General features: G+C 38.9%; 13 protein-coding genes and 1 long non-coding RNA gene across 15 annotated transcripts in view; 5 read left to right on the top strand and 9 right to left on the bottom strand.

Moving 5' to 3' along the window:
• Positions 1-2,186, bottom strand: part of LOC134811968 (death-associated protein kinase 3-like) — an 8,478-nt gene extending 6,292 nt beyond the window's left edge. Inside the window, exon 1 of the mRNA XM_063819136.1 lies at positions 1,236-2,186. Coding sequence (XP_063675206.1) covers positions 1,236-2,186 — 951 coding nt within the window. The remainder of the gene's footprint in view (positions 1-1,235) is intronic.
• LOC134811112 (uncharacterized) overlaps positions 1-7,121 on the top strand; it is a 27,237-nt gene extending 20,116 nt beyond the window's left edge. The window contains exons 29-38 of the mRNA XM_063817842.1: positions 3,365-3,459; positions 3,688-3,823; positions 4,030-4,213; positions 4,411-4,780; positions 4,923-5,181; positions 5,390-5,566; positions 5,725-6,047; positions 6,237-6,405; positions 6,526-6,732; positions 6,982-7,121. Of these exons, the coding sequence (XP_063673912.1) occupies positions 3,365-3,459; positions 3,688-3,823; positions 4,030-4,213; positions 4,411-4,470 (475 nt within the window). The 3' untranslated portion in view covers positions 4,471-4,780; positions 4,923-5,181; positions 5,390-5,566; ... (2 more) ...; positions 6,526-6,732; positions 6,982-7,121. The remainder of the gene's footprint in view (positions 1-3,364; positions 3,460-3,687; positions 3,824-4,029; positions 4,214-4,410; positions 4,781-4,922; positions 5,182-5,389; positions 5,567-5,724; positions 6,048-6,236; positions 6,406-6,525; positions 6,733-6,981) is intronic.
• A 13,957-nt stretch (positions 7,122-21,078) lies between these two features.
• On the bottom strand, positions 21,079-24,379 carry LOC134811016 (G-protein coupled receptor family C group 6 member A-like). Its single transcript, XM_063817723.1, has 3 exons — positions 24,237-24,379; positions 23,915-24,060; positions 21,079-23,659 (listed from the first exon to the last, which is right to left on the bottom strand). Exons 1-3 carry the CDS (start codon positions 24,372-24,374, stop codon positions 21,409-21,411), a joined length of 2,535 nt encoding a protein of 844 aa, XP_063673793.1. The 5' UTR covers positions 24,375-24,379; the 3' UTR covers positions 21,079-21,408.
• Positions 24,380-26,638: 2,259 nt separating this feature from the next.
• LOC134826404 (protein broad-minded-like) lies at positions 26,639-51,885 on the top strand. Its single transcript, XM_063838762.1, has 18 exons — positions 26,639-27,908; positions 28,032-28,206; positions 28,326-28,423; positions 28,624-28,716; positions 28,870-29,065; positions 29,288-29,383; positions 29,553-29,653; positions 31,663-31,760; positions 33,461-33,593; positions 33,848-33,980; positions 34,180-34,352; positions 34,515-34,575; positions 34,823-34,956; positions 35,076-35,252; positions 35,386-35,569; positions 50,321-50,492; positions 51,018-51,204; positions 51,324-51,885. The coding sequence occupies exons 1-18, from the start codon at positions 26,658-26,660 to the stop codon at positions 51,576-51,578; spliced, it is 3,717 nt and encodes a 1,238-aa protein (XP_063694832.1). The 5' UTR covers positions 26,639-26,657; the 3' UTR covers positions 51,579-51,885.
• Positions 36,619-38,978, bottom strand: LOC134811967 (uncharacterized). Its single transcript, XM_063819135.1, has 6 exons — positions 38,905-38,978; positions 38,542-38,683; positions 38,031-38,326; positions 37,356-37,835; positions 36,880-37,061; positions 36,619-36,648 (listed from the first exon to the last, which is right to left on the bottom strand). The coding sequence occupies exons 3-6, from the start codon at positions 38,224-38,226 to the stop codon at positions 36,619-36,621; spliced, it is 888 nt and encodes a 295-aa protein (XP_063675205.1). The 5' UTR covers positions 38,227-38,326; positions 38,542-38,683; positions 38,905-38,978.
• Positions 47,787-49,445, bottom strand: LOC134826405 (carbohydrate sulfotransferase 10-like). The gene is made up of 2 exons (XM_063838763.1): positions 49,371-49,445; positions 47,787-49,017 (listed from the first exon to the last, which is right to left on the bottom strand). The coding sequence occupies exon 2, from the start codon at positions 48,955-48,957 to the stop codon at positions 47,824-47,826; it is 1,134 nt and encodes a 377-aa protein (XP_063694833.1). The 5' UTR covers positions 48,958-49,017; positions 49,371-49,445; the 3' UTR covers positions 47,787-47,823.
• On the bottom strand, positions 51,880-63,313 carry LOC134826407 (uncharacterized). The gene is made up of 6 exons (XM_063838764.1): positions 63,138-63,313; positions 62,856-62,918; positions 62,600-62,649; positions 53,019-53,064; positions 52,716-52,838; positions 51,880-52,503 (listed from the first exon to the last, which is right to left on the bottom strand). Exons 1-6 carry the CDS (start codon positions 63,239-63,241, stop codon positions 52,344-52,346), a joined length of 546 nt encoding a protein of 181 aa, XP_063694834.1. The 5' UTR covers positions 63,242-63,313; the 3' UTR covers positions 51,880-52,343.
• An 8,276-nt stretch (positions 63,314-71,589) lies between these two features.
• LOC134826703 (uncharacterized) lies at positions 71,590-78,553 on the bottom strand. 2 transcript variants are annotated; one of them, XR_010161735.1, is made up of 4 exons: positions 78,164-78,553; positions 74,688-74,775; positions 71,959-72,093; positions 71,590-71,751 (listed from the first exon to the last, which is right to left on the bottom strand). It is a non-coding gene; the product is annotated as an uncharacterized LOC134826703 (long non-coding RNA). The 2 variants fall into 2 exon arrangements; XR_010161736.1 differs by lacking the exon at positions 78,164-78,553 and adding an exon at positions 74,979-75,405.
• A 7,825-nt stretch (positions 78,554-86,378) lies between these two features.
• LOC134811386 (uncharacterized) lies at positions 86,379-111,832 on the bottom strand. The gene is made up of 11 exons (XM_063818181.1): positions 111,814-111,832; positions 90,612-90,979; positions 90,107-90,412; positions 89,722-89,976; positions 89,530-89,583; positions 89,159-89,293; positions 88,959-89,054; positions 87,881-88,848; positions 87,582-87,747; positions 86,818-87,432; positions 86,379-86,640 (listed from the first exon to the last, which is right to left on the bottom strand). Exons 2-11 carry the CDS (start codon positions 90,958-90,960, stop codon positions 86,474-86,476), a joined length of 3,111 nt encoding a protein of 1,036 aa, XP_063674251.1. The 5' UTR covers positions 90,961-90,979; positions 111,814-111,832; the 3' UTR covers positions 86,379-86,473.
• Positions 95,429-101,080, bottom strand: LOC134826665 (uncharacterized). Its single transcript, XM_063839131.1, has 11 exons — positions 100,930-101,080; positions 100,493-100,542; positions 100,123-100,200; positions 99,752-99,898; positions 99,396-99,532; positions 99,124-99,253; positions 98,775-99,009; positions 98,478-98,613; positions 98,181-98,344; positions 96,087-96,240; positions 95,429-95,961 (listed from the first exon to the last, which is right to left on the bottom strand). Exons 1-11 carry the CDS (start codon positions 100,986-100,988, stop codon positions 95,818-95,820), a joined length of 1,434 nt encoding a protein of 477 aa, XP_063695201.1. The 5' UTR covers positions 100,989-101,080; the 3' UTR covers positions 95,429-95,817.
• On the top strand, positions 104,178-109,106 carry LOC134812016 (ATP-dependent RNA helicase TDRD9-like). Its single transcript, XM_063819191.1, has 2 exons — positions 104,178-104,407; positions 104,743-109,106. Exons 1-2 carry the CDS (start codon positions 104,195-104,197, stop codon positions 108,631-108,633), a joined length of 4,104 nt encoding a protein of 1,367 aa, XP_063675261.1. The 5' UTR covers positions 104,178-104,194; the 3' UTR covers positions 108,634-109,106.
• LOC134811003 (probable mitochondrial glutathione transporter SLC25A40) lies at positions 109,311-110,445 on the top strand. Its single transcript, XM_063817703.1, has one exon. The coding sequence runs from the start codon at positions 109,331-109,333 to the stop codon at positions 110,297-110,299; it is 969 nt and encodes a 322-aa protein (XP_063673773.1). The 5' UTR covers positions 109,311-109,330; the 3' UTR covers positions 110,300-110,445.
• Positions 110,880-140,024, bottom strand: LOC134811385 (nuclear pore complex protein Nup205-like). The gene is made up of 31 exons (XM_063818180.1): positions 139,860-140,024; positions 139,587-139,694; positions 139,326-139,468; positions 138,978-139,135; positions 138,548-138,711; positions 138,198-138,365; positions 137,804-138,025; positions 137,568-137,683; positions 137,309-137,441; positions 136,886-137,117; positions 136,516-136,716; positions 136,253-136,380; positions 126,296-126,505; positions 119,581-119,727; positions 119,190-119,431; positions 118,827-119,014; positions 118,553-118,702; positions 118,047-118,193; positions 117,629-117,833; positions 117,200-117,473; positions 116,774-117,072; positions 116,316-116,613; positions 116,010-116,195; positions 115,628-115,840; positions 115,362-115,508; positions 114,954-115,073; positions 112,931-113,042; positions 112,698-112,801; positions 111,887-112,189; positions 111,521-111,586; positions 110,880-111,171 (listed from the first exon to the last, which is right to left on the bottom strand). Exons 1-31 carry the CDS (start codon positions 140,013-140,015, stop codon positions 111,094-111,096), a joined length of 5,418 nt encoding a protein of 1,805 aa, XP_063674250.1. The 5' UTR covers positions 140,016-140,024; the 3' UTR covers positions 110,880-111,093.
• Positions 123,318-124,383, top strand: LOC134811964 (putative uncharacterized protein DDB_G0286901). The gene is made up of 3 exons (XM_063819133.1): positions 123,318-123,338; positions 123,520-124,029; positions 124,147-124,383. The coding sequence occupies exons 1-3, from the start codon at positions 123,318-123,320 to the stop codon at positions 124,285-124,287; spliced, it is 672 nt and encodes a 223-aa protein (XP_063675203.1). The 3' UTR covers positions 124,288-124,383.
• Positions 140,025-143,787: the final 3,763 nt, after the last annotated feature.

Raw genomic sequence — 143,787 nt, 5'->3', positions numbered from 1 at the left:
AAAAACATGACAGGCAAAACAGAACAGGCAAAACATGACATGAAAAACTTTTCCGCATATGCAATCTGATCAACGAGAATCTGACATATCTGAAGGGGGATTAATATAAAAACATCCTTGTGTTTGCAAAATTATATCAAAATAGTTAAGCATTTTTTCAATAAATTTTCCTAGGACTCGCCTGTAGCCCCCTGGATCGGGCTTTGCCACTTTGGATCATTGTGGGGCCCAAAAATGCCCTAATCGGGTGATAAAAACCACGACATATTTCACCCAGATATAATAATGGGGGGGGGGCCAACCATATTAAAGTATATTAAAGTATATCCCCGGGTCAAAATCGGAAAAAATCCTACATTTTAATATACTTTAATATACCTACAATTAGAAGATTTATATTCTTCGTTAAGATTTACATGATGAACTATATTTTTCACTCAGATTCGCAAGATAAGCCTGTTTTAGGACTAGTACATGAATTTCCATCCAGATTGGTCAAAAATTGGCTGAGCTATGAGCTTTAAAAAATATGCCCATATTTGGGCATACGCTTTTGCCCAAATTCGCTTTTGCCCAAATTCGATAAAATTTCAATATTTTTTAATGAGACTAATTCTATGTGAAAGATATAACTCAGTGTTTGTTGAATATAGTGGATACTAAGTAAAAAGACCTCCATGAACAAAATTGGGAAAATTGCACATAATATCTCGGTTCGGAATACTAGCCAAAATGGCTTCATTAAAATTGAAATAACTCCATCAGTTTTCAATTTTTTTTCAAGAACTTTTTGGAATCGATTAAGAATTGCATTTCAAGCTTATTTTGGGCAACAATTTTTGATGTAGGCCTCCAAGGAGATAGGGATATATTAAAGTATATTAAAGTATATTAAAGTATATTAAAGTATATCCCCGGGTCAAAATCGGGAAAAATCCTACATTTTAATATACTTTAATATGGTTGGCCCCCCCCCAATAATATACGACATATTTTTTATGATATTGATGTGGGGGTGTAAACTGGGATTTGCAGTAAATCGGGGTATTATTGTATATCGATTTTAAACGTTAAAACTTTACAAACATTCGGACTCAAAATATATGTATGTTAAATTATGATCGTTGCTCACAGAGGTTTCGATGAAATGAGGTAAACAAATTTTATATTGTTGAAAATCAAATTTAACATAAATAATGTACAAAATAATTCACCACAAAAAATGCAGTTCAAACTCTAAGCCAAGGGTGTCGAAGAAGGTCGGACAACAGAATTCTGTTATCAGGGTTGGGGTTCAGACAGCTCCTGATGAAGTTGAGTCTCAGTGTCCGGTTGGAGTAGGTCGGGTTTAGTTGTTCCACATTCTTGAACTCCTGTACTTCTTGTCTGGAGTTGAAAGGACAGTCTCCGTTGAGAAGGACGAATGAAATGCAACCAATAGCCCAAACGGAAGCTTGAAAAGAATGGTATTTTCCAGTCAGGAAATATTCAGGAGGTATGTAGACATCTGTACCACGAAAAGCTGAGTAAGGATCAGGGGAAAGTTTGCCAGAGGACCCAAAGTCTATCACTTTGATCTGTTTGGTCACAGGGTTGAAGAGAATGTTCTCGTCCTTGAGATCCCGATGGTCGATGTTCTGGAGAGTGAGGTAGTACACAACGTTGACCAGCTGTCGGATGATGTTAGCACTTTCTTTGGAGGGTAGGGATCTGTTTTTGTCCACGTGATCAAAAAGATCAACAAATCCGGGATTGTACTCCATAACAAGGTACCAGGTATTCTGCTTGGAGTCTCGGTAGACGTCCAGTAGGTTTACAATGTTGGGGTGAGAGAGGGACTCCCAGAGTACCAACTCGTTAGGTAGCCACTCCTTCCTCTTCGGACACCAGGTTTTGTTGTTGCATCTCCAATCATCCATTATCTTTACTGCTAGAAGTTGTTTGGTTGTTCTCTCCTGGCATAGGAAGACTTCTCCGTAACCTCCTACTCCGAGTTGATTGATCAGCTTGTACTTCAGGACAAATTCAGGAGCAGTTCCGATGTTCTTCATTTTCAGTTGGAGTATAGAAGTTGTTTTCGTAAAGGAGTTGACTTGAGATGGTGAACTATGATAATGTTTTGAAAATAGGAGTTGAACTTTATACTGTTTAGGTTTGGTGGGAATGTTAAGGGACCCGACTCCCATTGCTTGTTGGTAAATTTACATTCTGTGACGAATATCGCGCATATCAGATGACATGAGATCAGACGCGTGGGATCTGTCTCGACCCTCCCAGTCTCGCATAACTAGCTCAGGTGACCACACCAGACAAGAAAATTCCAATCATTGGGTCACGTGACCCACGCTAGACAAGAAGTAGACTGGATAGTTGATCACGTGACCCTCATTATACTAGAAAAATTCATATCAGACTGTTACCGTACTCTGTTATACTAAGTCCAAAGTTGACTTACAGACGTTTCTCAAGCCATGCACCGATTGCATGGAACTCTCTTCCACTGATGTTGAGATGTATTACTGATACCAACTGCTTCAAGCGAATGTTAAAGAACCATTTATATAATCAGTTTTGATTTTTTTTTCCATTTGTCTTCATTTTGCAAGACACCTTGGCTTTTATTTCTTACCGCACTCCATTTTATGTCTAAGTTCTCTACCTTTCTTTGTCACTGTACTAACCTTTATTATACCTACATGTATTGTATGGTCTCTGCTTGTTTTTAGTTTAGTGTGGTTTAAAATAAAAGATGTTTTAATTTTGTCTTGGTCTTATACTAATATTGAGTTATACTCTTGTTCATTTTTACACATTTGCTCACATCACTCACAGTCAGCCGCTCTGACATGGTTAACCACCTTCCTTGTGTTGTTGGTTAATCATATGAGCGGGATATAAATACCTCATTTCATTTCATTTCATTTCATAATCATCTCCGATGAGAATTTATTTCTGGCATTTTGTTGTATCATGAATTCATGAATGTCTGTAAGTTGAAAGTTCTCATAATCAGACGGTCACCTGAGCCTTTACTTCTGGGAGCTTGTTTACAAACCCACTGGTCATGGCTTACCAAAATTATACAACTTTCATATCATTACAATTGTTCAGATACTCATATCAGTTAAATTATTAAATCATTGAGTACCATTATATCATAAAGACTCTACAAATAATGTCCATCTCAGAGAAGAATTAGGGCAGCTGGTAATAAACAAAAAATACGGAAAAAGGCTGGGGATTAATGATCGGCAAATTGTGAATGGAAATATTCAATGGAATGATTACTAAATTTAAAGTTTGTTGTTTACATTTTTTTAAAAATGACTATAGAATTGAGATTAACACATGATGGTTACCTCAGGTCTCCAACCCACTCATTCATCAACTCCAGACCTCACCGGAGAAAAGAGTCTTACAAAAAATCTGAACATTCTTCCAAAACAGCCGAAAAGAAAGGTATTTGAATTGCGATTGTCTTCTCTATTTCCTTATGTCGCATCTTTAATGAGAGCTATTTTCATACTTTTCCCAAAAATCTCGTTCAACTAAAATCTTGTCCAACTAACAAAGATGAAAATACCGAGTACATAATTATGTGCGGATGAAAAACAAGGAATGCAAATCCTAACACAGGTAACAATGTAACATATAACATTTAACATCTAACATCTAATGTCCTTGCAGGAACAGCTGGAAGCAGTGTCCCTCTGGAGCCCTCCTACTCTGCTAAAGAGGTCGTTCTCTCTAACCCTGACGATACAGACGAGGGTCCCAACGAATTTTTTGCGAATGACAAGAATAAAGTTAAGCAGAGATTCAGGTAAAGATTTTTATATTTACGTATAATAAAAAGCTTCAAAATTCAAAGTGGGGTCTCCGATTTTCCCGTACGTTTCTGAATTAGGAAAATTATATCTAAGGACCATATTGAAGACAACTCGCACATCTTTTTCTTGCTATCATTTCGAATATTCTTAAAACTGAATGATCATCATAACGTCATGATAACAACCGGTTCGTTTTCAGGGACCAGCTGCCGACATCATCAGCGTCCTCTCCAAGTCTTATTCGTTCCATAGCGATCTCAGATCCAATAATCAGACGGAGTATTCTGGAGGACATGTATGAGGATGTGAAGTGGCTGATTGATGATCAGTTCATTACTAATCTCCGCAGAAAGTCACCCGTTACTCTTGACCTTCTTAAACAGGTTTGGTTTCATCTTTAATCTTTGTCTTTTTAGCAAGAACCTATTTCTTGAGAGTTTTGACTGCCTAGTTTCGGAAAATTTATTCAATAAAATCAAATTCCTAGCAAGTAAAAATATTCTCCATAGCATGACCCCTAAATGGATCCTGCTAGCTTTTAAACCATCCATCTATTCTACTTCTAAACAGATACACCCAGGTACTAGACCACTGCAAAGCGTGCCCCGGAAACATCCCGGAACTGCTGTGCGCACACTGAAGATCTCTGTTACGTGGACACTTGGGTAGTCAAGGACGAACGAGCCCGAGGAGATGGAGACAAACAGAGACATGGCGAGAAAATGAGACACGACGAGCTCCTGGCTAAAATTCAGCTCGCTTGGGAGCGTGAACCCTTTAGTTTGTGTCGGATAGATAACTTCTTCTTTTACTCGCTGGATGTCGAGAATGAGGAGAGAGATAGCATGTATGGAAGGGAGATATTATCTGCTCAGAGCAGTATTAGTAGTATGGGATCCAGACCTTCTCATAACAGATCATCATCCTCCTCCTTCCCCGATGATATCCCGGTTAGTGTTTACTCTTCAACTCATATCAAACCCAAACATTTCAGTGTAGCATGTTCTGGCAGAGGACCTCTAACAATTCCGTTTAAAATAGCCATCACGAATGTGGTCCACATTTTGTCCCAATAAAATATCCTATTTTCAGCTATCAACAGAGAGCACTATGAGACCATGCTCCAAGTTCTGGATAGTAATCCAAGTTACGTACACCCACTTGCAAGTAGCATTCCAAACTTCAGATACAGGATACGAGGAGCTGATAGACCACACCCTGCTTAACAAGATAGTATCTACTATTGTACACCTCAACAAGATACAGAACCAAGAGTTCCTGTTGCATGAGATTGTTGAGAGTAAACTTTGTCCTAAAGAGCTCCTTCATGATCACACGCCTCAACCTCACGGTTTGTTAATAAGATAATAATATAATGTGTAACTATAAGATAATAATAATATGATGTGGATATCAGATTGTACTGTTTTGTTGACTATTTGACGATCATTTTAAATGACAATAATACCTCTCGATATTAAGGAGTACAATACTGAATAATTATTTAACCCTACACTAGTCACAATACATCACGTGACTGATATGATACGCTGTTCCAGGTGAAGGGTACAATAACACGTACGTATGTGGCGTGGTGCACACCATAGAGGTACAACTCTGGGATAAGGACGAACACGAGGGATTGAGGGACATTAAGGAGTCTCTCTTCAACTTCAAGTGTGATAATGCTGATGAGTTCGTCTACTTTTACCGACAGGATGCTGCTAAGGACGACAGTAAGGGACCTTGTTAATTGTCCTTGTTGATTTTATTTGGTGATACATTTTTGATCTATCCAGGGTATGAATAATATCTTCTATTCTGGCCTTTGTTGTTTTTGATTAACAGCTTGAAATACCGATACCGCTGACATATCTTATGCCTTCAACTTCAGGATCTACATTCTACTTCCAACTTCCTGAAGCTTCAAACAAACCTGGAGTAAAATCAAAGAAGCTTTGTATAGACGTACGCGGCTTACAGCCTCCAGATCCAGACAAACAGAGCTCCTTCGACCACTTTGTTCAACAGAAGCTGGAGGAGGCAAAGTTAGAGGACATAGCTCACAGACTCAACAGGAACAGTCAGGCTAAACTTACCGCTGAGGAGGTGTCCTTCCTGAGCAACAAGAACTGCAAGCTGTACAAGACCATGTACATTAAGATTCCTCCTTATGTTTACGATTTTTTACCTCACTTCTGGTTCTACCTCGATCAGGTTAGTTTCAATAATTGTATTTTAACTATAGAGTAAGTCACGTAGTATAAGTTGCACGATTCTGTTATATTCCATTTTAAAAGATACTACCTTTGCTTCCTGAGTTTGAGTCGGGACTCCAGATAACATAAGAAAGGAACTAGCGTGAAATATTTCACCCTTCTCACAAGACTGATGTTTCCTCCTCAGCACTTAGTTCAGCAACAAGATCTGTTCTGTCCACGATACGATTCTAACAACGACAAGAGAATACATTTTTCTAATGAGAAAACAGGGGAGGTTGAGAACACACGCGATCACGAGGTGTTCATAAAACTGCTGATAAAACTTATCGGAAATAGAGCTGGTCATCACGATGGTAATTATTACATTCCATTTTCAAGTTTACTTTTCAGTTCACATTCCATTCACATAACTGTGATTGAAATCTATCACTGCTGAATGATATGAGTTATTATGTTAATTACTGACCCCGCAGGTAGATACACAGGAAGAAGTCACATGCACAAAGATCCTCTCTTCCAAAGCCTGCTCCTCGTTAACATTACCATAGTAGGTCCAGATAACCAGCCTGTTGATTTCAACAAGAGATGGTTTAACCACAGGTCCCCTGTGTTTGAGCAGGGAGGGTACGAGCCACCATCTGCTAGACAAAACGAGGATATCAAACCTTCTCTTAAACAAGGTACAGACCTACTGAAATGTTTGTTCGCTAGCTAGACCAATCTTTAAATGGAATAATAATGGATAGACTGGTCAGTAGTCTGTAAACAATTGATTTTGTATTTAATTGTAATACTGGTAATAGATGGTCATATTTCCAGTAAAATTCCTCCCTCAGTCTTACTCGTGCATATCTTATACATAGGTAGGTGTGATCGTGGATTCACATGACCTCCGTATCTATATTAATTAATCTGTTCTGTATTCGCAGACGACAAGACAAGATTAAGCTTGAAACTACGTATAATTGAGAAGCGTAAAAAAGCTGGTTCAAGTCAGAAGTCAGACAGAGAGATCGAGTCAGCCTTGTATCAAGCCGTGCAAGCAGCTTACATCAGCTTACTGTTAGAGGTACAGTACAGCTGGCTTTGCCCTTTGGAAACAAATTTTATCTTAGTTAACTTTATTTTACTTATTTTCAATTTTCGTTTTAAGTTCGAGCCTAAACTGTTGGAAATTAGATATTCTAAAGCGTGAAATAAACCAATAAAACACGATCCATTCAGGTCTACACTCTACATATTACCAATTAATATTAACAATTAACCTAATTAATTCAGGTCTACATATTACCAGTAGAGTTAACGATAAAAAAGGCCTCTCCAATAGTAGCCTGTCTAGATGAGGACCTGTCCGTGACCCCAAAACAGATGAGTAGCAGTTTGGGGGGCAAGTCAGGACATGGTGGTCTGCTCAGCATGATGAAGGGTAGGAGGAACAGTCAGGAGGGTATAGATCGTGACACTCTGAAGGAACTGGAGACTAGAGGTAAGTGTTATTAGTGGGGAGGCGAGCATGGGTTATGAGACTAATCCCACAACTTGTTATCTCAATTGTTCGACCTCAGAGCATTTTTGTTGAGTCTTGAAGAAAAAAATTGGACGAGGTTTTGAACTGAGCAATCGATACTGTTAGGGAATTATGTCGTTGTATCGAACGAAAGAAATCACGGTATGGCTCGTTAAGAATACACAGGTTTCAGCATGATATCTTAAACCGTGATCGGTCGAGACGTAATTCTAGTCTCATAATCTTAGATCCAATCCTGAGCACATCCGTGATCTTTTTCTAATATATTTTGGGTTTATTTTCTCTGATTTTACTGAAACAATTGATCGGGTTGCTGAGCTGTGGGTTGGACGGTTTGTATCTGTTGTCTTTCTTGATGTGTAACTCTTCTATCTATCTACGGGATATTGATAAATAACTTTAGATAACGCGATAACACAGCGAAGATTTCTGCGAACTTGGTCCTTGCCTCCTGAGATGCAGATGAGCACCTTGACTAGCACTCGTGCGAGTGCAGAAACCAGCACTCGACCGAGTGCAGAGAGCAGCACTCGTGCTGAGTTAGCCAGATCGTCATCCAGCGATTATCCCGGCATGGGCCGTAGGTTTTACATGTAAACCCAGCATTTGTCACGTGATATAACACATGATCTGATCATGTCAGGTGTTGATCTGTTCTGTGCAACAGAGATTTGGAGCACCAGCATGCAGTCTTTCCTTCATTCATATTATGAAACTACTGCAAATATCTTATCTTTCTTTCGAAAACTTGCTTTATATTTCAATATAACTTGTTTAAGTTATAATAGGATACTTCCCTCTGCATTTTCTTAATTTTCTGCATGGTTTTATTTCAATCTTTCTGCTTTTCTGCCATGCCGTAACTCTCTTAAAAACAATCTCATAATTTAGTATATTCTAGCATGATTGTAATGCTCCGACTAAGAAGTGCATTGCTCCCCCTCTTTATTAGCTGCTTCTCTGACTGCTGTTATCTTATCTCCAGTTTTAGGATTATAAGTACTTACGACTTTGTCTGTGAGCAGCTTATCCTACATTTTTATTTGAATTCAAAGCGGATTGATGTTCATGCAACAATCAACTTGAACACTGAACATGTAATCTTATACTAAGCTGTGTGATTTCGTTGATTTACATTTTTAACTGATTTACAGCCCAACTCTAATAACTTAGTAATTATACTTAGCAGGAATTTAACTTTGCCAACAAGAACACTCAGAATTATTACTATAACTATCAAAATTAAGGTTTCTTTTTAAAACCGTAATAAATTAATAACAAGTAACTTATCAGAGAGAATGAGGAGGAAGATGCCTACTAGCAGCTCAAAAGATGAGAATTGCAGCTTACATCCCAACCTACGGGATCCATGTTTCCAAGCTTGCAGGGTGAGATGAGATACAGATATGAGACAAACTCATGTTGTGTTCTGCAGCACTGGTGTGCAAAGTGATGTTTAGTTCATTATTTATTTAAACATAATTTATTGCAAAATTTATTAATTAAAGCTAAAGGTGTGTCTACTGTTTAGGTTGGAGCACAGTTAAAGACGAAGATAGTGGACCATCACTTCATGCAGATACCATCATTGTTCGTGTCGAGTCAAGTTATCAACAAAATAATTGACGTAAGTTTTTTTCTTCTCAAAGACTTTTATATTAATAAAAGTTGGTAGGTTTTCTTCTTTTACGAAATTTCTGTATATATCCTAGAAGAACATGACTGTCCTTAACACCCATACTCCTTTCAGGGACTTTCTGGTAACTTCAAAGTGCGAATATTCGGACAAGACACAGACTACAAGATGATACCACCGACCTGCCACAAAGAGGACGAGATAGAAAACAGCGGGATTGTCCTGGTCGCACGGCGCCCTTCTCTCTGGAACGAGAGCCGCGTCAAACTGCGCCACGGCTCCGATCTTATGGTGAACGACGAGCGTCCGAACATCGAGCAGATACTGTCCTTAGAAACAGGCACTATAGACGTCAGACAGGGAGATGAGAAACTAGAGGTACCCAGACAAATGCACATCATGGTTACTCTAAACTGCAAAAAGTTAAACTTCTACTTCTACAACGTTCACAAACAGGTTAAAGACCCGTTTATAGCTTCAATTAAAAGTCTAGTCACGTGGCTGAACACCCGGAAGATGGTGTTGAACAGACTGCTCCTCCTCAAAGCACGGCACGAGCTTCCTCCCCATTACGCACAATCTGAACTGCTCCCTCAGAATGAGGAGGAGCTGGATCAGTTCATGGATCAGAGAGAGCCGGCATCTGATCAACATGCAGCTGATAAACAACAGAGCACCTTCAAGAACAAGGGATTGACAGAATATTACGAGCATTTGTACGATCATTATCACCCCGGAATATTGGGGGTAGAAGGGAATCAGTTGAGATCACGTGATCCCCTGATCAGACACGCCAGCCAGTTGGGAATGTACATGCGCGCTGCAAATCAGAAAAAGGAAGAAGAGGAGATTAAGGTTGATCTGGACGATCCGGATCTGCCTAACAACATCTCTTGTGAACAAGCTAAACTTCTAAAGAAGAATGCTCGACTGATGCACTACATTGCTTCGCCTCTTCTCTTCAGTTCCAAACTCACATCCTCCCAATCAGACAGAGAAACGTTTTCCTACGTCAGTAACATGTCTAATGACATAACTTTAGAGGAACCAGCCTGGTTCCTGCACTTCAAGAACCAACTGTTCGACAGGTTCATCGCCTACCTCCGTGAACCAGCACGGGGTATCAACATGACATTGAAGTACTTGCCACGTGGGTTAAACAAGGACGTTGAAGTCATTAACACACTAAATTATGATGACAATGAAGCGCTCCTTTGTAAGGAAACAGTGGGTGGTGGACGTATACTTCTTGGAGTCCTCATTCAAAACTCCACTTTCTGCGTGAAGCTATATGGCTTTGATTATGATAATAGATTGAGACTATTCCAAGAATGTTCTAATTTAAAGGGGCTCACTCACACCAACAGTTTTAACTATAATTGGATGGTTCAGGCTATTTACGACTCCTTGGTGGCTCACCAGAAAGATTTCCGTGTGATACAGAGATTGCCAGTTCATTACTGTGTTCAGAGCATTGTGAAACACTATGAAACAGTCCCTGAACCGCCCCATATCAAGTGCTGGATGAAACACTTTACCGATTTCACCTACTCAACCCCAAACATTAACCCTGACAATTTACACGATTACATAGTCAAAAACCAAGATTCTTTCGGGTTGTTCACGATACCCAGCGAGACAAATACAGGAAGCAAGAAACTCGAGGAGTCTAAACTCTTGGTTTTAATACCACAAGACATGCAGGAAGACTTTCAGGATAACTATAGACTTGCTATTATTGTATCCGAGTTGACTTTAAGTAAAGTTAGCGCCTGGGAGTTTGGTCTGTCCTACTACGTTATTCTAACTTCAAAACAATTTGATTCACCCTCATCCACCCTTCTTAAAGAGCAGTTGTACCTACGAACTCGGAATGAAAGTTTAACCGGATCAGTAGCTTCCTCAACCGGATCGGAAGATGGCTTGAGTTTGTTCGATGCACGATCTCGTGTAAATTCTCAGTTCTTCAACACTTTGAATAAACAAGAGTCGTATCAAACCGCAAAGCTCCGGGCTGAAAAGGAACTGAGGGAGCTTCTAGAACGATCTGTGAGAAGTTATCATAGAGATGGGCTAATTCAAAAACTGTTGCGTCCACCAACTACTAAGAACACAATCTCCCTGGAACTATCTTATCATGGCAGTAGTATTCTTAAAGACGATTTCAATTATAGACATCTTAAAGAGCTCATGGGTAGCTTGAGTTTTCTGAAGAATCTTCTTGAAGAAAGATCGTCGATTTACAAGCTTCTGCAGGATTGGACTTATCCTCGTTTCAAGAAGCTGCTCGATTTTCTAAAAGGTAAAGTTGATATGTTGGTTATTCTTGATGATGAGTCTTCTGACAAAGGAGAAATTGGTCTCCTCTCAAAACGTACCCAAGTTCCTGGAAAACCAGAAAAAGTTTCATTGGTTGTTATGAAACGGACTAAATTTTTCAACCTTGATGTTTTTGCTGTGCTAAAAGACCAGGACGAGTGCAGAGATATTGATCATATTCAGTTTTGGGAACGCATTTTATCGCTGATTTGTGTTTATGTTTGGGAGCGTTTGATTTAGTGTCCTTTTGGGGAGTGGGGACAGTTTACAGTTAACGATTGGATTTAACTGTTGAAACATTTATACTTTACAGACATGATAATTATTACTTCATTAGCATTTAACTTATTTCGCCGCTTTTCTACGTTATTTGGAATGTTTTAATCAGTTGTTGATTATTGTACTTTAAAGTTGATTTTGCTAAGAAAATTTTGATCTTACAGAAACTCTGAGTATGTTCCTGTCACAGTTTTCATAAGCATAGATTGTAAGGCGCGGGGTCTCATTCACAATAAAAGCATCGCATTTTTCGCGCGCACACCAACATTATTTATATACCTAACTCGGGATTATTACGACGGGTTTATTAACGACCGGTTAAAATATGGTTCGGGAAAAATATGGCGAAATTGCTCAAAACCCACCACATTTTCCCGGTCGCCATTTTACCGGTGTCCAACCTTTCAATTTTAGATTCAAAAATTTTGTCTCAGATGTAAATTTCCTTATTAGAGATAAGCAGGTTCAGAAATTTTCGCATTGCTAAAACTTGTGAAACAAGTCGAATTATCAATAATTCTTGAAAGTAGACTCTAGCAAATTCGTTGTTTTGAATTAGCATTACATGTTTACGTGTATCAAATAACCATTATGACTCAATTTGTAGAAAATCTTCGAAAGAATGCATCGTTCACATTGTTTAGAATTATGAATAAATGACTGATGAAACTGATTCATGTTATTGACCGTTTTAATTAATTCGAGTTTTAATTTAACCGTTACTTTTACTTTGAGTCCTATTTCATTATGTAGAAATAGTCAATACCTAAGAAATTAAAAATTGGCCTATTTAAATCAACTTTGACAATATAAGGATATATGACAAGAATTGGGCAAAAAGGTGAATTTTTTGCAATTTTAGCCAAATGAAGTCGAAAAACCTACAACAAGTGTCCCAATAGTCTTCTTTAGTGAATATAAGACAACCATTAATGATTAAAATATGAGCACCCATACCCCTTGGGAACCCTAAAAGCTGAGTCGGCGGGTTTATTAACGACCGGTGAAAATGTGGTTCGGGAAAAATATGGCGAAATTACCCTAAACCCGCCACTTTATCCCGGTCATAATAATCCCGAGTAAGGTATATTCGAGAATTCTATCGATTATATCCTATTCGCACGCATCCGGTCACGTTCATCCACCATCGCTCGAATCAATATAATACGTTTGATTATTGATAATAGAATGGAGTACCTTTTACAAGCCGCTTCACTATGCTAACTAACGAATTTTCGTGCTATACTGCAAAATATGATACAGAGATGAATGTACAAGCCAGTTATTTGACGAGTGGTCGATACTATACTGGTAACTGGAGAATTATTGGAAATTTTCAAGAAATTAGGCTGGACAAACGAGAAACAAATTAGTTTCTAAAAACACTTCATCAGTTCTGTAATAACATAAAGAATAGTGCATAACAGTTAAATTACCAAGAGGGTCAATGAATTACTCTGGGTGAATCGTGATATCTGACCACGATTTGTGTTTTATACATCGTCTCATGATTCATTGTCTGTCATACAAGACTGCTGCTCAATGTCTTGTACACTTTTCAATCCTGATTCATTGGTACGAGCTGGACTGGCCTGAAACTTTAGACCTTGTTGAGTCTGAGTTGAGTCTAACCATCCTCTGGAGACTATGGTACTCCCTTCCAAGTCTCCCGAAAGCGTATGCTCGGAGTTTGGCGCCTCGGCTGATCATGATGATTGGATTGAAGGCAGCGTTAATCATGCTCAGAGACCCTGTAACGACACATCCCACTAGAAACCTCTGATAAGGAGGCAGACAGGTTACAAAGTAGGTAAACATGTCCACGTAGAAAGATATAGCGAAGGCAGTGTTGCAGACAAAGAACAGAAGGGTAAGTAGGACTATAGTTTTAGTTACGTCTCTCTGCCGGTTTGTCCGGTGTACTTGTAGACCTCTTGTTTTGATGAGTGTGTAGCTCTGGATAGCCATACATATCACAGCTACTATAGAAGGTAGGAGAAACGGAAGGAGAATGTTGAGTTGTAGTCCAATCCATCCCAGCCACTTGGCTCCCAAATAGGGGGTAAACAACATATAGTCTATCATGTTATTGTCCAGGAAAAACTTTATCTGGAACCCTACTAGCGGAGAAAGGGACAGTGGGATGAGAACAACCGAGATCACCACGTAAAGGAGACGCTGTCTGGAGAAAGGTCGGGTGAGACTCTTGGTGCGTACCACGGCCACGATCACGTTATATGCAACTGATACCCTGGCTGTAAACATGATCATACCACAGTATATAGTTATCATGACAGTTAGCACCCACTCTACTGTTTCTTCAGATAGTCTATCCTTTAGTAGCACAATCAAGGCGAGGATCAGGGCGTTTATCAGAGCAGTCAGACCTGTAATGACGTCACAACTCGCCAAGCTGAGGTACATAAAGGGGACCAGCTCTCGGTACTTTGAAACGTAGTAGGAGAACACCACGCCGTTACAGATAAGGCTCTGAATTCCGAGTATTCCGTGTCCTGAGGCGATGAGAATCAACCAAGGTGCCATATTGGGGGCCTCGTCCGACAGCGTCGAAGTTTTGGCGAGACATGCCAAGAGTTTTTCCGGTAGTGCTGATTTATTCATCTGGTGAAATAAAGTTATGTGTTAATCAATAAACAGCTTACTAGGCATTACATGAGGGGCGAAAACAGAATACATTCTCCATTTGTGGTTCATTTATACCTTATTAATCGAGTCGACCGGTGCATTGCGACTGATGAACATTAAACACACCTACTGGTAATTATAACGTAGGTTCGTGGTTAGTAAATTGTCATCGGGTGGGGCGACGGAGGCAAAGTAAAGTTAAATATCGTGTAAGGAACGTTTCTCAAAAGCTTCGTTTATTAAAACTAAATCGTGGAACGCATCAAAGATTGTAATGCTATAAAATTACTCGTGAAACATAATTTAGTAGTAACTGAACAGATATATATATATATATATATGTAGTCTCGGATCATGGTGTTAAGTAATGGTGTACTGGATATCGGTACATGAGTATAGCGTATCATTGGCTCCACTTCCATTTGCCATATCTGTTAAAAGTTCTACATAGGTCGTATCGCCTGTCTATAAGTCTGCAACTTCCCGAAGTTGCAGGTTCATGGTTATTTCGAGTTTCTGCGGAGTGAAGTGAAGCTTTGCTACTGAGAGCTGTTAGTGTTACTCAGGGCGACTGATTGCTAATTCTGCACGTGCAAGCTGCTTAAATTAATTAATGCACAGGGCGTTCCGTTATTCCGGGCTGTTGTTTGATTAAAAGTGGTGAGTGATATAGCGGAGAAAGACGAGACGTGTATAATTCACTCGTCTAAATTGTACATTACGCATTCGATTCATCAGACTACAATTTCACATTTTAGAAGCGCAAGTGGCCAGTTGATGAACAACATTCCAGATCATAACTTCTACAGAATTGAACAAATTTGAGAGAATCTTGTAGTTGTCCACAACTGATCGATATATAAATCATTGTTAATCACAAACAGAATATGAATATTCTCCCAAGGTTATTGTCAAGCCTAAACCGTCATAATTGGTTTGTTAATTCTTGTTGTGATTACATTGACTTATCACCAAATTAAAAGCTTGTTGTCGTTTGATCAAGTGTCAATGCACCTGACGTCACTACGGTCACTAATTGGTTTTCCACGGTCATGTTCAACTGTCATCAGTCCATCTGCTAACATTTCAAACTTTACAGTGGGCCAGACGAGGTGTTAATTCTAGGTTTAGGGATTTAGAGATCATTCTTATCTTCTCATATTATTCAAATATTGGGATTATCGGTATAATATCAAACATCCGTCACTGTCACTTTGACAACAAATTATTTAGTTCAGTATAGTGAACTTTAAATGATAATATGGCAGAAATTAAAAATTGGTTGGTATAAACCGTTATCAAATAGTCAAGTAGAATCTGGTACAATTTAACATAACAGGTGCCAGGAAATACAAGAATTCAAGAATAGTTTACATTCGTACATATCATAATATTACATAAATAAAAAACTGCGGAAGTTTTATTATCAACGAAATCAATTGTCAAACACAATTTGTGGCTACTTTATCTAGTTCTCAATCATCAATGTCTTCACTTATAAGCAAGTTACGTAAATTGTCAATACCTGAATAACGTCCCACTGTTCCGCTAAGCGAACACTAGTAGACTGGTCATGATTAAGAATACAGCACTGATTGATATCGGTCCTGCCGAGGAGATACAACCCTCAGTGCAGTCCCTTGTCTTGTTCTCATCACAGCTTGATTCTGGGTCCATGATGATATTTAAACCAACAGCTGTGAACATCGGTGTCATCTTGCTCACAACCTCTGCTTCGATCTGTTTACATTCTTCATTGCCGAGAACGTTCCCAGCAGGTCTACAAGCGTCCCTCCTCAATGAAATGGCACCTGGTATGGTGACGTAACCCTCAAAAAAGGCTGTTATATTAACGGACAACACGTTGCAAACCTCATCATTGGCGCATTTTAAAATGGTGCTGTTCTTGCTACACTCTTCTGAAAGTGAAATTAATTTAGCATTTAGTCAATATGCAATAAAATCAACGAAGTTCGAGCTGCATTTAGCTTGGAAATTTTGTTTGCAATTTTGATAATAGTAGATATATCATTATTAATTATCAAGTGACTGTTATCTCTCATACTTCATAGACAATAGAACTGCAAGCGGAGCAATTAATAAAAATAGTTTGTATCTTCCAACCTGTTTGAATATTAATACTATTCATTGTTAAAGTTACTCACTGTCCTCATCTGGTACAAGATCCATAGTCATATCAGATGACATCCCGCTGTAAAAAATATCTTTTACCACCACACACCCATCATAGCAAGACACACCCTCTTTGTTTTCTGTGGTGGAGATCACGACTACTGAAAGAATGGATAGAACCACTGCTGTCTTCATCATCACTTAAAGTTAGAGGATCAAAGCAAGGAAATTGAGACTACGTAAATGTGTTAAAAAAACTAGAACTCTGGCCTACTTCAGCAATATGGAACATAAACAATAAATAGTCAACCTAAAATTTGGACAAAGTCGACCATGGTCATATTGGATATGATATCATTGGCATTAATTTTGAATTTACAATAATATAAGTTTTATGTCGTATTCCAATAAGTATAACTGAGAGCCAAAAGCGTTCGCGAACAAAAAAATATCGAATGGAAATGTGTAATGTCATGTTTTTATAGTTCATGCAGTGTTGAGGGTGTAATGTGTATACTGTATACACATTTAGTTTTAATGTTCAACACAATTGAGATCGATCCTAGACTAATTACTTTTTAGGCCTGCAGTACTTGATCATTTCTTGTTCTTTGTAACGTAAGTATAGCTTGCACTGCGTATAGTATGAATATGATCATTGATCAATTACATGAGAAAACTTGGATGATGATTTATCACTCTACACTCTACACTCGACTGTCACGTGACTTTTTCAACCCGTTTTCTAGCTGGCCCTGAACGACTATTCGAAACCCTAACCCTCTAATCTGATCCCAACCCTAACCCTCATCCAATCCTTAACAAAAGCGTATGGGGTCGGTCACATATTACGTAATCAGCCGAGGGGGGGTTTTCAAAGTCTCAGACAACAATGAATAATGTGTATTTCTTGTGTCTCTACATCAAAATTTAACTCAAAAATGGGCAATGTGGTGGGGGGTTGTCTAATCTTGATTACGTAATATAGAAGGGGGTTGGTCTTGATTACGGGGGGCGGGGGTGTCAAACTTTGATTACGTAATATATGGGGGAAGGGGGGGGTTCGGTCTTGATTACGGTTGATTACGGAGGGGGGGTAAAAATTGCCAAATATTGATTACGTAATATGTGAACGACCCCTCTGCTGAAACCCTAATATAACCCTAATGAGTAATTAGACTAACTTCCTTATACGGTCATATCACGTGATCGAGGCAGTTTTCGTCAATATCTCGGCAGAGGAGCATCTTAACCCTATGTCCAATGTCATGGGGGTGATCAGCGTCCGAAAATGCATCGATTAAAGTTGGTCTCAACTGTCGGGGGTCCTTTTAGAAAAATCTCGAAGATCGACTCACGACTGTATCAGTATATGAAGTGATTTAGCACGCTCGAGAAAACTTCATTTGATAGTTATTGGTTTGGAGGACTTCGCCGCTTCGACGCGCCGCGCAAACTAGCATTTTTGCTTCGCAGATCAACGATCTCGATGGGTTGACACCGGCCGTCAATAACTTATTGGTCAGTGGTCACCAGTTACATAACTTGCGGGTTTGTATTATATAGTAGGTTTATATATGTCGATCTATATTACACTTCAAATAACACCCATTATTTTTATTTACTGGTGACTGGGTTACTGGGCCGCGCTCAGCCTGTCATTCCACCTAATCTCTATTCTATATTTATGAACATGATAGCGCTCAGCCTGTCATTCCGCCGAACGCGAATCTCTATTTACCTGGGGACCTCAAGCTATCATGTTTATAAACATAGAGATTAGGCGGAATGACAGGCTAAGCGCGGCCCAGCAAATCTCTATTCGAACGCGAATCTTTAGCTTGGGTGCTGGGGTCGCCAGGTAACCATTACTCTGATTTCCTAAACCTAATCCTAACCCTAACCCTATTAGGCTATTATACTGCATAAAGCCATGTGTCAACGCGTACTGCGTGACGCGCTTGTTTCCTGTGCCGTATATTCGGCAGTTGCGCGCTACTGCAAGCGAGAGGGCTCTGGTTAGAGTTGATTCACAATGTCAATCCTTCGCATCTCGCCGACGCGATCTGTGCCGGTTGCGAGAACTAAAAGCATTATTGGATTTGCGGCACGGCCCAGTGGCAATAGTGTATCGCGCTACAATTATTTTACTGGGCCGCGCTCAGCCTGTCATTCCGCCAAATCTCTATATAATATGTTAATGAACATGATAGCCTGAGGTCCCCAGGTAACAACTATTATACCAGGCTATAAGTATAAATATGTTCATAACTAATTTAAGCCAACAACTAAAAAAACCCTAACCCTAAAGATTAAAATTAAATCAACTTCCTTGTATGGTCATAACATGTGATCGAAACAGTTTTTCACCAATATCTCGCTAGGAGAGCATTTTAACTTTATGTCATGGGATTGATTCAGAATCAACGTGAAAAAATACATCGATCCAAGTTGGTTTGAACTATCGGGGGCCCTTTTAGAAAAATCTCTAAGATGGTCGTAATTCACTTAGCCCGAATAGTTCACATAGCCATGTGTATACGCGTACTGCAAGCGAGAGGGTCTGGTTAGAGTAACCCGAATAGCTAAAGATTCGCCGGAATGACAGGCTAAAAACCGCCCAGTAATACAAATGCATAAAATATTATTTATAAGACTGCTTCCGAATGTCGACGAGTTCATTGTTCAACTAACCATGTGCTTTCGCGCCACTGCGGGCGCGCTTGTTTCACAAGTCAAACCGTAAGGCGGGCGCGCGCTACTGCAAGCGCAAGGGCTCTGGATAGAGCAAAGTTCATTGCATTACTGGGCCAGGCGGTCGCGCGCTCAGCCTGTTATTCTGCCGAATCTATATTCGGAGTTTATTGTTTATGTTTCGAGCGTGCTAAATCACTTTACAGTCGATCTTCGATATTGTTCTAAAATGGCCCCCTCCAGTTGAAATCAACTTCGATCAATGTATTTTCGGACGCTGATCCCAAATCACTCCCATGACATAAGGTTGAAATGCTCCCCTGACGAGATCAGAGATATTCATGGCGAAAACTGTCTCGATCACGTGATTTGACCGTATAAGGAAATTAGTCTAATTACTCGGGGATAGGGTTTCAGCATACATGCCTTTGTTAAGAATTGAGTTAGGGTTACGGTTGGGATCAGACTAGAGGGTTAGGGTTTCGAATAGTCGTTCAGGGCCAGCTAGAGAACAGGTTTGAAAAGTCACGTGACAGTCAAGTGTAGAGTGATTAATCATCATCCTTTATGTTTATTGTTTATGTTGACGGATGTTACTCGTCTAAATTTCTTCGAAGTAGCGCGCGCCGCTTTCTTCTTCTCGATGGCAAGAGCTACGAAGTAGCGCGCGCCGGGTCAGATCATTAACAATGGTCAATTGTTTATGTAAAAACACTAAAGGCGCTGCGACAAGCACAAAGAAAACAAGCGCGTCACGTAGCAAAAACTTATATGATTATGTGATTGCTCTAGATCCAGAACCCTTGCGCTTGCAGTAGCATGCGCCCGCCTCCTTGCTCTATCCAGAGCCCTAGCGTTTGCAGTACTGACGCCGCGCGCGTGAAACAAACATGACAAGCGCGCCCGTTGAAGGATGTTACTCGTCTAAATTTCTTCGAAATAGCGCGCGCCGCTTTCTTCTCGGGCCATACCATTAACAATGGTCAACTCTGGTCATAGCAAGCACGTGGTTAATTATGTGAAATTATGTAAGGAACGACTTAGACGAGAAGCATCATTTTGTGCGTGGCGTCTCATTTATCATTGCTCACTCATCACTGTCGATGTCTGTTACTCTGTTGTCATTGATTACGTTGTATAACACGATTTTGGCAAAATTATTACTTGACGGATGTTACTGATCGTCTAAATTTCTTCGAAGTAGCGCGCGCTGAAAGGGACTTGTACAAACAAATATTTTACGAATATCACCTGTTAACTTTTTTTCTCGAAATATGGCAAGTGCTATGAAGTTGCGCGCTGGGCCAGACCATTAACAATAGTCAAATTATAACTAATTCATGACTATTCATTGCAAAGTGCGCGAAACTCACTGTGTGCGCTGGAGGAAAATATAAGTTGTCGAAAAATATTGTCACACGTTGTATGACCCGCCGCGCACGAGTGTGCGGCTCCCCCTGTATCGTTGAAACTCTACAGTGAAGCGACAGTGGGGGTCACCATGTGATACAATAAAAATATAGAATAATTTGGATTTTTAATAATCAATACATGTAACTTTTTAGACCAATACAGTTTTATTATTTAGCAATTTAAATTTTCGGATAGTAATATTTAAAAATATAAGCATTTTACTTTATATTATTTCTATCATTACCAAAATTCGAATCTAAAATAATTAGATTTAAAAAACACAGAAAACAAATATATATATATATAATATCAATAGACACAGTGTTTCTATAAATATTACATATATATTTCAAACAAAGAGAAACACTCAAATTGGCCGGCAAATGATTCATTTCATGATATGTAGAAAACATTACCAATCCTCAGTGATTGTTTTAAATTGTTCGAATTATGATGCTCCTGCTAAACCGCAGCAAGCACTCTCTTTGGGAGATATATTATATATATGATACTGGGTGCCACATCAAATAAAATCATGATCGTTTGCGTAGGTAAATATAAAAGGTATTACAAACGTCAGACAGTCATTTGTTTTCTGTGTGGTCTTAAGTGGATACCCAGTGCAGTGGGTACAGATTTTATCCCTACCATGCTACCCAATCCTGGGAATGATCACAAAACCAGCTGAATGATGTCCCCTGCAAAGCTTTATGCTGTTGTAGCACACCTTTTAATGGTTTTTCTCCCTGAGTTGGGAGGCATACTTGCAAAAGTACATACTGAACTTCTTACTTCTGCTCTCTCCATCTCTAGGTCAACATCTGGTTTGAGCAGCACTATCGTTTTAGGTAGAAAGATACAAAATAAAAAGGCGAGGTTGCTGGCAAGATACAATATGGTTCGAAGGAGTGATTTGTAGTAATCCTTAGAAAAACTATATCCTGCAAAGTACATGAGGTAACATGAGAGACAGATCATTGCAGCAGCAAAGATATTCAAAGTCTCTTTGAAGTTGAAAGGAAATTGTCGCATCTTGAATGCGAGAATAAGGGTTGTTCCAAAAGCTGCAATTGCAGGTACAAGTGGGAGAAATGCAAACAGTCCTGTAGCTCCTACCCCATGGCTTTTACATATTAGATACATTGGCTCATGATCTCTTTCTTGTGTTCTATGAATGTACCACGAAGGCCCTACCACAAGGACATCTATCAAACCAAAGGAGATAACAATAACCAAAATAACAATATTCAAGATCAAGATTTTGATGGTTCCAAAGCTTCTGTGTTCTAATATCCTATCTGCAGTGAATATTCTGTACACCATAATGGATCTCCATGCCAAATTTGTAGTTATCAGACTCGAGACCAGAATTCGGCTAAGATATTCGGCAGAGCAGGAATAGCTGGTTGGCTTCAGTAATGGGATGACACTTGCTGCAAATCCCAATGTCAAGCTGAACAGCATTAGGTAAAGATACTCCTTGTCACATGCCTTTACAATGGGTCTTATTTCATTGCGCTTGACGATGATACCAAGTATGATGGTTGCCATTATAGAAACTCCAGCAGTCACAGCCCCCACAAGAAAGTAGCCAGAGTTTACTGAAATGTATAACTCTGCTACTTGTGTGCAGGTGTTGTTGAATGTCGACCACTCTTCAAGACCACATGGTTCACACTGTCCAGCATTTGTTTCAGTGGTGATAGTGTTTTTAGCACAGGGCTGGCAAGTCCAACAGAATGATAGTGCCTCATGATTATCATAATATCTGTAGAATCCCGGTGTGCAGTCTTCTGAACATGTTTTGTTGTAGATTGAAATATTTTCTAGTAATGTTTTATTAGTTCCGTTCAATGTAAGTGATTCTGAATGTGCTTTTCCTAGGATATTAAAGTTGTCCATCCTGCTTTGATAAATACCAATGTCATAGCCAAGATGCAAGGCTCGGTCTTTAAAGAGCATGTCATAGGAAACGTTGGATTCAAAGTTAACTGGGAATTTCCTGCTGTTGTCTTCAATCATATTAAAAATCCTGTTCCTCATGTCATTGATACAAACTGGACCATCAGTGATTAAAAGAATCTCATGCAACGAGTTTATGATAACTTTGATTCCTCCAATGACGTAAGGTAACCAACTGGTAGTTTGATCAAAGCAGTGTCCAGGACTTTCAAAACAGCCTATTTTCCTTTGTATTTCTCGGTATATCAAGTCAATTTTTTCTTGTTTTGGCTGCCACTTTGCATTGAGCTTCGTATTCATCTGTGGTAGCTCCATATTCAACAGTGGTGCCAAAGGAAGAACCAGAGTGTTGTTTTGGGACTCATCACTATTTATCACAGTGGTATAGTGTTTAAGAAAACTCTTTCGACCATTTGAAATACCCAAAATGTAAATCTTGTTATGGAAACTAAGTTCTTCAGTCATGTGCTTCAGCATGCTGGTAGTGGTTGCTTTACTGTTGGACAAGATCAACTGGACTTGGGACGAGTTTCCTCCTGACTGCTTGTACTTCTCCTTTATTTTGTAAAAATCCGATGTTAAGGTTACCTCTGCTATTCTGCCACAGCCATTTTCAACTTTCTGCACATAATTGTCCCAAATGTAATGAGCCATTTCTTTAGAGAATTTGTGGTACCAGATATCCATATAGCGATAGTCCATGAGTTTTAGAAAACTGATTATGATTTTTCCTTCATTTTCTTCTGAGTCTATCATAGAAAATAATGACGGAAAGATGTTATTCGTCATCATTTCATCATCAGTAAACATGTATGTGAAAATTGGAATCTCATACGAGGCAATATGTTGTGATGAAAACTTCACTAAGCTTTTATAATCAACAGCAGAAACTCCAACAACTTTCTTGTTATTGGCAATGGCACCTGCTATTCTGCTGGTTACAGCGTAGCTGTTGCATGCGTCATATATCTGGTAGCCGAGTGTTGCATTGATTTTTCTGAAAATTAACAGAATCTAAATGTTATGTTGTCCATTGATGCATTATTTAATAAAGCATAAAGAATGGTAACGACTGTGTCATATCCAGTCTTAAAAATAGGAAAAGTCTTTAAGATATCTTATTTTCTGGTGTCATCACCTCCATAAATAAGACAACACAAAATTCGCAGTGTTCTAATCATTGCATGATCGTTAACGATCGAAAATTGAAAATTTGCAGAACAAAAGTTGCTTGCAAAAATTCCGGATCTACCTTAATTTTTGCCCTTCCATCTCTACCGCGTCCCTCATTGCCAACATTTTCTGTACTCCCCATTGTTTGGCATCCGCATAAGCACAATATGTAACATTCTTTGTGGCCATACTTGCACCATCTTCTAGTTCAAGTCTAGTCCCAACCTGATGTAATTTTCTTACTTTCAATTTCTGTAGATTTAAAATCTGAAGAAATAAAAATCTTGTCGGTGCAATACAATGTAAACACATGAGGGTATTCAAAACTTGCATGTTCTTCAATGTTCAGTTGTTCATTTGAAAACTTGATGACATATTACAGAAAAGAATCAAGCTTTTACCTTTCCAACATTAAAGATTCCAGCAATAATGAAATCTCCGTCTTTACTGGCAACAGGCTTGTAGGCATCTTTAAATTCGTGAGAACAACTCTGGGAGTTGGCTAAGACCAATATATACAATGAAATTATAAAGATCATATGCCATACCTTGGGTCAGAAAATTATCAGATTATGAATTGGCAAAAGTTCATGTACAAAAATGTGGGATAGAAAGTTAAGAGAGAAAATACCACACGATCTGATCATAACGTGAGCCGTTCGATTACAAGTAGAAAATGGAGCGAAAATATTTGTTGAACTAGAGTACGCAACTTGGACTCAGGTTCGACACGTATCAAAGTTCGAAAGGGGTGATTTCTGCCGAAATTTATTTGTCGAACTAGAGTACGTGAATCAGGTGCACAGAAAGGATAAACAAAAGACTACAGAGATTAAGAAATTAATATACAATAAAACAAAATAAGCTATATTTTCTCGTGAGGCAAGCTTCATTGTTTGATCATAACTGCGGGAAGTTGTTATGTGGCGTAATAGTGTTTGATAAATCGTAAAAGCGCGTCTGGCACACCTTAAAATCTATCGTTTAGTGAATGGGTGTTCAAACAAAACATAAATTTGCAGCTTGCCCTCGGAGAAACAACTAAATGAAGACCTATTCTAGACCAGCAGTATATTTCGTTCGAGAAAGCATTGTTCTTCCGGTCCGAATATAATTGGCTAAAGATTAAAACAATGCTGAAAAATCATAGCGAATTATACCCATTTTCATGATGTCTGTTGGTCTGCCACTAAGGATATGTATTTTACCGTTCTTTTGTTTTCTCATTTAAATCCTTTTAGTGCACCTTATTAGATACAGATTGCAACACCATGACAACACCATGACACAACCATGGAATCACTACCTGAAGAAATACTTCTCACGATTTGTTCACACTTGTCTGTGTCTGACAGATTTCAACTGAGTGTTGTTTCTAGACGCTTCCAAAGAGTGACCATCGAATCTTGGCAAGATTATGCTGTATCTTTGGGTTGGAGGAAGCGTAATGAAAATCAATCTTGGTCGGAAATCTGTAAACAGTACATAAGTTATCGAAATTTGTGGTTTTCGGGGAAATATGCACCTTGCAAAATTTTCTTCGAATCCAGCAAGTTAAGAAGGAGTCAAAACATTTTGTCTTCACTTGCAAGATGTGGAAATATGGTCGGAGTTGGCACTGATCAGTGCCTCAGTTGTTTTTACGTAACATTCAACAATGAGGTATATCGGCATCAAAGTATCATGGTATTCAAAAAAGATATGGAGGTTGCAGCAAACTCACTTTGCCTTTCAAATACCCATGTTTGTGCTATTGATGATCAGACATCTGAACTTGTTGTAATCAACCTTGCTAACCTCGAGGAATACAGATCCCAGCTTAAATTTGGTATAGTTTGTGACTTTTGTCATATAACTGAAACACATATTGTTCTTTTAGCTGATACTGGGGAAATCTTCTTGAATACGATTGGGCAAAACAATGTAATCTGTATTCATAATGAAGAAGAAGAAGTTTCCTATTCCAGCATACACGATGACTGGCACCTAATTGTTGCTTACTGGTCTGGAAAACTTATTTCTTTCAACATTTTCAATCCAAAAAAACCTATCGTCTCCCTCAAATCAGAGCATGTGATGTACTCAACACAGTTGTCAGTTAACTACTTATACTTCGGTTCTGCGGAGGGCGGTGTTGGTCGCATAAAACTGGGATACAACAAATCAGACTACCTAAAGGTAACAGAGTTTGAGCGGCACCATTCAGGATCAGTGTACTGTATAGCTACCAACAAATCAACTCTTGTATCTGGTGGGGCGGACAGCAGGGTTGTGTTCTGGACCCTTCAGGGGACTGTGCTGTATATAGATCACATGTCCCACGTTGGGGTTGTTAGACACATCTTTCTAAATGAGTGGATTATGATAACTGCTGGTGATGCTCATGTTCTTATTGTTTGGGATCCGATAAGCAGGGCTATAAAACATGTGTTTCATCATAATCCACTTAAGATAAAGTTTATGGTTGCTAATGAGACGTCATTAGTTTATGGGTCTCCTGATTCGAACTATGCAATGTTTCTATCTGTAGCAGATGCTTGTATGTAGTTTAATTAAGTACTATGTATTATTTTAAGGTACTGATAGTTTGTTTTGTAAATAGTTTTAATGGGATCGGTGTTTCGAATGTACTCAGAATTTATATTTTTCAAATTAAAGTTTTGATATTTTGCTTGTTTTAATCAATTGTCTTCAATTGCGTTTCCTTAAACATTGCATACGAAAAAAGTTCGTTCGTTAATGTTATTCGTTAATTTATCACGACTTTTCATACTACAAAGTATAAACTTAACAAAATAGGTTCCTAGCAATGTGCAGATAGAATGACATTACAGGACATGGCAGATCCCACCACCCTGTATCCAGAACAACAAGACATTCTGATAGCATTAAAACAGCTGTTTACTGCAGTTGAGTGCGAAGTTAATAAGGCTACCATCACTCCCCAGATATTCCATGATATTCTCATACACCTTGAACAAACACATGAACAGTTTCACAGATTTGAGTTTGTTAAAATACTTCAGAAGAAAATAGACGATTCACTGTCAGTTATCATTGAAAATGAACTAAGCAAGCGACCTAATAGTGAACCTTTAGATGTTATTCCAGAAGTTACAGAGGTTGTTTTTAGTTCGCCAGAATTTGTTGCCCTTCAAGAAAGTTTCTGTTTGTCTATGCAAGAAATTATTGACGTTATGGTAGAAATTTATCACGATCCAATTCGATGGGAAATCGGTACACCATACCTCAAAGATAAAAACTATGTCTCAAATGACGATTTATCATCCAGTTCAAATCAAACCGGTTGCATGTTCTTCACGTCGGATCAATATTTTCAAATTGCACAGAATTTGGATCCTGGCATGCCCAAACATGTACGACAAAACGCTTTAAACTGTCTGTTCAAAACAGCTCCAGGTGAATGTGAGCATTGGCCTGTAATACGTCAGGGAATTATGGATGGTCTAGCTGACGAAGACTACAACTTCGCTGAAGAGTCCCTGAGTCTTCACGCTAAACTGTTCAACTCGGGTACATCTCACTCAACAGCTGAACTGTACACCAGTCTGTCCGGTCACCTGATCCAGCACTTTCAGAGTAGCGCCACGTACCATGTGGAGATGAGAAATGGTCTGGATACAGCTCACAAAAACACTAGGTGTCTGCTGAGACGGTTCATGCTGCTCTCCATCTTCCAACATGACATCACCTCCTTCTGGATACGATGTCATGAGAGGTACATGATACAACCTATAACGCAGACAATAGAACTGTTATCACTGAATGTTCCAGAAGATGGCTGCCTGAAACCCCTTCACTTCCTCTCACTATTCGACCACAAAGCGCTGTGGTTTAGGAAGTGGCTTCACGGTTGTTTTAGTCGCAATCTCGTGATCCTGGCCATGAGCAAGTTTGATCAGCTACTGAAGAGCTCTATTGAGTGTGTGTCTTCTGTTGTTATCCCAGACCTTGCTCCTGAAGATATTTATAGCTCATTTACCTACAGTTGGAGGCAGCTGAAGTATTTGGAGTTTGTTCACTCCGCAAACGTTATCGCTTATACTGCACAGGTAATGATAATACAATTCAATTCTAAAGATGATCAATGCTTTTATTCAATCTTTAACGATGGCAATGATAACCACAAACATTTACTTCACTGCAGGTTTTCATTAACTATTTAACTTCCTCAGTATAAAGCCGGTCGAGATCTGATTCGTGCTGCGACTAACGCAAATGGAGTGGTAGAGATTCTCAAGACACTGATCCGGATGATGAGTGTAGATAACAGTGTTTTTAATCTAATGGACTCTTCTCTTCACCCTCAGAATATCATCTGCGAACTGATAAGAGAAATTATTGTGTCCGGTACGTACATGGTCACTGATTTGATTTTTGGTTTTGTTTGATCGCTTTATTGCTCAGTAAAATTCCCAATAAAGTAAAGCTGACATTAAGGATTTGACTCGAAACTAATTCCCGTACAGGAGAGGAATGCAGAAAGCTTCTCTCAAATGAACAAGTTTTGGAAACTTTACTGCAGCCACTTTTAGACCTTCCTAAATGGAGTACAAAATGTATTCAGGTATTACATCACATTTCTAAATTATTTCTCACTTTTCAACTAGAGACGGCAGTATTGTTTTGGCAGGTTCTATTATATAAAATTGTTTTTTAAACTTAGAGACGGCAGCCAACAAAACAATTACATTATAAACATCAGCGAACATGTTGAATAACTTAAAATTCAGCTGTTCTACTTTCCTATCTGATCACCCCCTGCAGGCAGTTTGTGACATATTATCACTTCTAACTTCCTACTCAATTGGGTCATCACAACTCATCAATACTACCATTAGTTTCAAAGACACCGAAATGGTACGTATCAAAATACATTGCTATTCAGTCGTTAATTTCTGCTGATCATGAATCCAGAGTCGGACTCTGTTTTTCCTTGTTCCCTGAATGAGTTATCTTCATCACGTGCTCTTATAAATTGTTATTAGTAAAAGTAAAATGTCTGTTTTACAGTCGATGGCGAGTGTAATAGGGGAACAGTGTAAACAACTTATGTGTGGGTCAGTGAAGGATCTAACACAGAGAGATAAGGATGTGTTATCAGCTCTACTCTTCCTAGCCAGACAGATCTACACTACTCACGAGGGGCTCGCTGTCATGGCCCGGGTCAATATTGTGGCTCTGGCTAATGATGTTTTATCTGTCTCTGGTATGTACCAGGGGCACTTGTTATTGTATATTGATTTTGTGTTCTACGTGAAATCACCAAATGTTGACCAATTAATAATTCAAAATTCAGTATGAAATTTTAAAATTTCCAAACATCAAAACGAATTGATAACAAATCGATAAAAAACTATAACAAATCCACAACAAATCAATAATAAAACTATAATCAAACGCTAAAAAAACAAATCAGTCTCTCGTTCAGGTGATTTAACTCCACAACCACCTGTCTTACCCCAAGAAACTGAAAATAAGGAATCTGAAAACTGCTTCGAAGAAATCCTTGTCGATAACATGCTCGGTTAGCAATTTGATCACCCTTGTGACCTATTTTTACTTTGTATAAATATAATGTATATGAATGATACAATGTATGGGAATTAGAAGAATCATTAATTACAAAATTTATACCTGTTCAGTGTTCATTCGAATTTCAAGACGAATTTTAAAACAAATTAATTTGTGTTCAGGATTTGCTAGCACGCCGAAGGGATTGCTGTTTCTATACCAAGGGTGTATGCTCGATCAATGTATCGAGTACCTTTATCAGAGAAAATGTAAAAAACTGCAGGTAAATATATAATCAGTCTGTCATGTTCATTTTCATCAATTTACTACTAAGAAAATGATAAAGTCGTTTTAATACATTGTTTAGTGATCTCTAAATCTCACTGATCTGGCTTGTAGCCACCCTAGACTGTGTTGAGGATCCTGCCTGACACTCATCCTCATCTACAGCCTCCTCCTTTAGATGTCCGTATCTATTCGGCTTAAGAATGCTGGCCAGTGCTCCACAGAACCCTCTCCAACACCCTCTCCCACACCCTCTCCCACACCCTCTCCCACACTGTCTGTCTCTGTTGAAGTATAGTACCAGGATACTCACCACAGCAGAGAGAAGAACTCCCCCTGCTCCTCCTAATAGGACCCGGGTCCAGTGCCCAACTGTGTATCTAGCACCATCCCCACAGATAGAATCTAAGATACCTCCTCCTTCTGAACATGGCTGACAGGTCATACCGTCCCCGTAGTTCCTCGTATCCGGACAACTATCAATACATTTAGATATCTTCTTGTTCCAGTGTTGTGTAAACTTGCACTTCAGCTCACACCCCCAGATCCTTTACCAGAACGCATTCCAGGAGGGCAGTGGACACACTCAGTGGAGTGGGGGCCTCCTCTGCTGTATGTGTCATTGGGACACTTAACACACTGCTTCAGCTGGCTTTCCCATCGTTTCCCTGTTGAACAGTGAGCTAGGTAGTGAGGATCACACTTCAGGCGTAGAGCCCCATACAGGCAGTCTCCCTCGGTTAACAGCACTGATCTTGTAGCTGCAGTTTGATAAACTGTTGTCGGGACAGACAAGATCAGACATCAAAATGCTAGGCTCAACATCCCGGCTTGTGAGGTTGGTAGGCAAGACATGTCCACTCTCGTAGTTGAGGGATTGGCAGATGGTGTTGGCAGTGGTGTTCGTCACATTGTCCGCGCACACAGCAATGGATACCTCAGCGGTGAGCAAGGTGCGGGATTTAGCACTGTGGTTTGACTTCAGGAGATTGAATGTTACTTCGGTTTCAGAGCCTGGCGGTTTTATTGGTAAGCACTGAGCAAGAATAATCAATACACTCAATATATACGCTAAGATCTTAACTGTGATACGATGAAATGGACCGGGTTTCAAGTTTTTAAACTGCTCTGGAATTAAAATTATTCGATTTAAAAAACTCACCTAAAGATGGCTGTAAGATTAAAAGCAAACATGCTATCTGACCAGCAAAATGTAACATGTTATAACACACAAAAAGGGTAGAAAAACTAGATAATCCCAACATCTAGCGTTATTAATAGACTGTATATTCTATTCTATGACCTGTACCTTGGAAACCAAGATTTCTCACAGCTACTCAAGGGTATATTTTACCCTTACAGCTACTCAAGGGTAACTACAGGGTTAACTTATGGCAATGCGGGGCAGTGTCATCCAGACATTATTATAAGATTATTGTCAGAGGCGACAGTTGTGGTGGATCATGGGTGTATCTTTAAATTGAGTAGGTAATTTGTGGCTAGATTTAGAGGGTTGGTCATGAAATTTCAGATATTCCAAAAAAATTAAGATAAAAGGATCTACATACTGTTTTTTGTTACTGTTGGTGACAGTGGGCCATCTGCATCATGGGTGTATCTTAAAATTGAGTAGGTATTTCGTGACTAGATTTTACGTGATTTAGAGGATCATGAAATTTCAGATGTTCCAAAACATTAAGATAAGAGGATCTACATATTGTTCAATCCTTCGGCGATGAAGTAGTCAATAGAATTGCCAAGATACAGATCGTGAATGCTTCAATTAACAGTGGCAAAACCTGACCCACAAAATATAGAGCAAATAAATGATAACTGTTAACTTTTCAGACCAACTATTAACTTTTGTGCCATATTTTAATGGCATTATTTTCAATAGTACAACTTTTCACTGTCATTTTGCATTTATTGTATTTAATTTTAGTATCATTTTTTTTAATCCGTCAATAAGATTGATAACTGCTGTTCATAAAATCAATAATTTTGCAGGTAAGTAAAACTCAAAAGTTCGGATATGGTTACATGGTGAGTCAAATAGTTGGAATTCCTGCTGGACTCCAAGCCCTGGAGCGATGTGGTTTCATCAGGTAAAATATTCGTCTGAGATTATTATTATTGTACTTCACAAGGAGGTAGCTCAATTAATCTGAGCGAATTTCTAAACCTTGAAATACATAACTGGCTGTTCTCGTTTGTTCATAGTTCTCAATTTTCTACATTATATTATGATTTTATAAGACTTCAAAAGAGTATGTAATAATATGCTGTCCTGATACAAATTAATCCATAAGACGTCATCTAGTAGTTTACAAAGCTGATCACCAGAACCCACAACAGCTCATATAATTGTTTTCCAGGCAGTTGTCCCAGAACCCACAACAGCTCATATAATTGTTTTCCAGGCAGTTGTCCCACAACAGCTCATATAATTGTTTTCCAGGCAGTTGTCCCAGAACCCACAACAGCTCATATAATTGTTTCCATGCAGTTGTCCCAGAACCCACAACAGCTCATATAATTGTTTTCCAGGCAGTTGTCCCAGAACCCACAACAGCTCATATAATTGTTTTCCAGGCAGTTGTCCCAGAACCCACAACAGCTCATATAATTGTTTTCCAGGCAGTTGTCCCAGAACCCACAACAGCTCATACAATTGTTTTCCAGGCAGTTGTCCCAGAACCCACAACAGCTCATATAATTGTTTTCCAGGCAGTTGTCCCAGAACCCACAACAGCTCATACAATTGTTTTCCAGACAGTTGTCCCAGAACCCACAACAGCTCATACAATTGTTTTCCAGGCAGTTGTCCCAGAACCCACAACAGCTCATATAATTGTTTTCCAGGCAGTTGTCCCAGAACCCACAACAGCTCATACAATTGTTTTCCAGGCAGTTGTCCCAGAACCCACAACAGCTCATATAATTGTTTTCCAGGCAGTTGTCCCAGAACCCACAACAGCTCATACAATTGTTTTCCAGGCAGTTGTCCCAGAACCCACAACAGCTCATATAATTGTTTTCCAGGCAGTTGTCCCAGAACCCACAACAGCTCATATAATTATTTTCCAGGCAGTTGTCCCAGAACCCACAACAGCTCATACAATTGTTTTCCAGGCAGTTGTCCCAGAACCCACAACAGCTCATATAATTGTTTTCCAGGCAGTTGTCCCAGAACCCACAACAGCTCATACAATTGTTTTCCAGGCAGTTGTCCCAGAACCCACAACAGCTCATACAATTGTTTTCAAGGCAGTTGTCCCAGAACCCACAACAGCTCATATAATTGTTTTCCAGGCAGTTGTCCCAGAACCCACAACAGCTCATATAATTATTTTCCAGGCAGTTGTCCCAGAACCCACAACAGCTCATACAATTGTTTTCCAGGCAGTTGTCCCAGAACCCACAACAGCTCATATAATTGTTTCCATGCAGTTGTCCCAGAACCCACAACAGCTCATACAATTGTTTTCCAGGCAGTTGTCCCAGAACCCACAACAGCTCATACAATTGTTTTCCAGGCAGTTGTCCCAGAACCCACAACAGCTCATACAATTGTTTTCCAGGCAGTTGTCCCAGAACCCACAACAGCTCATACAATTGTTTTCCAGGCAGTTGTCCCAGAACCCACAACAGCTCATACAATTGTTTTCCAGGCAGTTGTCCCAGAACCCACAACAGCTCATACAATTGTTTTCCAGGCAGTTGTCCCAGAACCCACAACAGCTCATATAATTGTTTTCCAGGCAGTTGTCCCAGAACCCACAACAGCTCATATAATTTTTTCCAGGCAGTTGTCCCAGAACTTGTGGTGGTTACTAGAGAACGGTGGTCCTCCAGCTCCAATAGAAGTACCTGTTACTCAGCCTCCTGATCCTTACTTTGAGGGAGTCGTGCTCAAAGCCATGACTAGTCTTATTCAGGTTTGGTTGCTGGTTGGTTAATTGAGAATTGAGATCATAAAAAGCTATACCTGGATCATATACTAAGTGACAGCTATGTTATCATCATTTTGGCGGCTACAAGAAATAATTGACTAATAGTGCACTCTTAATTTTCACTACCAAAACTTCTAAACCAAGCTTTTATCTTAAATTCTCGAATAACATAGAATTACATAAACTAAGTCAGAATCTAAACTTTAAGACCCCTACACTATACATTATACACTATACAGGTGCTGTTATCATATGATTCGCTACACAGTATCCTGCAACAACCACACTCCCTTGTACCACTGGATCCGGACACTTACAGACAACCTGAACCTCTCAACATTCATGATATTCTGCAGCGCATCATCTTTATTGGTAGTTTCAACAACCTTTACATCAGATGTTTTTAACAGCTTTCAGTTTTTAAGCATATTGTCGAAGTTTGACTTCATTAAAAAGAACGTTGATGCCTTATCCCTAATCACTCCTATTAAGTATTTACATTGCCTATTTTTTTAAATGATTTAAATTGATTTATATCTCTATTGAACCATTACATGTTTAACACGTTCAGATTCTCCCCTGAAGAGTAAAAGTCTAATGAACTACGATATAATGCAGATATTCGGATTGCGGATACTATCTGTCCTGCTCTCGTGCCTTGATACTTTGCTTTACTTTGTTGATACCCATGATATTATCACATTTATACTGAGGTGTCAGGAGGAGGCTAAAGTTGAAGGAAAGGTAAATTTGTAAAATAATTAAATAATCTTTTTGGGATAGTTTGTATTCCCTTGCACCTGTGATCGCTGTGTAACTTACTGTACAACTAACTGAGACTCCATTGTAAGTCAGGAAGTTGAATATTTTACACAAGTTATTACGTCATGTTCAAATCTTTTTCAGATAGTTATAGACGACGCGAGCATAGAAAGGAACAGAATACTGGTCAGATCAACCGTGTTAGGTGGGCTGACGGAGAAACAGTGAAACATTCTTCTGGCACAATATTCAGATGATTGTTTTTATAAACAAATAGATAGCTAGATAACACACTTCGACAGTAAAAGATCATACTCCAAAAACATATATTCAAGCAATTTAAAGCGTAACCTAGTATGAAAAATAACATTATGCATCTAACAAATCTGATAATCTAAATAATTTTGGCAAATAATTTTCAAGTTTTATATCTCAGCTTGATTTATCCTTAGGTGGATACACAGAAAAAGTTATACCCCCGCGACTGACTAAAGAAACAATGTCTAGCGACTACCCCTTCACACTGTTCGATGAGATGAAGTTGCCTAGCTGCTACCTTACCTCCCCTTCTAGTTCTGAAGCAAAAGTATTATCATTATTAAGATATATCTTAAATCTCTTGTGACTAAACCTAATAATGTTAGAAATATCAACAAGCATTTTTCATAACGGACAGAATTCTTGTAAAGATATCTTCTTCATCAGGACGAGGTAAAACTATCAGCGATGTTACAACCAGACCCTTCCTCCGACTCCTGGCTGGATAAAACCCGGTCATTTGTTCTGGCAGCGTGCCAGAAACCCTCCTTTACTGGTCACGTAGGTTTGATGGAAGTTGTTCTGAAGTATCAGTTACAGGACTGCTCCGCTCCTTTCCCCTCGGTAAGTGCAGAACAATACATGAATCAATAAGGTTTTAATAAACTCCTTCCAAATTATAGTAATACGAAAAGCTATAGGTAACAGTTAATTTCTAAAAATAAAAATTCTGGTTTTAAATAAGCAAATATTACAGATAAAATTTGAGGGTAACGCAGACTCAGATAACATAAAGATCTCTGGACTGAAGTACGGCTGCCAGCTGATAGTAGAGTATGGTGTTCGTCTCAACCTCATTCCACCCAACACCGAGACAGCGGCTGTCGAGCAGCTTTGTCAGGATGTTGCACGTGCTCTCAGCGCGCAGCAGCATGGTGCACGTAAGTTTTGGGAGAAGTTTGTTGTTTTTTTGGGTTTGTGAATTATTATGAATTGTTGTAACTTCACCCAAATTACAATACCGTCGCCCTAGATCAGGTATTGTAATTTGCGTGTAATAATCGACAATAATACTGTCAGCAGTTAATATACATGAGCAAGATTATGTCACTTAACATTTTCATAATAGACACCGTTAAAAATAAGGTATGATTATGAACAAGATCTTTTCAAGTTCTGTCCTAGAAATGAAAAACTTCGTCTGATTGTCCCATTACTGAGGTTAGATATCTCCCAACAGAACTTTTTGTACACCTCTACGAAAATTTGGAATGATCTCATCCCCTATGTATTCGAAATATGTGATGCTAATGAAGATGGGATAATAATCCCAGGTTCTTCCAAAAATTCAGACTTATCAGCCTCGTCAGGTATTATTAAATCTAACCTTAAAAAGCACTTGCTATCCCTCCAAAATCGAGGTGACCCTACTATATGGTAACTAATCTATATTATATCTCAAATTCTACATCCAGTACGGCTCTGCACACATGATATCTGTCTCTGCCATGAAACATGGCTAACCTTTCAAACTATGATTTAAAACATAAACCTAAACTAAAACTCAACTGAGCTCTCCTATGTCACCAAACTAGACCAATAAGCAATTTTAGCTTAGATAACTATATTTTTCTATATTTGTATAATAAGTTTATTGACGTAGTGGATGGTTGAGGGGGTTTCAAGCACAGGTCACTCTCAAATCCTAAAGATAAGCAGTGGCCTTCGGCACTTGAAACCTCTTCAAACCTCCCCTGATTTATTTATTATTGATATTGTTTGATTGTGCCGTAAAAATAAATATTTGTTTTATTACATATTTGTTTTATTAAATAGTACGTACCTATTTTCTTGCAAATTGGTTGCTGAACGTAAGAGAAATCTAGTCCCGAATTGCAGGTCACGTGTCTTGACCCTTGAAGCACGTGACGTCCTCCACAAGATAGTGTTAGAGTTGTGCCCTTTGGTACTGGGACAACTGGATCTGATTTCATGGGACTCCAGGGTAGGTCCATGCAACCTGAAACGGGTTAGTTTAAACAAACGACCCTGCTGAGGGTCATAGTGTGGCACCCAGTGGGTCATATACGGCCGTCTTAAAGAAGACCGCAGACAACATTTCGATGCTGTATCTGAACTCTGAAGTATTGATTAGTTTACAAGATAGGACTAGCACTATTATGCTCGTAATTCGTAGTCTTGTCGTAGTTAGCTACTTCAGATAAAATAATTGGACTATGATGATAAATACCTGTGCTGCAGATGGTTGCTGGCCGTTTCCTCCGTAAGAGTAAGGTTTCCCCGGGTTGCAGGTCACTTGTCTTGCTCCTTCAATCTCGTAAGGATCCTCACAGGACAGATTGAGAACAGTGTTTGCTGTTACTGGGAGAGCTGAATCTGTTTTTATGAACCTCGAGGGTAGACGCTTGCAATCTGAAATGAGTGTTGTTTCAATAAATTCTATAAGAATCTATGATTTATGTAGGGAATAAACAGGCTCGGTAGATTCTGTGTCTATTTTTGCTAGATTGTGAAAATATGGTAACTAATTAATATCAAACGTTTTGTTAAATTGCTCTTGTAAGGTTGTAAATCATGAATACAGTGTCTTAATTTACAATTCGAGACTTAAGAGCAAAATGTAACTTTCTTCGACCTTTAATTCTTAGAGATTTGTTGGATTTACAACAGTACCATAATATAGATGATAATAAATTATCAACTTACCTGTTGTGACGAAAGCTGTGATTTCTCTCATATGAATGATAGCCAGTGTTTCTGTACTTTGATGAACCACGCTGACTTTTATCAAGTTTCCACAGCTCATTTGACCACATTCTATGGCGTATATCTGTCCTTGGAGCGTCATTTCCTCTCTAATGATAAGCGTTCCGCAGAGACTGCCTTTATCCGTTATCTTATCAATCACATGTATTTTAGCATTGTTCATAGTCATTGCCTGACTGTGACTGTCCGTTTTATGTTGAACTATCTGAATTACATGAAAGCAGTGCGTTTCTGAGAATTCCATCTGGAACCATGCTTCCTCCCCAGGTGGTGCAGATAAGGTATGACAAATAGATGAGTGAGAGCTAGGGGGACCCACTAAGCCGTCAATACACCTATCAGCTGTGTATGTGTTGGAACTGCTATCTGTATAGGTGTCTTTTTGTGTTGCACTTTCTGCTCCTATCTTTTGCAGCCGATCTATAAATCAGTAAATTATTGTAAGTTGTAACGTTATTTAACGTTTTAGAACGTTTTACAATTGTATTGGATGATGGATCTGTATTGATTCTAAAGCAGTACTTATTATACAGTTATATTTCTCGTAAGAAACATATAGCGTCCATTACTTGCTCGTACTGTAAAATTAGATGTTTACAACCTAATCAAAGTTACCTGCGTATATTTGTACTTCAGCTAGATTGAGATACGCATTAGATCCTGTACCACCTTGAATTGTCACTTCTGATCCTATCCTGTACAAGTTGTCCGCTATGAAGGGGTTCTTATCTTCCCTATACTCCAGTGTTAACACCTGATATTCGTCAATATGAACTGTGGTACCATCTATACGTGATTGGTATTCTACCATTCTGTTGTATATCAAGATATTGTGGATGAAGTGAAGGTGATGCAGATCAACTTTCCACCAAACATTCGGTCCTCGTGTCAACGTGCACGTAACTGAGTTTCTGAAAATAGTTATCATTAAAATTAGATGACCTATCGAATTTCAATATCTTAAATAGTTGCTATATTTTAAACAATTTGAAATAACTTCTTTAAGTTTAATGAATCAGGGTTAAAAAATACGATTCGCCTCCCCATAAGTATCCAAATCTATTTTAAATTTATATCTAAAATTAGTATTTAATGGGACGAAGGGTTTTTAAAAACAATTTCTCACGTGGGACTAGTTTCCCATACTCCATTGAAATTTCCATCAATAGCTTTATTGGCTGGTCCCCAAATCTTTTTTTCACGTGAAATCCAATCATCAATCTGAGAAGCTGTCCCTTCTCTTGCCACATTTTGTGATTTTGTTTTACCTTTCGAAGAGAAATATGTATAACATCCATGTTAACCTAATTGCGAACAAATCTGTGATTGAAAATTATCAAAATCATACCTTTATTCTTGTAAACCTTGTAAACCTACCATAAAATTGTTCGTATTCCATTTATAAACCTAGACCACTAAACATTAAATGCTATTTATTAAAAAGCTGTGGTTATGTAGGCTTTAAAGGATTAAAAGATTTAAAACTTACTTGAAAAAAGAATCCCATAGACCTCAACTTCAGCCAGTGCAATTGGTACCGTGCCTTGTTCCCTCACTATCTTCACCAACATACTCACCTGATCGGTGCCAGAGAAGATAAACTCCTTATTCACAGTTTGGCCGTATTCAACTGTCCCGACCTTTTTTTCTCCTACAAAAACGGAGACTCCATTTATCGTCTGACCATGAACCTTGACAGTGTCTATGAAGTAGGCTGCAGAGAAGTCCACTTTCCACCACTGATCAACCACACTTTGAGTTTGCGAGAACCTGAATTTTGAACTTTTTATATACTAAACTACGGCTGTACTGGTCAGATTTATTACTTCTGTTCAAAATTAACCGATGTATATATTGATCTTGTTTAGAAAACCAGAAAGCACGAAGTACATAATGTTAATAAGATCTCGATTCTCATCCAAAATACATGCTATACTGATTACTGGTGTTGTACTTACCCGTTCACATTATCAACTATGCCGTCGATGGCATTATCAGCTGTAAAAGCTGGCGAAAAATCGGTAGATTGTGTTGCTTTTCCAGCATTCTTTGCAATGTTTCCGTAACCCTCTGAATATTTATAATTGTGACTGAAATCTCGGTTTGGTGCAGTTTTCGCTGTTCTGCAAAAATGTACCTATACACATGTACTTAGCCATATTTTTTATTGGTATGAAGCGGAATTTTACCAAAATTTCATCCTTCCGACAACAATGGTTTTACTGTCAACTTGAGTCTCAAAGAACACCAAATTCGCTATTTATTTGTCCGACGTCAACAGAAATCGTGTTTTGGCACCAAATTATAAAAAACAAAATACAAATTATATAATCTTACCATAATGACAGTATTCAGCTGATGGAGATCCAGGTTCCGATACTTTGCTTTCAGAGCAGTCCGTACAAGATGGGGCTGCTGAGAGGCTGAACGTGTTCTTTTTACACTGATGACATCCAATGGTGGTGGTGTAGTCTCCCGCCGGGCAAGGATCTGAAACATGTTTCGATCAGTAAGAAGCATGATGGCAAAATAACATAGAATCTAAATCTGCAGCTTGCTGGAATCAGTTTGTGTTAGTCAGCTTTAAAAGGTGCTGGAGAGCCCCGACCCCGACCCCGACCCAAAACCCCGACCCCGACCCCGACCCCGACCCCGACCCCGACCCCGACCCCGACCCCGACCCCGACCCCGACCCCGACCCCGACCCCGACCCCGACCCCGACCCCGACCCCGACCCCGACCCCGACCCCGACCCCGACCCCGACCCCGACCCCGACCCCGACCCCGACCCCGACCCCGACCCCGAATCCCGACCCCTAATTCCGAACCCCGAACCCAATTTGTACCTGAGCAGTCTGTGCTGTCCTCTCCAATATTGCCACTAAAAGCATTTATAACAGGTGTCCATGTCTCACTCTCTACATCAAACGATTTGATTTTGGGAAAACACCTGCTAATATCCGCACGATAAGTGAATGCTTTGCAATTTTCTATCGCATGACAATGCTGAATACACGTTTTGACGTCTACTGTTCCCGTTATAGAATCAACAATATCATCCCCGGGAAAATTTGTGTTCGCCTTCAAACATCCTGAATTGACGATAATGAACTCCACAAACGTATAGCAGATTACTAATAAAGTTTAACACCAGTTGCCGTGTTAATTCTTGTGAATTTATTCTAAATATAAAAACGATAAAAAGTTAATATTGTCAGTTATTTTTCAACTGTAATGAATTATACTTCCAGATATGAGCAAATGTACACAAACGAGATTTGTTTACTAACCAGTCGAAAAGTAAGCAGTCATTTCTTTCATGGCGATCACTACCGGGTAGTCAGATAGCGATTGACTAACACTGAGTTTGACTTGGTCCCCACACGCATATTTTCCACACTTTATGTTATAGGTCTGGTCAGAACCCTCTCTAGTCCGCAACACACCACATAGACTCTCCTTACCAGCTCCAGAGTTCAGCACTAAGATCTTCCCTTTATCCATTCGGAACTGCTCTCCATCTGTCTTGTGACAGACTATCCTAACTGAATCAATGCAGGAGATTTCATTAAACGTCATCTTGAACCAAACATTTGTGCCGGAATTCGTATGGCAAAGGGTGTTTAAATTGCCATCTATGCAGTTAGTTGCTGGGTAGGTCTCAAAGGTAGATTCCTGTGTTGCCGCTGTTGCTGTAACTTCTACCAATCCTGATGATGGAATGGCTATAAGGAGAACTTATTGACCTACCTTGGCCCTGAATATTAAATTGTGTGACGATGCGTTATTTCTTGCAGCCATTCTTTCTACATAACAGCTTTGTTTTGTTAATTAAGTTGGACAGTAATGGTCGTCTTCATAAGTTTGAGTACACTAATCTTAGACTTCGGTACATTTTTATACTTGTTATCAATTTGGACGTTAACCGTTAGCTTCACGAATAAGATGTACTCTTACCTGTTTTAGCGATGTTGATAAAACTTGCTATGAACATGAACAAGAGTAATCGTGTCCAAATTTGAGACATACTACGATGATAGATTGCAATGATTTGAATTATTTCTATCAAGTTAATACTATACAAAACACGTGTGTCTAATATTATGGTTGAGAAAAGGAATCAAAAGATCCACATAAATATATAAGTAAGGCTGAGAAAACGAAGAAGAATTTTAAGTAAGTATTAAACTTATCCACGATAGGAGAGGTTACGTGTTCTCGCTGGCCGCTGAATAACTGACGATTGAGCAGTTCATTGGCAAGTGAAGTAAACGAACGCAAAATGTTGAAGCGACCAATGACTTCCGTTCCTTGATAAAGGGACATCTAAGGATTTAAGGATGTTAATCCCTTAATAGGGGGTACCAAAACTGAACGCTTCTTGTGAATAAGCAAAATAGTAGTGGACTCATGAGTATAGGGGGCTCCAAACTCACCCTCAAAACGATCTCGGTACGTGAGCATTGAGCAAGTGTGGCTGATGAGCATTCGAAGTATTCGGGTTTTTAAAGGTAAAAATATCAATGGCCTATCAATGAGCTGGGGGGGGGGGGGGGGGTGGGGGACGGGGGTGGAGGGCTCCTAGAATATAAGATACTTAAAACCTTGCATCTAGTATATAGTAGTAGTATATACTATATATACTATATATAAGTATATATAGTAGTAGTAGTACCACGATTTACCGCAGAATCTGGGAGTAAGGAAAAAGCTGCGGTAAATCAGGGTTTGCAGTAAATCGGGGCGCGGTAAATAGGGGTTTTACTGTATTAACTTATATGCTCCAGGCCAAGATTATATTTATAACGCAAGGAAGCTATCTGCTATATCACGGGGAACAACTCAGAGCTCACACTAAGCACTAATATATAATAACTTTATGTAAGTGTATTGACCGGCGCGGTGGTTACTTCCCCCTACTTATGACGCAGCAGACTTACAACCTATCCAACTCAGCGAGCTCGAGGTTAATGTTACTGTTAGTGCTCACAACTTAGACCGCTGACCTCAAAGCTTCTAGCTCTAACGACACAGGATATAGGATTAGAGCTGCTTCTAAGGTAAGGTTCACAAACCAAGCGAGTACCTCAAGAAATGGTAAGTAGCTTCTTCCTGAATCACAATGTAATGCCACTAAGTTATCATGACACACTACCACTCGCCGAGTTAACCTACCAACTACAATAGAATTTGTGAACCCCTAGTTAGTATGCGGCTCCCTAGGTCCATTCTTAACAATGATTACAATACTTACACTCTTAAAAGTAGTTCATTCTCATTTATATTATTCGTTGGAAAGGGTGATTAGTGAGACTCGTGGGCGAGGAGCCGAGGAGCGGTGGGCATTGAATTTGCGGGCTCATCTCTGTATGACTATGAATATTCAACGATGAATGCTCAACGTTTTCCACCTATATTGAGCATTACTAAGAACCCCATACTGACTCCCTAGTAGCCCAATAAATTACGATGACAAAACTTGAAAGGGAAGTTGGTCGTTTAGCTCCGGACAGTCTATGCAACGTCTATGCAACGTCCGTGCAACAACAAAAGAACCGTCTATGCAACGTCTATGCAACGTCCCTGCACAATGAACACTCTATGCACACTCCCTGCACGGTCAGTCTATGCAACGTCTATGCAACGTCTATGGAACGTCCCTGCACAGTACCATATGAACACCGGCTACTAGCCGGCTACTAGCCGGCTAGTAGCCACTTTTGTAATAACAGCTCCTCAACTTCACATTAACAACCGGCTACTAACCGGCACTTGAAAATTGGTCACTAGCCGGCTACTAACCGGCTACTAGCCGGCTAGTGACCACAAAGTGGCTACTAACCGGCTACTAAGCGGTCACTAGCCGGCTATTAGCCGAGCTCTAAAGCAGACCTATTAGTAGGCTAGTAGGTCCGCTTAAGAGCCGGCTAGTGACCGGTTAGTAGCCGGTTAGTAGCCACTTGGTGGTTACTAGCCGGTTAGTGGCCGGTTAGTAGCCGGCTAGTGACCGCTTTCTAAGTGCCGGCTAGTAGCCGGTTTGGAACCGGCTACTAGTAGGTCTGCTTTAGAGCTCGGCTAATAGCCGGCTAGTGACCGCTTAGTAGCCGGTTAGTAGCCACTTTGTGGTCACTAGCCGGCTAGTAGCCGGTTAGTAGCCGGCTAGTGACCACTTTTCAAGTGCCGGTTAGTAGCCGGTTGGTAATGTGAAGTTGAGGAGCTGTTATTACAAAAGTGGCTACTAGCCGGCTAGTAGCCGGCTAGTAGCCGGCTAGTAGCCGGTGTTCGTATGGTACTGTGCAGGGACGTTGCATAGACGTTGCATAGACTGACCGTGCAGGGAGTGTGCATAGAGTGTTCATTGTGCAGGGACGTTGCATAGACGTTGCATAGACGGTTCTTTTGTTGTTGCATGGACGTTGCATAGACGTTGCATAGACTGTCCGGAGCTAAACGACCAAGTTGCCACTTGAAACAATAATATCACAGCTATGGTTAAGTATTCAATATTCAAAATTATACATTTAACATTTTATAGTGCAAACTGTGTAGAGGGAGTGGAAAATCGGGATGAGTAAAATTACTATAATTCATTAAAGTAAAGTCTGCCTTAAAAGTGGTATAAAGGCGATCAATTAGTTCAGTTTCGAGTTGAGTTAACCACTCCTTAGCGTACAATGTAGATTTCTGATAACGCGGATCGAACGCTTCGTCGTAAGAACCCAAAAGGTTTGTCTTATTGGTATCGATCTTATGCAAAACTTCGTCTCCTAAAATTGGAGAATATTCAAGCGGAACAATGAAATCATAGACAGCATGCTGTATACACAACTCCCTAATTTGTGGATTAAAGTGGCTATCCCGATGGTATCCCTTTTTAACCATCCACTTGGCGTATTCCGGAAATGTGGGATAAAGTTGTTGAAGCAGATCCGGATTCCGGACACCTCTTATCTCACGGACAATTGCCCTGCCAATGGGTCTGTACGGATCGTTATGTTTCTCATTCTCACCAGATAATCAGTGTAGCTCATGTGTGTAATCAGTGTAGCTTGTGTTGCAAATATCGAGCTCTCTTATCTTTTGTAAATTTGCAATAAGTTCAGTTTGCTGCTACCGCGTAGTTTACCTTTGCGTGTGTACTTGTACATTACTATACAAGTACACTATGGCGGATGACCCAACTTTGACCCGATCCCAGGAGTTGATTAAGGAGTTCAACTATGATCAACAGGAAGATGTGGAAGGCTGTGTTGCACGCTGGTCCATTCAGTTAGAAAAAGACCTGCATATTGACTACCGTGAAATTGACTACGAAAGTCGTGAAAAGATCAAGACTAAGGATAAACTGACTCTGTCTGGCTGGATTGTGGATGCAGTGGACCTTGTTCGTCGGCAGAGTAGTCAGATGTATCTCTTGAAGGAGATCATCGAGTGCTTCAAGACGGAAGCACTAGCAGACAAAGAAAAGGTGATCAGACTGCAGGGCCAGCTGCTGATGCAGAAGGACGAACAACTACAGTTGCTTAAGACGTCTGTTGAGGAGACAGTACAAACAACGGTGGAGTCTGGGATTCAGAACTATAGTGCAGCTGTTCAACAGAACAGTGCAAGTGGTACGGTCTGTAACAGTAAAATCCTGAAGAAGGTGATGAAGAGTGTGGCTGCAGAGGAGGACAGGAGCAAGAACCTGATCGTGTTTGGGCTGAAAGAAGAGGAGGAAGAACAGCTTCCAGCGCTAGTTACCGCAGTTTTGGAGGAGATCGGGGAGAAACCTCACTTCGAAGCGACTAGAGTCGGTTGGAAGAGGCCAGGTAGTACGGCTATCCGACCAGTCAAGATCACCGTCCCAAGCTCAACAGCGGTTCATCAGATTCTGATGAAAACAGGGAGACTGAGGGAGACGCACAAAGATGTATGGATATGTCCAGACAGATCCAGCGAAGAACGAGCAACAAGGAAGCATCTGGTCACTGACCTGAAGAAAAAGAGGGCTGAACAGACTCATCTCGACCACTACATCCGGTACGGGAAGGTATGTAGCCGTGATAAGAAGTCATCATGAGTTATTCATGTCTCTTGGACACTGATCAGTATATGAAGGAGTGATGATTATTTTAAGAATTTTCAGACGTTATCTGTATTTAAAAGACAACTATATATATTGAATATTTTATTATTTGATTGTTTCACACTTTTCATATTTCATAATTTTATTACTAGGTGGAGGTGATGTTATTGAGACTTTGGGCGGCCATAAAACTCCTGTTTTGAAAGTTGTCCTCTGTACTTGTTTCACTGACCCACGCTTTATAGCATTTATACATTTCGGCCCATTTTATATGTTTGTTCGATTTGCTGTACATTTGTATATTTGCTATTTTGTAAAAGTTTCAAATCAAAAATCAACTTGTCACGAAATCCCGACACCATTCTCGTCCACGGGTTACGTACAACTGCAAAACCGAAGGCTTTCCGAAAAACTGAACTTTCTATCGGTCCCTGATGTTGGTGATCCTGTGAATATTGGTAGCTCTTCCGTGAATAAACGGAACTATTTTTTCAAGAGGTACTTCTTTGGTAAGTTCGCCCTCTGCACGGACTAAAGCGAAGAGCCAATTTGAACAACCAGTTTTAGGGACACCAGTAAAGATGGTATTTATCTTGTGGAAGTAATATGTCCGACTCGTACATTTTTCCCACTGGTTAGGGGGTGAGTATTTCCAGTCTAACAGAGACATACTCTTGTCAAACTGCTCTAGAATCCATTCTTGAGATGGAGGTTTGAGGTTAGGGCTATCAACTGAAGGTTCAAGGTTAGGGCTATCAAATAGAACTGCGCTAGTGCTTCCAAACCTTTCGTCCATGGGTGTGGATATGGGTGGGGCACCAAATGCATATTGTTGAGCGAAGTTGTACTGGGACAGAATAACAACGCATGTTATGAAATTCATACAGATAACCATCTTTAGATATTTACCCATAGCTTTTGAAGAGTTGGGCCAGGAGTCTCCAACCTTACAAATGTTCCTTCATTGTCCCTGAGTAGAGAGACAGATGTGTTAGAAAACGTCTGTAAAATATCTAGGCTTTTCCTGTCTTAGAGGTTCTTTAGAACAACCAAAGAATTTTGTCATCGCAAATCGATTGGCAAAACCTTTCAGAGCAAGTTTTAAAGATTTCTTGTCAACAACACAAAAAAGGTACCAAAGCTACAAACATATTAAATACATGTACATTGTACATCAAATAACATTATTTGCAAAACAATAAAGAACAAATTAAAAAGATTTAAAAAAGTTAACTAGCCTACTTGGGTCATACTGGTTGTAAAAATAATTGTAAATCAATCAAAATAAACGATATTCTCGAAATCAGAGTTGGCCGGCTTCTCACAAATTGAGAAGGATCGTCAACATGAAAAATATGCAGACGTTGGCACATGGAAAAAGGCAGATTGAGCGACTAGTTTTTTTACAACATTTGCCGACTTACATTTTGTCCGACTATTGCCAACAACAGCCTCATGGATCACTTCGGTATGGGCACTTACTCATCGACACATGTCATTGGGTTGAGGGGTCGAATAGCATGCTCTGTCAGCTCATGTTACGAGTAATACAGTCCGTTTTTTTCATTCAGTATACCTAGGTAGGCCATTAGTCCAGTTAGACCAATCAATCATCCAGGCAATCATCCAGTTAGGTCACCAGACCGGGTAGCGATAAAATTATCAGCGATAGTTACTGAGTTTCATTATCGGTTACCTAATCGGTGGTCAAATTGTCCCGATAAGATCCCTGATAACCCGCTTGGAGGACTGCAATTCTATGGGGTAGGAACGACTACCTACGTGAATTTTATGGTGCTGTCACCTACCCGTACGGGCTTCTGTAGCATGGCTGGGTATCATGCAGTTAAATACTAATTTCGCAACTAGAATCTAGGTATACTTTATTTGTTGAGGTGATAATCCAGTTGAAGGTCGTTAAAAACCGAACCTTAAGATAAGTGTATTAAGTTGTTTCATGTGCACATGATAGCCAACTATCTTTTAAATCTAAGGCGATTGCGGCTGAATAACAGCAGTAATGACCAGTCATTTTCTAACTCAATTTCGGCAAGGCTCGAAATCAGCACAGCATGGTACCAGACTTCAGACACCAACCCTAGATTGCGTTTTTGTAATGGACTGTGAGTGTTTGCTTTCCTAGTTTCCGCAGATTTTATTTCGATACTCAATATCGCATCTCCCGCTGATCTCGATCATCTAAATTAACTGTTCTATTGCCTTCGAATAAAAACAAAAACAACATTTTTGTTCAGACAATTTTCTTGAGTAATAAGTTCAATAACAAACGAGCAAACGCATGCACAGTTTTAAACTTTAAATTAAATTGTAAATCAAATTTTAATTGCCATGCAAAGGAAGAGGAAAATCTGGATGAGTGAAATTGCTATAGTTCATTAACATGAAGTCTGCTTTGTAAAAACTATACAATCTATCTGTTACATCAGAGTCCAGTAAGGATAACCACTCCTTGGCATGCAGCGTTGATTTCTGATAACGAGGGTCGGACGACTTATCATAAGAACCCAAAAGATAGGTGCCATGAAGATTTATAGCACTCAAAACTTTTTTACTCAAAACTTCAGAATGTTCAAGAGGAATGATGAAATCATACATGGCATGTGGTATGCACAAGTCAATAACTTGTGGATAAAAGTAACGGTCGTGGTGGTGGGAACCCTTTTTTACCAACCACTTCGCATAATCAGCAAATGTCGGGTGAAGATCTTGAAGACGCTCCGGATCTGTTATGCCTCTCATTTCCCGGACAATATGAATCCCGATTGCTCGGTATTGCTCGTTCTTTTTCTCGCCATAAAACAGATCCCGATATCCTGACACGAGTCTGGTCCAGGGATTTCTGACCACAGCAAAGCTGTACGCTCCATTAACAACGGACTTTCCATGCGCCTCAACCATTCCCTTGATCCTGTGGTGGGCAAAAACAGTGCCATGAGACAGTGTATCCGCCCGTTCAGGGTCAGTTTCACCCATCATTTCTCCCTCCGCGTGTAACAGTGCCATGAGCCAAGTCGAGCAGCCAGTTTTAGGGACACCCGTGAAAATGGTTTTTATCTTGTGGAAGTAATATGTCCTCAGACTACACCTCTCCCAATCATTTGGAGGGCTGTACTTCCAATCCAACCATGACATAGTCTTACGTAACTGATTGAAGACCCAGGCTTGCGAGGGGGGCTCTGAATTTAACTCATTCGATACCTCTAAACTTAAATCTTTTATTTCCGCATTCAAATTGTCCTTCTCAAAGTTCGTTTTCCCTCCTGATATCTCTTCTAAAGCGGGAAGTTTGTCTGCCTCCTGAGCGGTTTCTTGAATTAACTGTACTTCGTTGAGACGCGGATTCGGCATGATCTCATCTTGGGTCAAATAGTATCTAGTCATTATGAAGAACACGCAAATGAGGCCACCAAAACTCAATATCTTTTTATACTGGACGTTGTGTACCGTAACCATGATGTGTCCAGATTCTAGAACCAAACTGTACAAGGATCTTGCTTTAAAAGTCGTTTGTACCTAAGTAATAAACATAAGTTAAGGTTCAAAATATTATATATGAATGGCGAACAGTTTGATTTGAAATTAACCTTCGAATAAATCGTCACAATGAAATGTACATCCTGCAGCACAGCATGAAAAAATGGTTCACAGATGTGTGACTGCTGTGTTACATTTCGTAGATAAACGTAATTCATCATCAAAATCATGAAATCAAACGGATTTGGATTTAAGAGTTGTTTGTTAGGTCGGACCTAACATGACTATTAATTTAAAGATCTCCCGTCATGACCAATTGAGACGAAATTCATATCATGATATTGACCATAATTAGGTAAGTTCAATATGAAAAGAAAAGAGTAAACAAATACTTGTAAAATGTTGATGAGCTCAGAATGGTTCAACTAAATGCGAGATTGTTGAGTTGGCTCATTGAAAAGTGTCACAAATACTATTTCTACTCTCACCAGTATGATGTTCTCATCTTCAACGAAACAAACAGTTTAAGTTACCAAAATGAGTATTTTTCATTAGCATTTTGTGTAAGCAGCAGAATTTAAACTTCTAATTTTGAAATTTAGCGCTTCAAATTGGGAGAAATATTTTTAAAAGCTTAATATAACGTGTTTACTCTCAACTATCTGAATGAGAGATAGGAATATCAGATAAGAAATACAGATCAGTCTTCCTGCCTTTCAGCGCTCTCGTATATCCTTGGGCCATTATAAGTACAATATTATAAGGTTTACAGAATGGGACTAAATAGTAGTTAAGTAATTTTTCAGCACTGATTTAAGGAAAGGTTCATCAAGACTGAGCCTATTTGATCTCACGATTTAGAAGTTTTTCAGCTAATTTAGTTAAAATGGAGCAGCAATTTTCGTTAAACAAACAACAAGCAATGGACACCAAGAAAATATACATTGCTCACACGATTACGATTAATCAATGCTCACCACATTGGAATCCTATGAGTACAGCTATAATAGCCCCCAGAATGTAGTGTGTATCAATCAGTGTAGATGACAATGGAAAATTATTACAAGCTTGGTTTAAGTGCCACGTTATGATGAGTGAAAGAGGTGCTGAAGAAGACGATGATGCTATTTGGTCTCGCCTATGCTATGTATATCGGTCATCGTATATGGTCATTGATTATTTTCATCGATTATCATCGGCTCCGATAGTGCTACGAACTTTCAGGAATACTATTAATTCCATTTGAAATGAAGTTCGTTGACCTGCCGTCGAAACGCAATTAAAGCCAATATGATTTCGATTTCTATGATACTACGCTTTCATAAAACTTTAATAATTTCAGTGAAGGGTGTGAAGTTTGACTGGTTTGTGAGCGTTGTCTACCTCCTGTTTGGTGGTCAGATAGCTCGGGCCCGTTCCTTTCTCACCACCTTCTCCACCACCCTCACTAGCGGCTATCTGTGGAGCCTCAGATTACTCAACTCTACCCATGTCAAACAGGAGATAGCATCAAGGTTAGTTGGACATTTTTGTTTGATAACATGTTTTATCTTTAAATGTTATCATGAGAAGCGTTTTCTTTTCGGGTCGCATCTTTTGAAGAAGTGGGCATTTGGTAAAATGAGACAAATTTTGAAATGTTATTGGTTTATTTCCTGCCTACCCTTAAACTTACGTGAAGAGTTAAGTGTAGATAATTTAAGTTAGTGACTGTTCATGTTTTGAATATTCGGTCACATGCGAAAATTTAGTTTGTGTACGGCGCGAAAGTATTTTGATGATCAAAATAAAATAACCGCTCGTTGTGTACGACATAATTCTTTAACTTTGAGCCGCGCGCTTTTCACAATTTTACCATTTTTGGAGGGTATCATTGCCAAATAAGGATAATATGTGAACTTTTATAATCTCAATCTACTTTGACTACCATGCATCAAGGACAAACTATAATTAGACCTGTGATACATGTGATAAGATGAATTCAATTTCATAAGAGATTCATGTTTGACACAAAAAAGTTTACCATCTTGTTTTCCCAGTGGATTGACAGTTATTTACTACAATGCATGTCACTGCATGGAGAGACTCCTACAAAAAGCTCTGCCGAAGGTCGCCTGCGCTTTCCGAATTTCTGGAATGTCACCTTCTCACGTGGTTAAAAGATGGATAAACTGCTGCTTCCTCAATATTCTACCGTGGAACGAAATCTGCAACTACGTTCTCATCGTAAGTTTGAGATGGTTTATTGAATCACTGTTTTCAATTTTGAAAATTTGAAGGCTAGCCAGCTATAAATGTAAATTATCTCGTAGCTGATCTGTATTCCGGAATTATTTACTGTTCAGGTAGTATCAGAAGGTCCGACCTACATAGTGCTGTACTGTATGGCCCTGTTGAAGCACCTCGAAACCCGTCTTTTACAGCACTCAACACAACACACGTTACTATACGATGTGCTGGAGGAACCAGTTCAGGGTTTCATCCTGGCCAACTATTTGGACTATATCACTGCTCTTGATAGAGAGTTTGGGGTCATGCTTAGGAGAGATCTAAATGATTTTAATTTGAACTGTAATAAAGTTATGAACATCGGAAAATAGTTGGTGACTGATGATTTAGACTTTATTTAGTGTTCACTGTTATTTGTTTTTATGTTAGGTATTGAGGTATTGATGAATTAATCCTGTGCTAGCATGATGGCAGAGTTTGATTATTTTATTTGCAAAAGTTATTCAAGTTACATATGACAGGCTATAGTAGAGAATATAATATATTTGTATAAATCGAAACATTTTTGAAATTTGGATAGATTTATAATATCAGATATATGTACACTTGTAATTCTTAAATCTTATTATTCCAATTCAATACAGATTAAAAGAAAATGTTACTGAATAAAATCACTTGAATTACGGTTAAAACTCAGTCTCGTTTGCCAATTCAGTCAGAAATACAGATAAATATAAATAACTCGGTTAATTTACATTTCATTCGAACGTATTGTTAAAACAAACAAGATAAAACACACAACTTTATTAAATAAATCAAGAATAGCTATAATCTGTTGTGAAGTCTATTTACAATATATACATAGTAGGTATTTAAACCAAACGTAATATTTGGTTTTAGCCATTCATTCACATGTTCAAGGGGGAAAATAATCACTGTATGTTCTGAAGGAAACCCTGTATATTTCCATATCTTATCAAGTTTTGATCTGTCTTTGTTTTTGGAAAGTATAAACGGCGTCCCCAAGCCTTTTGAACGGAGTTAAATATCACTGCTCATTGCTTTCCTCTCTGTTTTCAGTAAATGAACTTTCAAAGTAAAAATAATACCATTTTCAGTAGATATTCTTCTGATCTTTAGCCCGCTGTGACTCTGACATTGCTTTTGTTTGAGGTCAGTAAAATGAACAAAGCCATCAAGATGATCCCAACGAATGCCATGACCACTACAAATGTCCCAACTTTGTCGCACCATACCCCAACCAGGTCTGCGCATATGTTCTTGCAATTGCTCCGTCTGTCGAACAAAGCCACTGATTAATTTTTGGCACAGTTTTTTAATAAAACAATTATTTAATGAAACAATTGTTCATTTTACAGCACAATCTAACAATATCAATAGTAAATAATTGTTGATTAGCTGTAATGAACTATGGTATTGTTAATTTTATAGGGTGACATACTTAATAACATACTAATTAATTGGTGATATGATTTTTATTTACTTACATGTTATATCTGGTTGGCAGAGACATCGACACTGCCTCTTTGCTACCGACTGTCAGGAACCTCTCAAAAGCCGATATTGATAAATCTTGCATTGGGAGAAAGTACATTCTGTTGTTTTTAAACCTGAGAAAAATATTATAAAATGAATTATTTAGTTATAAGTAAGTGATTATGTAATTATACTACAGCTGTGTTAAAATGGCTATAAAGTAGATCAGAAAATTGGTTTGAAAAATAGATTCATGAGGGAGATTGGTCTGGAGTGTGAAACACTGATTAAACTCGAAACGTAGTTATACTCACAGCATTATTCTGTTTTTCTGGGTAATGTTGTAACGTTTCTGTATCTCTGAAACATTTATCAGTCAGTTAATTAATCATTTTAAAGGAGACCTAAATTATTTGGCGTCACAAGTATCTATTGATGTATTTTAGGGTGGATTCCAATTTCCATCAATTTTATAGAATATGTACAACTGGCGTGGCCAGAGGAACCACCAAGACGTACATTATGCGTCAGCGTGCTGCGCGCAATTTTGTTACGCTGAATGATATAGTGCATAATTGCTACAAAAATTTAATAGCGCGCGTTGCAAAACAGTCCAGTCTGAATTATCCATTGTTTTGCGAAAGCTCATCGCAACAAGAAACCATAAGTTAATAAATTTAGCGAACCAGACTCTCAAACTTAAACTGAAAAATGACTCCACAAATGCTTAAAATTCTTCACAAATCATGTAAAATGCACGGCTTATCTAATTTCATCATGAGGCTACAAAAAAGTTCCGAAGACCATTTATAATTCATTAAGACTATATATATCTAAGAGTATAGCCAAGAGCAAATATATGAAATTCCCACGTTATTTATGCTTTAAAAGGCCTGAAACTACTCATGACAATTCCATTGAATAGATTGATCGATTACTAAATACGATTGAATATGGAACTATCAAATGCTAATGACGGCTATCTGCTATGAATCAGTAATCAAACAGTAACGTCATAGGAGATCGTTCACAAATTACGTATGCCAGCCTAGAGATAATGTGACGGGTTTTCGTTTTGGAAATTTCTACACAATAAATAAGTGTAAAATGTCTTTCAGAGGGTGTCTAAAATGACCGAAATCTAGGCTTTCTAATGGTTTATTTACATTCAAGGGAAATATATTTTAACAAGACAGTCTTCAATCTTCATCCATGAATCCGTACATACTTGGATTTATATTATCACAGGTATTTAATATTTATTTCAATTAAGTTTATGTTACACATGAATAGTTCGCATATTTTGAATAAAAATTGGGGTTTCCTCATAACGTAATCCCTCTCGTGTTGTCTATTTGTATGTCGATTATATACCTACTAAGAATCTGCTACATGAATATTACTGAATTCACTCCATTCAAGATTATACATCCAAAAGCATTACCATTACAGTAGTTAACTTATGACTCGATAATGGTTGGAATGTACACAAAACATTACAATGCTAGATAGTTTCTTGATTCTTCCCATTTAGTCAATTTGTCGCCTACTACAAATAGTCACCTACTACAAATCATCTGTATAATGAAGGTTAGTTCATTATACAGATGATATTGGAGGACTACTACATACACACTTATACGTGTTTGAGAATTGAGGGGTAGTAGTAAATATCTAACAGCAGATGTTGCAATCTTTTCAAAAACAATATTCTTTTGGATCAGTGAGTGATAACCAAATCTAGACGGGGTAACGAATTGTAAGCGCTATTGTAATTTGTATCAGAGGCTTAAAATAATCTGTCTATTGGCCTCAACCGTTTATAAACAGAAGACGCATACATTTGGTATACCATTTCGCAGAGGGTATGAATTATGCACACATGCTGTGGAGTAGAGTTCAAAAAGTAAAAAGTAAATTTTATTATAAGACAGATCCAACTTGTAGTCAAATCAGCGGTGTAGGAAGCGGGGGGGGGGGGGGGGTTTCTTCTTCGTAAGGGACTGTGGTCATTATCACTTTAAGATAGAGCATGACCACTGTAAGATATTTATTACTGGAAAAAAAGTTGAACTTTGTTTTTTCCACATTTAGTGAATCGTTTTTTTTTCGCTTGTATGAAGCCGATGATCCTTGGGGTAGTGAGAACTTGTCCACTATGTTTGTCACACTAAGGTAGAAGGAATCAAGTTGTCGGCTTGAGTCAGTTGTCGGCTTGACTTATTAATATGGTAGTTTAGTTCACAGTTTCCAGTAAGGAATTGTGTCGCTGTTCTTGTGCTCTCTTTACCAAGTTTCGGAATTGATCTGGCGGACTTGTGTCTCCATACTCGTTTGAAATGAGTGTTGGCAACGTTCTCCATCTTTCCCTCATTTTCCGATGATTTATATTCCGCAGCGCTCCCGCCTCCCTTCCATAATACTTTTGGTATTGGTAGAAGCACTAGGGCGGAGTCCAAGTTATCAGAGCCTTGTTTGGCGAGAGAGTCTGCCATTTCATTACCATCATAGCCTTTGTAAGCTGGTATCCATCGTATTAGGACTTGATTGTCCATTTATAGTTGGTTAAGCTCACTTATTGCTGTGCTGGTGCTTTTAGATTTGACTTTGGTATTTCTCATTGCCATTATTGTCGCATGGCTATCACAGTTTATGATGATTCTTCTTGTTTTGGTTTCAGATTCCCGCTGTACCTACGGCAAAAGTCTGGGCCTGGAAGACGGTTGAGTTGGTTCCCAGGTGGTAGGTGGTAGGACTCTTCACGTGGAGGGGTGTCGTTATCCACAATGTACACTCCTGCTCCAACTTATTCATTCATTTTGGAGCCGTCTGTGTAGCATTGTATGGTGTTGGTATCGTTGTCGATTTCCTCATACTCTGAGAGTCGAGGAATTTCGGTGGTAAAACCAATGTCAACATTCAGTGATGTAGTCTGTTGGTCTTGCACTTCACCCCTGAGTCAAATCGTTACTGTTAAGTACAAACTTAGAATTAAAGTTTCAGTTTTTCTTAACGTTCCGAGAGACTGTGTTAGTGATGGATCGTCATTAAGCGTATCAGATCTTCTGTTTTCACGTTTAAAACCTTGCAATACATGATTACCTCGTTAGTTTTACGCATCGATGATATAATTTGAATCTCAAACTTTTACTATCATACGAATAGTACCAGTAAGCAGTAATTACTTGGATATCCGTATATATATACATTATATTGTATATATCCGTATATATACATTATTGAGGTAGATCCATGAGCACTCAACAACTATGATGACGAAGTATCTCGCTGTCCTGTCTGTCAAAGAATTTATATACATTATACAACATATGATTTGAATTACCTCCTCCCAAATAAGGTTCAACAATTTCTCCAACATCACACTTATCAAGACCTGACCACAAGTCTGACCAGGCCTAAAAAGATGAAAGTCTGGATTTTATTTGGTTGCCCTCAGTAAAAATGCTCTCCCGATAATGATAAAAATACTCAGACACCAACATTTATTATAGGGAGCATGTTGTTCTAAACGGAGCGTTAAATTAGAAAAGGCAAAGGAATTTGAGCTCGGTGGGAGGTTTCCCTGTCGGACAAAAAGCAATCAGTTTCCTGGAAGTCTAGTCAAACGTCAAGGGTAAAAAATCAGCAGCACGTTTTTTGTTTGACTATGTTTTATGCCCACCAATTATTTATTTGGTTAGAACCGAAGAAATGGTACACAGCGAGTTTCGTGGCAAATGAGTACCGTACGGATGGAGATTATGTTGTAGATGTGATTAATATCATGCCCGACAAACGTCCAGGGGACTGAACTACCGAATTTAAAGTTAGTTAAGTTTGTTAAAGTTAACCTTATCGCATCCTTTAAGGTGATTGTGTGAAGAGTGACCTCTAAATTTGGAGCACCTACTATAATGCTATTGTAATTGTGAGCTTTAGGCGGCAAGCTTTTCGCTACCACGGTAAAGAACGGTATGTCTTCTTCGGTCACCTAAGTCGACTACTATACAATCGATTAGAAAAGATCTACCGCCAAGATCTCTCTACCTAGAGAGATATTTGGCTATTACGGTACTGTATCATTATAAAAATATAGATGGTAGAGACCTCCATGATTATGTACACTCTACGATGTATTATTGCGTTCCCAGGCTATACCATCATAAAGCTGATGTAGGATCATAGAAATTATATATTTCCGCTAGAAGTTCTAATACTGAATATTGTATGATAAGCAACCAGGAAATAGTGGAAGATAACATGTGATAAGGTAGTTATGCTTCTTGTTCCCAGGTATGAACGGGATCCTGTCACATGTCCTGTCACGTGGCACTGCTCTTGGAGCCTGTCAAAAGTGGATGGAAAGATTTGTAATGAGTTGGGGGCACATGTGTACAACTGTCAAGTTATGGGACAAGCTGCATTGATAGTACACAAGTGAGCGTACATATTACATGTACACTCTTTAATCTACTAGACCATGACAGGCCTGAGCAGCAGCGAGCAGTCCTCTCAGTGCAGAGTAAGATGGCTGCTAATTGCTATCTGCAGTGAGAGACCTGTGTGATGAAGATTATTTAGAGTTTATCCATTAGATTCTTGCAAGTATCATCATTCAAAGAGCTAACCACTTGACCATTTTACTGGAGCGTCCTTTTACCATAATACTATAATAGCATTGATGGTTTCCGATGGAAATTTAATGAGTTTAAAATTAAATATTGAACCTTCAAGGTGATGTAATTTCTATTACTTTAATGAAACTTTCTACCATTGAGAGGAATACATTATACCAGTAGTTCAAAGCCCCTGCTACAAACTAGAGTAAACTGCCACATGCTTGATTTCTCATTCTGTACTAAATAATTTGTACCTAAGCAAATGCTGTGTCTCACACCTCTTTCAGTTGAAACTGAAAAGCAACCAATTCTTTTGAAATCACCAAATACATTTCGTATTGTTTTCTGGCTCTCTCTACAACGCTGACAAATGTTACTACAATCGGTATGTTTATATCAGTAGGATGATGCAGATAAGAGGTCCCGAAGAAAGAAAGACTTCTATGACCGCTGTGACGTTATTGGGGACTGGCTGCTGGCAGGAGGGAGGAGTAGATAGATCTTACACCGCGGGGGAGAGAGATAAAGGTTGGATCCAGTATTTACCCAGTGTTTACCCAGTGTTTAGGTAGATCAGGTGGTTACACTACTCATCAGTATAAAGAAGATGTATATATTCACGGAGTCCTTAGCGGGGTGTGTTGTTTAGTAATCCTTTAATAAGTCACGTGACTGGGGTGTAATTAGACCATTTTGTGGAGACCTCGGCACTCTCTCTCTCTCTCTCTCTCTCTCTCTCTCTCTCTCTCTCTCTCTCTCTCTCTCTCTCTCTCTCTCTCTCTCTCTCTCTCTCTCTCTCTCTCTCTCTCTCTCTCTCTCTCTCTCTCTCTCTCACAATGAGGACAGATATACCTGCTCTGGAGCTGTAATTAGGCTCTTTCCGTGCAACCTGCCTAGTCACACTGGATCAAATACATACTGACGTACACACGGACATTTACATTTCTGCCATACCTAGATCCAAGCAGACAGTTCAGCCCAAGATTTGGTAACTTATCTAATTAGCTTCAGTTTAGCGTGAGTCTACTACAGTGGATAATTTGCTAAACTGTACAGTACTGAGCTGTGTACAGTGAGACGAATATCTGAGCCGACTTAATTCCGGAACTTTCTATAACCACCAGATACCACCACCCTTATACTGGATCAAGCAAAACTGGAATGATCTTGATCATCGTCTCTCAAGAATAATTTCTTTGGGTATGAGCTGCGGCATTAATATTGCTATGAATTAATGCTCTTAATGAGTAAAAGGCCCCACACCTGAAACCAGCTGGTAATGCCCTGGTAATGCTGTGATTCTGTCCCATTATTATACTTTAACAGTCTGGTCGGATGAATGAATAGTCAGTGTTGGTGGGGTAATTACTGACAAGATTTAAATATTTGGCCAAGTTGCAGAGAGTGTATTGTTCACGTCATGGTTTTATTCTTAACATGCGTAATTAATCCAAATTCACAATTTCTTGACTTTTACCAAATAAGTTTAATTAACCTCTGTGACTAAGTATAATAGCTGTATAATAGCTGTATAATAGCTGTATAATAGCTATAATAGCTGTAAGCACAAATTACAGCCCTGGCCAAAATAAGCGCAACTACCCGTCAAGGCAAGATGTGCAGCAATTGTGCCGTCGCTTAACACTCGCGCGATTAAATATCTGATCGGGAAATGAGATCTGTTAGGGTAAGGCACGTAATTTTGTCAGGGTACCTAATTTTGTCATTTTGCTCTGAAAAACTGCCTCGGCTCGGAATTTCAGCTTGAAAGAAAAGGTTTGTGTATAAAAAGAAAGCTTAGACTTTGCTGAAACTGCTCCTACAAAGTTTAAGTTTTTAGCTCTTTTGCATCTGTGTCAAAAATGAAGGCGAAACTGTTAACCCGAAAAATAAATAAGATCCTTAAGGTTTTCTTAAGGAATTTTCAAAATTTTGATTTATTGCTATTTCAAAATAGTAATTGAGCTAGCTTCATGCCATTGCATATTTCAAATATCTTCTACAGCAGAAGTATACGTACAAATTTTCAAGTCTCTAGCGCAATTATTGTTTAAGTTACAGAGGGTGACAAAATTAGGTTCGATTTTGCCAAAAGTACCTAATTTTGTCAAAAAAATCGACCTTTCTCAAATTTCTTGTAAATCACAGATTGTGTTGAAAATGGCCTTATACAACTATTCTGAAGTTTTTTTGCCCATAGGATATGTATAAGGCACTTATAATAGCATAACACTTATAATAGCATATTTTCGCCGAGGTGGATAATCTGATTTTTTCAATCTAAAATGACTAAAAAAATAATTGATGAAATTACTAAGCAAGTGATCTATCTACAGACATGAAAATTTCAACCTAGACCTAGAACCAATTGTTTTTCAAGATACCAGTGGTTTCAGGGGCATTTGGGGGCTATTTTCTAAGATTATATACCCAAAAAGTGTCATCTTTTCATCAAGCTACAAAACTATGAAAACATCATATCTTTGGGATTTTTGAGGTCAATGTTGGTAAAAAAGCGCTCGAATGATGCATCCAGGTAGTCTAAAATACCGAGAAACGGTTACTTTTTGCACAATCTTCAAGTGACAAAATTAGGTTCGGGGTGACAAAATTAAGTAAAGTCACCTAATTTTGTCATTTTTTCAAAATAATTTTTTTGAACATCTTCAACCCCAGCAATTTCGATCATTTTTGTGATAGAACTTGCCTAGACTGTCTACTATAACATGGTGGAGGTTTCATCTAAATCGGAATTTCAGACGAGGTTAAAACCCATGGTTTATATCAGGCAGTCGGAAAATTGCCAAAAAATGACAAAATTATGTGCTTTACCCTACTAATAATACCTAAATACCATGGTGGTAGCGCTACAATTGTACTATTTATAATTCCTAATAAGCGTATATAATAGGTGGGTACAATTCTCAATAAAGATTAATGCTATCATCAGATGATATCAGGTAATTGGGCTCAATTATTCGATATATCTACACCACCTTCAATACAATTAAGAGCAATCAACAATTAATATCGTTCAGACTGTATCAGCATAGCTGAAGAACACGATTACATCGTACTTGTTTCAAACGTGTTAAGTAATGTTATCATCTCTACAAATTATACCTTTTCCAACAGAAATGTCAGATATGATGATTTTCTATTTCTTATAAAACCTATTTGACGCTGTGGTCAACCATCATCGCTATGTAAATATTTATAGAGTTAACCGGCTACGGGAGAAAAACTGTTTTGTTTGAAAATGGCCTTTCTTACTTCAAACTTCATAATTATGGAGAATGCAAAGATCTGAAAGTCAAACGCTATTTCATCTTCTGAATTCGAGACCGACTTTAGATTTACATATTGCCTAATTGCCATGTCTATTCGCACCATTCTGTAGCCTACAATCTACATGTATATCATGTATTTAAAGCAAGCAAAATACCTTGATATAAAGACCAGATGTCGCCACAATTCGGGTTAAGGGGGGGGGGTTCACCCTGATTTTTTTGTGAAACTTAGTTTCGAGATAGCAGTTGACCAACAAACTAGGACCGGTGACCGAACTTTTGAGGGGGTCCCGGACCCCAACCGCCAAACGGTGCCTGCGGGGCAGCCACGCCCATATTTGATCCAAATTAGGCCCAATTTAGCCAAATACCCTGAACATGCCCAAAACCCAGATTTTAGGTGCTCTACTTGTAGCTAGTGGTCCCCTGAACTCGTATATGAATTTTCATCAAGATTGGACAAAAAATGACTGAGTTATGAGCCAAAAACCATATGACCATATTTGGGCACCAAATTTGATCGATTTTGGCCCATAAATTGGTCAAATATCAATATTTTTGAATGAAACCAACTTTATATGGAAGATAAGCCTATACTACAGATTCTCTATGATTATCAGCTCAATATCTACCTAACTGTGGATTCTGTGTTCAAATAGTTGCAAAAAATGAACAAATTTGCCGGGCATTTTTCAGAATTTGGCCGCCAAATTTTTTTAAAGGCCTAACTCAAAATTCCATATTAAAACTTAAGGTCGAAATGCGATTCTACGTTGATTCTGAAAATTTCATGTAAAAATATTGAAACCCTATTGAGTTCTATTGTTTTGAACGAAATCAGTTTCGCAAATATCGCGAACTGAGATATGGGCGATTTTGTTCATTTTTTGCAATTAATTGAACACAGAATCCACAGTTAGGTAGATATTGAGCTGATAATCATAGAGAATCTGTAGTATAGGCTTATCTTCCATATAAAGTTGGTTTCATTCAAAAATATTGATATTTGACCAATTTATGGGCCAAAATCGATCAAATTTGGTGCGTATGCCCAAATATGGTCATATGGTTTTTGGCTCATAACTCAGTCATTTTTTGTCCAATCTTGATGAAAATTCATATACGAGTTCAGGGGACCACTAGCTACAAGTAGAGCACCTAAAATCTGGGTTTTGGGCATGTTCAGGGTATTTGGCTAAATTGGGCCTAATTTGGACCAAATATGGGCGTGGCTGCCCCGCGGGCACCGTTTGGCGGTTGGGGTCCGGGACCCCCTCAAAAGTTCGGTCACCGGTCCTAGTTTGTTGGTCAACTGCTATCTCGAAACCAAGTTTCACAAAAAATTCAGGGTGAACCCCCAGCCTTAAATCAAAACTCTCTGATTTTGGTGAACCGCCACCCTTCCTTTGGGCCATATCTTATATAAGATTTACACCGTGTTAGTCATTGTGTGGATGATAAGAGCGCTGTGTAATCAAGAGTTAGCTTCATTACATCTAACACAAGGGCGCCTCTTCTTACAGAATTATGTAATTTTGGTGTTTTAAAAAAATGTTTTTGCATAATAAGATTAATGATAAAAGTAAAGAATCCAGAAAGTAGAAAGTTATGTTCTATGGATAGACACTGTATTGTGGATAATGGATATTATATATATGTATAGTCACCCCAAAGATTGTAAAGTACCAACATTGGGCACTATCTTGAGGGCACTAACATTGATTACTAGCTATAAAGCTGGATTCTGATGGGGAAATGAATCATGTTTTTTTGATACGTGACGGAGATTAACCAATCACCTTCCAGTGTTACCCAATCAAAAACCCAGAATCACAGTCATGTGTCAAATAAATCTGATTCACCCCGCCATCAATATCCGGATATATTGAGCACTACTACAAAATATCTTTTGCAGGTAGTTTTGTAGTACGCCATTTTGTAGCACGATTGAAACATTGGATCCCAACACTGGAAAAAGAGACTCACTTGCATTGTTGTCCAGGTTAAACATCCCGAACTTGCACGGCATTATTATACTGAAATTAATGGTTTCATTAAGACTATTGTTTGATGTGGACTTGGGATCGGAGGATGGTGGTATGCAATACGCAACAAAGGAGAACATGTCAGACTCAAATATTTCCGTGACTATTAGATCTGATGATGTGAATAGTATAATGACCACTGAGATATGTGGTAAATGTGGTGAATATAAGTATTTAGTGTTTTGAGAAGGACAAACCTTTTGGATGCACAGTTCACACAGGTAGCTACGTCAATAAAATCTTTCCAAGGTAACGAATATCTGGGGGTCGTTACTGTTTACTGATTAGCTTTCAATGAATTATCGAAACAAATTTGTCAGCTTGATGAATAAATATCAGGGATCCAGGTAAATGTTAGATTGTAAATCTTCAATGGTAGTGACTGATCAAAATGTAATAGCTAAGTGAAATATTGTGACAGGATTAAATACCAAAATAGATAGATTTTCAACACAATAGAGAATCAGAGGTATACTCACAATAAAATAAAAGCAGGATCTGTATTATGTGCTGCGGATATAAATTCTTTTTCTGTCATGTCCAGTAGGGTATCGTAGAGTAAAACTTTAGTTGTGAAGGACATGGTGATATCTAGAATCTCTGACCATCAATCTATGTGAAAGAGTCGATTTGAGATAATTGTAAAGCAGATATAGCAAAAACTCAAAAACTTGGTCAGGCAGGAAAACTTGCGTTTCTCATAAAAGCTTGCTCAGCTTTATTTCAAAGAGATATTCAGATATTGATCCAATTTGTTAATGTTGACTGTTGACGGAGTAATTGGTACTAATCCATAAATCATCCAATAAGCATACATACATCATATGACCATATTGTTCATTGTTCATATAAAACTGTCAGCAATCGGTGATTAACAGCACTAGCTGTATGCATTTACGCCAACTTGGCTATAAATCGGTTTGGATAGCGTTATGACTTATAGCGCTATAATTGTTCGTTTACCAACTGGGTATTTACCAGACTCTAGCCTGATCAATATTATTTCCTGATTACTCCACGATAACGCTTATCAGTCGTTACACACAGACTGCTCCTAGTTAAATGGACACACTGCTGGTACATGTTACTGTAAAATAACACTTCTTCAGAACAAACAAATTCTTCAGAACAAACAGATTCTTCAGAACAAACAAATCCACCACACGACACAGATCCAACCAGTCCTGCATACAGTTAGCAAAGTGCTGAACAAACTAAAACCAGGGACTATATATAGCAGCTAACACACAGTTACAGAGGGAACCATTACACTCTTATTGCTGATGGGTAGACGTAATGACATCCTGGATGCAGACAGCAGAGCGGCTCTCCCTCCCTCTCCAGCCGAACTCTTATTGGAGTTTGTATCATTTTGTGGTTCAAGCAACAGCTTACACTTTAAGGGGAGAGCAAATTATGAGAATTTACTGAAATATTACATCACTTAATCATTTCTAAACATGAATTGCAGAGAATACTTATCTATAATCTTATAATCACTAATTAAGAAATAAGCATCGATAATTAATGATGGCGCATAATGGGATAAACAGGATATTAACCAATCTAATCATGCTAGAAGCCTGATGCAGACTTTAGTGATGTTATTTTTAGACTGACATTTAAACAATATTGTACTAAATATACAAAGATCATAAACACAAATCGGTAATAGAGTCATCAAATCATCATAATCTGATTAGCTGACTAAAGTATGTAGTAATACTAATTTAGGTAAATCTGGTATGTGGTTACAGTCACATGATTTGAAAACATGATGATTTCTAATACGTATTCAGAGAGCCAGCGCATTGCTGATCAAAAGAATATACCGTCAAACGTTCTTTGCAAAGCAAAATTCGCAATAGTACAGAACAAGTGAAATGATTTTGAAATTACTAGATATTCCACGAACTAGACCTACACACTCAGTACCCACTCAGTACAGCTGTAGATAATGTGACAATGAATCTCAAACAAAAGTAAGCAGTGATGTTGTATTCTTACCAATCTCCTGTCTCGGCTAGATTGCTTTATCATCGATTGCTCGGAGTATAAAATGGATTACAATTCAACTCTTAGAAGTTCTCTCCTCAACTTATTTTAATTCACATAACGGGAATGCATTTCATATAGTTTATCACAATGGAGCTTAACTAGACAACTCATGGACTAAATCAATTTAGGAGTTAACCACGGATTAGACAAATTCCTTGACAACTTAGCTTCATAATTTGACAAAACTTATCACAGTGAGACTCAGAGGAATACAGGAGTGATCTTTTAGGGTGTGTCCGTGACTACTTCCAAACAATTATTTTACTTTAATTGGTTAATGATCAGTTATTTCTAAGTGAGAGTTTTATTTGCCTTTTTATGCCTACGTTTTAAATGTGCCTTGGCTTGTTATTTAAAACCGATCTGAGGATATTTTGTTTTTTTTAATGGCATGGGTTAGGGTCAGAGTTATAGTTAAGGTTATGGTTAGCTTTGGGATCATAGTTAGGGTTAGGATTGGCGTTGGAATTTAGGTAAGACTGTTTTGTTCATCTGCAAAATCGTTAAAAAACGATAATTTTTGGTCTAGCAAGTAGCAAAATAATATGAGCCTTATTTTTCACAATCGACAAGTAACTAAACCTACAGCTCTCTTGAAATAACACTGCATACATCGATATTTCATCCATGGAATCTTGCATGATTGATGCATACCTTGCTCGATCTAACGAGAGCCCTCTCGTTGCGCAGTAGTGCGGGGTCAGCATTCGGCACCTGTAAAATCAGTGGCGTAACGTTGCCTGTTGGCGCCCCCCGCCGAAAAAGCGCCCCCCTGCTGGCGCCCCCTCCCCTTTTGGTGCCCCTCCCTAAAATTGAACAAATTAGGTGATTTTAGAGGATACGCCGGTAAAATCTCTAAAAAATGTGTATCTAAAGCAAAACGCACAGTTTTGCTAGTACTTTAGTTAAGTTTTCGAAATTGTCCCACATTCAAACGATGATTTGGCGCCCCCCCTAAGACGGCGCCCCCCCCCCCCCCCCCCCCCCCCCCCCCCCCCGCGGCCCACACGGCAGGGTCAGCGGGGCCCATCGTTACGCCACTGCATTTGTATTAATTCATACCAAGATAAATGCAAAATATGTGCCCGTTTTCGACCTATCCAATGCAAGGTGGGTTTGAGACACACCCAGTGGTGTAATGTTGCCTGTTGCCCCCCTGTTGCGCCCCCTCCCTAAAATTTAACAAATTAGGTGATTTTAGAAGATACCCGGTAAAATCTCTAAAAAAGTGTGCTTCTAGAGCAAAATGAGCAGTTTTGCTAGTACCTCAGTTAAGTTTTTCAAAATTGTCCCACATTCAAACGACGATTTAGCGCCCCCTGAGATGGTGCCTCCCCATTTGTAATGATCTGTGCGAGTTCATTATGTTGCGTGTCTTACTTAAACAAGTTTACAGTTGTTTTTTCAACAAAAAACTTGCTTCTGGTCTGGATGGGGGGGGGGGGGGCTGCTCCTGTCTGAGACAGTATTCGAAAGCTAAACTCATTTCTGCCTCTGAAATCAGTGATTCATAAAAAGCGTGTTCAACCTTTATGCTATCAACAAATAGGAACTGAATACTATTCTAATTATTGAATTAAATTGAGAAGTCTCTCTGCTTCCCTAAGCAGTGATGTAACGAAGGGCCCTGCTGACCCCGCTGTGTGAAATGATTACACTTAAGCTTTAGTTAATGTTTACTATAATATTGAAGTATTACATAAAATTAGATAAACATAAATACTTGTAGGTTTACAACCTACCAGGACGCGCGCCGAGTTGGACTCGTCGACGGTCCTGTATATGGAACAGATATTTTACGAGTATCACCCGTTAACATAAATACCCATAGAATATACCAACGAATCCAAAAATTTAACGATATACCGTAGCACTCAACACAAAATTTAAACTACTGGCAGTGTGTCCTCAAGAGGGAAAACCTATATAAAGCAATTGCTATTCTATTCAGCGATGTGTGCTCCACATCTCATCACAAACCAAAGTTACAAGTACGGTTGCAGTTTTAAACGCACAAAAAAATTTAACCACGCTACCATCAAATACACGCAATAGTGTTGCAAAATCATTAAAAAATTGATAACCTGGACCACTTTCGTCAGCCAGTAAAGATTTTTTGTATCACATCGTGACCCCCATTGTCGTTTCACTATAGTGAAACCTACCTACTCTGGCTCTTACTAATTCGCTCGCCCAAAAATTTCATGTGACTTTGGTTTTTATTTGTAGGTTTACAACCTACCAGGACGCGCGCCGAGTTGGACGGTCCAATATATGGAACAGATATTTTACGAGTATCACCCGTTAAGTTTTTATGGTTTTGCAGCCGTACAAAACGGTTTTACAAAACCCAAATCCCAACCCTAACGGTCTTTTGCCCATATATCTCTCCAGGGAAACATTTTTACCCTACGTCATGAGGGGTGGTTCGGAATCAGCGTCCAAATAAATACGCCATTGTAGATCAATTTCACAACCAAAGGGCCTTTTCTTGTAGCGCGATGCGTTACTGGCTAGATCGGCGAGATGCGCTACTGTGCCGCGCCGAGCTGCCATGAATTGACATCGTCAATTAAGGCCTTTTCACAAGGCATTTTCTTAAAATTTGGGCGAGCGATTTAGTAGGAGCGATCTACTCTACCCCTGTAGAGTTTTTACGGTACAGGGAAGCCGCGCACTCGTGCGTGGCGGGTCATTCAACGTATGTCAAAGGATTTTTGGGTTCTTGCACTCTTCTGTGAGAAAAGCGAGCAATAAACTAGCAAGCTAGGTAATTTGGAAATCAATTGTAGGTTTATAACCTACCAGGACGCACGCCGAGTTGGGCTCGTCGACGGTCAATAAGTATGGAACATATATTTTACGAGTATCACCCGTTAATAAAGGTACAAAACAAGGTCACCCACTCTCACCTGACCTTTTTAAAGTTTTTCTCAGTGAAATGTCCTGCCTTGTATCACGTTGCGACCCCCACGGTCGTTTCACGTATCGTCCTGACGATACAGGGGGAGCCGCGCACTTTGTGCGCGGCGGGTCATACAACGTATGTGGTATGACAACTCGCTTGCATAGGAGTAGCGCGCGACCTTGTGAAACAAATGCGTACACTCATGGCTACCTGTGATTTGGAGAACTTCCGACTTCGCGTTCGACGCGCAAACTCAAAACTATCATTCTTACTCCGCATCGTTCGCGTTGCTCTGTTAATTGTTCGCAAATTAGCGACGCGCGATCTGTAGTAGAGGCTCTTACGGGCATTGTTGATTGTCTGCACGATACGCTAGGGACCCCAGATACACCTTACTAGACGTATTTTTGACCGTAGAATCGATTAAAAGTGGTTTCTAAATGATTGGACTGAGTTAGCGTGGTTAAAATCGCAAAAAACCGATTTTTGGGCCAAAAATAAGCCAAAAAACCATGTTTTTTGATAATCGTGGTTTGCCTAAATTTTTCCTTTCCGAGAAGTACCCACTTCATATACTTTATCGAAGTTTGAATATTGTCACTCCGCAAGCGTCTTTGCCAAATTTTCGACGCGCACTACGTGCAAAAGCATTTAGGTGTTATCAATTAGCACCCGCGCGTTCATCATAAATTTCAAACAGCTATAACTCAGCGAGATTATGTCCGTTCTAGCTCATATTTTCACACCAAATAGAAAATAATGTGATCTTATTGCTGACAAAATATGAATATAATTACTCTATTTGCCTCAGAGAAATAGACTGTCAAAGTTTAAAACGCGCATTGGTATAGCACGTGACTAATAAGGCCAAATTTATACTTCTTAACATATTATCGATCCTTAGACATCATACTATTGTGTCTAATTAGCGGTTAGGCCTCTATACTAAACTCGTAGCAGAATACACGTCTTTTTGCCCGTAAGAGCCTCTACTATGGAAGCGCATGTGTGTCAAAAAAAATAATGATACACATGCGCTTCCTAAGTAGCGTATGTGTGTCAAAAATTTTTTTGATACACATGCGCTAGCAGGTTTATCATGTAAATCATTATGTGGCCCATGTGTGTCATTTTTGTAAAATTGCTGTAAAATCTCTATTTAATATTCTAATCGCTATCTTGAATTATTTATATATGTATTTTATCCTTATCTCTATTTTATCTTTAAACTCCTCTCCGCCGATCACCTCCCGTGTGAAACGAGCGCGCCTGCACGCTGCAGTGGCGCGAAAGCACATGGTTAGGTTAAAGCGCGTGTACTGTTGCTGCACAGGCTATAATGTTAACTGACGATGTCAATTCATCGCAGCTCGGCAAGGCACAGTAGCACATTTCACCGAATTAGCGTTGCAAGAAGAATAATCAATAATTGAATGCGCGGCGCGGCACAGTAACGCATCGTGCTACAAGCTATAATATTTATAAACATACTCATTGGAGAATGGAGCTATGGAGGAATGAAGCTGCCTGCTGCGCGTAGCATGACAGCTACCAAGAATTGCATATTGAAGCGTGTACGCCGACGCATGACAGGCAAGCTCCTGTGTCCTGGTTTCGTGCGCGAAGATCGAAATGCAATTATTCGTGTATCAGGCCAACTGCCAAGTGCCAACAATGTGTTTATTGTTAGAAATGATAATGGACTAACCCGTTTCGGGATACTTCGTAGCAACTAGCAAGCTTGACGGATGTTACTCGTCTAAATTTCTTCGAAGTAGCGCGCGCCGCTTTCTTCTCGAAATGTTAGTGGCAAGTGCTACGAAGTAGCGCGCGCCGGGCCAATCATTAACAATGGTCAACTAGCAAGCTTGCCGCGCATCGATCTAATAATGCTTCTCGTTGTAAGGCCACCTTGTTTGTCGTTAGATATAGGCAAAATGCACCCAGCACCCCTGTGGGCTGTGCCCTGCGGACCTCGCTGAGCTGCTATGCAAAGTGAAAAAGCAAAGACTCAATGGATGGTTATATTAATGGTTACCCATACCGTAATGGGTGCTACATGCCTAGCATGAAATATTTACTTACTTACTTGCACTTAATTTTTGTATTATATGTTCATAATCATATAAATTCGGCGGAATGACAGGCTTGAGGCTGAGCGCGGCCCAGTAAACTTCGCATCGAAAAATCCAAACGAGTTACATCCGTCAACTAAAAGTTATATGTAATAATTGAAAACAAACTTTGCTTGTTTACCTGAAATTAGAATTTTATACAATTAATGTAAGATTGAAGTCGTGTTTTTACCAATTTCCCTACACCATCCGGTAAATTGATTACCCTCAGCCCTTCGTTGTGCCTGTGGGCTGCGCGGTCGTATCGTGGCTTTCGCCACGGTATAGCGGGGGCGAAATGAATTACAAATGAGGATCGCGACGTGTGACTTGTAAGTTTATAACCTACCAAGACGCGCGCCGAGTTGGACTCGTCGACGGTCCTGATTAATATTTGAAGCAAATATTTTACGACTACAAGTATCAGTGATACTATCACCCGTTAAAGAAAGGATTGGAAATTGAACTCGCCGGTACGTCGACGGATGATGCTTCTCTAAATTTTTTCGAAGTAACACGAAAAACTTTCTTTTCGAAGCGAAATGTTTGTGTTACTGGGCGGCGCTCAGCCTGTGCCTTTTCAATGTCATTCCGCAACCTTGATTCACGATGTCAATCCTTCGCAGCTCGGTGAGGCACAGTGGTGCATCTCGCCGATCTACCGAAGGATTGATGCATAACAACAAGACACGCGCTAAAGACGCGCATTTTCTGAGTGATGTTAACGATAGCTTTAAATTCACTGATGTCATTATTATTCAGCGTGACCGGTAATAGTTTAAAAATCAGAAGGAGAAAACACATGTTTAAATTACTAAAAAAGGAGTATCACTTTACAGGATTGAATTTAAATATAGTCATAATAGATAAGAGAGGAATTTGTTTCCCTTTGAATCAATCAAACTAGATGAATTGTTGTAAATACTTAGATCAAACTATCAATCTACAGGCTATCGTCAAACATGTTGCAAGGCGTCATCTTCAGTGACATAATAGATAAGAGTTTATTAACTATCATGCCAACTTTAGAGACGGTAACCACATTAAACTAAAGTTTTCCCAATCAAAATAAAGGGTTTATACAAAATAAAAGGTTTATGCACTAGACTGCGAGACAATTAACCTTATGCAATGCAGGTTAGTATAACTATAATATCGGACTGAGTTGAAATTTCTGAGAGCATGATACCCCAAAATAAATATATGCCTGTGTCTGGCAATAGCGTTCAGATGGCTTCCGAACTTGTGCGGATAAGATAATATAAAAAATACAAATAAACTATAATAACAATCTGAAAATTAATGTATCAGTACAGATCTTATACTCGAAATCAGGCACTTTCAAAACATTTCTCTTAAATTATCTTTCTTAACACCGTTCAATTGTAACTTTAAATTAAAATATTATGATGATCCGGACGATGATAAATATTAAATTACAACTGATTATATTTATGGATTTCGGCCTGTCGATGCTGGAAGCTGATCAACTAATCGTTAATCGTTACCATGTGACAAGAATAGTATGATGAAGCTCCCAATCAGTATCTATGTATCAAAAGAAAATATTGATCTAATTCAACTCGTCGGGAGCCCTTTTGAAACATCTCGAAGTTAGAGTGCAGAGTGCATGATTACTGATTATCAGCACGATTGGGTGAAACAAAGACGAAACCGTGTGTTGATTAGAATTAAAAGAGGAAGATATTTAGTGATAAATTGTGCACTCTTGCATTTAAGTTTTAATTGTTAGACTTGTTCGATGTAGGGCCTTTAATTTAACCTAATACTAATGCAGTTACGTAATACTTGGTAAGTCTAGGGAAAACAGGTGCTAGTTGTCAGAAATGAAATGGAGTCTGTTCCTGATCGAAGTTACATGATGCTGATAGATTTGATGCAGCTCAGCACTCAGCAGCCACTGTCTTCAAATAGAGTGTTCCAGTTCTGCAATCTGCAGTCTCAAATGTTTTCGCCCAGCTTTTCTTTTCATCGTGGTTATAGAAGACAGACCTGAAGAAATACTAGTATAATGATAATATAGGTAACATGTCCAGAATGAGTAAAATTGTATTATCGGCAAATTTACTTATGTGAAAACTCCCAACAGGGTGGCGCTGGCCCAGAAGTAACTGCACACAAGCAACCCTTTAATGATCACGCACGTAATTTGTGTGAAAATATGTAACTCATTTAACGAAGTCAGTGAAAAGAAACTACCTTTATTTACCAATGTCGATTTTTTGCTTGTGATGAAGTAGTCCTCGCAAATGTGAGATATGTATGTAGTTTGTTTTTAAAAGTAGGATTGTAGTCATAGTCGATGTATAGCGACGGTAGTTTACCAGCAGCTCCCTGTACAAATAGAAATGTGGTTTTTATATAATATTACTAGTTAAATTAATGAGTACAATGCAGGAATAAAAAATGTGTCTTAAATGTTTTATATTAAATGTGTTATAATTATATTAACCACCTTATATTCGTATAATATGTACTCACAAACAATGATAGTCCCAACTGTTTTTAATTGCTTATAATTTAAACCTTCTTATTAAATAATTTAGATGACTGTGTCTGATCTAAAATTGCACGAGAAATAGAGAAAATTAGGTCTCAGACAGAACTCGACCGGGATATAACCGGCGCAGCCGGAATACCGGCTGGTATTTGGCGATTTTGTACCGGTACCGGCCGGGATTTTGGTTTTAGCCGGGATTTTTCCAAAATAAATTCAGTTTTTCTCAACGTTAATTTGAGTCCAAAATTAACAAATCTGTGAACATTTTCCTAAAACATTTTGACGAAGTCATTGAACAATGGAGACTGGAGTCAATCTATATTTAACATAATCATGGGTGTACGAATTATGGACTTCTTTCTGACTTATGACTTAATTATTGTGACTAAGTGTCACGGCTCACGGTCTTGTGTTACCGAGGGACAAGTAAAACAGAGTTCTCCGGGTAAAGAAAGCATTAATAAATGCTATTCAGTATTCATCCTATTCAATTATTCAGGTAAGGTGATGTAAACTGTAAAGTGATAAGCTCCAACGTCAAACACCATGTTCAATTAAATAAGTTTAAGTAACCAATACCAGATCACAGGATTGTTATAGTTACGGAGACTGTTGGAAACGATGCAAACCAGGATCGGACTCCTATCAGAAATAGTCGACCACCGGTCCAGCCTCCCTCAAACTCAAATGCCCTACCACTACCCCAGACCACATCCACCTCTTCAGCCAGGAACAGCGCTCCCACTATACCACTACCAGCAGTTCCTACCGCCTCAGAGGATACACTGCACGTGCCCGTTATTCCTCATGCCTCGTCTTAAATGTCCAGTCCATGAATCCTAGTGCATCAAGTGCGAGTATATGGGAAGTGCCAAAAATCTCAGCTCTTATTCAGGAGAAATCCAAAAACCACTCGTTACCGTTTATTGCACTTACGGAAACGTGGCTCAAGTCCTACATGTCAGACAAATACAAAATGTGCATCACCTCTATCTCCTGCTGAGCAGAACCTCCCCCTTAAAAGTAAACAAATCTGCATCGCCTCCCAACGACAATCCAGATATATTAAGCAGCAGAGACAATCATTTAAGGAGACTTCGATATCTATCAGGATCATGATTTTACTGCCTGAGAACTCAGCACTTCAGGATGAAACATATAATATTTGGTTTTCTCGATTTCATTCATATTTAGACAGAAGTCCGTGTAGATAATTGGTTATAGAATAATTGGATATAATTTTATGCGAAGTTGTGTCTGCGAAAATATACGTGTGAACTGGTCATCCCGCAAATGCTGAAAAAGTAGATGTTACCTATCATAAAATAACCGCTCGCACCGTACAGTGTACACGACAGAGTTGTGACTGCGTTTAAAAATTCTTTATCATATTGATGTGTTGCCATGGCAACCGAAACTCCATCGGAAGATCGGCCTGTAAGGCATAATCATGATGATACACAGTATCAAAACATTGCCATTGATATCATAGCAACATTCCAGAGATTAGATTATGTGTGTGTAAGAAAATGTATGTTATAGTATTATACAGTCTGCTAGAACATTCCGTTTACACATGGTGGCCGATAACAACTTGTTTAATTTATCTCCGAATTACACACAAATTTCTGAAAGTTTCGTAGACTTAAATCAATTACAGAGGGTGTGGCTATTGGCCAGCCCCTCTATTTCACTATTATGGTTGAAACTATAAGAATACAGATTATATTGTTACAGTGATTTTACAAAAGTTGAAACAGTAAACACCAATTTGTAGGATACTTTAAATCACACCAAAATTGGTCCCAGAATGCAATGAAATCTGATGGCGTCTTTTCAGTGAAAAAGAGGCCACACCCTCTGTAATTGATTAAAGTTTACGAGACCTTTAGAAAATGAGTTATATAACTTGGAACTTAAACTAAGATAAATTGAGTATTTATACTCAATTTATCTTAGTTGCATGAGTAATATATATATACTCTCATTTTTTTAGAGCAAACGTAATTTAAATGGCTAAACACAATTCAATAAAATTTGGCTCGATCCGATTATCCAAACTATCAAATAAATGCGAAAATGAACCTTCTTTTGAAAACAATGAACACAAATATGTTTCGATTTGACAAATTTCTCGAACCAGTGGTGGTAGTAAGTCATACCAGAGCCAATTATTTCAATTGGGCACTCAGTGACTGAGCTATTAATGCCAACGTTTGCACACTGACTTTTGGCCCACCCTGTATATTTATAATATACGGCTGGAAAAAATGTAACTGGATATCTGCCACAATGCTGCTATTATTAAGGTTAAAGTAACATTTAGCACATAAAGAAGTCTGGTTTGCTAGGTTTTAATTGGTCGTATAATAACAAATAAAAATGAGTTAAGACTACAAAAACGGTCGATAGAACCTAATTATAATACCTGTATCGAGAACTCGACTTCAATGCACTGATAGCGTTGGTACTAACATTCTATCAAATTATGTCATATCTTGAGACTTGATAGCTGCCTGAAACAGTTTTGAGTCAACATTATCGTGATATTCTAGAAATTGAAACCAATTCTCAACTTTAAAAAAGCAGGTTTCAATAAATGCCATAGAATTAAATTCTACCTTTTTAAATTTTAAGAATTTGTTGATCTATTAAAATTCTGTCTCAATTAATATATAAGGGTACATGCAATGTATTTCGACACGCACTGTAGACTCACTTATTGGATTCGTGCTAGATGCTGTGTACGTCACCCTCTTAACCACCTCTATGGCGAAGATGAGGATGGTAAGTGCAAGTACAGTAATGTGAGGAGAGGATGGGTATCATTTAGCACATTTTTGCTGTAGGTGTAAAGTAGCTCTTAGTCAAGGAGTATATAAATGACGGCACGACAAGGTTCTGCAACAGATCTCTGAACATGTTATCTTGTGAGCGCCGAGTGAACACTTATAAGAACAAGGCCAGCGATGTAAGACAGTATCATTGACTTAGTCCATGCTGGGAGGAAAAAAGCAAGTACAGACGACCGAAAGGAGTCGTGGTTTGGGATCCTGAGTGGGTCTCGATATTGGATAGTGCTTTTATATATCGGACCTTATGATATTCTCAAGGTCACCAAGACGGCACAGTCTTATGGCGGGAGGTAACGGTACCATCTAAAGAGCAGATTGCTGAATCATAGTAGTAGTAGTAGTAAATCTTTCAAAGTACGAAATATCTCTTTAAAAGAGCATCCTAGGCACCTTATAGATATCAAAACGCATAAAAAAGAAAACAAAAACATCAACCATCTTCTAACTTCTTCCATTCCTCCCTATCTAAAGCCAAAAATCTAAGGTCTTCGAAATCAGTCAAATTCTTAAGTCTAATATCAAGATTTCTACTAGTCAAGTCTTTTCTAATAACATCTAATAAGTTTAAACATGGTCTACCCCGTCTCCCTTCCATAAAAATATCAGAATTTATAGCAAATAACATAGAGGTGTATGCTGGTGAGTCTTCCTGTCCTCTTAAGATATGTCCTAACATTCTCCATCGAAACTTAGAGACTCTCACAGACAAGGGAGTGACATAACAACGAGCATAGAGTGCCTCATTAGAAATAACCCCAGTAGGCCATCTGATGTTGAGGATTCTTCGGAGGTGTTTGCGATGAGCAATATCAAGTTCATTCAACGAAGCTAGTGGTGCAGCCCAGGAGTTGCAGTTGTAGAGTAGAATAGAGACTACTTGTGCCTCGTAGATTTTGATCTTCCTTTGGACTGAAATCTTGCTCTTCATCCAAACTTTCTGAAATTTACTAAAGGCAACATTACCAAGGAATATTCGATTCTTGATATCCTTAACAGTGCACATCAACGATCCTAAAGTTTTGTTAGAGCGCCACTCTTCATCACCTCTATACACTTTTCCAACAATCACCTTGCGTTTAACAGTGGGTTTAGGATCTGCTAAATAAAAATGGACAAATTCCGTCTTGGAAGAATTGATATGAAGGTCCCACTGCTGGAATATATCTTTAGCGATAGGAAGCATTTCTTTGAGTGGAGCAAGTTCAGTGTTATTAAAGTCAATATCATCAGAGTATCCTGTTTCGAGTGGCATGAATTCTTCTGAGATAGGAGGATTAGGGATTGGATGATTTACTGGGTAAGGTGTTGATGATACTTGGGAGAGTACAGATCTGAGGTGAATAAGTGCAGCGGCTTCAACAACAGTAAATAGATTACCTGATAGTGCATCTCCTTGAAATGCTCCAGTTGTGCTTTGGAACTCAATTGATACAGTATTATTGACTTTTACTTTCAACACTGTGTTTGATAGTAGGAGCCGTACCATCCTAATTTCATCACTAGTACAGCCAGCATCTTCAAGAACATTGAGTACTGTTTCTCTGCTGATGGTGTCAAAGGCACTTGACATGTCTATACTCATTCTGTGGTAGCTCCAATGCTTTCTAAGTACCACTGAGGTTAGCATACGTTGAGACCAAATTATATCGCCACAACTTCTACCTCTCTTGTAAGCACTTTGTGTAGGACCGGTGTACTGATCTAGCTTGCCTTGGATACGTTTTAGGGTAATCATTGACAGTAATTTTCTGGAGCAGTTTGAGAGGGTGAGAGGTCTGATGTTTGCTGCTGGACCAAGTGGTTTCTTAGGCTTTTGGAGTGGAGTAATGTTGCCTTTTCCAATAGATGTTATGGTGGTGTTTGTTTCAAATGCGGTATTTATACAGTCTGCATATTTCTGAAATACACTTCTGTTTGCATACTTAATCAATTCACTTGGGATATCATCAGGCCCAGTGGCTCTACCATTCTTCAAAGCTTTAGCAGCTATCTCAACTTCAATAGCAGTAATAGGGTCAGCGAGAGGACTAGGTTGATCAAAGAAAGTGTCAATAGGCTCAACTGTATGTTTTGCAGTGAACTTCTCTTCAAAGTGGTTCTTTAGTGTAGCAGCTTTTCCAGTGTCTGTACCTATGAAGTTAGAGTTTTCATCATGCACACTTATGGTTGGAGCACGTTTGATACCTGCTAGTTGGCGAGTGGCTGCAAAGTATGCTCTAGAACTATCAGTTTCGTTTATCTCTTCAGCAAGAGTGTCTGCATGCTCTTCTTGAAGGAGCTTGATTCTCTTACGAGTGTCATTTTGAATACGATTGATTTTGGTACGTATAACTGATCTATCTTCAGAGGTGTTGTTCTGATTGAGTAGAGCTTGTAGAACTTTCTTTTCATCAGACATCTCTCGAATTTCAAGGTCATTACAAAAGTTTTTAGGGCGTTTCCTAGGAAGGTATCCAATACTAACCTCAGCAGCTTTATGTACATTGTGAAACAAACTATTCATTTCTTCCTCAGGGTTAGGATTAACAGGATTGCTGAATCATACAAGTAAAAACTCTACCGGTACAGCAGTCTTACAGCAGACTGAGATTCAAGCGAAAGAATTGTGCTGTTATAATTATGCGGTTAAAGTTCTAGCACCGGGAGTAGTTGTTCACGGTTTGGAGAGAGCTGAGTAGGCTAGTACGGGATAGAAGGGAAGAAGCAGCTCACTGTTCCAGATGGATCTACTTCTTATCAAGGAAGAAGGAGTGGTAGGTATAGTAAGGAAGATTGGAGCCTAAGAGTTAACTTAACATCTAGAGGTACCACAAACTTTATCTCGTCGCCAATTGCGAGCTTTAACGGGTTTCCTCAAGTGACTCGATGGTTTAATTGTGACAAATCATGATACGAACTTTGATGAACCCATAATAGTATAGTGCAATAATACTATGATAGTATTCTCATAAGTTCTACCCTTGCAACCGAGTACAATGTACATACTAAGTGATATCAAGCTGCAATCTAAAATTTATTAATTGAATCTCAAAATAACTTCAAATTTTACCTAATAATTGCGACATCGTTGGAAGTGAGAAATAAAATACATTAAATTTTAATCCAATTCTGCGAGAGAAGATTTGCCCAGACAGCTGACAAGAATGTATTACCATACTTCCTGTAAATGTGGTAGTTATTAGGTCATATCAAACTTGAAAATTATGTCAAAGTTTTTCTCAGTCTCTGGTGTCAATCACCAGTAGAGTGCCCAGCCGCACCAAAACAACCTGCGATTTTTACGTGGGAAACATCGTATAATACACATGCTATACACTCTAGTTTTATAGCAGCTACTGATATCATGCGGCAGTATTAATAAGCATACAAATTCAGCGCAAAAAATTGTAAAGACGACACAAATTCATGCGGGATGTTAATAAATGTGTCCATGTAGAACTCAAACTCCGACAGAATAATATTTCAAATCGGATATATCATAATTAATCAAATGGTATCTGCTCATGTTCCGTCTATATAAACTACAAAACTTAATAAATTAGTGAAGTTCTGAAACAAAGATCACGACTAGGTTTTATCAAAATTGAAAAGAAAACCGATCGAAGTGCACTAGAGATATAGTTTAAGTTTAAAGGGTCATCATTACTAAAATCTCTTCCTAGCTCCTAGCAATCAAGTTGTTAATCCTAGTTCTACACCTAAACAAGTACAAAATTACAGCCTTACATTTTGAAATTTTTCGATATCAAGCTCAACATAAGACTTCGATACCAATAATGCATAATGGGTACATACCGATGATCGGTGTTCGTAAATATTTGATTATTTATAGTATTGAAGTTTAAAATCTTCCTAATTATGTAAGAATAACAAAAGGAATCACGTACTAGTGTGCTGTTACGAAAAACAACTATTTAATAAAAATAAATTAACAGTATTCGAGTACAAAATTAAAAGTACAAACTCCAACATAATCGACAGACAAACTCAATAAATGAAGATTTCGTCGTGAAACGAGCTATATATACAGCTATAACGTAGCGCTCGACTCCAGTCTGAACCAAAATTAAGTCGCGTTCGTAGGAAATTGACCACCAGCTGCTGGTGGTTCGAATGTTGGTTTGCACACTACTGTCGTTGCGAGAAGCATTATTTGATGCGCGCGCGACCCAGTAGTGCATCGCGCTAAAATCCGCAACCCACAACCGTTTATCATTTACGAACGAATAAAAAACAACGTCAATATTTTACATGTCACAGTTAGCTGGCAGTACGGCCCAGTTAATAAATTGTGCATCGCGCCGATCAAGAAAAAAACATTATTTGATGCGCTGATCAGTCTTCTAAGACTAATAATATAAAACATCGTTTCTTTTGTCCGTAATTGCCTGTACTGCGTGAAAATTACAAAATAATTACAGCACATTTACAAAATAAGAATAATAAAAAAGGAAACGTGTTTTCTCGTTTATAATTCATAATTATTTTTAGAATAACGCTTTATTGTTAATGCAATCATAGTGGTCAGCTAGTGACATGGCTATGACGCCTTTTTCTTACATGGTTATGACATGGTTATGACATGGTTATGACATGGTTATGACATGGTTATGACATGGTTATGACATGGTTATGACATGGTTATGACATGGTTATTGGCTATGACATGGTTACAACCAAAACTCCTTCAGACCAATTTTGAACCATTATGAGCACTTTCAGGATACAATTCATTTCCGTTCATTTCTGTTCATTTTATGAACCTGGGTCATTTTGTGCGACTTTTGAGGCCTAGTTTATGACACTATCTATCATAGAAAACCGAATTGGGGGTTCCCAGCCCTTACGTAATAAGTCTCAAATTTAAATGACACACATGCTCCACCTATTGATTTACATGATAAACCTGCTAGCGCATGTGTGTCAAAAACAAAAGTGACAGACATGCGCTACCAGGTTTATAATGTAAATCAATAGGTGGCGCATGTGTGTCATTTCAATTTGAGACTTATTACGTAAGGGCTGGGAACCCCCAATTCGGTTTTATATGATAGATAGTGTCATGAGCTAGGCCTAGAGATCATAGTCGCACAAAATGACCCAGGTTCATAGAATGAACGGAAATGAACGGAAATGAACGGAAATGAATTGTATCCCAAAATTGCTCATAATGGTTCAAAATTGGTCTGAAGAGTTTGGTTGGCCCTAGGACCACCCTATGACATGGTTATGACATGGTTATGACATGGTTATGACATGGTTATGACATGGTTATTGGTTATGACATGGTTACAACCAAAACTCCTTCAGTCCAATTTTGAACCATTATGAGCACTTTCATGATACAATTCATTTCCGTTCATTTCCGTTCATTCTATGAACCTGGGTCATTTTGTGCGACTTTTGATGACCTCTAGGCCTAGCTTATGACACTATCTATCATAGAAAACCGAATTGGGGGTTCCCAGCCCTTACGTAATAAGTTTCAAATTTAAATGACACACATGCGCCACCTATTGATTTACATGATAAACCTGCTAGCGCATGTGTGTCAAAAACAAAAGTGACAGACATGCGCTACCAGGTTTATAATGTAAATCAATAGGTGGCGCATGTGTGTCATTTCAATTTGAGACTTATTACGTAAGGGCTGGGAACCCCCAATTCGGTTTTATATGATAGATAGTGTCATGAGCTAGGCCTAGAGATCATCGAAAGTCGCACAAAATGACCCAGGTTCATAGAATGAACGGAAATGAACGGAAATGAATTGTATCCCAAAATTGCTCATAATGGTTCAAAATTGGTCTGAAGAGTTTGGTTGGCCCTAGGACCACCCTATGACATGGTTATGACATGGTTATGACATGGTTATGACATGGTTATGACATGGTTATGACATGGTTATGACATTGGTTTTGACATGGTTATGACATGGTGATGACATGGTTATTGGTTATGACATGGTTACAACCAAAACTCCTTCAGTCCAATTTTGAACCATTATGAGCACTTTCAGGATACAATTCATTTCCGTTCATTTCCGTTCATTCTATGAACCTGGGTCATTTTGTGCGACTTTCGATGACCTCTAGGCCTAGCTTATGACACTATCTATCATAGAAAACCGAATTGGGGGTTCCCAGCCCTTACGTAATAAGTCTCAAATTTAAATAACACACATGCGCCACCTATTGATTTACATGATAAACCTGCTAGCGCATGTGTGTCAAAAACAAAAAGGACAGACATGCGCTACCAGGTTTATCATGTAAATCAATAGGTGGCGCATGTGTGTCATTTCAATTTGAGACTTATTACGTAAGGGCTAGGAATCCCCAATTCGGTTTTATATGATAGATAGTGTCATAAGCTAGGCCTAGAGGTCATCGAAAGTCGCACAAAATGACCCAGGTTCATAGAATGAACGGAAATGAACGGAATTGAATTGTATCCTGAAAGTGCTCATAATGGTTCAAAATTAGTCTGAAGGAGTTTTGGTTGTAACCATGTCATAACCAATAACCATGTCATCACCATGTCATAACCATGTCATAACCATGTCATAACCATGTCATAACCATGTCATAACCATGTCATAACCATGTCATAGGGTGGTCCTAGGGCCAACCAAACTCTTCAGACCAATTTTGAACCATTATGAGCAATTTTGGGATACAATTCATTTCCGTTCATTTCCGTTCATTTCCGTTCATTCTATGAACCTGGGTCATTTTGTGCGACTATGATCTCTAGGCCTAGCTCATGACACTATCTATCATATAAAACCGAATTGGGGGTTCCCAGCCCTTACGTAATAAGTCTCAAATTGAAATGACACACATGCGCCACCTATTGATTTACATGATAAACCTGGTAGCGCATGTCTGTCACTTTTGTTTTTGACACACATGCGCTAGCAGGTTTATCATGTAAATCAATAGGTGGCGCATGTGTGTCATTTAAATTTGAGACTTATTACGTAAGGGCTGGGAACCCCCAATTCGGTTTTCTATGATAGATAGTGTCATAAACTAGGCCTCGAAAGTCGCACAAAATGACCCAGGTTCATAGAATGAACGAAATGAACGGAAATGAATTGTATCCTGAAATGAATTGTACCCTAAAGTGCTCATAATGGTTCAAAATTGGTCTGAAGGAATTTTGGTTGTAACCATGTCAAAGCCAATAACCATGTCATCACCATGTCATAACCATGTCATAACCATGTCATAACCATGTGGTCCTAGGGCCAACCAAACTCTTCAGACCAATTTTGAACCATTATGAGCAATTTTGGGATACAATTCATTTCTGTTCATTTCCGTTCATTTCCGTTCATTCTATGAACCTGGGTCATTTTGTGCGACTTTCGATGACCTCTAGGCCTAGCTTATGACAATATCTATCATAGAAAACCGAATTGGGGGTTCCCAGCCCTTACGTAATAAGTCTCAAATTGAAATGACACACATGCGCCACCTATTGATTTACATGATAAACCTGGTAGCGCATGTCTGTCACTTTTGTTTTTGACACACATGCGCTAGCAGGTTTATCATGTAAATCAATAGGTGGCGCATGTGTGTCATTTAAATTTGAGACTTATTACGTAAGGGCTGGGAACCCCCAATTCGGTTTTCTATGGTAGATAGTGTCATAAACTAGGCCTCAAAAGTCGCACAAAATGACCCAGGTTCATAAAATGAACGGAAATGAACGGAAATGAATTGTATCCTGAAAGTGCTCATAATGGTTCAAAATTGGTCTGAAGGAGTTTTGGTTGTAACCATGTCATAGCCAATAACCATGTCATAACCATGTCATAACCATGTCATAACCATGTCATAACCATGTCATAACCATGTCATAACCATGTCATAACCATGTCATAACCATGTCATAACCATGTCATAACCATGTAAGAAAAAGGTGTCATAGCCATGTCACTAGCTGACCACTATGATTGCATTAACAATAAAGCGTTATTCTAAAAATAATTATGAATTATAAACGAGAAAACACGTTTCCTTTTTTATTATTCTTATTTTGTAAATGTGCTGTAATTATTTTGTAATTTTCACGCAGTACAGGCAATTACGGACAAAAGAAACGATGTTTTATATTATTAGTCTTAGAAGACTGATCAGCGCATCAAATAATGTTTTTTTCTTGATCGGCGCGATGCACAATTTATTAACTGGGCCGTACTGCCAGCTAACTGTGACATGTAAAATATTGACGTTGTTTTTTATTCGTTCGTAAATGATAAACGGTTGTGGGTTGCGGAATGACATTGAAAAGGCACAGGCTGAGCGCCGCCCAGTAACACAAACATTTCGCTTCGAAAAGAAGGTTTTTCGTGTTACTTCGAAAAAAATTAGACAAGCATCATCCGTCGACGTACCGGCGAGTTCAATTTCCAATCCTTTCTTTAACGGGTGATAGTATCACTGATACTTGTAGTCGTAAAATATTTGCTTCAAATATTAATCAGGACCGTCGACGAGTCCAACTCGGCGCGCGTCCTGGTAGGTTATAAACTTACAAGTCACACGTCGCGATCCTCATTTGTAATTCATTTCGCCCCCGCTATACCGTGGCGAAAGCCACGATACGACCGCGCAGCCCACAGGCACAACGAAGGGCTGAGGGTAATCAATTTACCGGATGGTGTAGGGAAATTGGTAAAAACACGACTTCAATCTTACATTAATTGTATAAAATTCTAATTTCAGGTAAACAAGCAAAGTTTGTTTTCAATTATTACATATAACTTTTAGTTGACGGATGTAACTCGTTTGGATTTTTCGATGCGAAGTTTACTGGGCCGCGCTCAGCCTCAAGCCTGTCATTCCGCCGAATTTATATGATTATGAACATATAATACAAAAATTAAGTGCAAGTAAGTAAGTAAATATTTCATGCTAGGCATGTAGCACCCATTACGGTATGGGTAACCATTAATATAACCATCCATTGAGTCTTTGCTTTTTCACTTTGCATAGCAGCTCAGCGAGGTCCGCAGGGCACAGCCCACAGGGGTGCTGGGTGCATTTTGCCTATATCTAACGACAAACAAGGTGGCCTTACAACGAGAAGCATTATTAGATCGATGCGCGGCAAGCTTGCTAGTTGACCATTGTTAATGATTGGCCCGGCGCGCGCTACTTCGTAGCACTTGCCACTAACATTTCGAGAAGAAAGCGGCGCGCGCTACTTCGAAGAAATTTAGACGAGTAACATCCGTCAAGCTTGCTAGTTGCTACGAAGTATCCCGAAACGGGTTAGTCCATTATCATTTCTAACAATAAACACATTAGACAGTTTTTGGGTTTTCCAAATAGTTTCTGATTATTCTGATTTGCGACAAATGATATTGCACTGTTAGGATAAACGACGTTTCAAAGTAACAACTTCTTATTCACATATAAACACATTGTTGGCACTTGGCAGTTGGCTTGATACACGAATAATTGCATTTCGATCTTCGCGCACGAAACCAGGACACAGGAGCTTGCCTGTCATGCGTCGGCGTACACGCTTCAATATGCAATTCTTGGTAGCTGTCATGCTACGCGCAGCAGGCAGCTTCATTCCTCCATAGCTCCATTCTCCAATGAGTATGTTTATAAATATTATAGCTTGTAGCACGATGCGTTACTGTGCCGCGCCGCGCATTCAATTATTGATTATTCTTCTTGCAACGCTAATTCGGTGAAATGTGCTACTGTGCCTTGCCGAGCTGCGATGAATTGACATCGTCAGTTAACATTATAGCCTGTGCAGCAACAGTACACGCGCTTTAACCTAACCATGTGCTTTCGCGCCACTGCAGCGTGCAGGCGCGCTCGTTTCACACGGGAGGTGATCGGCGGAGATAAGAGGAGTTTAAAGATAAAATAGAGATAAGGATAAAATACATATATAAATAATTCAAGATAGCGATTAGAATATTAAATAGAGATTTTACAGCAATTTTACAAAAATGACACACATGGGCCACATAACATGGGCCACATAACATAATGATTTACATGATAAACCTGCTAGCGCATGTGTATCAAAAAATTTTTTGACACACATACGCTACTTAGGAAGCGCATGTGTATCATTATTTTTTTTTGACACACATGCGCTTCCATACTCTACTACTGGAAAGGTTGACATTGTCAATCAACATGGCTATGTGAACATAAGGGCATGGGCAACTTGACATACGTTGCATGCCACTTTTCGCACGCGAAGCGCGGCGAAAAATAATATCTTTGATATTTCAATTTGTGATACGTAACATGTATCAATGGGCAACAGGCTTAGTGTTTATGGTTAATAAACTTTTAGGTTAAAAACCTACCTTGACTTGCTACACGGTCGAAACAAAACACAATATTTACTACCTCGGCCGCTGATATACTATGTAACAAAAATCGTATAATCGCATGATGCATGAAATATATTTAAATAATTTACACAACACTGTGCCTTGTTTAATTGACACTGTAGGTTTATAATTATAAACTACCGCAAGACGCGCGCCGAGTTGGACTCGTCGACTATCGCGCGACGGTCTTAATATTTGAAACAGATATTTTACGAGTATCACCCGTTAATATATAACTTGTAATAATATAATTCTGTATATTAATGAGGTCTGCGGCTTTGTTAACAAGGTTTGGCCGGTAGAGGGTCCGCAGTAGTCCCATTACCTTAGTATTGCTGTTCCACTACTAAATTCTGTATATTATTTAATTTTGTTTTTAAATTAGTAGTCACGCAACGAAAGCATAAAATCGATGTACTTCGAGGCGTCCCGCTTATGATATGACTCTGGATCAACTCAGTCACCTGTCACATGCTAATCAATTAGAGGCACATCGTTTCCAAACCTTGTAAACCTTGTAAACCTTTCCATGCTTTTATGACTACTTTCAATTTTGTAGGTTTATAACCTACCAAGACGCGCGCCGAGTTGGACTAGTCGACGGTCTTGGAACAAACATTTTACGAGTATCACCCGTTAAAAACTAGTCATCCTAGAAAATAAGTTGAATACTATATAATACTAGTAGGTACTACTATATAATTATAGGTAACAACTGTGCATAATATTAGGTAACAACTGTGTATTGTAAAGAACGAAGACTCAGAAAACCAATAATTTTCCATTAAACATGCATGTTTGGTACCTTAGCCGGCTTTCACTCACTTGCCTATACAAAATATAGCAACCTGTAAGTAATATTGAAATAAAACTAGCCCCATTTATTCTCAAATAACATTATTACATAATAGATAACTTCTGTGCACCCCATGATAGTTAGTTAGATCTTTAAAAAATAATTTCACGTTTACAATTTTAATTAATGGTTCTCAACAAATTTCTGAAGTTGTTTGCTTTCTTCCTCATGTCTTGCCTTGCTTTCTTGACATTCAGTTGCTTCTTTTGGTTCTCAAAAGTCAATGCCTTGACTTTATCAAGCTGCATCGAGAAAGATGTCTCTGTTGGTTCCGTTGTAGCTTTTTCTGAGACGTTGAAAATGATGAAATAAGTCAGTAAAAAGCATCACCAATATTTTAAATTTGTTCATATCAAAGCGAACCAAATTCAACCAAGCACACATGACTCGTTTTTCCTTTTTTCATATTTTAAAGCATTTAGCAAAGAAGTTCTACTGTTTACATAAGAACACTAAAACTTACTTGCACATTGGATGGCTTCCTCTGCATGGAGCTTGAACTTTTCATTCTCTGCTGCACGCTTCTCAGTTTTACCCAGTACCTTTCCTAACTCATCCTTCCTGGTTGCTTCCTTTTTCAGTTTCTTGGTAGCTTGTCTGCATCGTTTGTTCAGTTCTACGTATTTCTTCCTCTGACCATCCGCCATCTTCCTCCAACTCTGTGCCTCATTAGATGCCGCCTTAACCACACCGTTTAACTGTTCGCACTTGCCTTTCAACTCTTTGTAGTTCTCGATATTTCCGGACAATTCTTGTAGTTTCCTTTGATATTGGTCCATGAACTGATTGTATTCTTTAGCAAGGTTAGCCTCGTGGTTGGGCTCGCCTCGATAGGCGTTACATTCTTCAGATTGGTAGTGATCTTTGTAATGTTGGAGAAGCACATTAGCCTTCACCCGGACTTTCTTGGCGAGCTGTTCGGCCAGTTTCTCTCGTTCAGCTGCATTTTCGTAGTGTATTTTTGTCAGGAACAGTTCTTTTGCTCCTTTCTGTTTCTCATACACTTTTACCATACTCTCTGTATGTTTTACGTCGTCCTTCTTCTGTGCAATTTTGTTAATTTTCTTGGCAACCAATGCTGAAACAAAATGTATCAGGGAATGTGTTCAAAGTATAGGGACAGGTAACATGGTGTGAAAATAGGCTGAAGATTTAATCTCAAGCTGAAAAATCCAAACTTTAATGTCATCTAACCCTCCACTTAACTTACCATGACAATTAACAAACCTTCATATTCCGCGATTTCTCTATCCACAAGAGTGAGATCAGAAAGGAGTTTGGCATTGGTAGCCTCAAGAAGTTCTTTGGTGTCCTTTATAAGTTCCATGTCACCTGGTTTGGGTTCATCCCATGGGATGCCCTGTGTCTTCAATTCAGCTTCGTTTTTCTTTCTCTGAAATTAAGATGAGGAATGAATGAAAATATGGATTGCAGGCATGGCTAATCGAGGCAATTTTGATGACATGTGATGGACCCCGACCAACCAAGTTTAACTTGAACTTCTACTCTCAAATAAAACAACAAACCTCATCTTCCAATTGCATCGCCTGCGCTTCAATTCTTTGAGCAGTCTTTTTCTCAGCCTCAATATTGCGGTTAATGCTGGCCATGTAGACTTCCAGAGCTTGTACCTGAGTTATGAACTTTTCGGATGACTTGTCAGTATCCTGGACCTGCTTTTTAACAAAATCTCTGGATTTCCCCGCAACATCTATTTTCCTCTCCTTGTGAGATATTCCATCCTTCAGTCCTTCGATTTCTCTGTTCAACTTAACGATCTCATGGTAGATATCGTCATCGAACAAAGTTTGAGCTTTGGTGTTCTTGTAAGTCATCAAAGTTTTATAAACTTTGACCTTCTCCATAGCTCTCATCAAATTGACAATTTGTTGTTCCTTCTGTTTGAGATCAGCTACGTATTGTCTGCAAGAAGGACCGACAGCGTCCTCAAACCAAGTCATAATGAGATCCTGGTCAGCTCCTTGAACTGTCTTAACGAAGGCTTCAAGCTGCTGCATGGTGTACTGTGCCTCGTGTGCTATGTCACGTGCAGTGTTGTGAATGTGCTGGTTCACTGCTCCGTAATACGTGAACAGATCCTCCCTCTCTTTCGCTCCAGACTTTACAGCTGCTATTCTCTCCCATTTCTCAAACTCAATCTTTTTGTTCGTCAGGTAATGTTGGGCCCCCAAGAAGTCCCATTCTGTTGGAGGAGCAGCGGTGTCTGGTCCAATATGATCGATAACATCCTGGAATATAGCGATCAACTTTTTGTTGTATCTAACAACCAAATCCATGTCATGTAGGAGTCTTCTCCGTTCAATTTCCGTGTTGTGATCCGTGTTTGACACTTCTTGCGCCAAAGAAAGCAGACTTATGCGTGCCAAGAGATCGTCACTGGTTGCTTTGATCAGTTCTCCCTCAGGAAATGGTCCATGTGCTCTAACTCTTGTCAGATATCTACCTTCTACCTTGCCAAATGGCTCTGTTACCACTGAAAGGTGCGATTAAGGTTGTTATTGGAAAGTTGGTGACAAAGTAAAAACATTTCAACGGATAGTTTTAATAGACGGGTGAAAGATTCTTCAATAACACCCAACTTACAGATTTGGTCGGGTTCCTTGTGGTGTCTCTTGGGCCAGGGCACAGCATCAGGAAGTCGTTCCATTCTTTGTTGCCTCTGCTTTTCATATCTCAAAACTGCAATCAGAGATTTGATCGATTGGTGACGACAGTTTGCAATAATAATGTTTCGATCAACAATTAGCCCAGTTCATTGAAAATGGAATGACAAGAAAACAAACCATCAGGATCCACAAGACTCTCCTGGTACAGTTGTCCCATCTCTGGTAGAACACCGGGGTTGTTATAAACACCATCCTCACCTCCTTCTCCCAACAGTGCTAGATAGTCGTAACCAGCCTCGTCATAATATGCAACTGAGACAAAATTGGGAATGTGTCAACCATTTCTAAATTCCAGATCTACCAGATCTGTTGTTACATGGGAATGTGATCTCGAGTGCGTGCGTTACCTGCACGGAATTCCTAACGCACGGAATTCGAGCTGTCGGGATTCCGTGTATTGTCGGAATTCCGTGCGGGAACCGATCTGAGCTCAGATCGCATGATCTATAATTCCCTGGATATCTGATAACTGGACAGAAAACACTTACAGTACGTTGTTTCTTCAACTTGATCTTTGTACTTTTCTTCATTGTACACATCATCTGAAAAAGATGATATTGTTAGAGTTACCCGGTCGTAAGTTTTGAAAAACTTGTGACTTAAACTTGAGATTTGAACTGATTTTTATCGTTTGAAAAGAGTTTGCCGGTGCGCTCTAAAACTAATATTATTATACTAACATTCCATTTGAGTTCTAGCAATTCTCTCCATTCCAGCAGGAGGAGCCTGATTAAACTCAGGTAAAGTAGGATCGTATCTCCTGGCATGTTCATGATGCCTCCTAGCTCGAAGATAGTCCAATGCTCGATCCTTGTTCCGATTCAGCCACTGTTCCACCTTGCTTTCCTCTACCAGTGCAGTCTGGCGTGCCAACTTTTCAAGACTTCGTGACCTCATTCGCTGTTCAGGAGACGGTACCATGTGACCCTCCTGAACTGCACGGGGTTTGATTGTTACTTTACTCATTTTATTACTTCTTGTGATGATGGGATAAATCACGCTTAAATAATACCACAGTTCGATTAACAAGAACGTATGAGGATTAATCAAATCTTTTAAACTTACACGGTCCCCGGCCGTCAGCGTAATCCCCCATCTCCCGAGCGATCTTGACCCTCATGTACGTATCAACGAGTGTAGCCCAGTTAAAGTTCCATAACTGATAGTGTTTAGCGTACTCAAGAAACTCGTTAAAAGAAGCTGAGTTCCCAACTACCATCTGCAGATTTGGTACATCTGACTCTTCCATTAGAGCGTAGTAAACGTACGCTTTAAACTGCTCCGTCAGCTCTTCGTTTGGGGCTGGGTACCTTATTTTCTCCAGGTCAGGGTGAATCATAGCTCGAATGTGAGGCAGTTTCCATGGCACTCCTGAAATAAGAAAATGCTTAGATCGGTTATCACTCAGATTTTTTAAACATTGATCTTAAAACTAAACTTAATAAGAGCTACACAATTGACAATGCATTGTGCAAGAAATTGAAGATGATTCATCGAAACATATTATACGAGTTGTGCTATACACCGGAAAAACAAGCAGCAAACCAAAGATGTAAAAGTTCGCAGATACCTGGATTACGGCGGCAGCTCTCGATATAATGATTGTAAGCATAATAACACTGTTGAGGAGTTTCATATCCACGTCCCAAAATCTCTCGACGATTCTTTTTGACAAACCGCACGAAGCTCACCCATTGAAGATCTTTTTTCAGTTTTTCACACAGCTTCTTATCAGAACTTAACCCCTCGGCCAAATGAATTTCTGACGAAGTCCTAAGCTCAGGATCTTCATAATGTTCTTGGAGGAGAAAGTCATCAAGAGGAGCATCTTCGTCCTCATTTAGCTCGGCTCTTATTAAAGCTTCGAAGTCTTCATCATCCTGATGTAACCAATCAGGCTCCTTCCATTCATTTGCCATAGTTAGTGCTCTTGATTCTATTGTGATAATGCAGATTAAACACTTTACACTAGACTATTACGTGACTTACTTAAACACGTTCTCTAGACGTTGCTGCAGAGGGACTATTTAAATCTCTAACACAATACTCTGACCCCTTAACTCATTCCCTAACTAAACTCATAAAGCATCTGCTAAAACCCTTACTGGGCGGCGCTCAGTCTGTCATTCCGCCGAAACTCTATGTTTATGAAAATAATAGCCTGGAGCTGGGGTCCCCAGATAACTAAAACCCTATAAACTCTAACGAAAAATTAGATGTCACATGATCATGATCTAAACAGTTTCGATCGTCACTCATATCCTATATGAATATTGCAAAATCGTTAAACATTGCAAGCAATATCAATGTAATTTAAATTTGTATACAATTAATTGTTCAATGAATAATGTTATAATAATGATACGCGGTAAGAATTTAGCAAACTAATCTGAGATTCTGAGCATACCATTGTCCATTATTGAGATGATGATTTAAAATCACTCTACACTCGACTGTCACGTGACTTTTTCAACCCGTTCTCTAGCTGGTCCTGAACGACTATTCGAAACACTAACCATTTAATTTGATCACAACCCTAACCCTAACCCAATCTTTAACAAAAGCATATGCTGAAACTCTAACCCTAACGAGAAATTAAACTAACTTCCTTATACGGTCATATCACGTGATCGAGACAGTTTTTTGCCAATATCTCGTCAGGGGAGAATTTCAACCCTATGTCATGGGGGGTGATTCGGAATCAGCGTCCGAAAATACATCGGATGTTGCTGGTTTCAACTTTTTAAACAATTTTTAGAACAATTTCGAAGATCGACTGTAGAGTGATTTAGCACGCTCGCCATTATTGCAATATTTATATTTTATTAATTGTCCAGAAATTTTAAATATTACTTCAATTGTCAATGCAATGCGATAAAACTTTTGGAAATTTGAAACAAAAGCCAAAACTCTACTGAAAATGCACAAATCAAATGACTAGCACGCTGGATTGCAACATTGTACACGCACGTGACAAACATTTGTTCTGCAAAGTTATTTTTAGGACAATAACCCCATTTATTGCGCGGCGCTAACACGGTCAGCAAATCCACGAATTTGTCAGTAGGAAATGTTTTAAATTATACAAATGTATTAAATTAATTATTTTAGAACAGTTTCAAAATTTTAAAATGAAAATGTGCATGATTATATTTAAAAAAGATTTTAGTCGAAATTTGTTAGTATTTTACAGGAAAGCGACGCGCAATTGTACTTCATACGTTAAAAGCCTGTCGCACTACGAATCTGGAATCGAGCGCTTCGCTTGCTGCGCTCGACTGAATTACGCCGCAATGTTTGAACTATGATCGTCTAGTCCCTTGCCATTTCCCTTTCAAAATAGCTTTCTGTGCTACAGCTTACATCTTTTCAAATTACCATTTCCATGAAAATGGTTGCTTGTTTGCCACATTATTCTAATTAGTTGAGTCTCTATACTCTCACAGTTTTTTCATTATTCAAGAGACAAGAGGATAGCAAATTCTGTTTTGAACCTTGTATTGGATATATCGGCTTTTTGCGGTGTTCTATCCGTAGAGGTTTCTTTGTGTGGAGTATTGATCGCATACTATTTTTACTGTTCAATTAACACTTCCTGTGCTAACTGGGAGACCTGAATGCATTTAGCTCCGGCCTGAGTATTGTGTGGTATTTTTCTGCTATTAGCAGATTTTAAATCACACTAGTGGTGTTTATTCCCAAACAGTTTATTCTCAAGTCAAGCTTTAAAACGTTTTAGAAAGCTGAGGGGCCATCTTGGCCGTGGCATATGTGCTACCATAAGTACTTGAGTCAGAAAATACTCTGGCACAAGTTTGTTATAGACTCTAATTTCCACAATTTGCTTATTATCTTGCCAATGCCCACACAATTTCTCGACTAAAATGTATTCAAAATGTATACGAATGTATTCAAAATGTATACGAATGTATAATGTGCATTGTGGATATGTGGCTTCATTAGAATCCAAATGGTATTTGTATTCTATTGGGACAATTTTGAAACATTATGTAGTTTCATGATATGACAGCCAAACTTAGAATCAAATCAGTCAATCCTCTATATACCATGCCTATATTCTATACCTGGTACCTCGATGTACTGGGCCTCGTTTTTTCCTCCAAACTTTAAATCAATTAGCCTGGAATTGGCCATTAATGTAGTAATTTGTGTTTGTCATATCGTATTTCAGCATTTGGTGGTGGTCTGAGTACACGTCGAACTATATTCCATGATTATAAAACACAATACATGCACTTAAGGCCCAAAAGGTTGAGCTTTTCATCTAACGTTTAACAAATTCTTCATATCATGTGTCGACGCTTGCCAGGTTGTTTGAGAGACTACTGCGAATTCACGAATTGGGATCATGTGCACGTTTCGCTTCCCCCGAGAGGTCCTGTATATAGACTATAGAGGTTTGACTGTAACTTTAATTGATATAATGGGTACAGTGTCTGGTTCCGTCAAGTGTTTAAACTGAATACCTTAAGGACTGAATCCCCGAAGGACCGAATCCCTACTGCTTACCCTAACCCTTTCTCTAACCCTAACCGTAGCCCATTATTATGCGGTAGTGATTCGGTTCGCTTACCAACCTGTCCACCTTCTTTGAAAGTTGCACAGTAGTGTCCTCTGCCATTGAGTGGCCAGTTCCCAGTTCAATAATTCTCAAGCCTGTTCTCATATGCGCAGGTTAAATGGTTTATGTTCGGGATTGTTATATATTGATTTGAGCACTGCTTAAAGGTGTTGTGAAACGGGTATTTTTTACATCAACTGTCTTTTTCTTTAAAAAGGCATAAGATGTATAGAAGTGGAAGGAATTGAGAATGGGTATAGTAGGTAGGTATGTTTTTCGTTCGGTGTCACAAAGGAAAACATGCATAACCCTCCGCATACGTTATTTTAATGTATATTGTCCGCGCGCAGAGCAGTTATGGTGTCGTCGACATGGTTACCCTCCGCATACGTTTGCACGATTTGACGATTGATTGAATTACACCTCAAATGCGCGGCGCCAAGCATACAATTTGAATTCTATGGTAATTGATTTGAATAAGTATAACAAGCGATTTCCCGAATCTTATAAATGTGTCAAGTAGCTCACGCTCTTCTTTACTTGATCATTGATCATGATGCGGTACAACATACTAACTTCTCGTTTTGTTGTGAGTGCTTGATTTGTTATACGAAATGGACCATAAATGTTATTATGAGTTGCATGATTACCTACTACGGATTTCACGACTTTTATCTGCATATCACCACACAGGTGCAGGCTACGGTGTCCGGTCATTTAACTTTTTAAATTTGACTATTGACAATGGCAACCCCTCCACTTTATGTTCCGTAGCGCCCCAAGAATGGTAAATAAAGAACCGTTATTTAATATTTTGACCAACATGAAACTATCGTTAATTTTAATTTCAAGTTCCTGCTCAGAGTAGAATCGGCGGCAGCAAGCGTGGGACTACACATAAACGAAGGCAAGACCAAGGTCATGACACTGAATATGGAGGATCGATCTAGCGACCTACAAAGTCGATCCGGGGAAGCCATAGAAAATGTAGATGATTTCATCTACTTAGGCTCCTGGATTGAGAGCACAGATAGGGAGATAAGGGTTAGAAAGGGAAAAGCGTGGGGTGCCCTACATAGACTGAAGGATATCTGGAAATCCAAACTCTCAAAGAGCCTAAAGATTAGATTGTTCATAGCGGCTTGTGAATCAGTACTGCTCTACGGATCAGAAACCTGGACACTGACAAAGGCTCAAGAGAAAAGTTTGGACGGGACATACACAAAGATGTTGCGTATGGTGCTGGGTATCTCATGGAAGGACAAGGTCAGCAATATAACTTTGTATGGTAGCCTCCCAAGGCTGTCAAACAAGTTACGAAGCAGGAGATTAAAAATGGCGGGACACTGCATCCGACATCCTGAGCTACTTGCCAGTGATTTAGTCTTATGGGAACCTACGCACGGTAGAGCACAGCAAGGCCGACCAAGACAAAGGTACTTGTCTATGTTACTGAAGGAAGTTGGGACAAACTCTAAAGAGGAACTGCGAACCCTGATGCGGGACAGGGATATATGGAGGGGGTTTTCTGGCGTAGATCGGACTTAGCTCCGACATAGTAGTAGTAGTAGTAGTAGTTAATTTCAAATTTTAAAAGGCATGGCAATCACTACGGTTGATGGAAATCTAGCGTCCGCTAACCGGCGCAATTCTTGTTAGAGCTAAAAAGCCCTGTTTGTTCACCAAATTTAACAAGGTTTGAATTAATAATGATCCACTGTTCCACTACATTTTGCTAAATTCCTGAACTCTCACTTTCATTTGTGGTATAAAATGTTAAGTTTACAATTGTTGAGTCATGGTGATTACCAATAATTTGTTGAATAATAAGTTGAATATGTTGAATAATAAGATACAGATAATCGCATTATTATCAACAATCCGAATAAAATCAAACTACTACATAAATGTTCCTGACACATTACAGTATGATATTAACGAAATTTGAATCGCTATTATAACAAATCTCCTTCGATTGAACTATAATTTAATGTCAAATAATAAATTACAAATAATTAAGTTAAATAATTTAGAAGTCACAATAAAGTCGTTTATGCTTTTTGTTCATGCTTCCAGTTTATAGTTTTGTTTTTGGACCATACGGCCACGCTCTTCAGTTCAAAACTAAAACGCCGTTAGATAAAAGAGATCCTAAAAAGTAAAATCCTAAAAGAGTTCAAATATAACTATTTTTTCATCTGTAGAACAGAAAAGTGATGAGTAATCCTAAGAGGCGAAGGGCAGAGTTGCTGTATAACGATGAAGTGCTGCTGCTATACATACTGTAACCATCTGGAACTGGCACTCTTGATCTTTGCTCTCGCACTTTTGCATGAATCTGGGGGAAAATCTAATCTTATTCTATGAGATAAAAACTCTTTTGTAGCATACTCCATACAGTAATTAGTTTTCTATATAATCGTTCAATAGTTTCAATTTGGTTTATTTAGGCTAAGTTCTTACCGTAGAAATTACATTGTCCACTTTTCGGACATAGTTGTTAACTTCAATAGCAGCTGGAGAGTCTGTGACAGGCGAGTGGGATTTGGTTTCCCGACTTGGTTTGTTGTCTGCTGCACTTCTGTCGTAGTTTCCTACTCCCTGTCCCAGCCAGCACCTATCACAAAAGAGATGTTAAGTTAGTGGTTAGGATCCAGCTTTTCTGAATTTTAATAAGCTGTAGTGAGTAAGTAAGAACCACTTTGAAGAGAAGTTCACTGCAAAACATACAGTTGAGCCTATTGACACTTTCTTTGATCAACCTAGTCCTCTCGCTGACCCTATTACTGCTATTGAAGTTGAGATGGCTGCTAAAGCTTTAAAGAATGGCAGAGCCACTGGGCCTGATGATATCCCAAGTGAATTGATTAAGTATGCAAACAGTAGTGTATTTCAGAAATATGCAGACTGTATAAATACCGCATTTGAAACAAACACCACCATAACATCTATTGGAAAAGGCAACATTACTCCACTCCAAAAGCCTAAGAAACCACTTGGTCCAGCAGCAAACATCAGACCTCTCACCCTCTCAAACTGCTCCAGAAAATTACTGTCCATGATTACCCTAAAACGTATCCAAGGCAAGCTAGATCAGTACACCGGTCCTACACAAAGTGCTTACAAGAGAGGTAGAAGTTGTGGCGATATCATTTGGTCTCAACGTATGCTAACCTCAGTGGTACTTAGAAAGCATTGGAGCTACCACAGAATGAGTATAGACATGTCAAGTGCCTTTGACACCATCAGCAGAGAAACAGTACTCAATTTTCTTGAAGATGCTGGCTGTACTAGTGATGAAATTAGGATGGTACGGCTCCTACTATCAAACACAGTGTTGAAAGTAAAAGTCAATAATACTGTATCAATTGAGTTCCAAAGCACAACTGGAGCATTTCAAGGAGATGCACTATCAGGTAATCTATTTACTGTTGTTGAAGCCGCTGCACTTATTCACCTCAGATCTATACTCTCCCAAGTATCATCAACACCTTACCCAGTGAATCATCCAATCCCTAATCCTCCTATCTCAGAAGAATTCATGCCACTCGAAACAGGATACTCTGATGATATTGACTTTAATAACACTGAACTTGCTCCACTCAAAGAAATGCTTCCTATCGCTAAAGATATATTCCAGCAGTGGGACCTTCATATCAATCCTTCCAAGACTGAATTTGTCCATTTTTATTTAGCAGATCCTAAACCCACTGTTAAACGCAAGGTGATTGTTGGAAAAGTGTATAGAGGTGATGAAGAGTGGCGCTCTAACAAAACTTTAGGATCGTTGATGTGCACTGTTAAGGATATCAAGAATCGAATATTTCTTGGTAATGTTGCCTTTAGTAAATTTCAGAAAGTTTGGATGAAGAGCAAGATTTCAGTCCAAAGGAAGATCAAAATCTACGAGGCACAAGTAGTCTCCATTCTACTCTACAACTGCAACTCCTGGGCTGCACCACTAGCTTCGTTGAATGAACTTGACATTGCTCATCGCAAACACCTCCGAAGAATCCTCAACATCAGATGGCCTACTGGGGTTATTTCTAATGAGGCACTCTATGCTCGTTGTTATGTCACTCCCTTGTCTGTGAGAGTCTCTAAGTTTCGATGGAGAATGTTAGGACATATCTTAAGAGGACAGGAAGACTCACCAGCATACACCTCTATGTTATTTGCTATAAATTCTGAAATTTTTTGGAAGGGAGACGGGGTAGACCATGTTTAAACTTATTAGATGTTATTAGAAAAGACTTGACTAGTAGAAATCTTGATATTAGACTTAAGAATTTGACTGATTTCGAAGACCTTAGATTTTTAGCTTTAGATAGGGAGGAGTGGAAGAAGTTAGAAGATGGTTGATGTTTTGTTTTCTTTTTTATGCGTTTTGATATCTATAAGGTGCCTAGGATGCTCTTTTAAAGAGATATTTCGTACTTTGAAAGATTTTCTACTACTGTAGTGAGTGTAGCTTTCATCCGCTTCATTCTGGATATAATTCAGCACTGTTAAAAATAACTAGCTTAAACACACACCAAATCAAATAGTGGAACTCACTTAGTGTCAGAGGATGACTGTTTACATGAGTTTCTATTAAGGGTGTAGCTGCTGAAGAAGCCAGATAGAATTAAGTTGAGCTGCTGTCCTTCGCTCATCTGTCTCTTACTTCTCAATCCTTCTGGGTTGTACGAAAATACTGATCGTTTACCAACTCCACGGCACTGAAGTAAATCTGTTTTTAGATTTAAAATTTGCTTAATTTCTCATGAGGATCTAAACACTTCATATTTAAAACTTTTTTGTTTTCTAGGATCAATATCAAATCGAAGAGACTTATCACAAATGCTAAATAACCTGCTTAAAGTTTACGTTGACCATTGAGGACATGATGTCTTGTGTTACTTCTTCAATGAGATCAGGAGTAACTATATCTTTTGGGTCTATCACGATGTCTTTCATGAGAACCATGGCATCAACCAATCGTGTTAAACTGCAAAGGTTATGTTTAGTTGAGTCGGGATTGAGATAATGGGGTATCAAGATTACAACCTATAATTTAGGTGTGCCAAGAAATCAAGTATAGGAATATAATTAGATTATATTATCCCGAGCAAATCTGATCATATCTTTAATAATCATTTAAAAACTAACCTCTCAACCCACTGAGTCCACAGTGAGGACTGATCGTAAACATTAGCAAGACAGTGGTTGGCCGAGGCAGTGCAAGTAGACCTACAAACTTCAGGCGTCTTGACTCCACATCTTCGACATCCCAGTAACTGGCCGTAGGTACAGTCCTCCGGAAGGTCGAAGTCTTCTATTGAGTTTAACAGGGTATCTGCTACCACAAAACCATCTCCGAACGTTTTCGGGGCTTCAAGCTGATCTGTGATGGAGTAAATTAAGTGACTTATTAATTTCTCTTTCTTTGGTGCATGGATCATATTTTCGGTAAACTATTTAAGTTCGAATGAGAAATGGTATAGCCTTTAAGACCTACTTTCCACGATAGCAGATATTTTCAGGAAGGCTTCAGTAGCATGTGTACCCAGCTCTCTGATAATACACTGTGTCATGTCTATCAGATCTTGTGCAGCTTTGTCTGTGAACAGCAAACTGCTCCCAATCACCTGTAAAGTGAGATGTTAGTTATTTTAATTATTAGTAGATGGGATAATTTGTAATTTATGAGTTTTCCCAATTGTCAGATCTTAAAATTCTTGGAAAGCTTGCCTTCTATATTCATATTGCAGCTTGGATTTATGGACTTACCGCAACTTCTATAGTGAGGTTGTAGGCAGTGATCTCTCCTAGAGTGTACTGCCAGATTGCAGCTCCAATCCTGTTGAGGTCTATGTTTTCTTTTATATCATCTGGTACCAGCTCCTCCATCATCTGTACCATCGTTCCTGGTGGATTGTTAGTATTAAACAAATAAACCTATTAATCTTGCATAATCTGCAATGTTACTGCTAACGTGAAATCTCTAAAATATACTTGTCCTGTTATAAATCTTCATGGTGAAGTTTTATACGTTGAAATATATGCAAGGATAATTAATATTTGTTTTAATAAATTAGCTACAAAATAAGTAATAATAAGACATGAGGACTATAAACAGTAAATACCTGCAGTCATGTCCTTGACAGTGTTGAGCGTGTTCCTGATTTCGCTAACCTCGTGATTAACAACTCGTTTCAAGCTCTTGACTGTGTTGTTCAGCACCGCTGATTCCACTTCTAAACTGCAGCATGTCCGGGACAGGGGGCATGTTCCTGAGATAACAATAATTTATTGATATCTGTTCTGCAGGATTCGTGAAAATAATCCTAGTTACATAATTTGTACACTATTTCTGTCCTACACATAGGAAATCAACTTTAAGGGCTCGTGTTGTTGATGCAGATTTCTTGGCTATTTGGAATGTAACATTTCGAATCTTCTGTCCTGTTTCTGATTTATCACGATCAGTTTAAACAATCCATAGTAATATTTTTACCATCTGAATTCTTGAGTGGTTTCCTCCCAATCTTGAAGTCTGAAAACTCTTTCTTTAAATCAATACACCCTGGAGCTCCTGCAAAATATGTATATAATTTTTATGTGACTATAAATAAATGAAAATATAAGTTAATGCATTTCTTACCGACATTAAGTCAGATTCCAGTTGTGTGTTATTAAATGAAACAAGAAATTTCAACACCGTGGTTATATTCAGAACCGTCTGTGACCGTTAGAACCGAAGTTATCTCAAAACTATATTAAAATGTCAATTCATGAATGTCAAGTGTTTCATGGATTTTATGAACATAACTTTAAAATTTAAGCGGTCAATGTTTATGAAATAGTCATTAAGAAAAGTAAATTACCGTATAAGAGAGTTATCTGTGACAGTAACACAGCAGTAACCAACAGCATCCTGAGCAGTAAAACGTTACAGAGTGTTTACAATTACAAATGTTAACTGCTAATGTTATAAACTTGGCCGATATCCTGAACATTACACCACTAAACGACAATCATTACACAAGTTATCAAAACCACTAACTAGCCTGTAGATGTAGGAACCTGAGTAACTTATAAGATGGAAGGATTTGAAAACCTTGGATTAAATCGTACTTGGGTACGGAAATCCGAGTGAATTAAACGTACGGCTGAAATCGAAAACCGCGTTGAATTTTTGATGAAGGATTCCTAAGTTGTAATTAGAAAATCTAATTTGAAATCAGCGGAAAGATAAGATCAAATTGTCAAAGTGCAGGACTGGATATTCTGCATAAAGTTTCTGTATCAGGCAAGGACTAACATAATATGTGTTTCCGTTTGGGTTTTAAAGTTTTTTAAAAGCATGGAATGTGCCCTCATATTACCGACTGCCGATAACAGGCCAAGAATGTGTCGATCATGCGCTGAATGGTGAACCGTAAACAATCCGCTAATATTTGTCCAGTCGCTACAGTGTGGCAAAAATAAACAAGTTACTTCTGAAGTGATAGCTTGTTGCTTTTATAGCTATAGATATCCCTTCCGGAGGGCTGACCTAAACTGTGATGACGTGATTGAACCACTGTGTCTCGTGGCCACGCCTGCTCCGTTCTCTACAATCCAAAACAACAACAAACTATTTGGGGAATTTCCACGGCCAGCGAGCTGATCAGCTGATTCTGATGCTGTGTCGAGAATGAGGCGATCTTTCTCTAGATCAGACTGGAGCTGACATGCGTCCAGAAAGAGCAGGAGAGCGAGAGAGAGAGAGCTTGAGATGATAGTTAATTAACAAATTACTATGCTTCAACAAGCCCGCCAGTTATTACCGCCTCTCTATTTGGTTGTATATTTTCTAAAATCTGGTGATGGCTGTCGTGGTAGATCGGTCGAATCTTTGGTGGTCGGATGATCATCATCAGTCCAGCTAACTTGCAAGCACACTTGTAAACGAAACAGCAAGCTAGATAGATATTACAGTTCACTGTGATAGATATGGCGTGATACGGAATATTTGTTATTTTCTAAAGAACTAAACTAAACGAACATACAAGTTGCAAACGTGGAGGAGTAAACGATCGTATCTTCAACCAACAGTAATTAGATTACTGTTAGATAATCAAATCGGTTATCTTCGATAGACTCACCTGCAAAACAATCTGTGGTGGAGCCCTCAAAGATGGGTTGAAGTTGAACATGGTGCATGAGGTTAATTGAAAACTAATTTTCGGGCCAAACGAAGTTATTTACATCCTTACTTTAGGCATTCTTCCAGATTCCTATGGTATTCAAATATATAAAGTGCAAATTTGGAAGATTTAATTGGATTTAACCGTCTTAGTTTACTTGCAACGATAGAATTTCCAAGTCTTACGATCCCATGCTAATATCAGGTGATAAATCTCCTGAGCAAGACTGCAAGAGTTAAGTGATAGACAAATACTAAGTACTTTTCAGCTGGTACCAGCTTGATCTAAACCATTTCAACAGCAAATCACAGAAAATTATGCGATTGCCCGTCACGCATCTTCATTAATCAGTATGTCCAGCAATGGATAATTCATTTTGGGTCTATTTTGGGAGTACCAACTACCTTAGTCGGCAATATTATGAGGGGGAAAATTATGGGTGTTAAAAATATGGACTGTTATGAATATGGTTCTTTGGCCCGAAAAGAACCAAATTTGACCCCCCACAATTTTAACTGCGACTTTCCTTTCGTGAAAAAATCTCAAATCGAAAATATTGATCAAATTTTTTCGCAATTATAACCACATTGCCGCTTTCACACCAAATTTAATATTTTTTCATTAGATATCCGATCCCTATCAGGTGTTAAAGTTCTTACGAATTGTACACTGCAACGAAACAGCTGCTGCTGAACTTTTATTATTCATCTGAAGTTGCTGATCTGTAATTTAAATTGAAATTGTTCCCAGTTAACCCCTCAAATTGAAAGGATGGGGGAATAGTAGACAAATCGGACTTTTTGAACTAGAACTAGCTTCGATTCAGCAAACAATAACGTAAGCATACTTCTAGACGTGAATGAAAGAAAGGTTAAGCATATTATGACTGATATACCAAAAGAAACACAAAAATTTGACTCGGGGGGTTAAAATATGGACTGTTATAAATATGGTTCTTTGTCCCGAAAAGGACCAAATTAGACCACCCATAATATTACCGACTATGATAAGCAGTAGTAACAAGTTTTAAACTACAGATAACTCAATTCTAAAGAAAACTGAAAATATGCCTGCAAAGTTAAACAAAAAACGGTGTAACATAGTTTTTAAAGTTGTACTTGTCACGTCGCGTCATGCACACTTTTTCCATTGTACTGCCAGCGACCTACATGAAAGCAACAACTTAATACGTCAGACATACGTAGTCACAATGACGTCATGTGCCCACACTAAACACACTAAACAGTCTCACGTACTTATATAGTATGTTGTTATTGTTCACATGAGCGCTAACGTAATCAACTTACTCCCAGCCTAATCAAATCTCTACCATGATTTAAGCCAGTTCACAGAGCGGAAACGAGACATAATATGATTGAAGGAGTAAATCCTCCTTACCTGCCTCGCCTGCTGGTGTTGGATGTAAATAATTTACCTGAGCACAGACCAGCACATTCTAATTAATTAATTGATTAGTTGATTAAAATCATTTCCTGGACCACATTAAAACCTGTTTAGATCCGGAATATATTGCAACATTATCTTAAGGCAACAAAGTGAACCGACGGGGTTATCATAGGATTACAAAACCTTCGTCGCTGACTTAATCGTGTCTGGCGGTTGATCAGAATGACGTAATCGCTTATTTCCATAACGTACGTTGTGTTGTAATGGTCCCTCAATACCAAAGTTATAGCCAGTATTTTAATCTAGATCTGTGAATCTAAAATTCTTCATGCTATTTAGAAATTTTGTAAAGAGCCCCACAGTAGAGGGAAATGCTGTAATAATTAAATTAACTTATCATTTAACATTGACAAATTAATCTTTTCGTTAACATTTAGAAAGGCATGTTTATAAAATTATGTTGGTTACTTTAGATATCAAATAACCAGGGCCCAAAGTAAGATGACAGGATGCCAGCAATACCTGTATCACACACAGGTATTGCTGGATTCCCTGACTCCTGGGATATTACCCATTAACATTTTTATTTGCGAATATCAACAAAAATTTGGTGATAAAATTCTATTCAGTTTCATGAGGCAGTCGGACTCGGATTTGAATAGTTGATATTTAGAACACACACTTCAAATTAAGCGGAGAAGTTTAAATGTGTCACAGTCTCACAGTGAATTCATTAACATTTACTCACAAACAGTTGATTTCGTAGATAGCTGATAAAAACTGATAACAGATCAACTCAAACGTAGCGAAATCTAGATCTACAGTAATTTACTATAACTAAGAAATTCTATAGTAAAGTTTTACGTTAGCAATTCTTATAATTATATTATATATTATATTTAGAGTTCACTATTCTGATTTTAAGGATGTACAATGTACATTGTACACACTCCTATTAACATTCCTTAAATTATATCAGAATGTACCAAAATGGAGTTCTTCAACCTCAGATCTCCAACAAGTCCTACCAGCAAGACCCAACAGTACGGTAGACGTATCTCTGCTGAGCGCCTTGCTGAGCGGCTCCCCACTACACCAGTAGCTCCTGCAAAACGAGATGTGATACAGCGGACTCAGCTGTTTCTTAAGCAACCTGAATCTGGGGTTGGAGCATGTCTGCCTGTTCAGGAGGATCTTAGTGCGGTAAGAGTACAATTCAAAGATACATTATTTCAAAAAACTATGTGTTTGCTGAGCTACTAAACGTAACAATAGCAAACCAAATATCAGAATGAATTTGATATGTAGTATCTTATCTTATGTCTATCTACGTAAATATTTACAACGTAGGTTACATTTCTTTATGATAATTCCTATTCGACCGTATCAATCACATTCCATCAAATGATTATTCTTGGCCTTAAGGCTTAATCCAATCCTGACAACGTATATATTTATTTTAAGTCAGATTCACTTAAAGCCACCGAAAATCATTAATCAATTAAGTAATTGATCATTAATGAACATACATTTCCCAGGTTCACGGTTACTTTAAGAAGAGACCAGTGTACGACCGTCTCCCCATCTGTCCCTACAATGATCAGATCCTGAGAACAGTAAAAGAAAACTCTGTTACAGTGATAACCGCGCCCACTGGCAGTGGCAAGAGCACGCGTGTTCCTCAATACATCATGGACGACGAGTATTACAACGAACGGAGACACTGCAAGATAGTGGTGACTCAGCCGCGCAGGGTTGCTGCTGTTGCGCTAGCACGTCGCGTTCTCGTAGAGAGAGGACTGAAGCAGATAGATCACACGTGCGAGGGTCAGGGAACGCTGGTGGGCTACCAGATAGGCATGGACAAGCAGGTTAATTCTGACACTAGACTGGTATACATGACTACTGGTGTACTGTTAAGGAAACTATGTAACACTGGCAATCTTAACGAGTATACACACATCATACTGGACGAGGTCCACGAACGTGACAAGGAAACTGACTTCCTCCTTTTACTTGTCAAGAAATTCCTCTGTACCAACTCTAAATTTGTCAAGATTGTTATAATGTCAGCGACTGTGAATGCAGATAAATTCTCAAGATATTTCTCGACTCTTATTGGTGGGCTTCCCAGACCTTGTCCTACTATTGAACTTAAAGATGAGATGCATCCTGTAGAGGTATTATATCTAGATCAGTTCAAATCTAGTCTCGGATATCATCGGGAATATGATGAAGTGGACCGGAGCTTGTCTCCTCAGATATCAGATAATATCTACGACCTAGCACGTTCGTTGATTGAGAGTTTTGACGACAGGGATAGGATTTATTATAGTAGTGAGTTCAAGAAAGGGTCAGTGTTGGTATTCCTTCCCGGTATGTACGAGATTGAAACTTGCCAAAATTATCTTCTGAAAGAGTCAGTGAGTAAGACTTACGACATTATTCCACTTCACAGTTCCATCCCCCGGTCCTCTCAAATGAAAGTGTTTGCTCTGCCGATCCCAGGAAGACGAAAGGTAATACTCTCCACCAACATTGCTGAGAGCAGTATCACAGTCCCTGACATCAGATATGTTGTAGACTTCTGTCTCACTAAACAGCTAGTGTGTGATCCAACTTCAGGAATGTCATCTCTGCAGTGCACGTGGGCTCCAAGGTCCTCTCTCGATCAGAGAAAGGGCCGTGCTGGTAGGGTAGCTGCTGGTATCTGCTACAGACTCATACCAAGATCATTCGTCCAAAAACTCAGTGATTTCAACAGCCCGGAGATAAAGAGGTGCTCTCTGGAACAGCTGATCCTGTGGTGTAAGATACTAGATATTGGAGATCCTCACCACATGTTATCACTAGCTCTGGACCCTCCAGATCTCAGTAAACTGCACCAGAGCGTTCTAATCCTAGAGGAATGTGGCGCGTTAACCAGACCTGCTGACCAATCACAGCCCTTCTCAGGTGAGATAACATTCCTGGGACAAGTCATGGGCATCCTCCCTCTAGATGTGAGGCTCTCCAGACTAGTTATGTTTGGGTATGTGTTCAACTGTTTTACGGAGTGTATCGTCATGTCAGCCTGTCTTGCTCTCCCCTCCTTTCTGGAGATACCCTATAATAGTAGGCAGGATAGGATGAGGTCCTACGTAACTAGGATGAGGAAAGCAGCAGGCACGTTCAGTGATCCCATCATGATGTTACACATGTATAACGCCTGGTATGATGCTCACAGTAGGAGCACTGCTGACAGCAGGAGGTTTTGTAAAGATAACTTTATCGAGTTCAGCCGGATTCAAGACGTGGCTTCTTTAGTCCGGGAACTTAGCTCAGGTATTCATAGTCTCAACATTCCTGTGGAAACTATAGAGGAGAGGAAGGTTGCGTACGATGATGCAGCTTATATTGTGAAGCTAAAACTAGCCCTAGCAGCAGCAAACTACCCTAACTACTTTATAAAAGATAAAGATAATGTACACGAGGAGAATGTAATGCAGCTGTTTGGTAACAAATCACCCTCCGATACTGTCTTCTTCACAGGGATGAACATTGACGTGAGATCAGACGAGGAACTACAACAAACCTTCATGGTGGATGTTAACCAGTACTACAAGCAGGGGTTCTGTGATCCGGTCAAGAAACTATCTTTAGAAGGTTCCAGAATGTACGTGACTTTTGAGAACCCAGCAGAAAGAAGTGTGTGTAAGTCTGTGTATTATGCCCTGATGATGAAGAAACTTGGGTTTTCTCTAGCTCTGTCCGAGCGTGAAGGTTCTGAGAGAAGAAGAGAAAATAAGCAGTCTGAAAGTAAGATGAAGAGAATGATACCTATCATAAAAGGAGAGGCTCAGGTTAAGATAGCCCACGTTGCTAGCCCCACTAAATTCTACGTTCAGTTTGTAGATAACGATTTGAGGGCAGAATGGGAGGATACACAAAACAGGCTGCAGGAAATATCAAAGACTCGGGTCCCGTACCAACACCTAAAACCTAAAGCATATGCTGCGTGTTTTTTCGACGACGAGGTAACGCTGTATCGGGTAAGATTGGAATACTTCAAGGGAGAGAAGATGAGAGTGTACTATTTAGACTACGGTAACTTAAAAGACGTTCCCGTAAATCAACTCTTCCAAATACCAGTGCAACTGCTCCGAGTTCCCTTTCAAGCTATAGAATGTTCTCTAGAGAACATCGCCCCATTTCACCGGAACTTAATTGACATGGTGTCAGGTGGCTGGCCACGTGATGTTAACCAGCACGTGGGGGAGGTATTATTGGATAAGATGTTCACTGCACGTGTCTACTACCTTCTGGGAGGGGTTGTTCATCTTGATCTAATGGCAGGTGGGGTAAGTTTTATAAACCTCCTGGTAAGTCAGAACCAGGCTTACCAACCAGAGCCTGACTACAGGGTTAAACTTGCCAGGTCTGTCACTAACGTGTTGGGTATTAGGCTCGATACTGCCTTCTCTGTGTACGAGGATACCTACATCAGACCGTACGAGCGTCCTAACTTCACCTCTAAACGAGCCAAGTTGTCTGGCGGTGATTCACCGTACTTAGTGTCGTTTAAAGGTCTATGTGAGGGAGTTAATAGTAAGATGGTAAGTGTGAGTGGTAGTTCTGTGAACAGTGTAGTGTTGCACCACAACACTGCACTAAAGTTCCAGGAGTTACTGACTGGTAACAGTGTGGCTCTGTCTGGTGATGGTAATAAGATCCTGGTCCGGGGTACCACTTCTCATGATCCTATTCCAGGGTTGCCCGAGATAATGGTTCTTCTGTTTGCTCCTCAGGTACAGCTGCATTGTAGTTCCGGTAAACTTAATTACACTGGATGTATAGCTGGGCTGGGAGCGGTTGAAGGGGCTCCGATCTGGCCTGAGCATGACCTGAAGATGAGGTTCGATGTGAGGTTAGATAACAAGGACTTGACGGATATCAACAAGCTGAGGATGTACATCTCTGATATGCTGCAAGGAGATGAGGATAATCCGTCCACAGTTCACCTAACTCACCAGCCCATCAGACAGCTACAACGTAAGATTTGGAGACTTATCACCGACTTGCTGCAGAGGAGACGGGAAATGCTTTCTCCTTCTGATTATATCCATCTTGATTGGGAACCCACCGCTGGCACTGAAAACGTTGGCCTCCCATCGCACAACAGTTCTGACGTAATAAAACCGTTCCCAGTTCTCCAGACCCGATATCATGGGATAACCCTGGAGACAACAGAGATGAGCAGTAGAGTGTCCAGTCTGATCGAGACTAACTACAGAATTGAGGAGACTACTGGAACTAGAGGAACTGGAAGCACTTACTGTGAACTGTGTGGAGTTCAATTTGAGAGGACCATTCATTTAGCAACTCATCTCAATGGGAAGGAGCATGCAACTGAGAAGTACCGTTTGGATCATTGGACACCACCGCAGTGAGAGGAGTTTTATATTTTACCACCTAAAGACTAAAAACCTGCCTTGATTTATGTTATTTCGTTTGTTTGGTTTTAGCAGATTTAGTTTATATACTATTACTATATCATATAACCACTATGTTCGTTAGAGTTTTTTCATTAATTTACAAATAAACATGTTTTAACTTATTGGTTTTTATTAATCCAGAGCTAGGAAGTTAAATGTTCTGTATATTATGTTGTGTTAGATTTGACAAGTTGTTTGTTTCAGTCAATGCTTTATTGCTTTTAGTTTTATCAAATTTTTATCAAATGCTTTCTATCACTAATACTGCATGTCAGAATTGATTTTTATTTAAGGGATTATTAATTTTTTTAAACCCGATGAATGTATTATAAAATTATCGACTGTTTATTGACTGAGTAATATCCGGATAGGAATTATTGACTGCTATTTATTTTACTACTTATTTTATTTAGTTCACAATTTGGACCATTTCACTGTTTCAATACCTCTGTTTGCTATAATATGTTCATGACAGAAAATCCAAAAAAAATGTATTTATAAAATTTTTCATCGTCATATCAAATTAATCTTTTTGTTAACTGCTAATAGAAGTTTTACAAAACAGCAAAACCCAAACTTGCAAACATTTACCATTCCTCACTAAAGTTTTATAATTAATTCACCAATATCTCATTGTTTCAGGTGATGTACAATGAAGTTCTATGAGCATCTTATTTCAACCTCGACGGGTGGCCTCATAGTGGCACTGGTTGCCACCCCGTTCGACGTTATCAAAGTGCGCCTAATAGCCCAGACGCTTCACAATCACGACAGATCGTGCTTCTATGAGTATTGTGAAGGAGTGTGGAAGGATATTTGTTTGACTTGTGGGTATGAACACCCACCCAAAGCCGTGTATAGAGGAGTGTGTCAGCGTGAGATTTACAGTGGCACATTTGATGCTGCCATGAAAATCAGTAGAAATGAGGGGATTTCAGCGCTGTGGAATGGGGCTGCACCCACCCTGTTAATGATGATGCCGTCAGCTGTTTTATATTTCACCATGTTTGATATGCTGAGAGACAAAGGGAGGGCCAGGTTTGCAGAAAAGTATCATGCTTTTGTACCTTCAATCGCTGGAATCACAGCTAGGTGTGTAAACATAGGTATATTCTCACCTGTAGAACTGGTACGTATAAAAATGCAAAGTGAGCACAAGTTAGTTTACTCCAAGATAAAAGACTCAATCAGAAATCACATCCAAAGAAACGGAGTAAAATCCCTGTGGGACGGAGCTAAATCCCAGCTGTTCAGAGACGTGCCCTTTACCGTGGTATATTGGTATCTCCAGGAGATGTACAAAATCAAGCTTCGTAAGAACGGTTACGGTACCTTGGCTAGTAATTGCGGAGGGGCCTTTGTTGGTGGATCTGTTGCTACGTTAATATCACATCCCTTCGAGGTTACAAAAACCCAACTGCAATCAAATGTTGGTGTGAACTCGAACTATGGTAGTTCTGGGATGGTAAGACAACTTATTAACATTTTCAAGATTAGTGGGACAAAGGGACTCTACGTAGGGCTGGCGCCTAGAATGATTAAAGTTCTGCCTTCTTGTGCTATTTTTATAACAACTTTTGAAGGATTAAAAGAATATTTCAACAGTAAAAACAATGATTGAAGACTTAAACTTATTTCAAGACCGTGGTGACCCTGGTATTGGAAATTTCAAGTCATTTTTAGCAGACATTTACTTCTTGAACAAATTGTAGAAACAAGAATTGTATCGTTCCCGTGGCCAGTGTATCATATTCATTTTTATTCAATTCGACTAAATTGTGTTCTGATTTCTGTGGTATATTATAATGTAAGGAACTGAGACTTATTCTCATTCGAAAATCACACTGAGCTGGACAAGATATGATACGCAAAGTTGCCACTTGTAGAATACAGGCAATTGAACTACCTGGACTCTCGATTTTTAGGGCACTACTTGTTTGTAGCCACATAAACTATTATGTTTACAGGAGGACACGACCGCCGAACCTTTATTATGGTATTGCCTTGCTTTTTTCAGCATTTAACACTAGCAATAGCGCGCGCGCGCCACACAACATGCTAAGTTTGCTTTAGCACGAATTTGTGGCTATTGTTTCTATTCACGGCTATTGTTTCTATTCACGGTTTTAACACTTTTTCATTACTTGTTCTCAATCGAAGTTCGAACTAGTGCGAAGGTATAACAAATTGAAACCCTTGTATATTTTCACCAAGTCAAAACGAAGAAAGTTAAAAATGTTAAGTAGAAATTTTAAAATTCACGGGACAAGTCAACATTTTCTAGGAATAGGAAACAAAGTTCGGTGCAGAGTCCGCAAACAGCCCAACGGATTAAAACAAATCTAAATCCAGTCACAAGTTTTTAGTCTTATAAAATCTGCAAAACAATAGATCCGGACCCCCAGGGGCGCCTGGTTAAGCGGTCATGAGCTTGCGTACTCGCCGGACTAGAGCAGAAGTAAACGACGAGGTCATGCTGGACGATATTTTACTCTGAAATTAGATTTTGTTAGATCACGTGGTCAAATCTGATATGTCCCTTGTATTACAGCGATCCCGTGACGCTAGTTTGTGTCAGTGCCAAATCATGCGCTCAGTGAACTGTGGAACGTATTAAACTTTAAAGTGGATGAGTCGACGCCTACAATGATGGGCTTAAAAGTGAAACTGTGCATATCATTCGATGCACAATGAGGGGCGAGGACCGAGGTCATATCTGATCACTATGTATGAGATCATCATCTTCTTTAAACAGGGTCATCATTATTTCGGGATTATTTCATTGCAAGAGACAAATTTGTACATGATAGTCTACTGTAGTCTACTGTAGTGTTCAACTAACCGAGCAAAAGTCGACGATTTTCTTCAGAAGAGGATCCGTCAGGTGAAGAGGTAGCTCTCTCGTTAACTGAAATTCAAATGGCTAATGAACAAGGAAAACAATCAACTTTTTGATCACTTTTTAGAAACCTTACTCAGCTCAAGTTCCTTTAACCAAAGCAATGTCGACTGCATTAGAAAAAGGTTTTCATTTATGATATATTAAGACGCAATGAAACTACCGGACTGCGATGTATGGGGACTTGCCACCCCATGGCAACATTAAAATATATCGACTCTGTTACATCGTTTCCTCAATAAATGTAATAGATTTGTAGTGTTGTAATTAGTTTAAATATATCATCCCACCACTGCCCAGAAATCTTACATTTTTTATGTAGTCCTGGTTAGAAGAAAGCAGTTTCTTGGGTAGAGGTTCCCCTCCGATCCCCTCAGTAGGATCCTTGCAGTACACAGTATAATACTGGACATGTCTCCACAACAAAAACACCAGATTCTCAATCAGCTGGGTATAGAGGGATAGCTCCTTATCTTTGGTTTCAGCCAGCTGTTCAAGTCTGAGTTCAGCGTATTTGGCTCGCTGTACTGCACTACATTTTTCAGTGTCAGGTGCTATACAGCTTGCTAGTTCGCGCTGTTCTTCAGTACTCAGCTGGTTAACGTGCAATGCCTGGGAGGGAGGGGTTAGAGGGAGGGAGGGAGGGGTTAGAGGGAGGGAGGTGTTAGAGGGAGGGAGAGAGGGGTTAGAGGGAGGGAGGTGTTAGAGGGAGGGAGGGAGGGAGGGGTTATAGGGAGGGAGGTGTTAGAGGGAGGGAGGGAGGGGTTAGAGGGAGGGAGGTGTTAGAGGGAGGGAGGGAGGGGTTAGAGGGAGGGAGGGAGGGGGTTAGTAGGGAGGGAGGAGGGTTAGAGGGAGGGAGGGGTTAGAGGGAGCTGTTAGAGGGAAGGAGGGAGGGAGGGGTTAGACTGAGTCAGCAAGCTCCATTTCAGGCGGTAACGTAATTACTAAAAATAAGTTATATTGTTGGAGTTTCCGGTTCATAATGAGGGTAATTTGTCACGTTCTGAAGTTTGAACCGAAACCAAAACTAAATCGCGTAATGGCAAATTTATAGAACATGATCATTGATCTATCAACATTCAACCCATCAATGTACCCTGATAGAACTTGTTGAACATACCTTGTGTATAAGCTGACTGTATGCGTCTGAATGGTGAGACGATGCTTCCAGACCTTTCTGCAGCAAACCTATCAGTAGATTCAAGTTGTTTCCTTTCTTTGTTCCTAGTAAGAGAGAAAGAGATCAGGCACAGTGAAAGGCAGAATGTACACTATTAATATAATCAGCATGTTTACAATTTCACCACCAGAGTAGTACTCACAAAGGCACAATCCCTCACATTATCTACCTACCTAGTTCAGGGGAGAAAACGGCGTGTATGACGCTCGTGTTCCCCATTGCAGACACGCAATACGACACCACATTCGTTATTATCTGTAACTTTATCGTCTGTACCTCCAGGTCCTGTAAAATAATTAAATATTAGACTCTCGCTCAAAGTAATAAGTATTGGGTGGTGTCTCATGGTTAGCATGGTGGTGTCTCAAGGTTAGCATGGTGGTGTCTCAAGGTTAGCATGGTGGTGTCTCATGGTTAGCATATGTCATGCTGCGGGGTAATTCCATAAAATGTTTATATTTACATCACACAACTGACATACTATGCTATCATACCTCTATTATTTTATCATAATACGTATTACCTATGGTGCTAGCTTAATCCAGTGAACATAATTTGGAATCCTGCCAAATTATTTAAAACGTTCGGGTGACGTGTGGCATGTACATTGTAAATAAATACTAATGTAATCATTAAAAATCCAATCGACTCCTCGCACAGAAATCAATGGGACCCGGAAAGTGACCCACTGACTATTAGTCTAAATATACTAATCAAACCAAACAGACTACAAGCCCAGTTTTGTATGGATAATGTTAGTATAAAAACTGCTTCAGTAAAATTAGCCGTTCAGAGGGACCCAGAGCTCTAAAAGACTATAAAGACTATAAAGGGGGGGGGGGCCAATGGCATAAAATGGCATAAAATGGAGACTTTTTCTATGGAGAAAATGGAAAAACCCATGAGTAATTCTCCATTTTCTCCATTTTATGCCATGAATTTTGTCTTCGAAATTTCATCTTTAACACCATTTAACACTTAAATTGGACATCCTAACATGTTTATTTACGCTTCTAGGGGCGTAACAAGCTTATGAAAGCTCTTAGTAGGCTACTAGATGCGTATACTAGGTTAGTAGAGGCACACTTCAGGCAAACTCATAATTACTCAAGCCTAGTGTAAAGTTATTTCTACAGGCTACAGCAGGAGTGAGTAATAGGGGAGAGTAATAGGCACTGAGAAGTGAGACCTACATCCTCGAAAGTCGAAACAAGCTCGCACTGCAAAGGGGAGGCCTGCCTTCCGAGATCGCATTACCAGGGGGAAGCCTCGAGTCCAAATGTGTGTATCGAGGGGTAGGTGTAGACTTCGATAAACCGAAAAACCAAAAAAATATTTTCGGCTTATAATGAAGAGGGTAGCATGAAACGTGGAGAAAAGTGATTTTTAGAAAAACTTTGAAAAATTTTGACTTAGAAAATTTTCGGCCCGAGTCATTCTCGATACGTACCTCTCGTATCGAGAGCTCCCGATTCCGAGCTCGTGTTGCAAAGGGGAGGCATGCCTTCCGAGATCGCATTACCAGGGGGAAGCCTCGAGTCCAAAATTGTGTCAAAATTCAGTCAAAATTTTTCAAAGTTTTTCTGAAAAACACTTTTCTCCACGTTTCATGCTACCTTGTTCATTATAAGCCGAAAATATTTTTTCGGTCAAAATTTTTCAAATTTTTTCTGAAAACCGCTTTTCTCCACGTTTCATGCTACCCTGTTCATTATTTGCCGAAAATATTTTTCGGTTTTTCGAAGTCCACACCTTCCCCTCGATACACAATTTTGGACTCGAGGTAATGCGATCTCGGAAGGCAGGCCTCCCCTTTGCAACACGAACTCGGAATCGGGAGCTCTCGATACGTATCGAAAATGACTCGGACCGAACATTTTCTAAGTCAACATTTTTCAAAATTTTTCAAAGTTTTTCTAAAAACCACTTTTCTCCATGTTTTATGATACCCTGTTCATTATTGGCCGAAAATATCTTTTTAAAAAATAATTTTTCTCGAAATTCTAAATTTTTCAGGTTTTCAATGGCATAAAATGGCATAAAATGGCATAAAATGGAGACTATTTCTATGGAGAAAATGGAAAAACCTATGAGTAATTCTCCATTTTCTCCATTTATGCCATTGGCCCCCCCCCACTATAAATTATAGATTGCATTAAGGAAATGAAATATACCAAAAGTACAAAATGAACGCACCGTATCAGCGGAAGTACACTTCCCAGGAAGGTGGAGGGAGTGGAGGAGGTTGATGAGGTGTCTTTGTAGCTGAGTACTTGTGGACTGTAGCTGAATACTCACTGCCACATCTTCATCATGCTGTCGGGGAGTGGGTGTCAGTTAACTATACTTATAAAAGTTACTTTGAGAACTCAGGTGTTCAGCTTTTAGTTAAAACTGTTATCTTGGTCCTGATTTTACACAATATTAACGGTTTCACTGTAAATGTATGCAAATAGTGTTTGCCAAATGATGAACCCTAACTTAAGCTAACTAATATTATAACTTAAACAGCTAAGACATTAAATATTTATTAGAGCGGCAGTAGTAAATCATCAATATATTAACAAGAAGTGTTAATAATAATATAGTTAAATTGGTCTGGACCAGGTCATGTTGGTGAGCTCTGAGCCAGGCAAGAAGTGACGTCACAACACACAGATCCTGATAGTCCTGCTTACTCCGCTCTTCTCCGGGATTGCTCTTCACTATACTCGATATCAGCTCCGAGTGGACACACACCAAGTGGGATGCCTGGTTCAGTGGTGTCAAATGGAATCAAAAAATCGTAAATCTAAGAAAATCTATCATAAATGAGTTTGATCTGAGTATACTTCAAGCAACAAATAATGTTTAGGTTGATGTTTGCTGACCTCTCGATTTGCGACCACATGTTTACTGCCCAGTGACGTAAGCAATGACGTCAGTAAGGTGAAGACTGGCTGAACCAGGAGGTGTTGCTTATATAGTTCAGAAGAGACTGGGAGTTGGTGTAGGATTGTCAGTTCGGATAGTCGGGGGATTATTCCCGCTTCTAGCAGGGTTGTCGCGCCTGCCTCGGTCTGTGCTATCTGAGCTAAAAACGCCTGAAAATATCGGTCAAATTCTGAATAGTATTTCAACTTGCAGGTAAAGTCGAGAGATTCCAACGGAGGGAATGCTTGCGGAGGGAATGCTTGAACTTTGTGATTTTTGTAGACATCGGAAAATCAAAATCTGTTTGAGTGAAATATCTGCGATAAGTGGGTTACGAACCAATTTAGCTTCGTAGATGAACAGGGGTTTAATGTTGTCAGAGTTGAGTCCCATGAGTAAGTTCTGATTATCAGTGTTGATTGACTCAATGAAATGTTTCAGATAACCCTTGCTATTCAGATGTTTTAGCCAGTTCTGGTACGTATCCGCTCCAAGGATTATCGAGAGCAAGGAAAACGCCAAAATCTGCAGAAAGATCGGTCAGCAATTTTCCTAAAAATAATTAATATAAGGCCGAATAATACTTAAAACAATGAGCGAATATTGATTCATAATACCAAAACATTTATCAAACTTTTTAAATACCTTGGTAACACCATGACCCTTGGAAGCGTCCTTACAGAGTGACTCAATGAAGATGTCCCCATAAGAGCACAAAACAGCCAGACTATCACTGTCCACGATCTGGTAACCCTGAGCTATAGCTCCGCCCAGCTTAACATCGTTAGTATCGTTACTAACAGACATCTTGAGACAATGAAGTAGCGCGGCGTAGAGATGTGCACGTGCTTGCTGCATGTTACCACCGCACTGTATTATCGCTTCTACCAAGTTACGTGTCATGGTTTGGAGAAGACCTGGGGGTAGGGGGTCTGCTCCTTCTCTGAAATGAGGGTGGTAAATACTTAATATGGAGTGGATAAAGGTAACCCAGATTCATCTTGACTCGTCTAAATTTCACGTTTTTGTGTCATGATAGAATAGAAAACGAAAAAGTTCAGTGTATATGAAATCACTATGGTATTAACAACCTAGCAACTTACAGGACAATGTCAGTGTTAGGAATCTGAGAAGTATATCTGAGCTGCTGAATGAGCAGAACCACACAACCACTAGCAGAGGACAGTAGTCCAGACAGGGGCTGTCCATCACGTGACTTAGCCAGGATAGCCTGGGTCAGCTCCACCAGCAGAGTCTGCCGTGAGGGCACCAGCTCATTGTTGCAGCCTACTATCATTACTTCCACTACCTGCCGCCACGCGTCAAACGCTTTACGCTTCAAACTTATCTTACGGCGGATAGTGTTTCGTTCAACTGTGTTGTTCAGGATAGCCTTGATCTCCTGGAATATGGAATGTGATTGTGGTGCATTCCATACTGTGCATTTATCAGTTGCTCAGTTTACACTCGCTCCTATCAGCATCCTCAGATCAACAAAACGCATAGCAGTTAAATAACATCAAACTTACCTCGTTGATCTCATTCCTTTGAGCGATAGGAATGTTGTTGTTAGAAACCATGTTGAGCTCACTCTGAAGGGTCTTGTGAAGAGTCACCACGTTCACCAGAGACAAGCCTCCCTCCTTGTAGTGATGCTGCTTTATCAGCATCTCCAGTTTCTCAGTGTCGAAGTAGTTCAGTTCCAAGGGCACGAACGTTCCCACGTCCATCTTACAGACTGACTCAAGAAGGGAGAGAAGTTTTCTTGAGCCTTCCAGAGCATGAAATGGGCCTTGAATTGTACTGAAAATAATTTGAAATCTTATAGAGGGTATTAGGAAACATACAAAAAGCGTGGGTTAGTAAAGGGTGGGTTAGTTAAGGGTGGGTTATTTGACTATTGATATAAAACATAATTAACCAGAATGAGGTGTAAACATTCAATTTAAAACACGAACCTGTTAGGACCAGCAAGACCAAGCAGTAACCTCTGAAGATAACTAGTGAGGTTAGCTCTGGAGGTAACAAGTAGCTCCAGAGCCAGAAGTTGGAGGAACTCAGTCTGGTGCTCCAGTCGGGATGAGTCTGTACTCCAGGGGTGGATCTCTAGAAACTTGCCGAAGAAGTCGTACGTTGAGCGGAGATATCTTAACACTGCAGCACCTGGAATATGGACATTGCAATGTTTGGTATTACTTCAGATACCAAGTTTGTGATTAAAATTGGCCTCATTTTGGACGTACTTTAGGATGGCATCATGTATTCTCTCGACCCCATATAGCATCTTTCACGGTGCAAAGTTATGTAATTTATTACAATATACTCAGAGAGTTCCAGAAGAAGCTTATAAAAGCTGACACGTGACCAGTTACCTACCAGTGTGTCTGTTGGTGGAGAGTTTGAGGAGCAGCTGATAACAGAGGTGAGAAAGAACAGGTGTGTCGTACAAAGAGTTGGGTGGGAGCTCTTTAAAGAGCAGATCTATCACACTGTGAAGACACGTTCTCTTGCATCCCTGAATACCTGGACAAGTATCCTGTGTTATCTTATAGAGTCTGTTGTAAGAGATATAAAAGATGGAATGTTATTACAACCTTTCAGAGGAACTGGTAGTAAAGAAAACTATCTATAATTTTATAGACATAAGTAAGTCAGTAAGTCAGTAAGTCAGTAAGTCGGTAAGTAAGTAAGTCAGTAAGTCAGTAAGTAAGTAAGTAAGTAAGTAAGTCAGTAAGTCAGTAAGTCAGTAAGTCAGTAAGTCAGTAAGTCAGTAGTCAGTAAGTCAGTAAGTCAGTAAGTCAGTAAGTCAGTAAGTCAGTAAGTCAGTAAGTCAGTAAGTAAGTCAGTAAGTCAGTAAGTCAGTAAGTCAGTAAGTCAGTAACCTGGTTCCTGGAGTACTGTTTTGTTAAGGGGTCTGGTAATATCGAATCCCAGTAGATAGTATCCTATGTTAGGAGGGGCAAAGTCTAAGAGACTTATCAACAGGTTCAGGATCTTCTGCCGGATTGCGTTGTGTTCTCCTGACGATCCCGCTGAAAAGAGCACCCAGTAAAATTAGATTGTTAGAAAATTGTGGAGATAAATTGGTTAAATCGAAAATCGAATCAACTTATAATTCAACAGGATAAACTCCATCGATGTCACGGTACAACTTACAGGCCGTTTCGGGTTCGTCAGTCTCGAGCCGTTCCACCAGACTTTGCATCAGTTCCTCAGCAACAGCACTCTTCTGAGTAAGTATTATAGAGACCGGGCTCAGGGTGCCAGGTTTGCTGCAAACTGCTACCAGCAACTTCAAACAACCGTGTACTATATCTTGGTCTGTGTTTAACGGTATCATAAACCTGATATAATATGGATGTTTTTGTAAATAATTCGAGACCCTTGAATTAATCTACATGGTATTTGAGGTTATTTCATGGATCGAAGTATGTGATTATCTTTCATATGAAAATTCGAACTAATTATTGGTTACCAACATACGAATGTCATCATAAACTCCAAGTTTTCAAAACTAACTTGGCAATATGAAGAATAAAGTCAGAGTTTCTAGTGGAAGGATTAATGGTGAGAAGTAGCTGCTGAAGTGGGGTGACGATGGTGGTAGCACTGGACTCCCTCAACAAACTCAACATTTCCTCCTGCATTTCCAGGGTTAGAGCTAGGAGCTTCACAGCGCTCTTAGCTGCAGACAGATGACCTCCTTTCAGTCGCTCTCCTTTTGAGAGGACTTTGGATGCTGATTCTACTACTGTCATTATCTGCGAGAAGTAGATTTAGATTTCAGAATCTTTGTTAGGATGGTGTCGCTTTCAGTTCATCAAGAAAATACAAGTAAGTTCGATAAAAAAGGATCTTTATTGTCGGCAGAAAATTTTAAACAATAATCATAATGATATTTTAAAGAAACCTTGATAAGAAGTGGAGTGTCGTTGAGAAGCTGAGTGAGAAGATGATAAGCAGGAGAGTTGACAGTCTCCTCCAAATCTTGCTCATTTACTTGGAACTGGTCCAGAAACACGTGGAATATGCCCATACATTCCGCTGCCACCTCCCACTGAAATAGAATTTGGTATTAGCAGCCAGATAATCACAAAAAACCTTGCTCACTATTGGGTTAGTTTGGGCATATTCTTGTAACTCCAAGTTGAACGAAAGTGTCCAATGACACTTTATAGTATGTCCAGTCCATATTGTACAATGTACATGTGTGTACAATGCATGAACAATGAAGGTTAGGGAACGGTACTATAAATAATCCAGATTCCAGTAGTATCAAGATTTGATTAAATGACATGTTCCTTATTTCAGATATTCGACTTTTGCAATGTCGGCTAGTACGGCGAGTAAAGCAAGACAGTTCTTTTTTTTGTGAAACTTGATTTCGAGATAGCAGTTGATCAAAAAACTAAGACCAGTGACCGAACTTTTGAGGGGGTCCCGGACCCCAACCGCCAAACGGTGCCCGCGGGGCAGCCACGCCCATATTTGGTCCAAATTAGGCCGAATTTAGCCAAATACCCTGAACATGCCCCATACCCATATTTTATGTGCTCTTCTTGTAGCTAGTGGTCACCTGAACTCGTATATGAAATTTCATTAAGATTGGACAAAAAATGACTGAGTTATGAGCAAAAAACCATATGCCCATATTTGGTCATACGCACCAAATTTGGTAGATTTCGTCCCATAAATTAGGCAAATATCAATATTTTTGAATGAAACTTACTTTATATGAAAGGTAAGCCTAAACTACGTATTCTCTGTAAGTTATAGCTTTATATCTGTTTAAATGTGGATACTAAGGCGAAAAAACCATAAAAAATGAACTAAATTGCCCGTATCTTGGTTCGCGATATTCGCGGAATTGATCTCATTAAAATTGTAACAACTCAATCAGTTTTCAAAATTTTTGCATGAAATTTTCGGAATCGACTCGAAATCGCATTTCCACCTTATTTTAAATACGGATTTTTTTTGAGGTCTTTCATATACGAGTTCAGGTGACCACTAGCTACAAGAAGAGCACATAAAATATGGGTATGGGGCATGTTCAGGCTATTTGGCTAAATTCGGCCTAATTTGGACCAAATATGGGCGTGGCTGCCCCGCGGGCACCGTTTGACGGTTGGGGTCCGGGACCCCCTCAAAAGTTCGGTCACTGGTCTTAGTTTGTTGGTCAACTGCTATCTCGAAATCAAGTTTCACAAAAAAATACCCATTGCCCCCCCCCCCCCCCTCCCCCTTAAGCATTTGGAGCTATGAACATTTTTTGCGTTTTTGCTTGGCCACATTAAAATCTACAATATTTGAAGACATTGAAAATTGTGTGTTACAAAATTTTAGAAATGACTATTTTAAAGTGGCTTAATCCGACAACCCGCAAGTTAAACATGGCCAGCTGGCACCATCTGTCGTAGTTATCACAAGTTATTATATGTGCCTTGCAGAATAGAGGGAACCATGTCCTGAGAAAATGTGTGAGTGCGGACAACTTAAATGTTCGCACAGACAGCACAGGAATTGAAGATATGATTGCCGCAGGCAAATTTTATTGACGATTTTGCCCACGCAGAAGACCTAAAGCAATTTGGCAATAGAGATCATTTTCAAACACAGTTTCAAGAACGATTCAAAGAAATGTTCATTTTTTCCTTTTTTATTTTCCAACAATTTTTGATTGTTTTTTAGAAAATTCCTCTTCACCCCAGAAAAATTCGTGTCACAATTTTTCAAAATTCAGATCGTAGACTTTTTAAATCCCCTCTTTGGCACCAAAAATTTCCTCCGAAATCCAACATTTCCTCGCAGATTATCTGCTGATCTGCTATGTTTCTGTATGTGAGTTTATCAACCTCGCAAGCCATACAATGAACAAGTACTTGTCTACACTGCTTACACTTGCAAGTGTAGGCAGACTCACAACGATCAACAACCTCATCAAGAAACATAAAAATGTTACCTTCAGAGACTATGTTTAATAGTATCTAGTAAATAATAGATGCAGTTATACATTTTACCCTACGATATACAAACGATCTGCTTAGAAACTAAGAAGCCAGATCTTGACGTGGTCGAAATTCTTTACTTCTTTAAGAGTTTAAACCACAGCTTACACGATTAGTTGAATGTTATTAACTTTTACACTAATACTTTCAACTTTTATATCGCAACCATTTACAATTGTTGCTCACGTGAGCCCTTCCTCGTTAGCTTTGCAATATTATCCACCTTTCCATAGTCAAACAGAAAGTCCTTACGTCGCATGGGAGAAACGGCTATAGAGAAGCTGATAGTATAGTCAAGAGGACGTCAAATTGTGTGAATAGACTTATTGTTGAGATATCTATTGGGACTAGTTCAGATTTATTTTAAAGTTTGATCATATTCCATTATAGCAAGATATTGGATAGTGGATAGCATATACTATAGACTTGATAAAATAGACAGTCTCGCTACTTTCCTACAGACCTTCTAAAGTAATAGTTAATATTAAGGTATAAACTGTTATACAATATACACCCATACCAAGACGTTGAGTGTATCATTGCATACGTGCAGTAATGATTTATTGTTTGAATCAATCACCCTTAGTTTTGAAAACTTTCTACTCGTTTTGACTTGGTTTCTATCCAATTGGTATTTGCTCAACCCCTCGAAATTCATCGCCAAATATCTTTGAATTTTTGCTTTTACCGGAAATCTTTTACCGAAATTTTACCAGAAATCTTTTAGTCGAGAGGCAACATGTAAGTGCGGTAATATTTTGTAAATAGTGCGATTCTGCAACTGCCTAAACACTTAAACTTTTTTTGTGCGGCAAATGTTGAGGAAAAAACACCGCAGTTTAGCTTGACAATACTCCTAGGTGGGGGGGGGGGGGGTTAACGTATTTTTTTGTTTTTTTCAAAAATTTACTTTTACCTCCTTAACAAAAAAAAAATTCATTTTGAGCTATTTCGATTTTGAGCTATATTTTTATCATTTTATTGGTTTTTTCCTTTTTTCCCCCTTTTTTCCCTTTTTGTTAAAAAAAACAAACTACTTTTACCTTAACAAAAAAACAAAAAATGTTATCCCCCCCCCCCCCTAGGTTGTATTATTCGACAGCGTAGCAAATAAGGGTATTGTCTCTCACTGAGAGTAAGATTCCTGACAATTCAAGATGTATAAATCTATAGAATTATAGAACCCATAGAAAGTTTTACAATCAGATGACCAGGATGATCGAGGCAGAGCATTAATTATTATAACTTTACAATATAATATTCCAATACATTGTGTGGTTATGTGTATACAAATAATTAAAGAAATATAAGTTTCTTTTCTGTCTGTGACCTAAAGTGACTAAAGTGACTCAATTTCAATCTATTGAGGGATTGCGATCGAGCTTGACAAGTTATTCATTTACTTACTTTGTAAGTCCGTCAATGCATCATCAACTTGCTATCTAATAATAATAACAATGAACCTTCTGTATATCCTTTTCCTGATTTTTATAAGTACGTCTAATTTCTACTTTTTTCTACCGATTTTTTTTGATGTTACGTCATGAAAAACGTTTGATCCTAACCATAGGTACGGGCATATCGATCTTATCTCATTACACATAGCGATACCAAGTAAACAAATCTGATAGAACGGATAATGGCCGATGGTGCAAAAAAAGTGCGGTGATAGGTCAATAGTGTGATTCGGCACCTACCGCACTTATATGATGTCTTATAACGAAATAACGAATAATTCAAATTATCAGTAACAAATTAACAGGTGATGGCACGAGTTCCGCTTGTGATAGGATTTGTAACTCTAGTAACCCTACTGTGCCATATCACCATGGTGACGGCAGAACTCCCGGCAGAACAACTCCCGGCAGAACAACTTCCATCAGAACAACTCCCGGCAGAACAACTTCCGGCAGAAAAACTCCCGGCAGAACAACTTCCGGCAGAACAACTCCCGGCAGAACAACTCCCGGCAGAACAACTCCCGGCAGAACAACTCCCGGCAGAACAACTCACGGCTGAACAACTCCCGGCCGAACAACTTCCGTCAGAACAACTTCCGGCAGAACAACTCCCGGCAGAACAACTCCCGTCAGAACAACTCCCGGCAGAACAACTCCCGGCTGAACAACTTCCGTCAGTACAACTCCCGGCAGAACAACTCCCGGCAGAACAACTTCCGGCAGAACAACTCCCGGCAGAACAACTCCCGGCAGAACAACTCCCGGCAGAACAACTCCCGGCAGAAGAAATTCCGGCAGAACAACTCCCAGAACAACCACTACCAGAACCAGAATGCAGTGTTGGGGACAAGCGCCAGGAAGGATGTAATACTTGCAAGTGCACAGCAAAGGGTACAGATTTAGCAGTCTTTACTGGAAACAGATTTAATCGTTTTAATTTATTTTACCGCTTAAACTGTTTGTTTGGCCATAAAGGTAGAAGGCTTTTAACTGGCTTCTAATTTTCAGGAAGTTGGACCTGCACTCGTAGGAGGAAAAATTGCTGTATATACTCCAAAGGAACTGGAAAGACAACTTCTGTTCGCATTGGACGATCCTTCAGTGACGGATGCAACAGATGCCAATGCACAAAATCTGAAGATAACTTAGGGCCCTGGCCATGTACCCGTATGATGTGCTCAGGCTGTCTTTACAAGAACTGGGATAAAGCAACAGGCTGGGCCAAGCCGAGGTCTGAAGTTCAGGTTTTTGATGATAAAGGTGATAACGGTAAGGGGTGTAACAAGATTTGTACGTGTAAACGTATGGGATTTTACGATGCAGTTGATTGCGAATCAGAGGCCTGTGTCGTTGCTTAAAGCAGAATCTGAGTAACTTCTGATGCATGATTAGCTGATTTTTGGCAAAATATTTTCTTCGGATTAAAGATCTTTAGAACCTGAAAAAATGTTCATATTGACGCATGTAAAATTGTCATAAATAGTAGTAAATAACGAAATTGAGTTCAGTTATCAGAAGAGTGAGTTTGATTTATTGTACTCAATATGAATTTAGTAATGGAAGTTTATTATACACCTGCAAATCAACAAAATGTAAACGTAAGTGTGTGATAATAATAGTAATAGTGATTGTTCAATTATTTGCATTCTACCACTTGGGAATAATCCCAGACCCTAATGGACAACGTAACTCGTAAGGGTTGGGAATTGGGATGAGGGTGGCCGCAAGGGTTCGGGATAATATGGTGGAATTTTTATTTAGCTTTCTGCTTGAGATCAGTTTTAGGTTTGCTGTAGAGGCTAGAGTGAGATTTGGTAGTATGTACAACAATCTGCTGTGGCGGCAATTCAAGTACAAAGACGCGCAACAGTGCGCGTTTACGAAATGCTTGCCCATCTATTTAAAGTCGTATGGCGGCGGCGACCGCTCACTCGTGAAAACTACTGAGAGTGCCACATTTTGAAGATGGGCTATGAAGTTATATTATATTAAGTGATATGAACCAGGGTAAGTTTTCGTACAGATTACAGGCTTGCGTTAATAAACGTTTCCTGATGCTATGTTACCATATGCCAAAGATGGGCGTATTGGATTGCCCAGATAAAAATGTACACTGTACTAAACATTATGTTTATTTAAAGCCATCTTACAAAATAGCATATTTAGAATATTTACATGCGAGAATTTTAACTATGTTTTAACTATTTTAACGAGAATCTTAATTATGTTGAAAAACGAGAATTTACCGAGGAGAGCTATATCAAATTTGTTTATCGGATAATATAATCGTTATGTACATGAAATCATATTCTCCGTAAATCCTAATCTATACAGTCTTAATTACAATGTTAATAAGACCTCAAGGCCTATACAACTGATTGACATAAACTGAAGAAGCCTAGCAGTTAGCACTGTTTTGAGGCTACGTCTCACGTATTAAGCGAACACAAGACTATTAAAAGGTTGTACCCCGTATCAGTCAATTGTAGTCATTTGTATTAAAACTATTTTATTTGTCTGTTTATTAGCGTAATCTGTTTCTTAGCATTGTCTCTTTATTAGCTAAGTGAGTAAGCTAACAAAGAAAGTCTACGGGAGAGTGAAAATATTGTTAAACACAAAATGACAAATCTGTTACGGGGGACTAGCTCAAATGGTAGAGCGCTCGCTTAGCATGTGAGAGGTACCGGGATCAATGCCCGGGTTCTCCAGTAATTCTTTTTAAAATAAGAAGCAGGATTTTGCACAAGATAGTAATAAAATGTGTTTAAGCCAACGACCCTAATGTCTATAAAAAGTATAGTCGTAATTGGTGTGCCTGCAAAATATCATAATCTAACAACTAGCTGAAATCTACCATAGAATTTGAGTTGAAGAAGGAGCAGGAACATTGTTTTCGTAATTTCTTATTAATGATTCGTTTCACGTGATTGGGTCAATTAGTTGATGATATTACTAATATTTTATTGCTAATGGATGTGATGTTTCGAGAAGCAAGTTTCATCGAAACAAATTTATCCTAGGCGACAAAAGAAGATCTGGAGAACCCGGGCATTGATCCCGGTACCTCTCACATGCTAAGCGAGCGCTCTACCATTTGAGCTAGTCCCCCGATACATAAAATGTTTTCTAAATGTATAAATTCTAATAATCTTACCATTTCATTATTATCGCTGTACGCTCTGATATCGAACTTCAAGAAAACAGACTCCTTGACAAAGTTGAGATAAGGAATGAGGCCAGGTTGTCTGTACCCTACACCCAGTGATCCAGGGATAGTAGTGGACAGCAGTCCTTTCAGTAGGTTTAGGAATCCTCTGGTTTCCGGGTAGGTCTCGCTTCTTGATTCTATTTCTTCTAATTCTGACTGAAACATAAACGGCAGTTTAGTATTTGGTTCGACAATATTTGGTTCAGGAAATTTGGATATGCATATTGCGCCCTCTCCCCTATGGTAAGAAATTTCTATGATTTTGTTCGGATATAAATGTACTTTTTTAATGTTTTTATAACAATATATTTGGGATTTGAATAATAATATTTAACCTATTAACTGACCAAAAGAAGGGCAACATGTTAAAGGTTCGAACATTTAACATCAAGTAACATAACATAAGACGATGATAAGTAACATAACATAAGACAATGATTAATTGCAATATAAGTATCGAATTCGGATTTTTAGTAGACGTATAATTGTCACGATGCTGCTTCTAATGTCACACATTTCAGTAACTGAGTCCATCGATCTGAGTACATTAATCTGAGTCCATCAATCTGAGTCCATCAATCTGAGTACATCAATATTAGTTCATCAATCTCAGTACTGTGATCTCAACTCAGAACTGCAGGAAAACTAGGCATACGATTGGAGGTTGGTTCATTCTGAGCTGTTGAAGAAGTTAACATGCGGACTGTAATAACCACTCTTCCCTTTGCAGATCCCCATAGCTTTAACAGGAACTCTTTGTAGCTCTTAACCGAGACAAGGTAAATAATGGGGTTAGCAGAGAAGTTGAGGTAGCACATGTAGAGCGCAAAGCGGTAGTAGTGGAACCTGACACTGTACAGCGAAGCAACCCGGGGGAAGAAGGTTCTGATGACGAAGAAGACTCCGTAGGGAAGGTAAGAAGTGAAGTAGCAGAGTGAGATGAGGAGAAGAGTGATGACACTCTGCTTCTGAAGACCCTGAACCCTCCTCACATACTGGAGCAACCAGATGATAGCTATCAGAACCACTAACATAGGCAGCAGGATGAAGAACACCACAGCCAGGAACGGGAATATCTTCGCTAACTTTCCTGTACCTGTGAAATGCCCCTCACATCTGAAGTAGGTCAGCCTGAAGCTCTCAGTCCTGTCTATCAGCTGGGTGGGAATAATGTGGAATATGGGCATTACACACCACATAGCCAGTGCTATGATACGACCAGTTCGTGTGGACCTATGTCTGGCCTGGAGCGGGAACAGAAGACAGTGAAGCTTGCTGACGTTGAATGCACAAATCAGGTAAATCTCTGAAACCCCGAAAAAGAGGTGCATGTAGTTGGTGACAGTGCAGAGGATATCACCAAGAACCCATTTGTTCTCAATAACTGATATCAGTACTGTTATGACGTACAGTGAGAATCCTATGTCAGCAAATGCGATGTTTTGAATCAATACTATTGAGATGTTATCAAGTTTTATAGCGTTGTATTTTATTGAGGACACTAGAACCATTGAGTTGCCTAACACGGGGAGTGTTATGGAGACGACACACCATAAGCCGATGAAGAACCGCTCAACGTCACTGGATGAAACATTGTGCCAGTCAATTGCAGATGTTCCGTTCAGAAGTGACATTTCCTATTAAATAAACCGTTGCTTAATGGCTGCTTAATTTCAATTTTTTAATACTATTCTACTGTAAATACAGAAGAACATTTTTTGTGTTCTTTGTGATAAAATATTGAATCAGAAATAGTGAACACGTATCGCTATTTAAAATGTTTTGGATATTCATTAACAAGTAAGAATGGCAAAAGGGGAGAAGAGAAATTACCTTTCAAAAGTAGGAACGCTCGGTACGCTAGCGTACCGGGAACTGATGATTTTGATTTACCGCCCGGAAAGTTTTGAGAAATCGGAGTTTTCAGGGAAAATTTCGATAATAATTTGTTGGTTAAAGATCCTCGATAGAGGCTTGCTTCCCAGTGGGAAAAGAGAAAGCTTTCCTGTGCAAAGGCACGAAACTTCCCGATTGGAATGGAAGAAGCTTCCTGGTTGGAATAGAGAAAGCTTTCCTGTGGGAAGTTAGGATGTTTCCCACTATTTTGTGGCAGGAGTTTAATATATATGCAATATTTACAATCTCATTATTTAAATCGTTCTTGAAACTGTGTTAGACCATTTTATTGTAACATACACGATGGCACAGGGTTGTATAGTATATTATAAAACAGTTCAACAAGCTCAATGTTGTTTCTAGTACACCAGTTTTCAGCTACTCAACGTACAACTCCAGCGATACCCATGTCCCATAACTTTTACACTGCAACGTAGGATGCAGATATCGGATATCCCATTCCGTCTTTCTTACGTTTCGTTTATTGGTTTGATCACTACGTATAAAACCTCCGATCTAATGAAGGCCACGGTTGGAATGAAGCTTGTTTTTCTGGTTTTTCAGCTGCTTCTCTTTACGGTAAGCCATCTTTACGTTGACCGTGAGATCTTCTTACTTCTTTGTTTCAATCAAATTCAAAAATAATAATATTTTACCTACCATTACCCACTCATTACCCACACAGGAGCACATATACTGCAGTGGACAGGGGGAAGTACAGTTGTTTTCGTTCAATGATACGTATAACTGTGGTAACGGGGACGTATGTGATTTTTACTTCAAGAACGTCGTAATCAAGGAACGAGATGGAGAGGTATTCCTCAATGTAGCAGAAACAGGCTCTACTAAAGATAAAGAGAAGGTATTCTTCTCAAACGTGGAGCAGCTTGATGAAGTTACGACAGTAAGCCTCCGCACTGGTAGCGGAATAACAATATCACTTGAAGTATGGGATGAAGACGGTGACAACGATAAATATATAAGAAGCAGGAATTTAGTGGTACCATTCTACTTGAAAGAATCGAGTGAAGATTGGTCCTGGCGTTCCTATACAATTACAGCGGACAATGGGAAATCGGTTATTAATATAAAATATAGAATTTTGAGCTGTGATCACCTATTTACCGGATTAGGTTGTGACTCCTGCGTAGATAACTACTACGGAATAGACTGTAGTAAATACTGCAAACCTAAAACCGGTTATTACGAGTGCGGATCATCAGGAGAGAAGGTTTGTGAAGAAAGGATAACAGGAGATGACTGTGATACCTGCATCACAGGCTTCACAGGAGAGGGTTGTCAGTCTTGTTCTGATAACTACTACCCTGCTGAAACTTGTGCTGTGCACTGTCCCCCTAACCCTGGGAAATACACCTGCTCGGAACTAGGAGAGAAAGATTGTCTAGGAAACTGGACAGGTATCAACTGCATAACCTGTGCGAATAACTACTATGGACCTGACTGTTCTACATTCTGCAACAAGTCTGTTAACTACGAGTGTGATGAATCAGGAAATAAAGTCTGTAAGGAAAACTACTATCCAGAACAAAAATGTGACACTAACTGTGAGCCACAACCAGGAAGCTACACTTGTAACCAAACAACAGGAAAGAAAATATGCGAGGAGGGGAAAACCGGAGAATATTGTGAGTTTTCAAATACTAAACAGGCAATCTTCCAATTTCTTAAGATGAATTAGGTGCTTCTTAACACTAATATATAATAACTGTGGGGCATTATAAATTTTCAATGGAATAGGGGATAAAAGCTTGCCAAATAAATAGCAGCGAACAATCAATTGTAATGTTTCAGGTAACGCTGCCCAACATCTTGGAGTCTGGATAAGTTCAAGTTTGGCAGCTGTGTTCTTTTTAATATCGATTTTAACTGCATTTTATGTTCTTCACTTACGTAAAAAGCTGGAAAATGTATCTACTGTTAATTTGGTCTACGTAAATACTGCAGTTCCTAACCCAGCTGAAAAAATCCCCACTACCGGGCCAAAGGACGACGATGTTGCTTTCCAAGTAATTTCTGAAGATGCTGCTCACACCTACAGCTCTATTGATGGACCATCACCAGACATTGCAAGTGATCATATCTATAACGATTAAAGGACCCAAGGTTTAGCAGAGTCGGGAGTTAGAATATAAACTGATTTACGAATATTACTGCTGTTAAATCTTATGTTTAGAGTTGCAAATTTCTGATAATTCCGTATATATGCGACCAAGGGAAACTTCTCAGGTTTAAAAATTGTCAACGTTTTAAATTTTCAATGTAACTACATCATATTCAAGTTCTTAAAAGATTTTATTATTATCAATTAGTGTTTCGATTATATTTTAGATTTAATACCTTTTTTATTTGATTCTTGATCAACAATCAACAGATATGAGACGAGTGCATATTTTATTTTATGTTTCAAGACCATGATGTTTAGTATTTTCATTTGATAATATGTGGATAACCGACGTGAGTTTGTAAGTTGTAAGTTACGAATGTTGTTTATAAACAGCATTAATAATGAAAACCACTCGTCATTTATCTATTCAATAATATTTATATTATTGAATAGATAAATGACGAGTGGTTTTCATTATTAATGCTGCAAGTTGTGTATTGTCATTCAAACATTTATGATTAAATTCTTCAGCGTATTATTTTGCACAGTTGCACCCAAATAAACCAACAACAACAAAAATTTGATTTTTTTCAAAATGAAATAAATTTTGACATGGAAGAATGTAATCCAGCGGGAATATAATCAGCAGAAAAAACAAAAGCTTTATAAAGCATCAGTTACATGTACGGGGTCAAGACTAGGGCAGTCAATGACCTATGAATGAATTTTCTACACTAAAGATTGGGATATCAAATTGTTCATCGCAATTAATACGTTCGGTGCCTTATCGATGGTGTATCTAATCAAATGTTGGCAAATCGAAAAGCTCATATTGAGCCGAATAATCGAGCAGTGGATGAATAGATGCTGTCATCGAATTGGATATGCTGAGTTTGTTAACTAATATGCAAAAGTAAAATAATCCAAAGCCGGGAAATCTTTGAGAAATCAATATTTTTTTGAGAATTCATTTTTTTGACAAGATTTCGACAATTGGTAGAAGATCCTCGATAGAGAGGCTTGCTTTCGAGTGGGAAAATAGAAAGCTTCCCTGTGGAAAGGCAAGAAGTTTCCCGATGGCAAGGGAAGAAGCTTCCCTCTATTTGGTGGCAAGAGTTTAATTTTCACTAGATTCCTATGTACATAGTACAACGAAACTTGTCACTTGACTAGGTGTCTCTCATTGCAAGATTTTAATCCTGAAAGCAAATTTCACAACATTTTTTCGAGGGCCTACAAAGCTACAATACACATCCTCTTATTCGAACCACACTTATTTCACTATTTTTGTGGCCGGCCCTAATATCTTAATATATAATGCATTTACAATCTCATTATTTGAACCGATCTTGAAACTGAGTTAGACCATTTTATTGTAACATTCTCATTACACGATGGTACAGGGTCGTATAGTATATTACAATACAGTCCAACAAGCTCAATATTAATGTTATTTCTAGTACAACAGCTGTTGTCAGCTACTCAACGTACAACTCCAACGATACCCATGTCCCGTAACATAAACACTGCGACGTAGGATGCAGATATCCCATTCCGTCTTTCTTACGTTTCGTTTATTGGTTTGATCACTACATACTATAAAACCACCGATCAAATGAGGGTCATGGTTGGAGTAAAGCTTGTTTTTCTGGTTTTTCAGCTGCTTCTGTTCACGGTAAGTCGTCTTTACGTTGAGCGTGAGACATTTTACTTCTTCGTTTAATTCAGTTCTCAGAGGTAAGGCATTCAAAAATAATAAAATTTCGTTAGTACGTACAATGCCAATTTAAGAAAACTTCTTTCGAGTACATTTCTAAACCTTCACTAACTGGATAAAAACAGTTGCATTATACGACAAGACACCATTACCCATACATTACCTACCATTACCCACACATTACCTACCATTACCCACACATTACCCACTCATTACCCACATAGGAGCACATATACTGCAGTGGACAGGGGGAGGTACAGTTGTATTCGTACAGTGATACGTATAACTGTGGTAGCGGGGACGTATGTGATTTTTACTTCAAGAACGTCGTCATCAGGGAACGAGATGGAGAGGTATTCCTCAATGTAGCAGAAACAGGCTCTACTAAAAATAAAGAGAAAGTATTGTTCTCAAACGTGAATCAGCTTGATGAAGCTACGACAGTAAACTTCCGCACTGATAAGGACATAACAATATCATTTGAAGTATGGGATGAAGACGGTTACAACGATAAATATATAAGAAGCAGGACGATTGCAAAGGTACCATTCTACTTGAGAAAATCGGGTGAAGATTCCTCCAAGTGGTACTGGCGTTCCTATACAATTACACCTGACAACGGGAAATCGATTATTACTTTAAAATATAGAATTTTGAGCTGTGATAACCTATTTACCGGTTTAGGTTGTGACTTCTGCGTAGATAACTACTACGGAACAGACTGTAGTAAATACTGCAAACCTAAAACCGGTTATTACAAGTGCGGATCATCAGGAGAGAAAGATTGTGAAGAAAGGATAACAGGAGATGACTGTGATACCTGCATCACAGGCTTCACAGGAGAGGGTTGTCAGTCTTGTTCTGATAATTACTACCCTGCTGAAACTTGTGATGTGCACTGTCCCCCTAACCCTGACAAATACACCTGCTCGGAACTAGGAGAGAAAGATTGTCTAGTAAACTGGACAGGTCTCAACTGCACAACTGTGCGAATAACTACTATGGACCTGACTGTTCTACATTCTGCAACAAGTCTGTTAACTACACGTGTAATGAATCAGGAAAGAAAGCCTGTAAGGGAAACTACTATCCAGAACATAAATGTACCACTAACTGTGAGCCACAACCAGGAAGCTACACTTGTAACCAAACAACAGGAAAGAAAATATGCGAGGAGAGGATAACAGGAGATGACTGTGATAAGTGCATAGAATACTACCACGGAGAGGGTTGTAAAGTTTATTGCAAGCCAGATATCGAGTACAATTGCTCAGAAAATGGCACGAAATTATGTTTCGACAGCACAACCAGTGATAAAAACAACTGTAGGAAACCAGATAAAAACATTTCTTTGATAGGAGCCACAATGGGTGGGGTAGGGCTGTTGCTGATAATGCTGGCGATTGTCATCATTCTTAGAGTGAGGAAATACAGAAATAAAAATGTCGCAGATGAGATAAGAGGAGAAACTGATAACAATGAAATGAACCAATACCAGGAAGCAACTTATCCCACAGTGAATGAGCAAGCAGCTCAGTCCTCGGACACCACAGAAGATAACACAGAAGGTCTTTATAGCCGGATAAACAGAGAGGAGCTAGGAAACAGAAAACAACAGATACAACCCCAGATTCAACCTGACCAAAACCAAGACAACACTGAAGATAACACAGAAGGTCTTTATAGCCGGATAAACCGACAGGAGCTAGGAAACAGAAAACAACAGATACAGCCCCAGATTCAACCTGACCAAAACCAAGACAACACAGAAGATAACACAGAAGGTCTTTATAACCGGATAAACAGACAGGAGCAAGGAAACAGAAAACAACAGATACAGCCCCAGATTCAACCTGACCAAAACCAAGACAACACTGAAGATAACACAGAAGGTCTTTATAGCCGGATAAACCGACAGGAGCTAGGAAACAGAAAACAACAGATACAGCCCCAGATTCAACCTGACCAAAACCAAGACAACACAGAAGATAACACAGAAGGTCTATATAACCGGATAAACAGACAGGAGCAAGGAAACAGAAAACAACAGATACAGCCCCAGATTCAACCTGACCAAAACCAATACGATCTTTACTCGACAATCCAATCGCAGCCAGTTTACGCAACTGTAGATAAGCAGGACAGACATGGAGGACAATGTAGCGAAACCTACAGTCCTGAAACTGAGGAAGAACCAACATACGCTGATATAACGTTTGTAGGGAACAGGAGAGGAGATGATGTGGTGACGTACAGGAACACAGCTCCAGGTGGAGATAGTGGTGAAACAGGGCAGGAGGAGGCGACCTATATCACAATCACCCAGTTGGAAGAGGACAGACTATAAGTGAAGCGAAGCTCTATAAATATTGTCAGTTAATGTTGATATAATATACATGACTACGTGAGCGCCAGTATAGTTTGGATTTCGAGCTGGAGACATTAATTAATGTCTGTACTATTTTATTCCTTTTTTGTGTTGAGTGCCACCATGATTGTGGCAGTATGTTTAAACTGAAACGATTGTTCTGATGCCTAGTCTAAGCTGTTTGTGACTGATGATTTGAAGACGTGTTATATCTGATACTTAAAAAGGATTGTTACAGCTTTTAATTATTACCTATTTGTTGGATGTGTCGTAAATATTTAACATAAAGAATATTGGTCTACGTGATAGTGTGATGTCCTATTATTTCGTATTAATTATTGACTTAACATACTTAAAATTCTTCACAATTTGAACTATGCTCAAGACTTGTGAAAATTACGATTACGGTTATTTTGTTGACAATTATTTACGGTTGTAATTCAAAAGTATTAATTTTTACTTCTTATTATATTACTGTTGTAAATCTCGATCTTGAGTTTGATATTTGTTATGAACTACAATTTCTCTAAAAGATCTGATAGCCAATAAGTTAGAGGTACTGAGTGTGTGGGTTTAGGGGAAGGCCCTAATATATAAATTATGTACATTTACAATCTCATTATTTGTTGAAACTGTGTTTGAAAATGATCTCTATATTTCAAAATATGTGTGAGCAAAATCGTCAAACGTTTTTTGTTTATGTTGTCTGCACACAAAATGTTTCTCGGGGCATGACATGGTTCTACTCTGCACAATGCACATGTAATAATTTACGCGGATAACTACAAACTACGATAAAATGGTGCCGGCTGGCTGCGTTTTACTTGTGGGTTGTCGAACAACGCCACGTTAAAGTAGTCATTTCTCCAATTTTGTAACGCACGATTGGAGGGCTTTCGAAATTTTGTTATTTCAATGCAAGGCCAAGCAAAAAAGTAAAAAAGTTTCTGGGGCACAGCTACAAATGCCCAAGAACTGGCTTGCTTCAGTCTTCACTCGCTACGCTAGCCCTGGCAAGTATTAAGAGTGAAGCGAGCCCGATCTAGCAGGCTACTGGTGGGAAATTTTGTGCAGGAGTACCGGGGGAAGAAAAATGCTTTTGAAAGGTAAGCAACAGAACAGAAACGAATATTTTAAAGATGGTCTTAAACTGCGTCGTTTAAATAGGAGTTACGCATCAAAGAGTTTTTTCTTAATAAAAATGACACTACAAAAAATTTAAATTAAGATAAGAAGTGTACTTTCATTTTAAAGGGGTAAATTACGTGATGGAGCAACATATCTTAAATATATCTGCATGACAAAATCAACCTCAGAAGCCTCACGTGAACTGACCCAAGTTGGCAGTGTCATTGAGATTAGCTCATCTGAGATTGAATATCTATAGCTAAATCACGACTAAGTCTAATGAAAATTGGTAATTGTAGCCCTAATTCGTCAAGAATTGTTTTACAAAATTTACTTGAGTGAGCCTGATCGGTGATCGAGCTAAATTAAAAATTTCTGCTGACAAATTGAAATAGTTCGGGTTTAAATTGGACGTGATAAATTGTGGAATTTGTCACCATCGTAAAAGCTTCCCAGTTCAATCATCCCAGACTCATCATGTAAATATGAGTCCACCACCACACGTATCATCATGTCTGATTATATCAGAGGGTTAAAATCTGAACACTCCTAAATATGACAAGAGAAGATAAGGATGAAGAGATAAGGATGAGGAGATAAGGATGATGAGATAAGGATGAGGAGATAAGGATGAGGAGATAAGGATGAGGAGATAAGGATGCGACGAACCTGGATTCCAAGTTTAGTGGTGTTTGTTTGAACTGTAGGCAGTATCTGTGTAGCCTCTAACTGTTGCCATAACGACAAACACAATTCCGGTGTCTCAGTCAGTACAGCAATGCAGTCCAATATGGAGCCTGAAATTATTGTTATAAGTTGCTGAATAAATAGGAATAAAGCAATGAACCTTGGACACCTGAGCAAAGCTACATTTTGGCAGTTTAAATTTTAAACATATCCTCATTACATTCGAGTATATTAGCTGTCCAAACCTTTGAGTTGTGGTACGACAGGGCAGGAGAGAAGACCGAAGAGAGTGGACACAATATGCCACTGACTGTTTTCAGCCATGGTAGTTCTCAAGTCCTCGTCCAGAGCGAGGATGTGTTTTGTAAGGGAGAGTACAGATTGTAGTGCGTCCAGTTCCTCAGGTGTTATTGTAGGGACTGACACGTTCTGTTCTAACTTTACACCTGGGTCATGAGACAGATTACTGTTATACAGCTCTTTGGGGGATAGTTGAGAAATAATAAGATTCTAGATGAGAAATGCCAGATTTTTAGTTTCAAATAAAACCACTGCTTTATTAAGCAGTGAGGACAGATTTAAGTAAATCCTCACCCTCTAATTATAAAAACTGACCTTCTAATTGCTCGTGAATGTGCCACAAGTACTGCTCGAGGGACCCAAAGAAGTGATCCCACGTGACCAGAGAGTTACCACTCCCATAAGCACTGTCCGAGCGCAGGAGGTTGTAGCAGTGACGAGCAGACTGAGTGGTGTTGCTGATAGCGCACAGGAATTTCAGGTATTGGACAAAGAGATGTGGGGTTACTTGTTCTGCACCCACCTTCACAAACTTGAACAATCCACTCTGAAGAGAAGCAGTGAATTAAGGGAGGGATGTCTCCTCTATCCAGAACAGTGGATTAGATTATTGAGTGATAAGTCAATAATATGGATTAACAAAGTTCATAGTATAGGGTAAATTATCTATGATAATAGTTCATAATACTCGTGTAAATTTACAAGTTACCAACTTGAAAACTATAATTATAGAGGAACCTGTTTGCTAAAGTTGTTGTTATCTTTGTTAGAGGGAGAACCAGGAGAGTCTGGATACCAGAACATGTCACACAGTCCACTACTCTCACCCTTATACAACACCGCCATCAACTCCAACAACTTCTCGTACTCACTGGGCAGGTGCAACTTTCAAAGTTTTGTCCTTATTAAGTCTTGAGATTTAAGTGGGCGTACTTCTATTTTTTCTAAAATATATGCCAGGTATGTGTTTAAATTATTTTAATATTATAATCCAAACCTTTTTAAGTTAGAGTCAAGCTGCTGTTTAGAATCAGCCTGAATCTCGCCTATTCTCAGAGGCAGGTAGTAGATCATATTGGTTATCAGGGTGTGTATTCGGGCCACGTAATATTCCTGTAGAGAGTTCATAAGACAAGATAAGAGGATAAGCTATAGCAAATTGCTACTGAAATATCTTACGATGTGCCATATCTCAAAAAACTCAAAAACCGACAACAATATCCCATTAAGAACCTCTTGGAAGAAAGCAGTAGATTTGAGGAGCATGCCCGTCAGGAACTCAACACCTCCATGTTTAAAGGTCCAGTCCAGCAACATCTCCTCCTCCTGAAGGAGCTTGTCAAGATGTTGAGCAGAATGGGTTGTGGAGCACACGTTCACACTTACTGCCCAAACCAGGTGCAGTGCTGCTAGCAGTCCCTCACTTGACTTGGTAGATGATACTTCTGTTAGCTCCTGAAGATAGGGAGTCAGCGTCTCCAGATTTGAACATTGGTTTTTTAATCAAATATTCGTAATTTTTAATGATTTTTCCACTGACTTCAATACTTGTATAACCATGTTGTAGTTATTGACCACTAGTATCTAAGACTATCCAGCAAGCCTGAATCATGAACTACAAAGTAACCTGGTTGAAGTTTTTAGTAAAAGTGCTGTCCGTCATGAGAGAAGTTGCGTTATCAGCTAGTGGTTCCAGGTCGATGTTGTACAATATGGTCATGAAGAGAGCTGCGGTGTCTGCTTCTAGTGTGCCTTCCTTGCTCGTGTTACAATGCTTCTTCACGTGACACAACACCTGTGTATATATAAGTAGGTATAGAATCAGTCTTGCATTGACCTAGATTGAACTAGGTATTGGTATAAAATATCCCATGCATATTATATATTATGGGTGTCTTCAACACAAAGAGACAAATGGTGACATAATTCCTCGAGTCTTCAAATACCAGGTATTCGGGTATCTGGCAGATCACATACCTTCAAACAGTCGTTAGCAGGAAGAGGGTTCTGACAGGACCAAACAAAGATAACTTCTGACAAAGTAGCCCTGAAATCAGTGATAGCTTCACGTAACATCAACCTGTGTGTCACGTCACCCACTGCGTGACCTTGTTCTAACTTTTCCAGCTCTGTTGTCACATCTAATGGAAATAATTCAGGTGATATTGACTATTGAGGATATACGGATCTAATTCCTCTCTAGGTTGTATTCGTGGGTATAACTACAAAAAGTGCCTGGAAAATTTTGAAACTATAGATAGTTTCAGCTCATATTATCATGAATTAAAACATGACAAAGTGCGACAAGTGTAACTAGGGACGAATTGCTAAAGATTACCGAATTAAGGTATATCATGCAATAATGTCTACTTTATGATCATGTTATGATAATCTATAATCTACATACCAGTGGTGACGAGAATATCTAATATTTTCTGAACGAGACCCTCGTTCATGAGGTTGGAGGTGAAGCCAGTCACCATATCGACCACGTTGTGCTGCAGCCCGAATGTCCAAGTCTTTCCTTCCCTCATCTGCACCAACGTCTTCAAACAAGTCGCCATACTGAATAAAACAACCGTTATTAAACAGTAGTTACCTTGACCTTCTTTTTAAATGTACATTCCAGGTTATAATGTAAATAAATTAAACATGTTAGGTTTAATGAGTAATTAAAAGAAAATCCTATATAATCCTAAATTAGCTGCACAGTATAAATCTATAAAGAAGATATAAAGATATAAGAGACGCATACCTTCTTTTGCCATCGTAGAAAAGGAGAACAGCAAGTAATCCTCTAGTGAGAGTAGGGAACCTAGGGAGGTGCTCCTCTCCTGCTAATAGCAGGTCAACACACACCAACTCGTTCAACTTCAATACATCACTCAGTAATACCACCTGGGAACAAACGTTACCAGAAATTGTGGTTATAACTTAGGCACTGGGTAAAACTCGACAATTCAACAGTTTAAATTACTAGTCTTATTATGCTATGAAGTGTTTTTGAAGAAGTTACCTCTTGGGTAAATAGTTTGGGGAGTGTTCTAGGTGTGGTGTTACCAGGCAGAAGTATACCCTCTGTTACTGACTTGAGCACTGTCTGTCTGTCTCTCACATCTCGCTCCTGATATAATTTTAAATCAATTATCAATAATAGAATTTAATAAAGAATGAAATACGGTAGTCGAATAATAAAAGTACTTTTAGACGATATTATAAAAGGTAAGAGTTCAATTATAATCTCTTAATTACAAAGTACTTAATATTAAACATCAATCATATAACTTACAGGACTAGCAAACAAAGCATTGAAATCTGGTTTGTGTTTCTTGAGCAGGAGATGAAGTTGATCAGGAACAGCGGTTTTATTTCTGATGATGTTGTTCACTGTCAGAATTAGCTCTGATTGTGATCCCCATAATCCAGGGAACAAAAATGAGGTCATTGGCTGAGCTAAATTGACAGATAATGATGATTAATTGTTGTACAAAATTCTTTCAAATATCATACAGAAGATGATTTAGAGAATAATATCGCATTCGAAAAAAACCAATAAAATAAAACAGCTAAAGTCAAAAGAATCTTGATAAAATCAGATATCCTCATTGAAAACAAGGACAATAAATTTTTTAACAAGGTCATTCCAATCAAGAAGTAAGGAATCTGGCATTCGGAGAACTTTGATTTGTGCCATTGAACAAGTTAAAATCTGTAAACCTTTCTGGTATTCCTTCTGCTGGAAGCACTCAAAAGCTTTGTTGTATTCTTCCTCTAATATTTTTACATGTTCCAAGGTATTACCAACTCCAGATGAACATTTACTACATTTGACATCAGGTGAGGAAACATAGACAGTTGTAGAGCACGTCTCACAGACTAACACTCTCATATGATCATTTCTTTTCCAGTCATTAATACATGCTGCACAGCGACAATCAAAGTCATATTGAGATTTCAGATGTTCTTGACGAAAATTTTTGGTAACAGACTCAAAGTCAACACCATAACTATTAAACAATTCAGATCCTAACGCAACATTTTGATTTGTTTTTACAGTTGCAGCAGTGCCATTAAATAAACACACTGTATTAGTATAACAAGAGTGGTTCATTTTAGCAATAGCAGGGTAAATTCCTGAACCAATAGCCACATTTGAACAGGCATCTCTATCATAATACATAACTGTACTTGCATTCATCATCATTTGGCAAGTAATTGCTGACAATGTTCTAGAAATCAAATCAGATGTTACTTTTAAAAATGATGATTATTAAATAGCTTGTCAAAAACGGTTTGAAGAATGTCAAGGTTGCTTTTAAAGAATTTCTGTCTTGCTTTTGAGGAGCAAAACAGGGATGTTATCTCTAATTCAGACTCACTGAGGCTACAGGGATGGACTTCACAATTTTGTTCATAGATGTTGAAAACTTCACCAAGCTTGTCATTGATGTGGAATTTAAAAAGAATGCTGGTTCCAAGATGAAACAACCCAATTTCTTTCATAAATTCAATTTCTGAACATTCATGGTTTTGATGCACAATGTTTACTTTGAAACAAGAGGCTGAACAGAATTGCACTTCAGAACAACCGTTGCAAGGCACAACAATTGAGTCTTCTATATATTTGAAACAAGTGTAGCAATGTGATACCCAAAAAGGACTACCAAGTACAGCAGTAAAAGGTTTAACATGAAACATTGTCTCATTAGGCTTAAGATTGGCTGACGTCAACACAGAGTTTCCAACGGTTGTTGAATTCTCAGTTGTTAAGGCACTATAAATAAACGGCCCTTTACTCAACCCAATATCAGTTGACGCAGACTCTTTTGCGACGCTTACCAATGTGAGTTGTCCATCACAACTCTGCAATCGATTATTCAGCTTCTCAATATATTTTTTCTCAGATTCAAATAATCCCGAAAAAGTTTCAACAGCATATATGAACTCTATGATATCCTTAGATTGCTTGAACTGCTTAGTTTCGAACAACAATGCCGACTTATTTCCCATGGCATAGAAATAATGGGGATCACCAAACTGACATAACCGAATACTCTCATTGTACAGCTTTAGAGCCACTTCAAATTGCTTCCTCGTATATTGTTTGTTGCCTTCCTGACGACATCTGAGAGCTTCTTTATCACATTTTACCATCTTAGGTGTTTATCAATTCCAACTAGAGCCAGTAATGGCAGAACTGCAAACCATTCGATTCAAAATTTGTGCCTTAAGGCTAAAATTGGATATCATAATACATTCAATTAAAAATCAAGTGATGCAATTGGCAGAGCACAATACACAGATAACGGAAATTTTCTACTGCTACCAATATTATATGAAATATCAACAACCAAACATATACACATCTACTCCATCAATAATAATAATAATTCAAGAAAACAACAAATTCAAGAAAACAACAAATTTTTATTTAAATCAATTATAAATCAAGAGGCTTGCATATAATGAACATATTGACACGGGTGCAGAGTTGAGTCTGTACAGAACCTAGTAGTTTCAGATCCTTGTTTAACTTGCCGTACAGCAAGGTCATCCACTACTTTAGCCCGGCGAGGCACATAACTCCCTCTACAACTCCATATCAAATGTTTCATATATACTAGCCAAGTTCACAAGATATATCCTTGTGTTTGAGAAGAGCTCGTTAGAACTGCTTCCTTTCCCTTCAGTATCCCACAGTTTCTCGAGTTTCGTAACTGCCAGAGAACTCTCTTAAACAATTACTGGACTCGGTGATTATAAATCAAGAGGCTTGCATATAATGAACATATTGACACGGGTGCAGAGTTGAGTCTGTACGGAACCTAGTAGTTTCAGATCCTTGTTTAACTTGCCGTACAGCAAGGTCATCCACTACTTATAGCAACAATTTGAAAAACTTTAAAGTTCTTCTATTACCATGGAATATACTACGGGTATGGTGACTTGGGCTATTGAGTTGTTAAGTAGATTAAGATTAGTAAACCTGCACTTGCGTTGTATTTATAAAAACTAGAAATTAGGCTTCACGGTAAAATTCTATACAGTTACATAATTTAAACAATTATGGCCCCTTATTGTGGGCATAATCTACTCCATCATAGGGGCAGGGATGAGGTTGTAAGAGACTTCTGATAGAGGAGTCTATCAGAAGTCCATTTGTTAGCCTCTGTAGCCTCGTAGTGCAAAAAGCGTTCATAATTAAGATTAATTGTGTTACAGAATACAGCAATAAAGACTTAATTGTGATCAACTAGGATCACAAATATTGATAACACAAGACAAAACTATTGACACAGAACGGCCATTGCTTTATGGATATTGTTCAACTCTACAGTTTTTTTTAAAGCAATGACCCTATATAAAAATAATTGTAATTATAAAAATTCTGTAAAAATGGTACAAATTTAAAAACTGAGGTAAAATAAAACCCTTTGTAATAATATATGTAAAATCCACTAAATCACATCACAACAAAAAGCAGTTTAGACCACCATCCAACAAGCACTCCATGACCTTTTAGGGTTTAAGAGTGTTGATCAGGTTAAGGTCCAAATCACTTATTGCCGTGGGTGGAAGGGTTCTGGTACCTCTGTACCCCCTGATAGAGATTATACAGGTTCTGAGTAGATCAAAACGCAGTCTGCGTCTGACAAATGACATCACATCACAATACCGTTGGCCTTTCTTTAGGCTGATCTTTTCAGCTCTAAAGTTTTTTCTACAGTTTTTTCTTTCAAAATGGCAAACCTACATTGGGGAAATCATAGTGCCAGGTGCCCCCTTAATTCTTAAATACCGCCAAATCGCTATAATATCTGGATACTTCTTCTAGCGCTTGATTCTAATTCATAAGTTGTGAGTTTGTGCAGGCAAATGCGCAGCAGAAATCATTATGTAAAGACACTCCATTCGTTTTACTTTCATCATTGTTCAACCGTGACGAGCCTTATAAAAAAGCCTTAACGGGTGATACTCGTAAAATATCTGTTCCATATATTAGGACCGTCGACGAGTCCAACTCGGCGCGCGTCCTGGTAGGTTGTAAACCTACAAAAAAGCCCTATAAAAATCGAAATAGATTAAAATATTTTAAAACTTTCCTCCTGTAATAAAATTTTTAAAACCCTTGAAAGATAATTCGATGCTCTGGTAGCAGTAGCAGTAGCTTTTGCTATTTAATTTTGTTAAGCAAAAAGTACTATTTTATGCACAGC

This window comes from Bolinopsis microptera, chromosome 2 (assembly GCF_026151205.1).
Source record: "Bolinopsis microptera isolate Bmic1 chromosome 2, MBARI_Bmic_1.0, whole genome shotgun sequence".
Classification (NCBI taxonomy): Eukaryota; Metazoa; Ctenophora; class Tentaculata; order Lobata; family Bolinopsidae; genus Bolinopsis; species Bolinopsis microptera.
The sequence above is the reverse complement of the archived record's forward strand: the minus strand, read 5'-3'. Positions and strand labels throughout refer to the sequence as shown.

Coding starts and splice junctions, on each gene's coding strand:
- LOC134811016 (XM_063817723.1), bottom strand. CDS start 24,374: ATGATCTTTATAATTTCATTGTATATATTGGTCTTAGCCAACTCCCAG. Junction 24,061..24,236: donor GAATCTTTAATGTTGGAAAG/GTAAAAGCTTGA, acceptor AAATTACATCAG/GTTGGGACTAGACTTGAACT. Junction 23,660..23,914: donor ATGGAAGGGCAAAAATTAAG/GTAGATCCGGAA, acceptor GTTAATTTTCAG/AAAAATCAATGCAACACTCG.
- LOC134826404 (XM_063838762.1), top strand. CDS start 26,658: ATGACATTACAGGACATGGCAGATCCCACCACCCTGTATCCAGAACAA. Junction 28,207..28,325: donor AAGAGAAATTATTGTGTCCG/GTACGTACATGG, acceptor ATTCCCGTACAG/GAGAGGAATGCAGAAAGCTT. Junction 35,570..50,320: donor CGCGCAGCAGCATGGTGCAC/GTAAGTTTTGGG, acceptor TAATAATTTCAG/TGAAGGGTGTGAAGTTTGAC.
- LOC134811967 (XM_063819135.1), bottom strand. CDS start 38,226: ATGGTAGAATACCAATCACGTATAGATGGTACCACAGTTCATATTGAC. Junction 37,062..37,355: donor CACAGCTTTCGTCACAACAG/GTAAGTTGATAA, acceptor CACTCATTTCAG/ATTGCAAGCGTCTACCCTCG. Junction 36,649..36,879: donor AGCAACCATCTGCAGCACAG/GTATTTATCATC, acceptor AACCCGTTTCAG/GTTGCATGGACCTACCCTGG.
- LOC134826405 (XM_063838763.1), bottom strand. CDS start 48,957: ATGGTTACGGTACACAACGTCCAGTATAAAAAGATATTGAGTTTTGGT.
- LOC134826407 (XM_063838764.1), bottom strand. CDS start 63,241: ATGTCCTTCACAACTAAAGTTTTACTCTACGATACCCTACTGGACATG. Junction 53,065..62,599: donor TAACCTGGACAACAATGCAA/GTGAGTCTCTTT, acceptor TAAATGTTTCAG/AGATACAGAAACGTTACAAC. Junction 52,839..53,018: donor CAGAAAAACAGAATAATGCT/GTGAGTATAACT, acceptor TATTTTTCTCAG/GTTTAAAAACAACAGAATGT.
- LOC134811386 (XM_063818181.1), bottom strand. CDS start 90,960: ATGGCAAATGAATGGAAGGAGCCTGATTGGTTACATCAGGATGATGAA. Junction 89,977..90,106: donor CGCTGACGGCCGGGGACCGT/GTAAGTTTAAAA, acceptor AACCCCGTGCAG/TTCAGGAGGGTCACATGGTA. Junction 86,641..86,817: donor GGAAGCCATCCAATGTGCAA/GTAAGTTTTAGT, acceptor TCAACGTCTCAG/AAAAAGCTACAACGGAACCA.
- LOC134826665 (XM_063839131.1), bottom strand. CDS start 100,988: ATGAGGGCACATTCCATGCTTTTAAAAAACTTTAAAACCCAAACGGAA. Junction 100,543..100,929: donor CAAACGGAAACACATATTAT/GTTAGTCCTTGC, acceptor TTTACTGCTCAG/GATGCTGTTGGTTACTGCTG. Junction 98,345..98,477: donor TCAACGTAAACTTTAAGCAG/GTTATTTAGCAT, acceptor GATTTACTTCAG/TGCCGTGGAGTTGGTAAACG.
- LOC134812016 (XM_063819191.1), top strand. CDS start 104,195: ATGGAGTTCTTCAACCTCAGATCTCCAACAAGTCCTACCAGCAAGACC. Junction 104,408..104,742: donor TTCAGGAGGATCTTAGTGCG/GTAAGAGTACAA, acceptor TACATTTCCCAG/GTTCACGGTTACTTTAAGAA.
- LOC134811003 (XM_063817703.1), top strand. CDS start 109,331: ATGAAGTTCTATGAGCATCTTATTTCAACCTCGACGGGTGGCCTCATA.
- LOC134811964 (XM_063819133.1), top strand. CDS start 123,318: ATGGCCGATGGTGCAAAAAAA. Junction 123,339..123,519: donor TGGCCGATGGTGCAAAAAAA/GTGCGGTGATAG, acceptor TGGTGACGGCAG/AACTCCCGGCAGAACAACTC. Junction 124,030..124,146: donor TTGCAAGTGCACAGCAAAGG/GTACAGATTTAG, acceptor TCTAATTTTCAG/GAAGTTGGACCTGCACTCGT.
- LOC134811385 (XM_063818180.1), bottom strand. CDS start 140,015: ATGACCTCATTTTTGTTCCCTGGATTATGGGGATCACAATCAGAGCTA. Junction 138,026..138,197: donor TTACTAAAAACTTCAACCAG/GTTACTTTGTAG, acceptor CCCTATCTTCAG/GAGCTAACAGAAGTATCATC. Junction 137,118..137,308: donor ACAACAACTTTAGCAAACAG/GTTCCTCTATAA, acceptor GCTTCTCTTCAG/AGTGGATTGTTCAAGTTTGT.